General features: G+C 40.4%; 1 protein-coding gene across 5 annotated transcripts; it reads left to right on the plus strand.

The window, feature by feature from the left end:
• Positions 1–14,247: 14,247 nt before the first annotated feature.
• FLRT2 (fibronectin leucine rich transmembrane protein 2) lies at positions 14,248–117,223 on the plus strand. Of its 5 annotated transcripts, none has more exons than XM_038750756.1 (2): positions 14,248–14,320; positions 113,100–117,223. In XM_038750756.1, exon 2 carries the CDS (start codon positions 113,472–113,474, stop codon positions 115,452–115,454), a length of 1,983 nt encoding a protein of 660 aa, XP_038606684.1. In that variant the 5' UTR covers positions 14,248–14,320; positions 113,100–113,471; the 3' UTR covers positions 115,455–117,223. The 5 variants fall into 5 exon arrangements, with proteins under 5 accessions (XP_038606684.1, XP_038606677.1, XP_038606670.1 ...); XM_038750749.1 differs by lacking the exon at positions 14,248–14,320 and adding an exon at positions 14,888–15,200; XM_038750742.1 differs by lacking the exon at positions 14,248–14,320 and adding an exon at positions 14,888–15,185.
• The last annotated feature ends 26,956 nt before the right edge of the window (positions 117,224–144,179 follow it).

Genomic DNA, 144,179 nt, shown 5'->3' on the forward strand with positions numbered 1-144,179 from the left:
GCTCTTGTTTCTCTTGCTGTCGACCCCTTTCTCGTGCCCTCTCTCCTTCCTGGAATTCTCTTCCCCTTCACATCCTCTCTTTCCATCTTCAAAGCTGTAATAAAATTATATCTCCTCCAGAAATCCTTCCCTGACTAATATCTCATCCCCAAAATCCTATTTTCCCTTCCTACTGAGTAATCCATGTTCTTGAATCTGTGCCCACTAAACCCTTAGGTACTTACCCACCCCAAACCACCCCACCCACCCTACCCACCCCACTCACCCCAGGCCTCACATAATTTATGTATGTATGTTTAAATTACCTGTAATTTATTTTAATGTCTGTTTTCCCCACTATATTATAAGCTTGAAGGCAGGAACCAGGCCTACTTATTCCACTCTAGTCTCCCAAGTGTTTAGTACAATGCTGTGCACCCAGGAACCACTCAAACACCACTGATCGATTGATTGTAAACAGTGAAGAAGGTGTCTGTAGGTACTACTAGATTGTAACTATGCCACAAAATGAATAAGAAAATTGGCCATTACCCAGTTAATTTGATCGATTAAGACAATCAAATTGGAATATTCAGACTCCATAATTTATGGTCAGAATTATCCTGTTTTGTTGCCTACATTTATCATATTGACTAGCGCATTACCACATCTACTATTCATTATGGCCTCGGTGGGTACAGTCAATATGCATTAGATACTGCGGAATTCTTGATTCATGCTTGTTCAGTTCATCCGATGTATAATGACTGTTCTACATATTTGTCATTGCAATTCAGAATTGGTTTTCTTATGTTAGAAAATAAAATGGAAGTAGGTGAAGAGAATGATAAACCTTTGTTTTATGAGAACACAGACTAGAGTAATCTTTAGTTTTACTTTCAAAAAACTGGCTTTGAATGAAATCAGGATACAGAGCTCACGTGCATACAGAAAGTTATAAACCAGCAGCCTCCTTCTATGTGCTTCCAAGTTGTGTCCCAGGATGAATAAACTAACCCTTCCTCTGAACATCTGGTCAAGCTCAAGGCTTGTCACATTTGAGTTACAGAACTCATGATGGTATAAGCCCTGTTGTCATTGACTGGTGACATCATATTAATGATCTGCTGTAAAATGGAGACACCCCAACAGCTACAGGAGATTTCTTAAAGGTTTTAAAACACCTGAAACAACTCAGAGACCATTAAAAGGAAATATACCATTGTTTAGTAGTTTCTCAGAGCCAAAATTTTCTATATTCATAAATAGCAACCTGGTGTGATTTTTTTTGACATTCGATCTTTAAAATCATGTTGAATGAGTTGGATGCCGTCTGCTGATTCAGTTAATAAGCTTCAAATGTCAATGCCAAGAATTTTTAAGGTACTGTATTCTCCCTCTAGTGAAGTACTTGTTATGGTGACCCTAGAGAGACATGCCAAATAAAAAAGTACAAGAGATTTTCTTTATTTAGTTATGGCACCTAATATCTCCCCAGTGCCTTTCAGATCTCTTCAATAGAGAGTTGCAAAGTCCTTCACTGTGGCCCCACCTCATTGACCTCATAGACATCTGCAGTATTTGGAGGGGAGAGGCAGGAAGGGAGGGAAAGGGAGGCAAAGAGAGAAAGAGAGAATCAGATGCTAAGATGAGAGAAAGCACACACAATGAATTTAAGGTGACAGCAATGACTGTCTCCAGGAAATGGATAGAGTTCCAGCCTGAAATAAGGAAGGGTAGCCCATGAAATAAGGGGAGGAATAGCATAACAAACCCAACTTATGCAATGTTTTAAAGGGAAGAAGCAGATCTCTCACTGTTAATACCATGACTTGTTATTGCTAAGGATGAGATATAGCACCATCTGCTCCCACAGCCACTTATTTCATTTCTTCAATCCCGGTTTCTCCTGTACCCTCCTTGTATTTCTCTGTATTTTCAGATTTGCAATCTTCCTGTGAGTCACATCCTTCCTTTAAACGTTTTTATAATTTTGCCTTTTCCCTTCTGTATGTGTGACTGTCAGTCACTTCAAAATATTGCATATTACTGTTTGGAAATGTTATTATGCATTGATCCAGAATGCTTTAGCCAAATTATTCCACAAAATAATTCTCCCTTACCTAGTGTGTTATGATTTAGTTCTTCTGATTCTGGAGGTGAAAGTCTAGGGCATCAAGAGCGAGTGGATAGAGCACAGGCCTGGGAGTCAGAAGGACCTGGGTTCTAATCCTGACTTTGTCACTTGTCTGCTATATGACCTTGGGCAAGTCATTTAACCTCTTTGTGCCTCAGTTACCTCATCTGTAAAATGAAGATTAAGACTGCGAACCGCATGTGAGACATGGACTGTGCCCCACTTGATTAGCTTTTATGTATACCAGCACTTAGTGAAATGCCTGGAATAAAATAAGCACTTAACACACACCACAGGAAAAAAGAGTGACTTGTCCAGCAACACAGATTAAGTTATTTTAGGAAGTGGCTGATACTAAAATTTAAGGATTACTGACCCCACCTGACTTGGGTCTGTGATCTGTCAGATTTGTGGAGGCAGGGAGCTACAAGCTAGGGAAACAGCATGAGTGAGGAACTGGAGGCAGAAGAGCCAAGAGTGTGGTTCAGTCAGAAAGTTGGCTTGGGAGGAATGAAGAGAAAGAGTTTGGCAATAATGGGTGAAGAGAGCAATTAGATAAGCAAGGATGGGAAAATTGATGGAGAACCTTGAAACAGATTGTAGGAGATTTTGTGTGAGGTGTTGGAACATGGGAAACATGCAGAGTTGGAAGACAACAAAGAGTCAAAGATGACATAGCTTGTAGGCCTCTGGGACAAGGAGGGTAGTACTACTGACTGAGATAGGAAAATTTGGAGGAATTGTTTCTTCCATTCCATGTCACCCACAATCCCACAAAGTCTCCAATACACTATTAAATACTTAAACTCCCTTATTCTCTTCAGGGAGGTTGTTATTGTCTTCCCAATCTAAAAAAAGTGAAGTTTCAAGTTTCTGTTGTTATTTTGCCTCAGGCATAAAAATGAAGAACATTCTTTAATTAAATGTTTGACTTATCCTGAGGATAGTCAGTTGATAAATTTAAGTGCCTCCTCTATCTGGGACAAATTATGATTGTGACGATGATATATATTCCCCTCTATCACTTCTAGTACAATTTATAGAGACGCAGTAGCAGGGTTAACTGATGACCAAAGGCAAACTCATTCTTTTAAGGAAATCTTCAAGGTTTCCTGGCATCCTTATTATTATTATGATTAAGCTCCTTGTGGGCAAGGATCACATCTACCAACTCTGTCATATTATACTTTTCCAAGCACTAAGAACAGTGTTCTGCGGACAGTCAGTGCTAAATAATTTCAATTGATAGATGGATTATTGAATGACTCTGGACAGATTCTATGCAGAGTACTAAGCACATGGAAAAATACAATAGAATTAGTATAAAATATACCTGCCCTCAAAGAGTTTGCAACCTAATGAGGAAGACAGAGTAAAAAAAAAATACAGGTAGGCAATAGTACATAAAGATATGTACATAAGTGGCAGGGGCAGTTAGGGGAGGTGGATGTGAGTACCTAGGTGATGCAGAAATACTGAAGCAACAGTTGTGGGTAATAGATGATTGGAGGTGGGGGGAATGAAAGATTAATCAGGAAAGGCCACATGGAGATTTAATTTCCATAGGATTTTGAAGATGGGAAAGCATTAACCTACCAGTTGTGAAGGGGGAGGGAGTTATAGATAAAAGCAAGTCTGTGAATAAGAGGTCAGCAGTGGAGGAGACAAGAACAAGGTACAGTGTTTACGATGACAGGCACAAAGAGAGGAATGAAATGTGCAAACTGGAGTGTAGCAAGAGAAGAGCAAAGATAAGTAAGTAGAGAGGAGAGAGCTTACTGCGTACCTTAAGCCAAAAGTCAAAAATTCCTGTTTCATGTGGAGAGTAATGCATAACCAGTGGAGGTTTTTGAAGAGTGGAGAGATGTGTACAAAATGATGTTATTGATAAATGATTCAAGCAGCAGAGTGAAATATGGACTGAAGAGGGGAAAGACTAGAGGCAGGGAAGTCAGTGAGAAGACTGTTGCATTTGACAAACTGGAATATGACAACTGTTTGGACCAGCATCATGGCAGTTAGAATAGAGATGAAGGGGCAGATTCAGGAAAAGAACTGGCTGGATTTGATGACAGACTGAATATAAGGATAGAACGAGAGGAAGGAGTCAAGGAGTCAGTGATATGCATTTGAAAAATAGGGAGAATAACTGCATTGCCAACTGTAATAGAAAACTTAAATGGAGGAAAGGATTTGGGAAGAACGATGAGGAGTTCAGTTTTGAACATACTGAGGTGGCGGCAGGACATCTATGCAGAATTTTCCTGGAAGCAAGAAGAAATGCAAGATTGCAAAGAAGAGAGGTTAGAACTAGAGACATAGATTTGGGAGTCATCTGCAGTGCAGTGGTAGTTGAAGCCATAGCAGCAGCCAAAAGTAGTGAGTGAAGATTGAGAAGAGAAGGGGACCAGAAATGTGACTGTGATGATCACCCACAATTGATGGAGTGGGAGACAGAGAAAGAACCAGAAAATGAGATTGAGAAGTATTGGCCAGAGAGGTCAGGAGAGGACTGTGTAAGGAAAACCAAGGGGAAATAGAAACATTCTTCTTCTTCAGATGTGGTCGAGGCTTTTCCAGCCCATAACAACTCCATAGACAAACCCTCTTCAGAATGTCCCATTTTTTGTCATAAAGTTGTTGTGGTATGTGTATCTGTAGAGTTTTCTTGGTAAAGATATGAAAGTGGTTTACCATTGCCTTCTTCCGTGCAGTAAAAACTTGAGTCTCTGACATTGTCTTTGATCAACATTTTGACCACTTGATCATCCACCTTTGACTCTTTCCCATGCTGCTAATGCCCAGCATAAGTGAATAGACTTTACCTGTTGCTTTGGTTTAGAACTTTCCATTATGGGTAGCCCTATATGGCATAGCTCTAAGCTTCATCAGCGTATGCCAACTCCCCTGCCACTATGAGGTGTCTATTCATAGGGTAGGTCAGAAACATAGAGGAACAAAATAATTCTCACTGGCTAAGTGCTTTGTACTTTTTAATTAAATATATTCTAGGGTAACAATTCCAATGAGGATGGTCAAAAGAACTTGCCCAATAGGTAAATATTCATAGCTCTTCAAATCCAAAATCTAGATAAGTCTTTCCAAAGCAGAGCAATGAGATTATGAAAAATGAGATTCATATCCATCATAAAAATATTTTTCAACCCATCTATACAAGAAGGCATCTCAAACCTTTCAGCAATGCATTTCCACTTCCATATAGTGCTCACACCTCATTAAACTAGTTCCCTGCCATCTCTAACCCATTGAGGAATACTTTCTTGGTGATGAATGGTTCACCCATTCATCAGATTTAGTCAGAGTTCTAAGCTCATTTATTCTATCAACAGATCCCAGAAGCCTAAAAAATAAGGTCTTCCTGGCCATAAAAAAAAAACCCCTTTAAGTGGCATAAACTCTGCTTTACCAGATCTGGTGAGCAAACTCATGATCGAGAAAAATAAAGCCAAGGGTCTCTATTACACTGATAGAAAAAAAGGTGCTGATTAATCTGACAGTCTCCTCATTCTTCACCATCCACAACTCTGTAGCTATGGTCCTTTATATTGTCAAAGACATAAACAGATTGTTTAGTCAGACTTTCATTACCTCAAAATACTGAAAATGTCATGGCAGTTTATCAGAAAGCAAAAATACATATCATATGCTTAATTGTGCTTCCGCTTCTCCATCTCTACCCCTCTTCTTGCTTCTTTGGTAACCAACTTGGAGTAAAATGACCCATTTTCTGCCCCAGAGTAATATTTGGAAACTTCTGGATGGTTCTTCCTTATTCATCTTTGAGGAGTATGTACTTCGTTCTGGGGATGAAATCAACTAAAGGGGGAAAAAAAACTTGATCTAAACTCTTTCATGGACAAGAGTCCAGCAAATCCCAGCTCCACCACTTGCCTGCTGTATGACCTGGGGCAAGTCACCTAACTTCTCTTTGCCTCAGTTCCCTTGTCTGTAAAATGGGGATGAAGACTGTGAACCCCTTGTGGAACATGGACTGTGTGCAACCCAATTAGCTTGTATCTACCTAGCGCTTATTACAGTATCTACCATACAGTGATTGCTTAACAAATACCATTTAAAAAAACATGTCCGTATGTATTTTTTTTTCCTTTAAAAAACTGATACTCTGATTTTCTTCATTACCCAGCTGTCTTTTACTTAGTTACTTTGCAAGGAAAAAAATGACATCACAGAATGCTACTTATATTCTGTCATAACTGGAGAGAGGCCCAAAGACAACTCCTACTTGATGAATTTTGACATGAACTAAACAGTTTTTGGGGTATCTCTTAAAAGCAACCATCACCCACATTGTCAAAGAGAGAACTGTGCATGAAATGTTGTGTCATCTTCCCACTGAGAAACCAAAGATTCTGTAAGTTACAGATAGAGATCCCTTGGTTAGAATCAGCAGCTTAGCAGAGAACCTACCTTAAAAGTGCAACTTATTTCCCATTGTTTATTTATCATCTTAACCCTACATTAAATCAGTGCTCAGCAGAACCAAGGCTAAGCACTTTTTTGGTGTGCCATTTTATAGATTGAAGAGTATGTTGGCTCACTGATGTCACAGTTTAAGTTTTAGGGGCTGAAAGTGGGAAGAACAACTGGGGGCAATTCTGGATTTGGTAGGAGGCAAAAGTAGGCATGGACTAATTGGATAGGAGGAAAGATGATAGAATCTCCTTTCAAAAATGACAGCCAAGAACCTCCTTGAAAGAATTGAATTTGGGGCTGGTGATTTAGCTAGTCCTCTAGACTTTAAGCTCGTTCTGGGCAGGTAACATTGTTGTGTTGTACTCTCCCAAGCACTTAGTACAGTCCCCTGCACAAAGTAAATGCTCAATAAATATGATAGATTGATGTAGCACCATTTACATTCCCTTGTTCCCGCTGGGGCACAGAGTGCAGTAACAAGGTAGCCGAGTAACATGTAAAGAGTGGCAAGGAACTGGCAGATTTTTGATTTCTCCCTTTTTCTCCCTTTGCCTTTCCTATGATCTCTTGCCCTTCTCTAAAATGTATATGAAGCTTATTTGTAGCACTGTCCTATCTTGGCATATTAGAACAGTCATGAATTGCATCCAAACAGGATGATTCAGAAGCTGTGGAAGCAATAATATAAATATGGTATTTATTAATCAATCAATGATATTTATTGAGCATTTGCTGTGTGCAGTAAGTATAATACAATACAACTGAGTTGGTACAACATTCCCTGCCCACAGTGAGCTTACAGACTAGAGGGGGAGACAGACATTAGTATAAATGAATAATTAAGTACTAAGTGCTAAGCATTTGTACTACAGGCCAGGATGTTACACGATAATTAGCCCAGTTACAGTTCATTCATTCATTGTATTTAACTAACGTTTACTGTGTGCAGAGCACTTGTACTAAGCACTTGGGAAAGTACAATACAACAATAAACAATGACATTCCCTGCCCAAAGTGAGTTTATAGTCACAGGGGGCTCACATAGGAGGGAGAACAAGTAATTAAACTTAATTTTACAGATGAGGAAACTCAGGCACAGAGAAGTGATGAGAAGCAGTGTGACCTAGTGGAAGGAGCATAGACCTGGGAGTCAGAGGACCTGGGTCCTAACCCCCACTCTGCCAATTGCTCTGACAAATGCTTGTTGTGTGATCTTGGGCAAGTCACTTCATGTCTCTGTGCTTCAGTTTCCTCAACTGTAAAATGGGGATTAAATACCTGTTCTCCCTTCTTTTTAGGCTGGGAACCCCATGTGGGATAGAGATTGTGTCCGACCTAATTAACTTGAACCTACCCCAGTGAGTAGAATAGTGTTTGACGTATAGTAAGTGCTTAACAAACACTATAAAAACAAAACAAAACAAGAACAAACCTGTCCAAATCCACACAGCAGAGGTGGCAGAACTGGGACTGGAACCCAGGTCCTCTTTCCACTAGGCCACAATTTGAGGCAGAATGCAAAGTCAGTAAATGAATGTGGCTTTCCAAATGATAGAAAACTAGAACACGTAGAATTCTGGGATCCCCTGAGAACTAGGACAAATAGTGGGACTGAACTGTAGGTACTGGGTTTTCTAGATTTATATTGATTGAGTGTCTTCTAACTTTGCTCCCTCTCTACATGTCTTAAAGTACGTTTTTTAAAGATCTGATCCAATCTTCTGGTGCTTCAGAGATAAAGGGTCAGGAACTATTCCCCTGACTGGAATGGAGTGGATGGAAAAGGAAACCATTTGTGTGTCTATAATAATAATTATTATTATTATGGTATTTGTTAAGCAATTACTATGTGCCAAGCACTATTCTAAGAAGTGGGGTAGATACAAGATAAGCAGGTTGTCCCAAGTGGGGCTCACAATCTTAATCCTCATTTTACAGATGAGGTAACTGAGGCCCAGAGATGTTAAGTGGCTTGCCCAAGGTCACACAGCAGACAAGTGGCAGAGCTGGGATTAGAACTCACAGTCTCTGACTCCCAAGCCCATGCTCTTTCCACTAAGCCATGTTGCTTCTCTATATGTGTGTATGCATATGTGTGAGTGTGTATTTGTGACTGTAATATCACTATAACCCTACAAGACAGGGGAGAAAAGAAGGCACAGAAAGAGTAATAGTCTAGATTGCATACCCCACAGTTTTCTATTTACTTTTAGTTTGAAGTATGGCTGAGTTACAAACTCACTAGGTTGTTTTGTGGATGATTAAAGATTCCTTCCTAAAGCCAGAGAGTAGAGGGGCTAAAACACCTTCAAAGCAAAGCTCTGGTTAATTATAGTGTCTGACTTTTCTTAGATAAAAGAACCAATAGACCTTTGTGAGGAACCTGTCTCAGTAACCATCCCAAAGTCAGAATGACAAGTCTTATCAGACTCACACATCTTCAAAAAATAAAAAAAGTTTTCTTTACCCCCACCTCTTTCCCTATTATTAGATCAAGTGTCCTAACTTCAAAATCAGAACAAGCTTTATCAGACTTCCATATCTTTAAGAAAAGCATTTTTTTGCCCCACCTTCTTTCCTACTGCTAAAGTGTTCTAACTTTAACCAAATTATTCATTTGCTTAATCTTTTGCCACTCCTCTTTGAATGATTCCAATCTATGCCGCTCAAAAAGCAATAACTGCCTACTGGTTAAAAAATTGCATTTAGGGCCTTTAATTTTTCATATTGGATGCTTATATTGCTCAAATTCATTCTATAATTGCTCAGTTTTCCTTACTGGTGATAATGATGATTGTATTTGTTAAGTGCTTGGCATGTGTCAAGCACTGTTCTAAGGGTGGAACAAGATAATCAGGTCGTACTCAGTCCCTGTTCCACATAGGGCTCACAGTCTTAATCCCCATTTTGCAGATGAGGTAACTGAGGTACAGAGAATTTAAGTGACTTGCCTAAGGTCACACAGCTAAGTGGTGTAGCTGGGATTAGAACCCAGGTCCTTCTGGGTCCTAGGCCTGTGTGCTATCCACTAGTCCATCCTGCTTCTCATTGTGTATGTGTGTGGAGAGGGTGGTGGTCCTGGGGGGTTGTTGGTCGCTGGAGGGCGGTGGTGGTGGTGGTGGTGGTGGTTGTGGTGGGCAGGTTTATGATGCTTGCATCAAACTGCAATTGTATCAGGAACAAAAAGAAAATCAAGAAAACCACAAAAGTTCCCTATTTGCCTCTCTTCTGGGAAGAAAAGGTGAAGAGAGACGGCCTAAGGCCGTTCTGATGCAATTTGTAATGATCTAATCGAAAGATAATCACAGGAATCCCCTGGGGCCTAGAAGTCAAGGCTTTGTTGTAAAGTGCAATACCCAAAACTACTTGCAGACTCTGTTTGCCTATATTCAAGTAGCTCTGCACTGTCAAAACTTAGAATTCTTCTGGGGGAAGAACAAACAGAAACAGAGGAATTCAAAGACTAATTCAGACATGAATTCACAGAGAAGTTTGTGAAGAAGATTACCAGTGTACATTAATTCTGAATTTGAATTTATTACCATTCTCTGTAGATTTTCAGATACCCATTAAATTAACTTAATTCATTCTCGAGAATAGAAGAAAAACCTACTTCTCAATTTCCTCTCCGACACAACCATAATTAGTAGTAGTTTGAAGTATTAGTACCATCTTCTTGATTGGCAGCTTCCAGGACTTCGGGCCAAGTCTGATTAAATGCCTAGGTGAATCTTTCATCCCTTCATGAATAGGCTTAACCCAGAAGCTCCTCAGAAGAAGTGAGTTTCATTCACTTCTTCCTTCAGGATTTGACTGGGAAAAGTTTCCCTCGATTCCTGCCAACTTCTGTTGGAAACAAGGATGTGATCACTTAACAAATGGCAGGTATATGTGAGGGGAAATCTCCAAGGTTTAAAATGTTTTGGCTTCTGTTCTCCCTTTGCATTCACCCACAATCATGTAACCATCATGGAAAGATGAAAAATGAGAGGTTTTGGGACAAAGATAATGAAATACTAACTTGCATAAAAAGATTTCTGCTTGAAGTATTTAGGCTCATGGAATTCTGAGAACCCCTGAAAACATATTGCAGAAATTAGCTTTCATTTAAGCTGTGATGGAGCCTGCCTTGCCACAGCCCAACGTCCTCATTTGCTTTGTGGACTACCTTCCAAAGAGTGAAAGAAATACTGGGAGTTCCACATGGGACAGGGACTGTGTCCAATCCGATAAGACAGTATCTACCCCAGTGCTTAGAACACTGCTTGATGCCTAGAAGTGCTTAACAGATACCATCATTAACAGTATTATTATTAGCTCTTTAGTGGGCACAATCCAAGGAAGAGGATCATCACAAAGTTGGCTTTTGTTCTAAAGATGAGAATGTAGTTTATTGTTGTGCCCCATTTTGAAGTAGGAAATTGTGTCCAGGTGAGATAGCTTAATCCAGTTAAAAATGAATTATGGAAACCAACTGCAATCCAATGTTAAGTACCTTGTTTACCGGTTTTACCTTAATTTTGCAGAGAGGGAAAATAGTGTGTATAGTTTCTTTCTTCCCAGTGCCGCTTTTGCACCATAACTGAGAAGCATCATGACCTAGTGGAATGAGCACAGGCCTGGTAGTCTGAGGACCTGGGTTCTAATCTCAGCCTGTCAATTGCTTGCTTAACTTGTTTGTGCCTCAGTTTCTTCAACTGTTAAATGGGGATCAAATATCTGTTCTCCCTCCTAGACTGTGAGCCCCATGAGGGACAGAGACTGTGTCTGACCTAATTAACTTGTACCTACCCCCGAGGTTTGAACAGTGTTTGGCACGCAGGAAGTACTTAAAAAGTACCATAAAACAAAACAAACAAAATCACTTCCCCCATCCCTCACTTTTCCTTCCTTTGAAGCCCATATTCACTCATTCAATTGTATTTGCTGAGTGCTTACTGTGTGCAGAGCACATTATCATACCTTGGCTTCATCGACACTGTTCTCTCCTGGTTTTCCTCCCATCTCTCCGGCCCCTCAGTCTCAGTCTCTTTTGCAGGCTGCTCCTCTGCCTTCCAACCTCAAACTGCGGGAGTCCATCAAGGCTCAGTTCTGGGTCCACTTCTATTCTCTATCTACATCCACTCCTTTTTGGAAAACGAATTAGCTCCTATGGCTTCAACTAAGCAGATAATTCCTCAGCCTTCTCCCATCTCTCATTCCCTCCAGCCTTCAGGACACCTCTAGTTTGTTGTCCCACTGATACTTAAAATGTCCAAAGTAGAACTCTTTATCTTCCTAACCAAAATCTGTCCTTCCCATCTTGCCCATCACTGTAGACAACACTGTTATCCTTGACTTCCTCAGGCTTGGGCTCCATGGTAAAGAGGTGAGTCCCAAGCTGCTTCCACCATGCAGCCAACAATGCCACACTCCCTCCTATTTTACCTCATTGATTTCCTACTACAACCTAGTCTGTCTCACCACATACTTCTTGCCCATATCCTCCCATGGGCCTGGCACTCCCTTAGCCTTCATGTACCTCAAACCATCACTCTGCCCACCTTCAAAGCCTTATGAAAATCACATCTCCTCCAAAATGCCTTCCCTCACTAACCCCTCATTTCCCCTACTCCCTCTCCCTTTTTCATTGCCCGTGCTCTTGTATTTGTACATTTAAGCATTAATCCACCCAGCACTGATGTATACATTTATAATTTACTTAAATGTTTATCTCCCCCTCTAGATTGTTATCGCTTTGTGTGCAGAATGAGTATAGCAACTCTGCTGCATTGTGATCTCCCAAGTGCTCAGTACAGTGCTCTACAGACAGTAAGTGGTAAATAAATACCAATTTATGAGAAATAAATGAAAAAAGAGGGCCTAAGAAGGTTGGCATTATGAATCATATGAAAATGATCTTACTAATGAGGTGAGAAAGCCACCAGAAAAGCAGGATCCTTAGAGGTGCTCAGTCTAGGAAAGAGTATAACTATGGAGTGACTTTAATCTCCAAATATATATATATAAAATCATTAGCAGGTTCTTCTCTATCCCCAGTTCCGTAGGTGACTCTGTGAGCCTTTCCTGAAAGTCTGAAGGACCTTTTTTTTTGTCCAGTTCGCTGCACAATCCAATTTTCATGTAAATCTACTCTGAATATATCTCCTTGAATCATGAAAACTATAACTGTTAGTTTCCCTCCCCCGATTTACATGCTTCTAAATCCCAAATATCACTCAGTTTCTGTGTTTACCTGAAATGCCTGTTTTAACAATATTTTTCTTACTTTCAGTACTTTCCTGCTCACTTATTTCATTTTCTTTCTCCAGCTATAAAAAGTAACTGCATTAATCGGCCTTTACCACAGTTCACTGTTACAAAATATGGGGCTGGTACTATTTCAGGGTATAGACACCTTAAGATACAAATCCATCTCAGTCCCCTTTTAAATATGATGTGTCTAAGAGTGATGTAAAGCAGAATAGCATTTTTAAAAGAATTTTTAATGCTTGTATTTTCTAAAAAAAATCAGATCATTTACAGGATGAATGATTCAATTATATTAATTATATACAATGCTTCCCTAAATAATTTATATATACATGTATAGATAGATACATACATAGGTAGAATTGACCCAGGTATTAAAACCCTGGTAAAAACAAAAAAACTGGTAAGTTAGTACGTCAGACGTCCTTAACTGTGATCTCGATTGCTTTTATTCTGCTATACTGTCGAGATTCCTAAACCTGGACTCTGCTGCCACCTTGGCCAGCTAAACGGATTTACAGCGGAATTCTGCACAGACCTAGCTCGGGTTTACACGGTTTTCAATTGGAATGACTCTCGGGGAGCGAATTTATAGCAACGTTTGTGAGAAGCGAGCCGTTCCAGCGAAACCACGCTATTTATTCACGTCATTCGGTTTCTCCAAGTTCTAATGTTACGCTGTGAGTGGTTTTTCAAACCTGATTTTCACTTCTAGTTTTCGAGGAGGGAGCGGAAAACAGCCTGGGAAGGCTGTGTGCTGCCCCGAGCATGGGTTTAAGGTAATTTTTATGTGGATTTGGGGTGGATGTGACGGGCGGGCAACATGGGCTACAAGAAAACTTGCCCCTGCAGGCTTCCTCTTCCCTTCCAAGCTCCACGACTTACTGGCCTTAAATGAATTGTGTACTTCGGAAACCAGAGAGCCTCAATGTAGTTTTCCAAAATGCAGAACATGTGAGATGAGGGAGAAGAGTCTCGTGTTGCAGTTCTGTAAACCGCTTGGAAAGGGGCAGAGGAAATGCCACGGACCAGAAGCCAGGAGGCGAGGCTGTCCGGCTTCTTGCGCCCTGCTTACGACTTGCCTATTTCTCGCAGCGTCATTCGTATTTGTGCTTTCGCTGTGTTTGTTTCACATCGAGTTCGTCCCCACCCCCTCACTCTCTCCCCACTCTCCCTTTCTGTCTCCCTCACCAAATTATTCTCTGAGCCTCTTCCCCTGCCCCTGTGCTTCTTTGTCTCTCTGCCTATCTCTGTCTCTCCTATCCAAGAGCTCTCTCTCTCTCTCTCTCCCCCTCTCCCCCCCTCCCCCCCTCCCCCCGTCCCCCCCCTCTCTCTCCCCCCCTTCCCCCCCTCCCAAAGCCGGTAAAGGAGCAAGAGCAGTTTTTGCCCACCGTTTAATGGAAACTTGGTGCGCATACGAGAGATTTGCTGATTTGGGTGACACAATCATAAACAGAAAAACAGATTTAGGAAGCTTAAAACAAGGGTTTGGATCAGGTGAGCGTTCCACGTCGTTTCTGCTGATTTATATCCTCTACAGTGCCAAAAAATGGAAAAAAGGCCACCGTGAAAAGCATAAAAGGGAAAGAGGGTGGGGGTGGGAGATGTAGGATTTAATTACATTTTTTGTAGGATTCCAAACCTCTAAAACTTCATCGACAATAAGTAAAATCCCTGAGGGCTTTCTCCCTGATTCATTAGGAGAGTAATCTGTCTTGTTTTAACAAGAACGGACCTCTTAGACTGGTAGGGACCGCGGATGGAATAAAATACAAAACCCCTTCGAAAAACTACGGGGACTCGCCATTCTTTACAATCTCTCTTCACCCCTTACCTCCGCTCAGTTTCCTATTAACTTACGTACTGTGCTTGTTTTCTTCTGAGCCCACAAAGGGTTAAGCTGGTTTCCAAACCAGTTGGGGGGTGGGGGAGAGAAAAGCCCTGTCTAAGGCTAGGTACCTTGTAGCTGCACGTTTGAAATCTGTCATCGTCACTTAAGAGTTTGGCGTCTCCCGTTGTCACCAGTGAGTAATGATGGCAATGTGATAAGACCGTTCGGCCCCGTTGGGAGGAATAACCGAGAAAAGGCGTTTTAACCACTTCCACCGAGGGTTTATCTGTGCCTTCCCCTGTGGGGTCCGGGGGGAAGGATCCAAGAGGCGCGGCTCCCTCCCGGCCGGACATCTGGGAACGGGTGGCCAGAGTCCACCATGGGAAGGAGAGACCTGGGTGGCGACCCTTAAAGCAGTACCATGCCGCAGGAGCCCAGATGCCACTGTGCCAGCTTTTTCCCACCGCACCTTCCGGACCCGGCTGGATTTGGATGAATCATCCCCGGAGGGGGCGGACCCGCGAACAGCAGGTAAAGGAGCTTCAGGTGGGTTGCAGGTGGAGCGGGCGAGTGCTCAGCACTTCTGTCCCTCTCTCTCTCTTCCTCTCCCTTTGATTTCGGGGGCGAGTAGGTGCCCAGGCGCTCCTCTGCCGCCACATTCTTCACTCCTATCCGCAGGGAGACCTGTCCCCTAACTGATTGCCACGTGAAAATGCAACTCTGCCTTCCTCCCTCCGTCTCCACTTGCCGGAGCAGGAGCAGGACCACCTCCCTCCCCGAACTGGGCATCTCCGGCCGACAGCGCTCTTCCTTGGCTGCCGGGCTCGGAGGAGGGAGAAGGAACGGAGAGGGAAGCCGACGACCAGGGCATACTGGGTGGGTCACTTGCCTCTTTCTGTTCTGGGTCACCAGAGCCCCCCCGCCCCCTTTTCAAAGGTCCATCCAGGGCCCGTTCCTTCTCTCTGGGGCTCCTCCGGCCGCCCAAAGCCTAACGTCTTGACCCGGCGAGGTGCCCTTTCCATCTTAGCCGGCATTCGCTCCGCCGCCCTGGGGACCCGGGACGGGGGATCTGCCCACTCTCCTAGCAGAGCCCGGGGAGGGGGCGAGGCTGCGGGCGAGGGGCGGAAGGGAAGGACCCTGGAGCGCCGAGACCAAAGAGGGAAAGCCACCAATTATTTGGGGAGGGGGTGGCACGGGAGGTGTGTGTGGGGAGACGGGGGAGCGTCGAGCCCCCGGTGCCATCTGCTCCTCGGGAAGCCAACCTCACTCGCTTCCTCGACTTTTCCTTCTCCGTCTGAGAAAAGCGGAAAACGCCCCTCTCCAGAACACCCCCTGCCTACCCCGTTTCACCTCTCTGGGAGGCAGTCCTAGGTTGGCAAGGGAGGTCAAGGTCACGGGGTTGGGCAGCCAAGGGGCGGGGAGGGGTATGTGCGGAACAGGATTGAGTGCGCTTGGAAGTGGGCGATTGAGGAGGTCCGGCGGGGGTACGCGGGAGGAGTTGGGCATTTGCGGCCGTCGCTTCTGCTCCCGTCGCGGCCCTTGGTGCTGGAACCCACCAGCAAGATGACACTCTCTGTCTGGCTGTCCTTCTCTGAGCGGAACCCTCCCAGGCTTATGAATTCGGAAGCGCAACCTTTCGGATCGAGGTGTACTTTTTTTTTTTTCGTCATTGCGCCGCCTTTCCTTATCTCCCCTTGAGGAGTGTAACGTGGGAACTGGTAGCCTAGTGCGCCCAAGAATGTCTGTGCCCGCGTGCGTAACCCATCTCATTCCTGGAGCCAAGAAGGGCACCTCTCCAAGTTGCATTAGGATTTCACACTCGAAAACCTGTAGACACAACATGGGATAGAGGATAAGGGCGGGGGGCGGATAGGGGAGGGGGGGAGGGAGCAAGATAAAAATCGCTTGGGAAAGTATTGCCCGGAGAGTGGGTCTTTGAACTCTAGACGATGAGAGAGTGTTGAAGTCAGGGAATCCATCATATAGTCACCGAGGAGGGTCCAGTTACCTTCTCTGACCATCCCTTCTTCCGGGACTGATCACATCCCTCTTTGTTTTTCCCTAAGACAGTCTAAAACACTCTGTGCGTCAGGTCCTTTGGAAATAACGAAGACCAACCTCTTTGGAAAGTCTCGACTGTATAATTGCTTTCTCTCTCTTCCTCTCTCTCTTCCCCCTTCTAATCAGCCTATCTCTAGACTTGTTAAAACATGACTGAAACATACTGACGGGCAGAATGATCTGCAACGAATTAACATACAGCATAAGAGCAGATCATTCAGAATAGCTGAAAAAAAATATTCAAATATGCACTTCTAGCTCCCCCAAAAGACACCACTGCCATCTACGTAAGGGAAGGAGAGAAAACTGTTGGCTGTAGAAAGCTTGTCTTCCTCGGGGGCTTGGCGTCTGATTTTCAAAATCCCTGCTCCCGAATCGGGCCCCGTTGCAATCTGAAGAAATCCAAGCTGCCCTCCTCAAGGAAGGGGGAGAGGAAAGAAAATGAGGGAGTCGGTGGAGTGGGGGAGCCGGTCATTTGGAATTTTGCAATTTTCTTATTCATTCATTCAATCGTATTTATTGAGCGCTCACTGTGTGCAGAGCTCTATACTAAGCGCTTGGGAAGTACAAGTTGGCAACATATAGAGACGGTTCCTACTCAACAACGGGCTCCATCGTCAAGTTCACTGAAGAAGGAGAAAGAGGTTGGAGGTGAGGGGCACTGGGGGAGGGTTGCAACAACGCCATCTTGGTCGAGTTGGATGCCCGCACCCTCCCCCCACCCCTCCATCCCAGGGGTTGATCATTTCTCCTAGTTTCTCCAGTAAATAACAGATCCGGAGTGGTGGGATCCAACTGCCCAGACGGGGAAAAGTGACCTTCAGGGGCGAGTCAGTGTCTTGAGGCCCGGGGAAAGGCAGGGCAAGTGCGGGGAGGGGGCTGGCTTTGGCCTGCTGTGGCATCCACAGTTGAGGAGGAGTCTGGGGTGGCATCCGCTGGGGCGCCGGGGCTACCTTCACCCACCCCGCGACCCCTCCGCCACGGCCTGCCCGGGAGAGACGGGGTTAAAAGCCCGAGCCCGACTTTGCCTCTTGGAAAGCTTCGGTTGCAGCCCTGCCTTCCAAGCATTCTTTCAACTAGAAATGTGGGAGGGGCTCCAGAAGAGGGAGGGAGGGAGGGAGGGAGAGAAGGCAAGGAGAGAAAGAGGGAGAGTGGGAGCCAGAGGGAGAGACGGGGCGAGAGAGGAGCGATGGCTATCAACCGAATTCATCACCGTAAACGTCCCCAAGGGGTGTGAGGGGGGGTCGGGCGGGGGGGGCAGTTGCCTCGGCGGCGGGGAGACAGATTCGAAGCCTCATCCCTCGCCGGCCGGCTCCGTTCCGCAGCGGGCGCTAGCCTGGCCGCCGGAGACGCGCACTGTCCGCACAGCGCTGCGCTCCCGAGACTCGCCCGCTTCCCCACGCCTCCGGGCGGCTCCGCCGCGTGTGACCCCCCTCGCCGTCCCCGCAGGAGGTCCGGCCGGAGGAGGCGGAGCGGGGCCGCGCGGACCCCGGCGTCCCCCCGCCGCCCCCCGCCTCTCGCCCGATTGATCCGCGCGGCGGAGCGCGCAGGGGGGAGAGGGGACAGAGGAGCGAGGGGTGGGGGGACACTCGGGGCGGGAGCGGAGGCCGAGCGAGGGGGATGCCGGAGCCCCGGGCTGCGCCCTGCAGGAGGAGGCCGGGGGAGGACGATGCCGCCGCTTCGTAAGGGAGGCGGGCGACAGCGAGAGCCGGGGCCCCGGCGGGCGGCGCGCTGCGGGCGGACGCGCCCCCCAGGGCGGCCCGGGCGCCCCTCGCCCCGGGATCCCCAGCCCCGGCGCCCCCCGGGACGAGCCGGAAAAGTTTGGACCTCGGGGAGGGCGCGGCGCCAAGGGGGATAATGCCCGTCTCCGGGGCTGGAGGAGGACCGCAACCCCCTCAGGTAAGGCCTCTCCAGCCGGGGGCGAAGGCAACGGTGCGGGCAGAACCCCGACAGATGAGACGGGGACGAGGCGGCTTCTTTGACCGCCCCCGGGAGGGGGTGGGGGTGGGCCAGGGGGGGATAATAATAACAATAATAATGGCGTTTGTTAAGCGCTTACTATGCGCAGAGCGCTGTTCTAAGCGCTGGGGGGGATACGAGGTGATCAAGTTGTCCAACGTGGGGCTCACAGTCTTAATCCCCATTTTACAGATGAGGGAACTGAGGCTCAGAGAAGTTAAGTGACTTGCCCAAGGTCACACGGCAGACACGTGGCGGAGCCGGGATTCGAACCCATGACCTCTGACTCCAAAGCCCGTGCTCTTTCCAATGAGCCACGCTGGGATGCCTTCCCAGACTGAGCCCCTTCCTTCCTCTCCCCCTCGTCCCCCTCTCCATCCCCCCATTTTACCTCCTTCCCTTCCCCACAGCACCTGTATATATGTTTGTACATATTTATTACTCTATTTATCTTACTTGTACATACCTATTCTATTTATTTTATTTTGTTAGTATGTTTGGTTTTGTTCTCTGTCTCCCCCTTCTAGACTGTGAGCCCGCTGTTGGGTAGGGACTGTCTCTATATGTTGCCGACTTGTACTTCCCAAGCGCTTGGTACAGTGCTCTGCACACAGTAAGCGCTCAGTAAATACGATTTTGACTGATTGATGCGCGAGGACTAGTCATTCATCCAATCGTATTTACTGAGCGCTTGCTGCGTGCAGAGCACTGTACTAAGCGCTTGGGAAGTACAAGTCGGCAGCGTATAGAGACGGTCCCGGCCCAACAACGCAGCCTAGAAAGGGACTCGGCGGGGGATCCCGCTGGATCGCCAGCGCATCCGCGGCTATCGCAGCCGTTCCCGCCCGGTACACCGATTTAGGGCGAAATGTGCATTTCGGGGACACATTTCCTTCCTCGAGGGGGCTGTCGCTTTGGATGGCAGGCCTCCAACTGACCCCCGTGTCTGCGATCGATGATGGTTTTGACCCCATAGATTATCTGGACTGATGGGTAGGGACTGTCTCTATCTGTTGCCAATTTGTACTTCCCAAGCGCTTAGTACAGTGCTCTGCACACAGTAAGCGCTCAATAAATACGATTGATGATGATGATCTGGGAAAAAAAAAGACAGCCCCCTCCGCCAGCTTTTTATGGGTGCAAGGATGCGGATGGGGCAAAAAAAGCGCCCCCAGACAGACGAACCCCATAAACTAGGATCTCGAGGCAGCTCCCCTCACCCTTTAAAATGGGAGATTTGGAAGATGGGTAGTTTGCGTTTTCATTGAGAGGACGAGATGGCAGATTAGTCGGCGGTGACGCGCTTTTGCAATGAAATAAACGAGGGAAACATTGCGCGGGAAATCAGATGCCCCATCAGTAGCTTCAGGCGCGGTGATGCGTGAGAGAGAGTGAGAGTTTGTGTAGATGTGTGTGTTTTTGTATGTGTGGATGTATGTGTGTGTGCGCGCGTGTGTTTTTGTATGTGTACATGTGTGTATGTGTGTGGGTGTCTGTGTGTGCGCGCGCCTTATGAGGTTGGGGACGCGGGGCGAATGCTGTCACATCTCACCACTTGACAGCAGGCAACCTTACTTAGGAAAGGTAGGAAACCGGCGTCTCTCCGCGTCCTAATGGAAAACAATAACCCTGAAGAAGGGATCTTCAGTGCTTGGCCCCAACTCGGATGCATTTCGGACCAATGCTACTTTGATTCACCTGGAAATTGAAGACGAAACCCCCAGCCCATCTTCCATGTCGTCCAAATGGGGAGCCAGTCAGCGGGGGCTTTTAATTAGTTTTAATGGAGGAAATCTGTTTTAAAGCTTACGATCAGGGAATAAAGTCTAAGGCGTAAAACCCACGAAAAATGTCCGTGCAGAGGGTAAGGTGTTGATTAGGAGTTCTTCATACGCTGCAATTATCACGCAAAGCTCCTCTAAAAGGCCCCCTCCCTCCCTCCCATTAACTAAACCCAGTCAATGTTGCAGTGTACATACAGCCCCACACTGAGGCTTATTGTTGAATTTATAACATCAAACTTCTCATGAGTTTGATGTTAATAAAGACTAATTTATTACTATTCATTAAGATTAAGCCCTGTGTTGTATGTGGATTTAACCTAAAGACCTTATTTTTACTCGATTTTGAATGGAAGCAAAGTCAACTTTTGATTTTTCCAAAATACTTTTCCGAGGAATAAAACGCGTGCTGGCATGTTTCCAGGTTTTTTTTTTTTTAGGTTTTCGCAGTATGAATGTAGTTTAGTGTGTGTGTGGGGGGGTGTTTAGGTCAATATCTGTACTGTTACAACAAGGTTATGTTTTTGTGTTTTTTTTAAATCCGTAAGCAAAATCACATTTTATTATCAAATCCATGTGGAATCTGGGACTCATCATATCTAAGTAATAACTGTTCAATCATGTGCATAAAATTAGGTTTATCATTTTCCTTGAATGCTTCTGCTTCAGAAAACACGATGTAGAGGTAGGTTTGAACCATATAAAAAATTTCCAAATGAATTTCAAATGACAGTGCAACACTGTGCTGTCATGTTAGGTTGCTAATTTACCTCCTTGCTGGGGGTTTGAAGATGAAATTTCAAACATCATTCTAAATCCTGGATAGCAGATAGAGACAATTGTTAAGTAGAAGCAGGTCAGTTTCTCCCAAGGAGAACCCATCAAAAGTTCATCATCAGTGTGGAACACTAGTAAACTGCCTGTACCCTGAACCCTTCAGTAGTTTCATTACAATTTTCAAAAGTCCACTGGACATTTAAAATCTGTTAAAACAGAACCTGTCGGGAACTGCCACAATTCACAAGAGGCAGGATTCCTCTCTATGCTGTATTTCAGGTAGTGTGATCTTATAAGGTTCTCTGATCATCTGGATCCAATTTGAGCCTCTGTTGCAAGTCCCCTTTATATCTTGGCCTGCTGGAGAGTTCAATTTAGGATTTAAGCATACCTCCTAAAAAACAACCTCGTAGCTTCCCATTTGAGACAACTGCTTTGCACTGATTATGATTTCAAGGGAAGATCAAAAATGTGAAAGATCACAAAAGCTTAAATTGTAGGTAGCTGAAATTAAAATCAGAATGGATTTGAGAGAATCATAATTTCTAAAAGCCTTAGAGAAAGTTTTCAACATGGAAGTATATCAAGCCTTGCATTCTGCTCCCTGCTTAGACAAGTGAGAAAGAAGCCATGCTTAATGCATTATAGTTTTTATTAAGATTTTTTTCTTGATAATTATCTTTTGGATTATTTGTTTTTAATCTCCACTTGAGTTCATGCTAGATGTATTATGGTATTTATTAAGATTTTTTTCTTGGTAATCATCTTTTGGATTATTTGTTTTTAATCTCCACTTGAGTTTCATTTTTCACTAGATTACTTTGATAATTTTGTGGTCTGAACCACAATGATTCAAATTCAGTCCATTAGTGACCTCTATCTGTGGGAAGTGAACAGTCATTGTTTTTCTCTCCATAGTAGATTAAAGCTCAAACTATAAAGTGCCTTGCCTTTCTCCAAGTTTAAGTTACCGAAATTGAAAAGTTTCCAAGACAGTATCCATTGTGAGTAATAGTTCTTAACAGCCTTAAAGAAAATGTTGTAAAATAATTGAAGAATAACTGAAGTGCTATGGCAAAAAGCCCCGAAAATATGATCAGCATAAACAAGCACCAATGTGGTTCAACGATGATAAAAGAACATTAAGTCCAAACAACGTTTTGAAACTAGTTCAGAATCCTGCTGAATGTAAGTGCAATTTTATTGCCCCTGAAAACTTACATAATATCTGAAACTTGAGACCTATACTCAGACCAGATATGCCATAACTAGATTTTATAGTAACTCTGTGTGTGTGTGTCTGTCTGTCTGTCTGTCTGTGCGCTTATGTTTAAATCCAGCTGTACCTATTCTGCACTATGAATGTATGCGAGATCAAGGACAGAGTATGTTGGGAAAGGGAAAAGGGGATTTTATAAACAGATGGTCTCATTATAAAACCTGCTCTTAATATTATTTCTTTTTCCTTTGGCTGGTATTCAAATAGAAATTTCAAGTTAAGTCACTTATTCCAAATAGCAATGGAGGGCAAAGTTTAGTAAATTTCTTGGGTGGGTGGGTACCATTATCTGACAATTTCCAGATGGTTTTTGATGTAGTAGCATTTAACAGTATGGAATTTTTAGACAGTTCTCTTTCTTTTCCCTTGGGAAGGTTTTACTGCCATACTGCAGCGTGCATATGTACGTGTATGCATATACATACCTATAAACACATACATTATATTACTATTGTAAAATACCATCCCTTTCTCTATTAAGAAACAGATTGACTTTGTTTATTTTATGATAAACCCTTTCTTCTAATAACTGAATATTAATGGTGACAGGTAGAATTACCAACTTTTCTTCCCCTATCAGCAATTGGTAGCCACTTCCCTCCAATTAACTGTCTTCTTTATATGGGAAATAATAATAACAATAATAATAATAATAATAAAATCCACAACTATAACTAAACAGAGATTCTTTTCAGGGTTTCAAGTATGGTCCATTTTTTAGAAGCTATGATACAAATATTGTATCAGGTTATCAGGATATATAAAAATATCCTCGGTTAAGTTGAATACAGAGACTTGTTTCAGTTATGCGAAACAGTAGGACACTGTATTAGAAAAATATTTTTTTTTTTACAGTGGAACCTTTTTCCTTGGTGATTTTCACATCTACTGGTCTTTAGTTTTCTTTGATTCCTTCTGCTGCAGTTCTTTGAAGTGAATCAAAACTAAACATTGGCTACTTTCTTAAGGAAATTCATCATGTTATGTTCAGGATTCCAGGGGAGTTAATGATGCATATAAAGTCCTGTAAAACCTCTTTCTAAAAGAAGTCCTTTGCTTGTAGGCCTGCCACTTACTGGCCTTCTGTAACTTTTGCAAGGAATTTGAACTACATTATTTATTTTTGAAATACCTCTTCTAACCTAATTTAACATGAAGATGTATTTATTCAGGAACAAGCAAACTCATGGATTAGCAGCCTTTCTCAAGAAAGCAGCGTTATTGTCACAAACCAGAAATTTTGAAAGGTCAAATAAAATGCCCTTACCTGATTTTCAAGGCAAAGGCTACTTCTGTAATTAATGTTCAAATGTCCAGCTATTCCATCCTCTGTTACAATTCAAGAGTAATGCTTCCTGACAACTGTTGTTTAGATGACTAAGGCATATTAAAATAATTTATGATACAGATTTATGGTGATAACCATTAAGAACTCACAAGGATTGACTTATTTTTCTCCAGTTTTTATTCCTTTGGAAGATATCCTGAGTGAAGACCAATATGGACAGAGAGTTTTGATATCCCTTCAGTTCACAGGCCATTTATCACATTTCAATTCTATTTACTAGAATTCTATTTACTAGAACTAGAACATAGAGAAGCAATTCTCAGTTGGACCTTTGAAAAGTTGGAGGTTTTAGATTAAAATCGAAACCGCCCATCAATCTCACAGAAAGCACTGTTTCTAATAATAATAGTAGCATTTGGTAAGCACTTAGTATGTGTTAAGTCTTGAGCTAAGCATTACTATAAGCTGTTTGGACACAGTCCCCAGTCCACATGGGGCTCACAATCATTCACTTTACAGATGAGGAAACTGAGGCACAGATAAAATCAGAGACTTACCCAAGGTCTTTCAGCAATCTAGTGGTAGAGCCAGGATTAGAACCCAGGTCTCCTGTCTCTCAGGCCTGTGCTCTTTTCACAAGACCATGCTGCCTCCTGATATAGGGAGGGAAGCACAGGAGCTCTAATAAACTATTCCCAAATATATCCTCCCTTAAAGTCAGTAAAGGTCATATTGCTCAATGGAAAGCATTAAAATCTTATCCGGCCTGAAAGAGGTTCAGATGCTAGAGTCATTTTTTGTGGTCGCTAACTACTAATGTCAGTTTCATTAAAACCAACCGTCAAACCTAGATTAGCGTAACCTTTTGTTTTCATCTTCACTGTGCATGTTGCTAAATTATGGCAACACTATTTCTAGTTTGGCTAGTGGGGCCAAATTACTCCAAAGGAGAGTTATATGGCATGTAACTTTTTTAAGGAAGTATTGAGGAAGGAAGAGGAGAGAAGATTTTACTATTTCCTTAACATTGAAAGAAAACACAGAGTAAGAACATACAGAAACGTCCAGAAATAAATCAAAAGCATTACCAGTAAAGTAGATGTTTGATTCTGGAATTTCTTTCTCAGACTTTAGGCATTTCGTGTTTTGTGATCCTCAGAAAATGTATAGACCATCCTTACCCCAAAACATCCAAAACTGACTGTCAGTTTTAAAAAAGGGTTTTACAATGGGACAAATATTAACCTAAAAGGGAAGAAACAAAGTGACCTCGTACGGATTGATCAGTGGTATTTATTGAGCGCTTACTGGGTACAGAGTACTGTACTAAATGCTTGGGAAAGTACAATAGAGTTGATAAACAAGGTTCCTACTCACAACGAGCATATGGTCTAGCGTCTTCTAGGTCCTTCTAATTTTATTAATTTTAATTAATTCTAATTTCATTAGGCTCAGAGTGTTCAATGTCTTCCTATCGGTACATTTTATCTAAACACATTTGCTTTATAAAGCTATAGCCAGTAATACATTAATAAATGTTCCCTTTTTAAAAAAAAGACTGGATATGCCGCAGATTTATTATTTTCAATAACCCGGGAAGAAGTTTCCTGTGGATGGCACTACAGAAAAACAGCTCAATCAAAGTTATACCTAAAATGGTTTGTCCTGATTTATGCACTCAGTAAATATGATTGATTGATTGATCTTTAATAACTGCTGTATAGAATCATAAATAGGTCTTTCTCACCTATTGAATCATTATACTTTTCCTTTTTCCCTCAAAGACTATTCCCCTTGTTTTGTCCACACTTGACTTAAAGGTTTCCAAAAGATTGATTGATAGTTGAGACCCAATCCACTGTCAATAGTACCTTCCATTTGTATAGCATTTTTATTTGCCAAGTCTCTTTCATATTAGTTAACACACTTTAGCTGTGCAATCGAGGCAGATATTATCCCTATTTTACTGATGAGGAAATTGAGGCCCAGAAAGGTTTAGCATCGTGCTTATGGCAGGTCACATAGCAACCCAGAGCAGAGCTGGATCTAGAACCCACTGGCCTCCTTACTCATTCTCTTTCCACCCAGCCACATTGTCTCCAGAGGAAAGATTTTCCAACGTTAAATCTAGCTGGTCTTTAGAAATGTAAATTAGTTGGTTCAAGATTTTTTTAAAATGCAAAAGGCATTCATATTTTGGTGATATACATTCCTGAATGTGATGCAATGCTTTTGTATCAAATTGATAAAAGCTAATAATATGCTTTAAAAATATTTTACTCTGGCTATAGTTATAATGTTTTGTGAGATTTCTTTTAAAAAAAATCTATCCATGCAATATCACACCATCACTAGTTCTTTAATGTCAGGAATTATTTTCACAATTTGACAAATTAATTCCAGTACCTTTTGCAATAGTAATGATGTATACCACAATAATTAACATTACTCAGAAAAGGATGTGTGTGTGGTTGTTTTTAAACATTGGTGATAAAGAGTCTAACAACCATTTCTCTGTAGAATAAAGGGTCTTTTATTATTATTATTAATAATAATAATAATGGCATTTATTAAGTTCTTACTATGTGCAAAGCACTGTTCTAAGCGCTGGGGAGGTTACAAGGTGATCAGGTTGTCCCACAGGGGGCTCACAGTCTTAATCCCCATTTTACAGATGAGGTAACTGAGGCACATAGAAGTTAAGTGACTTGCCCAAAGTCACACAGCTGACAATTGGTGGAGCCGAGATTTGAACCCATGACCTCTGACTCCAAAGCCCGTGCTTTCCATTGAGCCACGCTGCTTCTCTTCTCTTTTAAGTACACAATTTAAATTCTCCATCACTTGTTACAAACATTATTCATACTTTGAAGGGCTCCAGAGTATGACTTTCTAATGCGTTAATCCGTGGACTGTTCCACTAAAATTGACTGCCTATTGTAGCACTTAAGGAAAATGAATACTATACAAATATTTATTAGTCCATTCATGAAAGGGACAGAAACTCGTGATGTAGTGGATAGAGCCCGGGCCTGGGAGTCAGAAGGACACTTGTCTGCTTTATGACCTTGGGCAAGTCACTTACCTTCTTTGTGCTTCAGTTACATCATATGTAAAGTGGGGATAAAGACTATGAGTACTATGTAAGACATGGACTATGTCCAACCTGATTATCGTATATCTTCCCCCTTGCCCAGTGCAGTGTCTGCCACATAGTAAGTGCCTAACAAATACCATTAAAAATATGTTTATGTAACTGAATTTTTAAAGACTTTGCTCAATTTATACCTTCGGAACTTCATGTCCAACTAATTCATCACTGACATGCCCTTGAAAAGGTTTGTTTTTTTTGTAAAGATGAATGTGGAAATTAGTGACTTGTATATATAAAAATATTTAACAGTGATGGGGAAGAAGATACAGAATCTATATTGAAGCATTTCTCACAGTGGGCTTTTCCCGGGTCAGGGAATCAGCTAAGGAAGTTTCTTTCCTCTCTGAGGAAGTCATCTTCTAAGTAATCCAATATGCAAAATTGCCAACTTAAAAAATAATTAAACATGAGGATGAGTATCATTATCTACTTAACATTCCATTTAAGTATGTTCTCATTCCATTAGATTTTTGGAATGACTGTTTTCAAATATTTATAATGAGAAAAAAAGATCTCTTTGGTAGTCTGCCAATGTCCCTGAAGCAAAAATTGTTTCATTCTGGACACTCTAAAAAAGTTAATTTCAGGAAATCAGGAGGCCCATCATACTGGAATCACAGATTTATAAAAGGGACGTTGTTATCCTTCTCCTCATATCTAGAAAAAGAGCAGGTAGCTAGAGAGCAACATGTAAAGTGTCCATTTATACATGAGCCAACAAAGTGGGTGTAACTACTGCCAACCTACTGTAAAATAGCTGAGTCTTGTAAGCCTGTCTAGAAACATAGTGAATAGACTGATGATAGGATGTGCTTAGGATTTCTTCATCTAAACTGGGAAGCATATGAATCATTTTCAGCCAACAGTGGAAGAGTTTTGTAATTAACTGCTCCCATTCTTTGGTCACTTCCCAAGAATGTACGTAGACAGTGGTTTATTTTGCATAGCAAACTTGTGAAGATGGCCCCAGATATTCAGAGCTTTCTTTGAACCACCGATATTTGGAGTACAGTTATATTTTAAGAATGATGGGATGATTGTGTGTATGCATGTGTGCCTTCTTAGGGGTCCATACTGGAGAAAAAATAATGTCTCTAGAAGTCATTCCTATAGAATAAGCCTTCTTGACTTCCCAGGGTGAGTCTACAAATATACAGGAGTTTTCTAAGCCTTCTCTCTGGCCTTCAGAGAAGCATTGTGGCTCAGTGGAAAGAGCATGGGTTTGGGAGTCAGAGGTCATGAGTTCTAATCCTGGCTCCACCACTTACCAGCTGTGTGACTTTGGGCAAGTCAGTTAACTTCTCTGTGCCTGTTATCTCATCTGGAAAATGGGGATTAAGACTGTGAGCCCCATGTGGGACAACCTGATTACCTTGTATCTCCTCCAGCGCTTAGAACAGTGCTTGGCACATAGTAAGCACTTAACAAATATCAAAATTATCATTATTATTCAGACTAGGCTTGTTAGGTAAATGTGCCAATCCATCCCTTTAGATAAACTTGAACAAATTATGAGACAAAGTAGATCTGTTTCTGCAAAGAATTTTTCTGGGATTGTACATTTCTTACTAGTGAATAAAATCCTCCTTTCAGTGTAGATTTCAATGTGACTCTATGTAGTGTTAAAAATGAAACTCTCGCATTTCTTCTCAGTGTGTTCTATTGGATAGGATACTGGCTATCCCGACTCTGCCACATGTTTGTTGTGTGATCTTGGGCAAGTCACTTATCTTCTCTGTGTCTCATCTAATTCATTTGTAAAGTGGAGATTAAAACTGTGAGCCCCACGTGGGACTGTGCCCAAGCTAATTAGGTTGTATCTACCCCAGTGTTTAGTACAGTGCTTGGCACAAAGTAAGTGCTTAATAAATACTAATGCAAATACTAATATATATATATATATATGTATATATATATGTGTGTGTGAGTGTGTGTGTATATGTGTATATATATTATGAGAAGCAGTGTTGTTTAGTGAAAAGAGCCTGGCCTTGGGAGTCAGAGGTCGTGGGTTCTAATCCCAGCTCTGCCGCTTGTCTGCTGTGTGTCCTTGGGCAAGTCACTTAACTTCTCTGTACCTCGGTACCCTCATCTGTAGAATGGGGTTAAGACTGTGAACCCCACATGGGACAACCTGATTACCTTGTATCTACCCCAGCACTTACAACAGTGCTTGGCACATAGTAAATGCTTAACAAATACCTATCTATGTATCTATCTATGTATCTATCTATGTATCTATGTATCTATCTATCTATCTATCTATCTATCTTTCTATATATAAAGAGCGAGAGAGAGAGAGAGAGAGAGAAAACAAAACCTTTCCATGTACACAGAATTGAAAGATTCAGTGCAAAATTACATTGCCCAGAGGTGCCTTCCAAAAGCCAAAGTTAAGCCTCAGCCTTTATATTGTCATCAGATACTGTCAGTTTTTAGATCATATACTAGTTTTTTTTATTATAGAACTATTTGGAAAACTTTCTTCCCTTTGTTCTGCTTCTTCAGAGTTTATACTGGTGGTGTGACATTTCAAAGTATAGACATCTGAGAAACCCAGACTCGCCAGAATAATAAAGATGGAGCTAACCAAGTCTATTTTCCTAGGCTCTTGGCAGGACTGACAATTACACAGTTCCAGGCAGGTGTCCCTCTCATTCTTGAAAATCTCTAGGGAAAGGGATACATAACTATTGTTGGGTTATTTAATTGCTTCTCTCAGAAGTTATGCAGCAAAACCCCGAATGTCAGTTGTATGGGATTGTGGTAACATATTTGGGAATTTATTTTATAAAATGACAAGATAGTAGGTTAATATTCGTCATGCAAACAAATGTTCTAGAAAATATTTTATAGTTAGACATTTCCATTCTAATGAATTATTTTTCAGAGTGAAAAATGTATTCCTATACATTTGTATTGTAGTATAGAATACTTGATATTTTATGGTCATAAAGAATACTTTATGTTTTATAGAGAAGCAGGATAGCATAGTGGATAGAGCATGAGCGTGGGAGTCAGAAGGTCATGTCTGCTGTGTGACCTTGGGCAAGTCAATTCACTTCTCTGTGCTGCAGTTACCTCATCTGTAAAATGGGGATTGAGACTGTGAGCCCCATGTGGGACAGGGTCTGTGTCCAACCTGATTTGCTTGTCTTCATTCAGTGCTCAGTGCAGTGTTTGGCACATAGTAAGCACTTAATAAATACCATGATTATTATTATAGTCCATAAATGTGAACCCATGGTTTGCATTCAGTTTTTAATACTAAATCCCAGATTCTAGACCTCTAGAATCACAAATATCAATTTAGATGTGAAATTACTATTTAAAAACTATGCATATTCAGGTGAAACAATATCAAACAGTCTGGTATTTATTGAGCACTTACTGATTGCAGAGAAGTGTACTAAGTGATGAAGGGTCATTTAGTTCAGATAAATACCACTTATAGTTGTAGTAATAATATTTATTAAGTACTTACAGTGTGCAGATCACTAAACCTAGTGTTGGGAAATAATACAGTCCCTGCCCCTTGTGGAGGAGAGGCAGATTCAGTATTACATCTTCACTTTACCTAAAATTCACCTCAAAGATGAAAGGAAATGCAAAGTTGTAAGCTTCACTAGTAACATTTTCCCTTGGTCTCTTTGAAATAACAAAACTGGGCTAATGTATGTTTGCTCTTCTCTTCAAAGGTTTTTTAAATGAGTAATTTAGATAAGTTTTTTATTGGTCCCACAGTAGCTGAAGCTCTTGTGATCATCTTGAACAGTATATACCAGCTCCTAGGAGTACCTGCTGTACTGACTCTTGAATCTAGAGTGGAAACACTCCCAGATTTTCCGGAGTTAGGGAGAAGGGAAATCATATTTTCACTCCCCTGATAAGCAAGGTATGGTTTTTGTTATTATTCTTCCTCCTCCTTTTCTTTCTCGCTCTTCTCTTCCTTCTTTGTCCTTCCACCTTCCCTACCATCTTTTGAACCTTTTAATTTCAACTCTATGGGTCAACAGGGAGAATTAGACAAGTAGCCTCTAACAAGACCCTGTGTCTTTCACTGATATCCATAATATCTAAAACAAAACAAAAAAACTAGGGGTTTTATGAATGCTGTACTGTTGGGACTTCATCCTAAAAGTCATCATACTTTCAAAAGCATTTTTCTTCTTGTCACAGAACTAAAAAACAAAACAAAGCATGATCACACTTTTCACATTATCTTTTGGAGATCGATATCAGTGTCACCAATATTTATTGGCCATCTATTATGCAGTCTTATGCAAGTGGAGAACATAAAAGTAAAACAGTCAGTAATTTACCTGGAGGATTTAACAATCTAATGGTTTTCCCTGTCTGTTTTCTTCCAATCTAATGAGGGAGATAGGAGACTGATAAAGTTACTTTACTTGAGAGTAAGAGAATAAATAGATAACTAATAAATAAGCAGATAATTACATGTGCTGAGGTGGCTGACAGGATAATTTGTAAATATTAATACACTGCTACATGAGAAGAAAGCATTTCATTTAACAAGAGTGACATGTAAATTACAGTAAAAAGTGAGGGTAAAAATATAATGAGAATTTTCATTTACTGTGATGCTTGTTATCAACAATGTATGACATGAGTTATCTAGATAACCAAAAGAAGGCCCAGGAGGGAAAAAGTGTTAAAGTCACAGCAATACAAAGCACAACCTCATTAACTATGTGGTGGACACAGAATGCAGACATACAGCAATCAGAAACAAGAAGGTGTCCTAAAAGTAAAGCCTTCAGGCAAATTATGAGCCAAGAAAAAAGCAGAGTTGAAAATAGTCCTGGGCTGCAAATGCTGCAGCCACAAGCTAAAGGACAGTAAATGTAATGAAGAAGATATTTTTGGTCTTGTCTCAGTCTTCACAAACTCATATGTTCTGACAGTAGTAATTTTTTTGTATGAAGAGCAACTATACATGTGTGTGTGTATGTATGCATACATAATAGGCCTATTTACACAGTATATGATATGTTTCATTCAGTCATATTTATTGAGTGCTTACTGTGTGCAGAACACTGTACTAAGCGCTTGGGAAGTACAAATTGGCAACATATAGAGATGGGCCCTACCCAACAATGGGATCACAGTCTATAAGGGGGAGACAGACAGAAAAAAACCCCAAAACAAGTAGACAGATGTCAATACCAACAGAATAAATAAAATTATAGCTATATACACATCATTAATAAAATAGAGTAACAAATGTGTACAAATATACACAAGTGTTGTGGGGAGGGGAAGGGGGAAGGGCAGAGGGAGGGAAGGGGGGATGGGGGGAGGAGGAGGAGAGGAAAAAGGCAGGGGGCTCAGTCTGGGAAGGCCTTCTTGAGGAGATGAGCTCTCAGTAGGGCTTTGAAGGGAGGAAGAGAGCTAGTTTGACAGATGAGAAGAGGGAGGGCATTGCAGACCAGAGGTAGGAAGTGGGCCAGGCGAGAATGAGGCACAGTGAGGAGGTGAGCGCCAGAGGAGCAGAGCATGTGGGCTGGGCTGTAGAAGGAGAGAAGGGAGGTGAGGTAGGAGGGGGTGAGGTGATGGAAAGCCTTGAAGCCGAGAGTGAGGAGTTTTTGTCTGATGCGTAGTTTGACTGGTAGCCACTGGAGATTTTTGAGGAGGGGAGTAACATGCCCAGAGCATTTCTGCACAGAGATGATCCGGGCAGCAGCATGAAGTATAGACTGAAGTGGGCAGAGACAGGAGGATGGGAGATCAGAAAGGAGGCTGATGCAATAATCCAGTCGGAATAGGATGAGAGATTGAATAGCAAGGCAGCAGTTTGGATGGAGAGGTAAGGGCGGATCTTGGCGATGTTGTGGAGGTGAGACCGGCAGGTTTTGGTGATGGATTGGATGTGTGGGGTGAACGAGAGAGCAGAGTCAAGGATTACACCAAGGTTGCGGGCCTGTGAGATGGGAAGGATGGTAGTGCCATCTGCAGTGATGGGAAAGTCAGGGAGAGGACAGGGTTTGGGAGGGAAGATAAGGAGCTCCGTCTTGGACATGTTGAGTTTTAGTTGGCAGGTAGACATCTGGTTCTGCCAATTATCAGCTGTGTGACTTTGGGCAAGTCATTTAACTTCTCTGTGCCTCAGTTACCTCATCTGTAAAATGGGGATTGAGACTGTGATTCCCCCCATGAGACAACCTGATCACCTTGTAACCTCCGCAGCGCTTAGAACAGTGCTTTGCACATAGTAAGTGCTTAATAAATGCTATTATTATTATTATTATTATCCAGATGGAAATGTCCTGAAAGCAGGCAGAGATACGAGCCTAGAGGGAGGGAGAACAATATGTATGTCTCACACTCAATTACTTCTGGACATTAAGGTCAGGGATATTATAAATGAGTGAAATCCATAGAACAATACAAAAACTACGTTTTTCTGTAGTTCCAAACTCCTTCCCAACAAAACCTTTCTTCAGAGCTGCTAATAAGTATCAACCCCTGGAGACTCAGCTCCTTTTCTTTCCCGATTCATTCTTTAGTGGAGGTGCTAATGAACACAGACTTGGCCAAAGAGCAGGAAGCTGAAAGCAAATGAGGAGAAAAAGAGGATGAGGCTTAACCTCAAACCAGAGAGTCTATGAATCAGCCTTGAATAATCAAGAAACAACTATATTTTCATCCTTAGCAAATCTGAATAATCGTTTCTAAGGAAGATTAAATTTATAGACAAACAGGAAAATATGTTTCAGATTAATACTTTCAAGTATGCACAATCTAATCCATCTGAGAGCTTGGCCTGATTTCAGATACATTTTTGACATAGTTCTCACCATCCTGTTTTATTTACTAACTTCTACTACACTGGTTCAATTTCCAAGTAAAATATCAGTATGTGTATGGTCTTCTTAGATCTTAAGACTGTTTTAGTACCTATGTTTACTCCCTGCATTTATCTGTCCATGATAAGAACCATCTGGCTTAAATGTCTGTGTCTCTAGTTAAATTATAAAGTCCTTGTGGGCAGGGAATGTGTCCCCTACATCTACAATATTTTCTCAAGTTTTTGGTAGAATGCTCCACTCATGGTAGACACTCATGAAATACTATTGAATGATTGATTTATGGGTTTCATTTGCCTAAAGTGAGTTTCTATAGAGGGTTTAAAGTGTGTCCATGCTTTCTTGCTGCCATACCTACAGAAAAAAATTATCTCTCTATGCACTAAAATGCATTGTACACTAAAGAGTTTCTTTTCTCTTTTCTTTTGAAAAAATAGAATATATTGCTGAAAGGATTTAAAGATATCATCTGCTCAGCTAAGACACCTAGCTACAGTTTTTTTTGTTGTTTTGTTTTTAAATGATTCCCAGCATGGAGATCTTATAACTTCCCACAGTATCCTATTTTAGTGTTTTATAACCCTTATAACCAAAATGCATTTCCCAGGGATCTATGTACAACACCTCCAGGGTATTACTGTGTAGTTCCCCATGTTCATTTTATACATATCTCTTTAACAGCAGTGAAAAGGCAATACAGGATATTTAAATTGGTCTTGGATTTATTTGTAAATCCTCATTGTAGCCTTCTAGGCATAGGCTCATAGAGGTAATAAAGTGGTTTGGAACTTGATTATGTAGATTTAGCTTCCTTTAACTGAATCTTAAAGGAGAAAATTTGTAGTACAAGTGGTTTATACTGAAGGGTATTTTATACTTGCAGTATTATTAACTCAAAACTTTAAAACCTGGTATCTTTATTTCGAATTTCCCATTGAATCTATTGCTCCCCTCTTTGATAATATTAGTGATGATATTTGTTAAGGGGTCAATCAATCCATCAGTCAATTTTATTTATTGTGCTCTTACTCTGTGCAGAGCACTGCACTAAGTGCTTGGCAAAGTATAATTTAACAGAGTTGGTAGACCCATTCATTCCCTGCCCACAGTGGGTTTTGGTACAGGATAATCATATGCAATCCCTTTCTCCCTGGGAAGGAGAATAGATATTTTTTCCCCATTTTACAGATAAAAAAATAGAGGCACAGAGAAGTTGTGATTTCCCCAAGGGCACACAACAGGCAAGAAGCAGAGTTGGGACTATAAACTGGGTTTCCTGACTTGCAGATCCATGATCTTGCCATTTTCTGCCATGCTGCCTCCCAGCAAAGAAAAAAACAAATGGACAGCAACAACAACTAAAAGAAAATAAGCTCTGCTTTAAAAGAGGTGGCAAATCAGTTTGCTGGCTGGTTATGTAAGACTCATTCTCAAAGCCCTATCAATAGATTGTGGTCTGCTGTGTAGAGGAGAAATGGCTGGAGAGAGAGACAGGCTAACAGGGTGAAGAGAGATATTACTGGTCTCTTCCTGTGCCTCTTGACTCTTCAAAATAAGGATGCTAGTTATTGAGAATGTAATGAAGCCCTTCTCCCCTAAATTGGGTTTTTCTATGCTTCCTTATTGCTTCACCTGAAGCTCTCCCAGGTTATTGCCTTTCTTTCACTGCTGAAGGGAGGCAAGGACTGAAGGGTGACTGTGCAGAAACTCCTGGCAGGCTCAGGCTCAGGCCCAGGAATTCATGAGCTTGTCAGGAGTTTCTGATAACCAGTCAACCAGTTACCATAGAAATCTGGGTGGAGTGGTCTAGTCTGGACATTATTGAGGGTAGGCAGTTGAGGGATTGTTTAAGAGTGAAAGTGCTTGCTAGTGCAGCAGGTCTGATCCTAAAATTGTCCCTCCCTTCTCCCTGTGCTAATTCCATGAATCCAACATCTCTGGGGGTTCCTCACCAGCCAGTTTTTCCCCAAACGAGCATCTCTGCTACTCCTAGAAAGAGGAGCAAAATTGATAGTTCCGTGCAACTTTCCATTCACTTTTTCACCCTGGAAAATAGGCACTCAGTCATCACCCTGGCCCTACTGATATGGTAGATTAAAGATAAATTGTCAACATCTTCCATAAAAAATAATTGCAATACCATATATCAATATTATTGGTGGGGGGGGCATTCAAGGTATATGTACATATATATATATAATTATAATATACATATGATACACAATATTGCAATTTTGTATATTATATTTAATGTATGTATATTCATACACACATATATATGTGTGTGTGTGTGTATGTTATATAATATATATGCATAGACATACATTAATGGTATGTGTCAAACACTTTTCTAAGCCAAAGGGGTAGATACAAGTTAATCAGATTGGAGGACACAGTCCCTGTCCCACATGGGGCTCACAGTCTCAGTAGGGGGGAGAATAGGTAGTCCAATTTCACCGTTGAGGAAACTGAGGCACAGAGAAGTTTAGCAAATTTGCCCAGGGTCACTTAACAAACAATTGGCAGAGCCACAAATAGAACTCCGGTCCTTCTGACTCCCAGACCTGTATCTCTTCACTAAGCTGTGCTGCTTACAACAGCAGACTGTCTCTATGTGTTGGGTAGGGATTGTCTCTATCTGTTGCTGAATTGTACTTTCCAAGTGCTTAGTACAGTGCTCTGCACACAGTAAGTGCTCAGTAAATGTGATTGAATGAACATACCACATATGTTGTAACATTATGTTGTATTTTAATTTTCTCCTTATTTAATCTGTATGGGTCAGCTTTTAGAGTTGTGATGTTATAAATTTTAAACAATTTGGAATCAGTACTTTTAGATAAAATGTAGTAGCGATAGTATTTATTAAGCACTTACTGTGTGAAGAGCACTGTACCACATAGTGGGACTGGATGCACAGGTGGGAATTAGATATGGTCCCTGTCCCTTGGGGGGCTCACAATCTAAGAGAATAAGTGGGGTGAAAGGACTGGAGACAAATTACTGATTTTATCAGGAATGATGAAATATTTAAGCACAATTCAGACAAATACAGCACATGAAAACAAAATAAAAGGGTGCTGTTGCTAGAGAAACAGAATTCCAGGCTCCTCCTGGCTCAGAGTCTGACACACCCATAGCCACAGAAACAACCACTATAACAGCCATTTGTCTACCTGGGTTTGAGGAGGCCTCATTTGGTAGGGGCTCTAAGTTAACCTACAGACTTAGGGAATTATTATTATTATATTTAAGTGCTTTCTATATGTCAGACATTGTACTAAGCACCAGGGTGGATACAAGCAAATCGGGTTGGACACAGTCCCTGTCCCACTGGGGACTCACAGTCTCAATCCCCATTTTACAGATGAAGTAACTGCGGGACAGAGAACTGAAGTGACTTGCCTAAGGTCACAAAGCAGACAAGTGGCACAGCACATTAGAACCCATGACCTTCTAACTCCCAGGCCGGTTAGGTTGAAAATTTGTTTAATGTCATTTTCTACACATATATTTCAAGTCTGCCTAGCACAAAATGAAGTGTAGGGTTTTTGGTTTAGCTAATAGGTTTGGATAACAATACTCAAAAATCCTACCTTTTCTGTAGATTGCTAAGTTTTCATATTTGGAATTATCCAGATAATCACAGTCTGGATATGATTTCCATACATGATCTTTGCTGAAATGATAGCATGTACCTATCAACAATGTGTAGTCACTAAGTAAAATGGAGAAGTGGTATTAATTAATTTGGGCTAAGTAGCCAATAGTTGTGCTGTTTTTTAAGCACCTTGGGCCAAGCACTTTACTAAATGCTGGGATAGATATGAAATAATTATGTTGGACAAAGACCCTGTCCCACATAAGATTCACAGTCTATGTTGTATCAATCAATCAATCAATCAATCAATGGTATTTACTGAGTGCTAACTATGTACACTGTTCTAAGTACTGGGGTCGATACAAGACAATCAGGTCAAACACAGTCCCTGTCACATATATGGTTCACAATCTAAGTAGGAGGGAGAACAGGAATTGAATCCCATTCTACAGGTGATGTAACTGGGGCACCGAGAAGTTAAATGACTTAACCATGGTCATACAGTAGGCATGTGGCAGAACTAGAACTAGAACCCAGCTCTTCTGACTCCTGCGACTGTGCTCCTAGAATGAACAAGTATTGAATCCCATTTTATATATGAGGAAACTGAGACACAGGGAAGTTAAGTGACTTGACCAAGGTCATGCAGCAGGCAGGAGGTGGAACTGGCACTAGAACCCAAGTTCTCTGACGCCTACATCTGTGCTCTTTCTACTAGGTCACACTGTTTCTCTAAAATGGGCAAAAGATAGGCAGATTTAATCAGCAATTAATTCAATTAATTAATCAACAATAGTAGTGTTTGTTAAATTCTTATTGTGTACCCACCCCTGTATTAAGCCCTGGTGTAGATATACCATAAGTAGATTGGACACAAATATACATTAACTTTATTAATTATAGGGAGCAGAAAATACCAACTACATAAAACAGTAATAGGCAAACTTTTAGTTTATGGGAGGATGATAAGACTGTTTCTACTACACTGAGTCTCTCAAAGATTGCTTAAAATAAGTAAGCAGCTACAAGCAAGCTGTAAACAAAAACAGTGAAAACATAGTATTGAAATGAGAATATTTAAATAAAGTTAAAAGCAATCAAGAAAGTTAGGTGAACCTCATAAGCATGATAGTGGAAAGAATGATATAAGATATATTTACTTTAGCAAGAATGACCTCTTATGTCAGTTTCTCAATGGCTCTTTTTCTCTCTCTGCCTCTTGTGTATAGTAAAAACCACCATAAATTGAGAAAATGGTTTTCAAATCATATTGCAACTATCATGAAAAGTATGCTCCTGGAACATTCTGGTTTTTGTTGGCTCAGATATATGGATCCACCTTCCACTCATGCTGTTCTCTATTTCATCGTTATGTCTTAGCCACACTCACAAAGAACAAAAGTACATGGAAAAGAGAATTCATATAAACAAAACCACAAAAATCAGAGACACATTTCAATTTGTGTGTGCATAATTTTGCTTTTTTGGGGATTTGTTTTGCTTAGCTTTGTTAGACAAAGTAAAGTTTTGGGATTTCCAGCTTTAGTGGTTTAAAGGATTTTTAAACATTTTTTGGAGTATTTTTCATTTGCTTCAAGGTCCCGTGGCAGACAAGTGGCAGAGCTGGGATTAGAATTCAAGTCCTCTGACTCCCAGATTCCTCTGACTCCCAGAGGCAGGGAGAGAGTCTAAATGATTTCCTAAAACTTCAAATATATAATTAAGAGCTGAATAAAAATGTTTCAGTCCATGTTTTCCCACTCCTTAAGAACTTCCAGTGGTTGCTCATCCACCTCCATATTAAACAAAAACTCCTTACCATTGGGTTTAAAAACTCAATCACCTTGCCCCTTCCTATTATTATCTATCTGATTTCCTACTTTGACCCAGCACACTCACTTTTCTCATCTAACACCAACCTACTCAATGTAGGTTGTCTATCTCTCTGCCAACCCCTTGCCGATGTCCTGTCTCTGGCCTGGAGCATTCTTCCCCTTCAAATCTGACAGACTTTCACTCTCCCCACCTTCAAAACCTTATTAACATCATATCTCTTCCTGGAGGAATTCTCCCACTAAGCCCTTATTTCTCCCACTCCCTCTTGCCTCTGTGTCATCTATGTGCCCTTTATGCACTTGAAATTCACCCCACCCCCAGGCCCACAACACTTATATAAATATCTGTAATTTATATATATTAATGTCTGCCTCCACCTGCCAACTCTAAACTCCTTGTGGGCAGGGAATGTGTTTACAACTCTGTTATATTGTGCTGTCCTAAGTGCTTAGTACAGAGCTCTGACTACAGTTAAGTGCTCAATAAATATAGTTGATTGATGTTTCCAGTATAGTCTAGAATCCATTATTCATGGCACTGAACAGGGAAAACAGGATTAATAAAATCTACAGATTATCTCTTACCTTTTCCTCTAAATCCCCAATAGCTTCAACCTTCTCTGTCACTAATTGTTTTGCTGCAGCTCTAAAACAAAGTAAATAAAAAAAAGGCTTCGCTCTGTCCTTTGCTCTCCCATTCTTCAGTCGAATGCTATTAAGCAATGAAATAGAGAGAAAATGTAGTTTGGAGAGCAGAAAGGAAAATAGTGAACCTGAACATTTTAATTCCTGAATAACTGAATTTACTAAGGGATTACTGAGGCTCCTGAGGAAAACAGTAGAAATCAAAAGAGAAATGGAAAGAACCAGGTGGACAGATCCTTCTTTAAATCCACTACAACTTATTGAGAAGCAGTGTGGCCTGAAAAAAAGAGTTCAGGCCTGGGAGTCAGAGGACCTGGATTCTAATTCCAGCTTTGCCATGTGTCTGCTGTGTGACCCCAAGGCAAGTCACTTAACTTCTCTGTACCTGTTACCTCATCTGTAAAATGGGAATTAAATCCTGCATAAACTGTAAGCCCTATGTGGGACAGGGACTGTGTTCACCTGATTAACTTGCATCTACCCCAGTGCTTAGAACAGTGCTTGGCCCATAGTAAGCACTAAACAAGTACCATTAAAAAAGTTTCCATAGATCACTGTTTGTTTCTGAGTGGAAGCCAGGATGAGCAGTTCCTTCAGTGTAGGGTCATGTCCACAAACTCTGTTGTATCATAGTCTCCCAAGTGTTTACTACTGAGTTCTACATCATCATAAATAGTATTTATTGAGTGCTTACTGTGTGCAGAGCACAGTACTAAGAACTTGGGAGAGCACAATATATGACTTGATAAATGCATTCCTTACCCACAACAAGTTTATAATCTGGAGGAACATATTAAGTGCTCAATAAATATGATTGATTGATTGATTTGCATCTCTGGTCATGTGGCCTAAGAGTGTAGGATGTAAGTGGTAATCCTGAGTGCTCAATTGATGCTTGTTGGTGGGGCTGGTGATTCAAAGCCTATTTTTTTTGTAACTTACCAGTGTAGCTATTTAAACTTTGCATTTTACAGCAGAGTTTTGATAACTGAGTATGCAGCCTTTGAAGTTAGTATTCTATTAATGACATTTTCAGACTCCTCTCAGCTACTGTATCTAATGAGTCTTGTTACTCATACATCTGATGAGCATGAGCATGCAATAAGTCTCTGAAAAATTTACCAGTCTAACCTTCAGCATTTCATTTCAGAAGACTGCAGGGGCAATGGCTTTATTGATGCAACACTAAGCATTTGGCTCTTGCATTAAATTTTAACTGTTAGGTTTTAATGAATTAAACACGTTCAGTCACAACAGGAACATTGAAAAGGAAAGAGAATACCTTAATAGCAGATATACTCCACCTGTTTGCCATTTACTGTGATTCAATTAGGGTTATAAGTGACTGCATTTGAGGACTCTATATGACTGGGTTGTGAGCAGTGCAAAAAAAAATTTCCATTCAGGTATTAAGTTCAAGTAGAGGATACAGTGGTTGGTATTGGGGTGAAGTTATTGGACAAAGAAAATGTCCATATTTGAATTAAGGATAAGGTTCAGGGATAGTGCCTTCTTAGATTGTTAACAGATAAAGCAAACCACTTTCAGAGGTTGTAGCTTGCTTAATTGGTGATTTACAAATGAAAGATCATTTTCTACTTGGGAAAGTTAGCTCTTGTGGGAAAGATAGTATACCCCCTCCATATATATATATATACACTAATAAATGGATATTTAGGTTCAGAATTGCTGAACACTTCTAGAATATCATTCAACAATAATCCAAACTACCATAGAAATTGAATAGATTTAGTTTTATACTTTATCCCAGGATCCACCTAAGTCTACCACCAAATGAAAATGACTGCAATTTATTTTACGGGCATCAAACCACCTTCCGTGCAGCTTTCAGAGCTCTGCTGGTGTAGTGTCTCCCAAATACCACAAAATATATTAAGAGTTTAAAAGAGAGAGGGCAGGAGGTTGAGGAGAGCCTATAAGGCAAGACAGCTCCTTCCATTCATCTGTGCTGCCCCCACAGATAACTATATGCCTTAACTGCCATGTTTGTTAAGCACTTACTGTGTGTCAAGAACTGTTCTGAGGGCTGAGGTAGATATGAAGTAATTAGGTTATACACAGCCTCTGTCCCATATGGGGCTCACAATTTTAACCCCCATTTTACAGATGAGGTAACTGAGGCACAGAGAAGTGAAGTGACTTGTTAAATTACAAAGCAGACAGTGGCAGAGAGAGGATTAGAACCTACATAATAATAATAATGATAATGATGGTATTTGTTAGGCGCTTACTATGTGCAAAGCACTGTTCTAAGTGTTGGGGAGGTTACAAGGTGATCAGGTTGTTCCATGGGGCACTCACAGGTTGTCCCCCGGGGGGTTACATCCTCTGAATCCCAGGCCAGTGCTCTTTCCAATAGGTCACGCTGCTACTGCAGAAATGGTTGTTACCCTGGGCCAACTGCCAATTTTTCTCCACATGAAGCAGGAGTTCTTGGTCATGAATTGCTTTAAGGGCATATAATCAGTTTTCTTTTCACTGCTTGTCCTCATTTCTCTTCCACTATACCCAGCTCACACACTTCACTCTTCTCAAATCAACCTGTTTAATGTTTCTCATTCCCATCTGGCTCACCACTGACCTCTTGCATGTGCTCTCCCTTTCGTATGGAGCTTGCTCAGTCAATCAGTGGTATTACATGCATGCTTACTGTGTTGCAGAGCACTGTATTAAGTGCTTGAGAGAGCGTAATTCAATACAGTTGGTTAACAGTCCCAGCCCACCAGGACCACCTCCCCTTTCACACTGGGCAGGTTATTGTTCTTCCACTCTTCTAGGCCCTTCTGAAATACAGGGAATTTCTCCACACTCACCCAACATCCTGTGTTTCCATTTACCACTGTCATTGCTAAACCTTCAAAAATTAGCTTCAGCAGGGTCAAGGAAGAAAACCAGATCAGAAGTTAGAATTTTGTATGGATTCCAGACTGTAGGAGAGGGACAACTTGAATAAAAGGAGTTAACCATTTTTTCTCTGTGCTGGAACTTCAAGAACCTAAATCTGGTCCTGTCAGAGTCTGTGACTCCAGCTTCTGCTATCTTCCCACTCTCTTTCCTTTCCTCTTGCTACTTTAACACTTCCTCAACATCTAAGCCCCTGAGAATCCACCTGTCCCATTGTGCTTATGTATAGATCTTTATACTCTATTGCCTTCTCTATCTGTAACTTATTTTAGTGGCTGTCTTTCCCACTAGAGTCTATGACTCTATGTACTTTCCCAGGTGGTTAGTATAGTGCTATTGATCGATCCACCAGTCTTGGGGGCTCCTATGGAATAGTCTCCTTTCCCCCTCCACTTGAAAATCTCTGTGCTAGAACCTCAAGAGCCTAAATCTGGTCCTGTTAGAGTCTGCAACTCCAGCCTCTACTCCGAATCCCTTTACAACCTCTCTGTAGCCCCAATCCTCATTCAGAGGAAACATTTAGGTATAAAATGAGACTTCAGTGAACTAATATTTTGGAGCCAAACTTACAAAAAGTAGCCATGAACCTAAAACAAATCCCCATCTCTTCTCAATTGTTCATGGAGAAGAAAAAAACAGATTTAAAAAAAACCTTAGTTTATGAGAGGTTTATTTTATAATTTTCATGGTATCTAATGATCTAAACACTTAAGAAATCTTGGTTGACCCAGTATTGAAGATATTTAGAAATCTTAATATGTAAGAAAGTTTCCAGTTTTTATGAAAATTGGAAAAAATAATCACCCCTAATTTGCCTAATTTCTTTCATGTCCTCTACCAGTGGTCAGTTTTATGGATGATTTTGAGGCAAGTCAATCTATTAGTCTATCATATTTATTGAGCATTTACTGTGTGCAGAGCACTGTACTAAGCTCTTGGGAGAGTACAATACAACAGAGTTGATAGACATATTCTCTGCCCAAAACAAGTTTACAGCCTAGAGGGGTAGTCAGACATTAATATAGATAAATGAATTATCGATATGTGTATAAGTTCTGTGGAGAAAACCATCCTCATCATCATTATAATCATCAACAGCAATTTGGAAGATGTATGATGCATTTACCCAGCACTTGGGGATGTAAAAGAGAAGTGAAAGTCTTAGGGGATAAGTAGATATAAATGGACAAATGTACACTGTGCACTTGAAAAAGAATAGGTAAGTATAAATGATAAAAGCAAAAGTCAGTGAGTAAATAAATTAATTCATAAATGATAAACATATGTTCACATGAGTGCTGAGGTGGCTGATTGTGTAGTATTACCAGGAAGGTGAGGGATTGGAAAATGTGATATTTTAAGAGGGTTCAGATGGTGAGGGGAATGTATCTTGGGATGGGTTGGGGAGAGAGGTCTGTGCAGAGGAGAAGATAAGAGCAATGGGTCAGAGAAAAGACAGTTATAAATGAAGTACAGCTGAAAGATTACCTTGGGGAGAGTGAAGACTGAGGAGCTGGGCTACAGTGGGGAAAGAGCATAATTAGGTAAGAGGAAGAAAGCTGTTGGAGAGCAGTTGTTTTAGGTGAGAAGGAAGGAGTAGCCCCTAGAAGATTTTGAGGAGGGAGGACTTTTAGAAGGATGACATGTGCAGCTGTATGTGAAATTGATTGAAGAGGGTAGAGACTTGAATCAAGTAGGCCATGAAGGAAGATGTTTCAGTGGGTAGAGACTTGAGTCAAGTAGGCCATGAAGGAAGATGTTTCAGTAGTTACAGTAATTCTGACAAGAATTTACAAGGATAGAATAAATTACCATTACTCTTTATTTGCTTTGTTGTTATTAAAATACTATTCAATGTTAATAGTAATGAAGAGTATGGTCTTAGAATAGGCCTTAGTTTGATTTGAGGTATAGTTCACCTGGCTATACCAAAGTTATCTTTGAGGCTTGAGGCAGAGGAGTCATGAAAAGCAGCGTGGCTCAGTGGAAAGAGCATGGGCTTTGGAGTCAGAGGGCATGGGTTCAAATTCTGAATCTGCCACTTGTCAGCTGTGTGCCTTCGGGCAAGTCACTTAACTTCTCTGTACCTGTTACCTTATCTGTAAAATGGGGATTAAGACTGTGAGCACCATGTGGGACAACCTGATCACCTTGTAACCTCCCCAGTGCTTAGAACAGTGCTTCGCACATAGTAAGTGCTTAATAAATGCCATCATTTTTATTATTATTATTGTTATGAAAATGCACACTGTCTGGGATTGAGTAGGGCTGGGCTGGTCCTCAGGTCTATTCCACATTTTATTTTTAATTTTTGGATTTGTTAAGCACTTGCTATGTGCCAAGCAATATGCTAAACTCTGGGGTAGATACAAGCAAATCAGGTTGGACACAATCCATGTGCCACATGGGGCCCACTGTCTTGCTCCCCATTTTACAGATGATGTCACTGAGGTGCATTGAAGGGACTTGCCTAAAGTCACACAGCAGACAAGTGGCAGAGCTGGGATTAGAAGTTATGTCATTCTGACTCCCAAGGCCATGCTCTATTCACTAGGGCATGCTATGTCTCTATGTTATGGAGTAGGATAGGTCTGGTCTGATCTTCAAGTGTTGTGGAGTGCAATAGGTCTGATATAGTCCCCAGTTCTGCATCACATGTTCTGGAGTGAAATATGTCTGGTCCAATCTCAAGGTTTCCCTCTCTGGACTGTAAGCTCATTGTGGACCGGGATAATTTCTACCAACACTCCCAAGTGCTTAGTTCAGTGCTCAGCACACAGCAAGTGCCCAGTAAATATTAATGATTGACTGATTGACTGGATCACATGTTCTGGATTGAGATAGGTCTTGTCTGGTCCCCAGATTTGTACCATGCGTTCTGAAGTGGAATAGGTCTGATCTGGTCCCCAGCTCTGAACCACATGTTATAGAGTGGAATGATAGTAATAATAATGGTATTTATTAAGAATATACTATGCATCAAGCATTGTCCTAAGCACTGAGGTAGGTATGCAATAATCAGGTTGGACATAGTTCCTGTCCCATATGAAGCTCACAGTCCTAATCCCCATTTTACAGATGGGGTAACTGAGACACAGAGCAGTTCAGTCAGTTGAAGTCTTTTAGACTGTGAGCCCACTGTTGGGTAGGAACTGTCTCTATATATTGCCAACTTGTACTTCCCAAGCGCTGAGTACAGTGCTCTGCACACAGTAAGCACTCAATAAATATGATTGATTGATTGATTGATTGAATTGCCCAAGTTCACCCAGAAGACATGTGGCAGAGTAGGATTAGAACCAACATCCTTCTGACTCCCAGGCTCATGCTCTGTCCACTAGGTCATGACGCTTGCCTTATGCCTGGTCTGGTCATGTCCCCGGTCTACACCATGTGATCTGGAGTGGGCTAGGTCTACTCTGGTCTCCAGGTCTGCACAACACATTCTGGAGTGGGTTACGTCTATTCTGGTTCCTAGGTCTATACCACATGTTCTGGAGTTGGCTAGGTCTGGTCTGGTCATGAGGCATGCACTACCATTGCTGCACTAAGAGAAATTTAAGCCTGGATTTGGGGTTCACCTTGGGAGAAAGTACTCCCCTGGGACCAAGTGAGTCAGATAGCTAAGATGGAAACCTGCCTAGTCTATAAGCTCCTTGTGAGTGGAGAGCACATCTACCTACTGTATTGTATTGTGCTCTCACAAGTGCTTAGTCCAGTATTGTACGCAGAGTAAGCACTCATTAAATTCCACTGATTTATTGATTGGTCTTTTGGGGCACATCAGGCAGTGCTGAGTCCTGTCAAGAATCCCAGAACAGGACAGAGCAGTCACTCGGGGCCTCTAAAGGCAGGGAGAGCTATGGGGAGCTGGTAGTAACTGCTACTCTAGGGGTTTGATGGAGGCCCTGGGTGTCTGTGTCTCTTCAAAAATTGAATGTGGTGTGGGAGAGTCCCTGCCCCTCTTGAGGAACAGGTGAAGCCAGGTGGTTGCCCCATTCATTGTCTGCCTCCCACCCTTCTTCAAGCTCTTGTCTGAATATTTATTGGGATGTAAAAGTGGAAAACACCATTAGAAATCGTAATAAAAATACATGAACACCTGCTTCAATTGCTGAAAAGAACAGTACCAGGTTGAGTTGCATAAAAAGTAATATTTTTCCTTCATTTTAATGGTCTGATTTAGAATTTAGAAGACTGTTTACCTATTAGGGAAGTATTTTCTGTTCATTTTTTTCCCACTGACTCATAGGTAAAGTTTCACCTGCAGGCTGGCATCTCACACACTTGTCCTTTTTTGGACTTGCTTTAGAACCTTCAGACTGCATTGATGTGGATTAGAAACCTTTAAAATCATCTAATAATGCCTGTCTACTGTGGATAGACATCATTCCTATAATGCAGTTTAGGTCCTTGGAGACTTGTATGCCAGCCAGAAATCTGATTTTGTTCCTTATGTAAAAATTATCTTTATTGGAAGTGATAGAAGTGAATGTGGTAAGGTGCTATATGCTCAACTTTCGCCTTTTTACCAGGAAGGAGATTCAAATGGTTATTTAAAAGGTGCAGAGGAATTTAGAAATACCATGACTGCTCATTCAAAATTAGAAATATCTGATTAGTAAATAAGAATTAGCAATATCCTAGAGAGTTTTTATATTTGACTTTCAGCAGACACTGGAAGTATGTTCCAATACTTTTTTGGATCTATTATGGAGAGAATGAAATTAAAAAAACTACACTTTTGGAAGTCATGTTGGAGTGTACTGACTGAACCTTTGGGAGGAAATTCTAGGATTTTAAATATCAGATACATGTCATTTTCTGTTCTTTGGGGGTTCAGGGTGAGACTTAGAATTTTAAAGTTAATAGTCTGAACTCTACTCTTTATTGAGTAATGGAGCAAAGAATATTTAGAATCAACAGCTATTTGTTAGAATATAAATATGACCCAGAAGTTCTTAATTTAGTTCAAATTATGGCTGCCACCAAAACTAGGAACAAGTAGTTGTAGTAGTTGTGGTATTATAGTCATGGTAATAATAGTAGTAGTAGTAGTAGTAGTAGTAGTAGTAGTAGTAGTAGTAGTAGTAGCAGCAGCAACAGTTAAAGTAATAGTAATAATAAATGAATTAATTGAGAATCTGCCTGCAGTGCAATATAGTAAGTAAGCACTTGGGAAAAGACAACAGAAGCACAAGACTCATTCCCTACCTATATGGAGTTTACACTATAACAGGAGAGGAAAATAATAATAATAATGATGGTATCCATTAAACTCTGAGATCGCTACTCGATAACCAGGTTGGACATAGTCCCTGTCCTATATTGAGCTCACAGTCTAAATAAGACAAACATAAGTATAGTTTTGAACAGTGGAATCAAAATAAATAATTGAATGGTGCCATGCATATATTAAATTATATGAATTTCATACACACACAGTGAGTTTGAGTACTGTCTCAGTATTTCACAAGATACAATATAGTATTCTCAAAGCAGTGATGTAAACTTCGTAATTACAAATCAACTGTTGGCTACCACCAGGTAAATCACACTATGTGGTACTAGAACCTTGTGACAGAAATAGTGCTTAATAAAGCACTTTACACAGAGTAAGCTCTCAGTAAATATGATTGAATGAATGAACAGATAGCAAGTCCTACATTGCTTATCAAAATGGAAGGATAAATGCTAACTGATTACATAGTAATGTCATTTCATCCTCATCATAGCATGCATTTGGCCAAACTCCTTCTTTGATATTCAAATCTAAAATATGAAAACGATGGGATTTGAAATGCTTTATAAATAGAATTTCAAATCTGATCACTATTATTCATTCAGTCGTATTGCAGAGCACTGTACTAAGCACTTGGGAAAGTACAACAATAAACAGACATACTCCCTGCCCACAACAAGTTTACAGTCTAGCCAAAGTCATTCAGCAAGATACTCTATAATACTGAAAAGGATGAGAAGGGTAACACCCATCTATGACCTTGGTTAAAGGAGAACTTTCAATTCTTAGTGTGACATATTTGAGAGTGTCACTAGAAAGAGGGGAGAGAGCAGAGAATTTCATCTTGTCTCTATGAAGATACTTCAAATTTGTCATGAGATCCCATCTCATTTCCCTCAAAGGAAGTGGTATGGCCTGTGAATAGAGCACGAGCCTAGAAATCAGGGGGACCTGGATTCCAATGCCACTACTTCTCTCCTGTCTGACCATGGGCAAGTCACTTAACTTATCTGGGCCTCAGTTACCACAACTGTAAAATAGGGATTAAGACTCTGAGCCCTGTGTGTGATGGATTGGGTCCAATCCAATTACCTTGTATCTACCCCAGTGCTTAGTAAAGTGCCTGGCATATAGTAAGTGCTTAATAAATATCACAATGAAAAATCTGAATCGAGATAATGACCAGTCACTTAGGTGACTTAAAATACAAAAATAAGGAGAAGGCTGATATCTCTTGATAAATGTTTCTATGCATATTAAATGAAACAGTGGTAAAATACAGAATGTCAAAAGCATTTTTCTTCCAGAGGCATGTGAAGAAATGAAATGCAGTTTCAAAGGCGAAGTTTCTTTCAGTATTTTTTTCAATCAATTTTTTACTCGAAGCAGAAATTACATATCTCTCTGCTACCTAATTCCTTTAGTTTAAAATTGCATCATAGAGGACAGAGGGAAAATAGATTTCTTTTTTCCACTTGACAACTTTAACTCAGTATTTTTTTTCTCATATTCTTTGGAATGATCACTGTTGGGAAACCATTTCCTTTCCCCAAAGCTTTTGTTGAGCTATTAATAATGCCCAGGATCAATCATCATCATCATCATCATCATCAATCGTATTTATTGAGCGCTTACTGTGTGCAGAGCACTGTACTAAGCGCTTGGGAAGTACAAGTTGGCAACATATAGAGACAATCCCTACCCAACAGTGGGCTCACAGTCTAAAAGGGGGAGACAGAAACAGTGATTCTAGGAATAATATAGGAATTCAGCAATTTCTGATAATAAATAGCCCTTAAAGTTTAGGTAATGTGCATAAATAGGTGGTCTGGCAGTGTCATCTTTCAATCAGAAAAACTTAAGAAGTTTAGTGTCCCAGACGAGACAGGATAATCCATATACAGAATATACTCATGGGTTGAAGACTTGTGGGAGGTTAACAATGGCATTTTCCTGACCATATATATATTTGCACTGTTTCTTAGTAATTATTTACACAGTTTCATAGAAAATGGAGGAGTTGAGTAAAACCATCATGAGGGGGGTGAAGTTGTCTTTACAATAAATAGTTTTGACTTGGTTCATTTGAAGGAGTATTCCAGGAGTGAGTTCTACTTGACCAGTTTACTCTTGGGATATAGAAGGAAGATGAACATATAAGAAGAAGAAGAAATAGACTGTGATCTCACTGTGGGCAGGGAATTTGTCTGTTGCATTCTCCCAAGAGCTTAGTACAGCACTTTGCACACAGTAGCGCTCAATAAATACGATTGAATGAATGAATGAATGAATAGAAGTGCTCCTTCACCTCCGAAACTGGAAAGTGTCAGGACATTGGGAAAGTCTAATGTATCCTCCAAGGCCTCTCTTTCTCTCTCAATACTGCTCCACCCTTCTTGGGATCAATCACTTAATTAATGGTATTTATTGAGTCCTTACTCTGTGCAGATCACTGTACTAAGTGTTTGGGAGAGTATAATACAACAGAGTTGGTAGACACATTTCTTGCCAGCAACAAGCTTACAATCCGATGTTGAGCTCCTCTTACCCTGCTCCCTCCTTTGTTGTTTTCCTTAGAGATTGCAGTGGACTGACACTAAGCAGTCAATTTTGAGTGTGCTTGGTACATAACGATTACATTCACATCCAGTATAATTATTATTATTGTTATTATTAAGAGCTGTTGTTCTTTTCAGCTCCGACTGACACAGTACAATGCCACCCTATTCACTGGGCCTCAACTTTGTCTATCTCGCTGCCAACACATTTGGCCATGTCCTCCCTTCCCCTCTTTGAGTGTGACACACTGTACTCAGAGTTTGGAATAAGACACATTCCCTACCCATCAGGAATCTAATGGTGGAGAGAGACATACACAATACTTACAAATAGTGGGGGCAATAGAAAGAATGAGCATCCGATGGGGGAGTGGAATGACTATGCCAGAATGAATGTACAGTGTCTTGTTGGGCTACTTGATATCACTAAAAACATAAGAACTGCCTTGATGAAGTCACCCAACACATGTATTTTGTTCTATGATATTGTTCAGTCAGTCAGTGGTAATTATTCAGCACTTACCACGTGCAAACCACCATCTTATGTGCTTGGGAGATCACAGTATAAAACTTGGTAGGTATATTCCCAGTTTAGAATACTGCTCACAAGGATTTGACCAGCCTGCAATGCAGTGTAGATACAGGAAAAATTTGGACTAAATTTGCTTTTGTAATAATGATATTCTACACCACATATTGAAAATGTGGTTCATTGTGTCCCTGTTGTATGAGTTTACAACCTAAAACAATCATTTAATAGTATAATATTATTTTGTACCATTTATAAATTAATTTTGATTTAGATTGTAGATAGTGTCTCAATATTCCAAGGTTTTTCTGACATTATTTTCCAGGCAAGAAGAATGAAGGAAACTTTTATTTTCATAGATTTGAGACCCTCTCACAAGATCTGTATATACATATATATATAGACGTATATATATAGACATATATATTGATGAGAACTCATTAGTATTTGAAATTTACTTTAAATGAACTCTTCTAAGAGGAACTGCAAACACATAAGATACTTATTTATTAACTTGTTAAACTGATGAGTAGAATTATTCAATGATTTCCCACCTACCTGCATGGTTTTGGTGGTAATTAAGCATATGGAGAAAAGAGACTAGCTCTCATTAACCTGTCAAATGTTTTATAGCTCACACAAATTAGAGTAATCAAACTACAAGATAGGCAGAAAGAGATTTATTGACTGCTTGTTAAGATAAAATGACTTCTCTCTGCATTTCACAATTTCTCATATTTCAAAATGTCTGGAATCCTTGGAAAAATATAAATTTTCATTAATTGCCCCTGTACAGGAAAAACGTGAGGTTTTCCTGAGGTCTTTTTGTTCCAGCCTACTTGCTCAGAAGGCAAATAGCAAAGTAAGATAGTAAGATTTCATGAGGATCACTTCAATAAAGATCAGTCCCCAATACTTTTGGAGAGAACCTTATGGGATTTTTCAGGCTTTCTTTGTTTTAACCACTAAGTATATGTATGCTAATGTGCTGCACTCCACATAACCAATGTCAGGGAGAAAAAAATTAAACTGGTAGAATTAAAAAATAGTATGATGAAATATTTTAAATTGAGGACATCTTGAATAGTTGCAAAATTGTTCATGAATCATACACCAATTTTTCATTTGAAATATAGGAGGCAAGCAGTAATGCCATAGGCTAATTAACTTGGACTTTTAATTTTCTGTTCCTTTCTGCATTTTGGTATTTTACATTATGAAAAATTTAGAATCCCAGTTGTACTTTTATGCTATCCATTCTCCTAATAATAACATTAATCTTATCTTACGCTGTAATTCTTAAAGCATAAAAATGCAAGCATCAAACTGCATTGTTATTTGAACATTTGATCTTATTTCCAGGTTATTTCTACAATTGCTCTTCATTATAAAGTAGTTCATGTCTATTTCTTAGCAGTGTAAATAATTCTTTATTGTTTTCTTTTATTCATGATTTGAATATAGTTTTTAAGAGACTTCTAGAATGTTTCATAAACTTTCTACCAAGAAGTATATAATCTCTTGATATTTCGTAGTAATGGGAGATATAAGCTCAATGGGGTACAGCCTCAAGTCAAAAAATAGTTACTTATCTCAGTATCTTAAAATCTCAGGTTATGCTGTTGTAAAACATTTCAGTGCATGTTCTCCAGGATTATATCCCCAGGAAATTTGTAAGTGCTTGTCAACATACTGTAAAGAATGAGGACACAAGGTGTACATTATTCTAGTAGCAGCATGGCGCAGTGGAAAGAGCACGGACTTGGGAGCCAGAGGTCATGGGTTCTAATCCAGGCTCCTCCACTTCTCAGCTGTGTGACTTGGGCAAGTCACTTAACTTCTCTGTGCCTCAGTTACCTCATCTGTAAAATGGGGATTAAGACTGTGAGCCCCACGTGTGACAACCTGATCACCTTGTATCCTTCCCAGCGCTTAGAACAGTGCTTTGCACATAGTAAGTGCTTAACAAATGCCATTATTATTATTATGTACATTTGTTAAGCACTTAACAAATGCCATCATTATTATGAGAAGCAACATGGCATACTGGATAGAGCACGGGTCTGGGAATCAGAAGGTCATGGGTTCTAATTCCGACTTGGCCACTTGTCTGCTGTGTGACCTTGGGCAAATCACTTTACTTCTCTGGGCTTCAGTTGCCTCATCTGTAAAGTGGGGATTGATTCTGTGAGTCCCACTTGGAATAGGGACTGTGTCCAACCCGATTTACTTGTATCAACTCCAGTGGTTAGTACAGTGCCTGGCTCATAGTTAAGTGCTTAACAAATACCACCATTATTATTATTATTATTTATTATTAGTATTTTTTCTGCTTTCTTTTATCATTTTCAGATACACTGAATATCAGCAAAGCTTTCTTAATGTTGCCAAGTGCTAAATTTGAATTCAATCAAAATGTGTTTTGAAAAATACACTAGGGTACTCAAGATATGTTAGCCTGAAAATTAAGGTAATATTTTGCTTCCTTCACCATGAAAATACTATTTCCTTCGTACAATATTACAGCAAACAAAATATTACCAGCAATTATAGTTTCAGAATGGCTGCATAGTATAAAATGAATACATTTAATGCAAAGAAGTATTCCAGAAGCCATTTTAACTGAAAAAAGTAGTTTCCTTCTTGAATATATATACATATACATATATATATACATATATATTCATATATATATATATATATATATATATTCATGCAATGTAGACAGAAGTTTCAAAAATCATTTTTCTACCAAAGAGATTCCATTTTGTTCCCCAAAGGGAAAAACAACTTTCACTAACACAGGATAACACAAATAAAAGATAACTGAAAGATAATGGATGGGAAAGATATTAACTGTCTTTAATCCCACTGCCCCTTTCCTTTAGGTCCACCTAATTTATTTTAAGACTTAAGTGCATGGACCAGAGTTAATTGTTAAGTCTCTAAGAATTGCTAAGACAGTTTCTCTGGAGCTTTTTTACTATGGGCCACCAAATAAATATATATCCAAAATTACGTATGGGTGCTTTTTACTCTAAAATGAGTCATTTGAATAGCATAAACATCCCCAAACAATTTCTAGTTGCCAACAAGTACCCCTAAGAAGGAGACTGCTGTGTTTCTGCATTAGCCTTTGTGGTTGAATTCAGCAAGTTATGACTGAAGAATCCCATCGGAATGTGTATGCTAACCCCAGCCACTGACTCACTTGAGTTGTGTTTGGTGACATTCCCAGATTCAGTGGTTTATGATCACACTGAAGCTAATCAGAAAGTACTTTCCCCTGTTTGAAAATGGGCATGTTAGGCTGATGAGAGGAGGGGTCTTCAGGCTCATGCCCCCTATCCTGTTGCTGTAGGCCAGAGACTGGACACAGGCCTTCTTCCTTGTTGGTGACTCCAGGACCAAGGGAAAGGAATTGAAGTGATTTAGTCCTTTTTCATTATTATTATTATTTTAAAAAATCTTCCTATGTATTAAACACAGACTAAGTGATGGGTTAGATAGAAGTTAATCAAGTCAGACACAGTCCCTGAGCCACATGGGGCTCAGAGTCTATGAAGGAGCTGAGAATAGGTACTGAATCTCAATTTTACAGATTAGGAAATTGGGGCACAGGGAAGTTAACTGACTTGCCCAAGGTCTCGTAGCGGGGAAGTGGTGAAGCCAGTATTAGAACCCCGGTCCTCTGACTCCCAGGCCCATGCTCTTTCCACTTAGGTTAGGCTGCTCCTCAATACCTTGGCTCAGATATGTGTTTTCACAGGATTTGAAATAGATTAGCTGGTTCCAGACTGAAGTAGATGATTCTTGTTTTCTAGGATAGTTCTGTAATAGACCAACAGTGAAAAATAATGTCATACAGTGACATCATTATTTCTGAAGTGAAATGTTTTTATATTTGAATAGAATAAATATCAAGTAGAGTAAATGCTTAGAGGGACCCAAGGGAAGTTTGGCTGAATTAAGCAAAAGGTATTTTAGACTTTTGGGAAAAATCAAATTGATTGTAATAGCATAAGGATAACTCTATCATGTAGAACCATGGAAGCTTGTTGAAATAGTGTATTATGGTGGTTGGAATTCCAAACTTTTGGTAAGTGTAACCAGTGTAAGACTAAAGCCTGGAAGGATGCATGACTTCTAAAGAAGGGAATGTGGTATTTGTTGCCTCTTAAGGATTTTGAGCACAGTGTGGTCTGTTGGAAAGAGTACAGGCCTATAAGTGAACGGACCTGGGGGATAATCGTGGCTCTGCCACTTGTCTGCTGTGTGACTGAGGGCAAGTCACTTGACTTCTCTGAGCCTCAGTTTCCTCATCTGTAAAATAGAGATTCAATATCTTTTCTCCCTCCTATTTAGACTGTGAGCCCCCCATGGGACAGGGACTATGTCTGACTGTTTATTTTAGATCTACTCCAGCATTTAGTGCCTTGCTTAGCACATAGTAAACACGAAGCAAATGCTACAATCATTGCTAGGGTTAAAAGAATACCCTTTGTAGAATACATGAAGTCATCAATAGAAACATATGATTCTCATTCATAAGGTCTTGAGACTGGAAAGGATAATCAGAGATCATTAGTCAATCCTCATGATGCCAAACATTAACTAAGGTCTTGTCTTCAAGAAAGACACTTCACACTTATACTTTCTGATTGAATACCACCCAGCCTAAGTGTGTGTCTACTTAGGAGGTGATGTCTTTAGAGTATCTTCTCAGTTCTACTCTTTAGTGTCAATTGAAGTTGTCATACAAAAGTGAGTTACCCATAGTTTGTTGTCTGTTACAATTCACAACACTAGCTATTGTATAATCTTGCAGTTTTTTTTTTTTTCCTTCAGGCAGTATCTAGCCCAAATTGTTTGAAGTTTTTTCAAAACAAGAATAACAGAATGCATTCTTACAGAAACTGGAAGCATGGCAGCTACCATGATGTCATCTCATTACGACACTATTTTGTGGATAGAAGAAAAAAGGTTAATGTGGTGGGCCAGTCTCGTGGACATTGGCAGTTAGTCCTATTGGAGTTTGAGAGGCCATCAAGGAGGAATGAGTTTATTTTTAGCTTCAATCTCTCCTTTTTTCTCCTGGGGCTTTGGCTTCACTTGGATGAAAGTAGGTGCCCAAAGGGGACCAATAATAGGTGAGAACTAGGGATAATTCTTGTAGCCTTGATGTAGTTGTCAGCCATCGAAGAGTGCTGACTCTGGAAGACAGTGAATAGTGTTACATTCACATCAATCCTTTTTCATATTTTAGACTGATCTGCTTGAAAGTGCAAGTTCCCTTTATTGCCCATAAGAGCAACTGTGGGTGTACCAAGGTTGGATTCAGTCACAGGACTGTGCCTCTGACCATTGTACTTGAAGTTGGTTCCAGGGAGAGAGGAAAAGACATTCAGGCTTATGTTAGTTCTAATGAATTTTCACTTCATGAAGGATCCTTATGCAGGCCTAAAAATGAATGGAAAAGTGGAAACATGAATGGAAAAATGAGGCTGGATGGGAATCACTGAATCATATGACAACTTCCAGTGAATTGAATATGGGAACATATGAAACAATGGAAATCACTTAATATGGGAAATACTGCTATGTGTGCAGCAGGCTACATCTTTAAAGATAAGCATTGGAAATAAGTGAAAATGTTAGATATGAGAGGACCATAAATGCATTTTACAGTTGGAAATCTATTATATTTTCTAATCTTTAGATTTGACCTTATTTTACTGCCACTTTGTCACCATTGTTTGCACTGATTCTGTAGGACCCACTTGAACAAGAGCTATTTTTATAAGCTTTGTGGCTGGACAATGGAAGAGCATTAGTGATAGACTGGTGTTTTTGAAGTATTTATCAGAGCTATCAAAGTGATCTCGCACTGGCAGTAAAAACTAACAGAAATGCTGTCATTACAAAGATGTTTTACTTTTCGAGGTTTGGATGATTGAATTTTAGGATTGTGCCAACAAGTAGAAAGGACAGACCTAATAATTCCTCTATTTTTAAAACTAAGAAAAACATGTTTTTCTTAGTGTTAAAATAAATTAGGGTCAGTATAGGCATTCTTCACCAATCACCAGAAGGAGGGTAATTCCTGCTTGCTGGTTCTTTTTGTCTGGAATAAGTGAACCCTCAGGTTTCCTTTGCTGGCCCTATGGATGTGTATCAACACACCTCCTGTTTCACAATTTGTGGTATTGCAGTAATCTGAGAAACATGTTACTGGCATTGCATATTTTAAGTATTGTGCAAATTTCTTTTTTACAATGTGCAAGGCACTGTTCTAAGCCCTGGGGTAGATACAAAGTAATCAGATTGGACACAATATATATCCCACATGGGGTTCACAGCCTTAATCCCCATTTTACAGATGAGGTAACAGAGGCACAGAGAGTTAAGTAACTTGCCCAAGGCCATACAGCAGAAAAGTGAGTAGTGCTAGTATTAGAACCCTGGTCCTTCTATTTCAAAATGTAAAAGTTGAAGTGTTTAAAACAATTTCAGGTTCTATCTTTCTAAATGATTGTGCAAGTTGAAATCTCATGGAGTCAGAACATTGCTTTTCCTTTTGTAGATCTTAGTCAAAAATGTAGGTTTCCTTTGGGAATAAGGCTGAGTACAAAATTAAGACTGCTTTATTCAGGCTTGGGCCACGAACATTTTTTTGTTGTTGTTGTTGTCACAATGCCGCAATGTTCAATGGAGACTTTTGGACATACTTGAGTGGGCTCTGCAGAATTCAAACTCTTGATTCTCTATCCTTTCCATTTTTCAATCAATCAGTAGCATTTATTGAGCATTTACTGGGTGCAGAGCACTGTACTAATCACTTGGGATCATATTGTTGAACAGTTGGCAGATATTGTGTGTAAAGCACTGTACTAAGTGGTGGAGAGAATACAATTCAATAGTTTTGGTAGACCTAATTCCTGTCCTCAAGGATCTTGCAGTCTAACTGGGGAGACAGGAATTAAAGTTTGCAACTTTAAATATACAGAAGTATCACTGCTTCTGGAGCTTGAATAAACTTCAGAAGCCTATGTGGACGTTTCCTGATGGTAATCTGTAAGCTCCTTGTAGGCAGGGAGTGTGTCTGTTAGCTCTGTTTTATTGTAGTCACCCAATGCCCTGCTCACAATAAAAGCTCAATCAATTCCATTGATGATTATGATACGTTAATTGATGCTCAATTGTCTTAAGTTCCCAAACCAAGGACCCAGATAGCCAGGAGGTATCTAGGTTAGGTTCTATTGGGGTTCTTTACAACCTGGAGAAGGTTGGGGCTGTCTCTGGCTATTGGTATACACTTCACAGGGAGTTGAAAGGCATTTCCTATGGAGTTGCTGAAGAACCTACCCAACATAACCTCTGGGGAGTGAGTCCCTAGAAGAATGGGAATCATAAGTGTAGAAGTTGCCCCTGCAGTCGTACTTGGATGTGTAGAAGACAATGGCATACATTTGAGGTTGTTTATACTTTTTACATGCTCCTGTCGGAGAAGTTTCATCCTAGAACAGGCAGGTAAAGATTCTTAAAATAACCGACAATAAGGAACAATCATGTTGCGTACTCCCATGTTTGATGCAGCCTGAAGGTGCTCAACCATTCTTCTGACCCCATCCCCAAAGACACACACACATTTTCTAGCCAGTTTTGAAGTGCTGTCAGGAGAACACTCCTTAATTCTACTTTCACCTTCTAGCCAAACCTTGTTGTGAAATTTTATGTATTATGGTAAACCTGCCCACATCCAAGTTGGTGAATGGACAGATTTCTTGCCTGCCCTCTCCCTACCCTGCCCTCTCCCTGACTTTCCCATCACTGTAGATGGTACTACCATCCTTCCCGTCTCACAAGCCCACAACTTTGGTGTCATTCTCGACTCCGTTCTCTCGTTCACCCCACACCTTCAATCCATCACCAAAATCTGCCGGTCTCACCTTCGCAACATTGCCATGATCTGCCCTTTCCTCTCCATCCAAACCACTGCCTTGCTGGTTCAATCTCTCATCCTATCCCGACTGGATTACTGCATCAGCCTCCTCTCTGATCTCCCATCCTTCTGTCTCTCCCCTCTTCAGTTTATACTTCACTCTCCTGCCCGGATTATCTTCGTGCAGAAACACTTTGGGCATGTTAATCCCCTCCTCAAAAATCTCCAGTGGATGCCTGTCAACCTACAAATCAAGCAAAAATTCCTCACCCTGGGCTTCAAGGATCTCCATCACCTTGCCCCCTCCTACCTCACTTCCCTTCTCTCCTTCTACAGCCCAACACGCACCCTCTGCTCCTTTGCTGCTAACCTCCTCACTGTACCTCGTTCCTGCCTGTTCCACCATTGACACCTGGCCCACGTCCTTCCCTTGGCCTGGAATGCCCTCCCTCTGCACATCCGCCAAGCTAGCTCTCTTCCTCCTTTTAAAGCCCTACTGAGAGCTCACCTCCTCCAGGAGGCCTTCCCAGACTGAGCCCCCTTTTTCCTCTCTTCCTCCCTATCCCCCCCGCCCTACCTCCTTCCCCTCCCCACAGCACCTGTATATATATTTGTACAGATTTATTATTCTATTTTACTTGTACATATTTACTATTTATTTTGTTAATGATGTGCATATCAATCAATCAATCAATCATATTGATTGCGCTCCAGTACCACTTCACTCCGATGAGACCGAGGTTCTTCTGCCCATCCCCAGAGGAGGACTGAATGTGGTCCCGGTCAGACGCTTAGGATCACCGGTTTAGGTGTCTTGAGACCAGGGTTCAGAACTCGACATGTCCACGGGCTGGGACCAGAGGAGAAGCTCCAGTGCCACTTCACTCCAATGAGACCGAGGTTCTTCTACCCATCCCTAGAGGAGGACTGACCCAGCCCGCACCCTCCGCTTCTCTGCCGCTAATCTCCTCACCGTGCCTCGTTCTCGCCTGTCCCGCCGTCGACCCCCAGCCCACGTCATCCCCCTGGCCTGGAATGCCCTCCCTCCCAACATCCGCCAAACTAGTTCTCTTCCTCCCTTCAAGGCCCTACTGAGAGCTCACCTCCTCCAGGAGGCCTTCCCAGACTGAGCCCCCCTCTTCCTCTCCCCCTCGTCCCCCTCTCCATCCCCCACTTCTTACCTCCTTCCCTTCCCCACAGCACCTGTATATATGTATGTATGTTTGTACATATTTATTACTCTATTTATTTATTTATTTATTTTACTTGTACATATCTATTCTATTTATTTTATTTTGTTAATATGTTTGGTTTTGTTCTCTGTCTCCTCGTTCTAGACTGTGAGCCCACTGTTGGGTAGGGACTGTCTCTATACGTTGCCAACTTGTACTTCCCAAGCGTTTAGTACAGTGCTCTGCACACAGTAAGCGCTCAATAAATACGATTGATTGATTGATGTGCATATAGCTAATTCTATTTGTTCTGACAATTTTGACACCTGTCTACATGTTTTGTTTTGTTGTCTGTCTCCCGCTTCTAGATTGTGAGCCTGTTGTTGGGTAGGGACCGTCTCTGTATGTTGCCGACTTGTACTTCCCAAGCGCTTAGTACAGTGCTCTGCACAAAGTAAGCACTCAATAAATACGATTGAATGAATGAATGAATAAAGTAAATTACATATAGGGAAAACAACAGAGTTTAAGTGCATATACATGAGTGCAGGGGATGGTGTGGGAGTGATGTGGTGTTGGGGTAGTTAGAGAATCACAGTTGCTTAAGGGGTACAGAGTCAAATGTGTAGGCAATGCAGAGGGGAGGGATAATAATAGCATTATACTAAGTTTACATGGCATTGGCCTGAAGTACACGATATAGGATAGGAAACCAGCATAAGCTAGAAATCTGTAACACTGGGTATTGGAGCCTGTATTTTGGACTGGAAGGAGCAACTCTTTGATCTAAGACACTAAACATATGTTCTGTTGTAGGGAATGTGTCAAAAATTGTAACCAAGGGACTTCCAAAAAGTTTCTTTTATAGGACAATTCACTGTGGGAAAGAAATTCAGCCGAAGGAAAGCGTACTGGGAAACAGTGTAAATGTAAGAACAAATGCTCCAGACAAAATTTGGGTTTTCTGTACAGTGAATTGTGATTAGACCTCATCATTTCTAAACTTTTTACATTTTTTAAAGTTTGTGGCAAAGTGAAAGTAGATATGTTGTCTGTTTGATTCCTGATTCAAAGGACCATTTTAGAGGTTTAATTTCATTCTCTTTAGGAAATTATCTATGAAGTAATAGAGGGCATCAATGAGTGTTACCACTTTAGCTCAAGGTGTAAAACTCTAGGATTTTGTTCTGTAACTATTTATGGCAATTGGACCTAGTTTCAGCTTTTTCGGTCATAGTAAGCAAGGGAGAATTGTGAAAAGAGTAAAACATCAGACTGGATTCAAACCTACAGTGTTTTAGTTACTAATGTGCTAATTTTAGTAAGTCTCTGGGTATTGCCTGGGTATTGTCATAGGAGTGGCAGTGTTATTTTCTCATGCCATTCCTGGAGAAGGAACACTAATTTGGTTTCCTTCTTTGAGGTTCCTAAAATGGTCAGTGATTTATAGTTCATAATTGATCTAGATTCTCCTCAATCACTAAATTAGTAGCTGGTAGAAAAACATCATAGGGAGTGAAGCAACCCTTTCGGTCCTCTAGCAAAGAGTCTATGAGTTAACACCTAAAATACGATCAGGCAGACTTAGATATTGAAACCATCTAAATCTTTGTCTTTTTAAATTTCTTGTCAATTCTTTCCACTAGCAAAATATCACTGACACCCTAATCAAATCCTTTTCATAGGTTCTTGGTTCTGAGGTCATCGTGAGACGACCAACATGTCTGTTAACTCGTTTGTGTTGTACTCGCCCAGGTACTTAGCACAGTGCCTTGCACATAGTCAGAGATCAGTAAATACCATTGATTGATTCCATCATCATCATAATCTTCATCATCATCATCTTATCATCATATTTATATAGTGAGTGCTTGTATTTCACAGAGTTTTTCATCAAAACAACCATTAATTTCATGTCAAACACTGATTTATAATCTAGGAGTAATGAACAATTACCATTTCCAGTCTGTATTATATTTGAAATGTCAATGGTGGAAATAATCTCCATAAACAAATGACCAAATTCAATCAGTCATTTGGAGTTCTTTCTGATTCCATAGTATTTGTATTCTGTATCAGAGGTGCCTTTTCTGATTAAAGCAGGAATTTAAGAGGTTTCTTCTTCATGACACTATATGAATTTGTTTTCTGTTTTCAGTGGATTGTCACTATTACTGGCATCTAGGAGAAAAGGTACATTTGCCTAAAATGATTGACTCAATAAATAGCAGAGACAGCAACCTGGCAATTAATGTTAAAACATTACTAGTACTGTTGTCTTGCCCTTGCAAACAGAATTTTGCATTACTGAAAGCTATCAACATTTTTTAAGGAAAAAAAATTGAAAAATGCTCACTAAAGATTTGCATTTCTCATTTCCCAAATACTGCATCCTTTATACATGTTCAGTAAGGGCTGGCATTAGAAACCCACATTTTTTGTGGTGTTATTCACCATCTTGATTTCTAAACTGCATGTCAGATTCTCTACTCTCTACATTCCAACCTCTTCAAAAGGCTCTTGCAGTAGTAGCTCATCAGTGCAGCAATTTACAGATTTTCTGTCCCATTCAACCTAAACCCTGATCTCCCATCCCTACTCTCCTCCTCCCCCATGCTCTCCCTCTGTTCTCTATGACTTCTTTTAGCTTTATTTTTAAACAGCTCCAACACTGTTTCACAGTTTCAGTTCTGCTGGATTGCAGCCAAAATTTTTCAGCTCTTTTCTGCCCAGGCTAATTCCGTGGTAGTTGGATCCCACCTTCTGGAAAGAGTATGGGCATGGGAGTCAGAACACCTGGGTTCTAATCCCAGCTCCATCCCTTTCCTATTGTGTGACCTTGGGTAAGTCACTTAAATTCTTTGTGCTTCAGTTTTATATAAATAAGGGATGAAACACTTTTTCAGCATCCACTTAGACCCTGAGCCCCATGTGAGTTAGAGACTGTGCCTGACCTGATTATCTTGTATTTACCACAATGTTTAATACAATGGTTGGCACACAGTAAGCATTTGACAAATCCCACAATTATTGCAATACCAGGGAATATGAGTTTAGACCAGAGTGGAGTGGTGAAGGGGGCAAAGGAAGTGGTAAAATGGTGTTGGAGAAGGGAAGAAGTTGGGGAGCATCAGTACTTGCCCACTGACTCCTCTGCTCTTCCTCTTCCTAAACCATTGATACCACCATCTACTCTCTCCCCATTCCACTTCAGTTCATCCCAGAGGCTCCAGGGTTGCATCTCTGGAAGACACAGATCCAGGGTAACAGGAACAGCTTGGCTCTCCATGTGAGCATTGGAAGAAAAATACAGTTTCTGGAGAAGTATCAGGATTTGACAGGCAGGAGCAGGGAGGATGTGGGCTTGCTTCCCTGACGAATCACCAAAACAGAAACCCAAGCTGCAGTCACATAAAAAGGAAGTAACTTTCTCTGGGCTGAAATGAAACCATTACCATTTCTTTACCAGCATCTTATTACATAAGTGAAAGAGTACTGGGAAATGTCCCTGATTAATTTTTGGTACATTTCCAAGGAGTATTTGTGTAACTGAGTCCATAAGGTGTTGGGAAGAGAGTTCTCAGTATATTCCCTACATCAGCATCGTATACAAAAATGTCAGAAATAGTTTATCCATTTTTTATGGGCAAAATTTTAAAGAACCTTGCTGGGGCTTTCATCACCTTAAATATTGCAAATCCTGCAAATTAGGTGAAGAAACTAGGACTGTCAAAATTAAAACTTTAATTTTTAATATTTTTTTCTTTTTTTCTTTTATACATTTTGGAAAATTCAGAATTTCATTCTGGCCTATCCTAAATAACTATTCCAGTCATTGAATTTCATAACCCCTGGGGCTAATTTTGCTTTTTGCATCCAGTTGGGATGCTAGATTGATTTTTAAAATGTATTTTTACATCCTTTCAGTATGTATAAAAATGACATGAGGCAATAAAGTGGTTCATGTCAAATGACATATGGATCCATTTTCTCTTACTGTGCAAATACAAAACATCTATTGATGTTAAAGAGAGTTAAGTACATACATCCGGAACAGAATTTTACTATGAACCCTACATTTGATGCCTTCAGAGAGAATGTATAGATTTTCATTAATTCCCTGAAGCTAAACTCCCCTTCTCTATTCTGCTTTCTAGGCAGTATGCTGTGTTTCCTTCTTTTTATTAGCCTCTGAGGGCCATGCACTGCCCTCAATATGTGTATACAACTACCATTACTGTCAATAGGAGTTGAGCAAGTAGATTGAAGACAGTGTGTGACCCTTATTCAGCAAAAGTAAATCAGTTTCCCTGTGGGGTTTTCACTGTGGGTGGAATAGAAGGATCCAGATGTTTTTGTTCCATATCCAAGAGCTATCTGTGAGAAACAGAGAGAGAGAGAGAGAGTTTGTGTGTGGGAGTCTGTCATACAGGAACAAACATTTTTTGGGTAAGTAAACCGATCTCCTTAGGCTTGTAACAAATTTGATTTTTAATGATTCAGTATAAATATTGCCGAGTATTCAATAGCAGATTTTCTTTGTTGACATTGTAAACAGAGTTATCTCTAGGGGCTATTTGTTTGGAGTTTTCATAGAAATATAAAGTACTAATCTTTTAGCTTTATTTTAAACAGATCCAACCCCATTACTTGCCTCCTACACTGCTGAGTTGAATGCATGATTCTAAAGATCTAGGTACAAGTCCTAGCTCTGTCACTGGCTTGATGTTGGATGTTGGGCAAATCATTTAATATCTCTCAGCCTGTTTCCTCATCTCATGGTGTAGTGGAAAGGGCATGGACCTCGGACTCAGAGGGCCTCAGTTCTAATTCTGGCTCTGCCCATTTATCTGCTGTGTGACCTTGGGCAAGTCATTTAACTTCTCTGTGCCTCAGTTTCCTCACCTGCAAAATGGGGATTCAACACCTGTTCTCCCTCCTACTTAGACTGTGAGCCCCATGTGGGCCCCAATGATCTTTTATTTACCCCAGTGTTTAGTACAGCATGGCTTAGTGGATAGAGCACAAGCCTGGGGATCAGAGGACCTGGGTTCCGATTCCAGCTTTGCCACATGTCTACTGTGTGACCTTGGGCAAATTACTTAAATTCTATGGGCCTCAGTTACCTCACCTAGGAAATGAGGATTAAGATTGTGAGCCCCATGTGGGACAAGGACTGTATCCAACCTGATTGACTTGAATCTATCCTGGTGATTAGAACAGTGCTGGCACATAGTAAGTGCTTAACAAGTACGATTATCACTATTATTATTATGAAAATGCTTGGCACATAATAAGTGCTTAATAAATACCAATGTATTATTACTTTCATTATTTCTATTATTACTGTAAATGGAGCTAGTGACATAGTGAGCCTGGTTGGAGCCATCACTGATCTGATTCTCTTGTACCCATTCTAGTACTATGCACAGTGCTTTGGCCCATAATAAATGATTAGTAAATTCCATATGTATGGAAGCACCCATCTTTCTGTTGCAGATAATCATTAGTATTCTAGATAATTATAGTAGGAATAATAATAGTAACTGATTAATAATAATAATTATGATAATAATGGTATTTGTTAAGCACTTAATATATGTCAAGCACTATTCTAAGCACTGGGGTAGATACAAATGAGCTAGGTTGGACACAGTCCCTGTCCCACACGGGGCTCATAGTCTTAATACCCACTTTACAGATGAGATAACTGAGGCTCAGAGAAGTTAAGCCACTTGCCCTAGGTCACACAGCAGTCAGTAATTGAGCCGGGATTAGAACACATGCCCTCTAACTCCCAAGTCCATACTCTTGCCATCCACCCTCAGCATTAACAAAAACACATATTCAATTATTAATTTGGTCACTTCACCCTAGTATGTTACTAACCACTACATCTTTGTTCTTGCTTCTGTTATATCAACATGATTGACATTTAAGAAGCAGTATGGTATAGTGGATAGAGCATGGGCGTAGGAGTCAGAAGTTCATGGGTTCTAATCCCAAGTCTGCCACTTGTCTGCTGCGTGGCCTTGGGCAAGTCATTTCATTTCTCTTAGTCATATTTAGTGAGCCCTTACTCTGTGCACAGCAGTGTACTAAGTGCTTAGAAAGTACAGTTCAGCAGCAAATAGAGAAAATCCCTGCCCACAATGGACTCACAGTCTAGAAGGGGGGAGACAGACATCAAAACAAGTCAGCAGGCATCAATAGTATCAATTTAAATAAACAGAAATATACACACCATTAATAAAATAAGTAGAATTATAAATATGTACATATGTACATATATGTTTACATATATATGTGTATATATGTATGTGGGACAGGGAAAGGGGTAGAGCACAGAGTGTGAGGGGGGTGATGAGGAGGGGAGGGGTAGCAGAGGAAAAGGGGAGCTTAGTTTGGGAAGGCCTCCTGGATAAGGTGAGCTATAAGTAGGGCTTCGATGTAGGAAAATGTGCTAGTTTGGCAGATTTTAGGAGGGAGGGTATTCCAGGCCAGATGTAGGACACGGGCCAGGGATTGACGATGAGCTAGGGATTGACAGTGGGACAGGCGAGAATGAGGCACAGTGAGGTTAGCACCAGATGAGCGGAGTGTGCGGGCTGGGCTGTAGAAGGTGAGAAGGGAGGTGAGGTAGGAGGGGGCAAGGTGATGGAAAGCTTTGAAACCAATAGTGAGGAGTTTTTGTTTTATCTCTGTGCCTCAATTACCTCATCTGTAAAATGGGGATTGAAATTGGAAGCCCTACATGGGACAGGGACTGTGTCCAGCCCAATTGCTTGTATCCACCCCACTGCTTAGTACAGTGCCTGGCATATAGTAAGTACTTAACAAATACCAAAAATTATTATTATTATTATTATTATTATTTTATTGTTAATATTATTATCTCCCTATCTCACCCAATTAGGCTTTAAGACTTGCTATGCCACAGTAGGAATCATGGGTTTGGCACACGTTTGTGTTTACCACAATGGTAAGCACTAAAGTACCATCAACTGATATGACTAACAATTAAACTCAATACAGACTTCTGCAGCCAGAAGGTCCTGCCTAGTTAGAATTTTGCTTATGAAGCTAATCACTAAGAAGTGTGACTTAGATAACACTGTAGCATAATTTATAGACACAGCCAATTTTCTCTTGACCAAAAAGAATTTCTTTTCACCAAATTTCCAGTTTTCCCTTCATCTAATAGTTTAGTCCAATAAAAGTTTTGAATGAACCCTAGTTAAATAGTCCTTATATTTAAAATAATACCCAGGTCATTCAACTAATGAAAATTGGACTCTCATGAGGAGACCTAGTCCTCCCATCTTTAAAGCTCACTAGGTTCAGCTCTTGGGTTTTATGCAGGTTATAGAGCCTCTGTCTTGAACTAAACTGCAGTAAGTATCTTCTCACTTTAAAGGACAAAGAAGCAGCCTTTGATGTTGGGAGCTTTATTTGATTGCCAGAATCAGCCTTCCAGAATGGGTATGCAAATTCTACCACCTTTCAATGTGAGCATGATGACCTGCTGAAATAACATACAATTGTTTTTGGGGTATGGATCCCCGGCAGATGAGAGTAAATCAGCACTGGGAAACCTTTCTACTTGTGTTGGACCCATCTTCCTTTGTTTTGAGGGCACCTGGGGAGAGCTGAGTTGGCTCCAGAAAACCTCTTCTTCCAAGTTTCAATGAGACGAGGGATGCCATTGCCTGGAGCTGGTTCCCAGTCACTCAATCAATGAGTGACCCAGCTGACCTGAAGCAGCCAAGTGATGGTCTTGGAGAGTTGGCAATGTTCCACACCTCTCAACATATGGTTTGAAAGGAGTGTAAACCTGACCCAAATAATTTTTTCCAAATGGCTAGTGTATGCAACTTTACACTCACCAAAACAAAAACAACAACACAGAAACCCACAAATGTTTTCTGTGCCTAGATTGCAGATCTAGCCATAGAGCTAATGCCTAAAAGTGGTTGGGCTAATTTGAGTTATCTATCACAACACACTCGGAGGTCACAGTGGAACTTGGGAAGGAAAATAGCTTACTAGTAGTAGATAATTTATTTCTTCATACTGTATTTTATTAAAACCATAACATTATCTACAGGGCCTCATAATTTGTTTCAAGCAGTGAAAGATATGACCTGCCCCTCAAAAGATGTACAGTTTACTTCAGTTAAGGGCATGTGTTAGGAAGATCAGTTGGTTTTCAGGCATATTCCACCTCTGGTGTGACAGCATCCTTGGGTTGCTATTATTACTAATAATAATTACGGTATTTGTTAATAGCATATTATTTATCAAGCATTAACTGTATGATGAGGTGGGTTAGATACAAGATAGCTTGGTTGGGCACATTCCACAGTTTAAGTTGAAGAGAGTAGGATTTAAAGTCTATCTTACAGATTTAGAAACTGAGGCCCAGAAGTTAAGTGACTTGTCCAAGGTTCCACAGTAAACAAGTAGAGGATCCAGAATTAAAACCTATGCCCTGTGACTTCCAGATCCATGGTCCTTCCACTACTGCTTGCTGCTTTATACAACTACACTTGGTACATTGGCAATGAGTAAAGTGATTATTAAAGTTTGTCTCCCTTGCAGAACAGGAAGAGAAGGGAGTCTTAACTATGAGTCACATCACAAGGAATTGTTTGAACTACTGCATTAACAAGAACTTTCTACATAGAAAAGATACATGCCTAGTCAATGGAAGTAAGAATGGCATTACAGAATATGGAAATAAATCCAGAGGAATCCTAATTTAAGGACAACTGACTTATTTATACTTTGACATCAGAGATGTGTAAAACTGAACTTCACCAAAATGCAGAAATGTATTGCCCTGATTTTATTTTGCAGTAAGCTAATTATGTGTATTTTTGAACCCTGCCTTGTTATTCAGGTAATGAAAGGATTTCACTGGCATTTCTTGACTTTTATTCACTTCTTTGTGAAGCATTTTCACTCTTAAAAGTAGAAAATACTTACACACCTCTAAAATTATCCACGAAGGTGAAATATGTCACTTCCAATTTGGTCATATAACCTACTAATCAGGCACTTCAGCACTAATAGAAAAGAGAGTCTGGAAAGTCAGATGAGATTTTTCTGAGATGAATAATTACTGCATGCAGATTGGTATTCTTCTCCAATGATAAGAACATTTATGAACTCCAATCGCCCAACCCTGATCTCCTCAAGTATTTCATGCACAAAGATTGCCCTTTTTGTGGTCAGTGGGAGATCTGAACAAAGGTTAGATGAATTGGGGTGTTACTATCTAAATCAGACATGTTGACTTGTATGATGGCTACCATTTTGTATGAAGTTTCCTGGCCTTATATTTAGTTGGAATGTTGGCTTTCTTTCCCTTTAACATGTGCTGGGATGACTGTAGCTTCAAATATATGGCACAGAGAACTTTCTGGACTTTTTAACTTTTATGATGGAGTTTAAGCCATTTAGAAATTACTTCAAACATTTTTCTCATTAGTCTACTGGCTTTATTTTGCAAAACTGAACTCCTCATCTTCCCTCCCCAATCCTCTTTTCCCCTGACTTTACCATCGCTATTGACACCACCATCCGCTCTACCTCACAAGCCCACAACCTTGCCATTATCCTTGATTCCTCTCTCTTCCTTTCAAGCCACATACTTGGTCAGTCATCAAATCCTGTTGATTCTTTACAACATCTGCAGAATATCCACTGCCTTCCTCCTGCCTTAAGGGTAAGGATTGTGCCTGCCAACCATAATGTCTTGTAAATGCTTAGTATAATGCTCTGCATAGAGTAAGTGTCCAAATACTAATGATTGATTTTTCAAGTTAGTTTTGACTGGAATCCCATTGACTTTGAGCTATGATCTTATATCATCCTGTTATCAAAATTAGCAAAATGTCACAAGATATCATGCATACCCAAATATTGAGTGGATTTCTGTGATATAGAGAGTACCTGATATTCTAGCCAACAGTGAACTTTGAGTGAAACTAATGAATTACGGAAAATGCATGAATTCATTGAAGAGTAAAACAATATATTTTCTCAATGTTAGTTTCAACTACATATTTTCCCTAAATGTGAAATCTTAAGTTCCATAGTAGGACACAAAGCACACATAAAAGGTGTATATGGCGTTCTAGATCATCGTTAACTTTTGATTCCACCTTGAGAAAAAAATGCATTTGCACTTTAAGAAGTTCAGCACAAGGGAAGTTTAGCAGAAGTTAAGAACACATATCACATAATTTATTGTTGAAAAATGAGAATTTATTCAATCATATGTATTGAACATCTACTCTGTGTAGTGCACTGTATGAAGAGAGTGGGAGAGCACAATAATAATAATGATGGTTTTTGTTAAGCGCTTACTATGTGCAAAGCACTCTTCTAAGTGCTGGGGTATGTACAAGTTAATAAGGTTGTCCCACGTGGGGCTCCCAGTCTTAATCCCCATTTTACATAATAACAATATTCAATTTACAATATAACAATAAATGGACACATTCCCTGCCCACAATTATCTTACAGTCTAGAGAAGATATTTAAAGGTAGTCTTTAGAACCACTGTGCATCAAAGTAGTATTTAGTTTCTACCATATCTTCTATGTTCTTACTATATGGATGGCTAGATAATTCAAAGCTTAAAGACATAGGAATATTCAAGGTTCCTTGACAGTTAAAAGAGATTTAATCTTTCATTTTTTTCTTGTTATGTACAGATTGTTACACTCTGTATCTCTCTTCTCTCTCTCTTCCCCTTTCTTTGTCTCATCTCCATTTCCTCTCTAACTTAGGATAGCATCTCAGTCCTGGAAGTTTATCTACTAGAAATGCCCTTCAGATTTTCTTTGCATCTCATTTAAATCAACGGATTGGCAATAAAACATGCCCAATAGATTTGGGTACCCTAGAATTGAAATGAAAACTAAGAATTTAATTCCCTATTAGCTGTACTCTAAAGTCAATAGAATTCGTCGATACTTTCAGTATCCAGGGGAGGCTAGCATAGCCTAGCAATGGAGAATGGACTGACTTGGGGCCTAATCCCAGTTCTGTCACTGGCTTGCTGTGTACCCTTGGTCAAGTCACTTTACCTCCCTGGGGCTTGTTTCTTCATCTATAAAATGGGGATAAAATAGATTTTGTACTCTTAATCTGTGCCTTGTGAGCCAGCACTTAAAGCACAGTTCAGTCTGTATTAAATGCCATAACTATGAACACATAATCTTTATGCAGAATGGCAAGCCAGTCAATTTTACATGGATAATTTTGTACTATCATTTAGTGACCAAAGAAAAACAATTGCTTGATACTCAAGAAGGTCTATGGATCAGTCTTTTAAACAAATCTACCATGTCTTAACTTTTCTGTAAAAGAACAGAGTCTTCTCTCACTTTGTTCTGAATGTAAAACTTCCTTTTTTTTTTTCTTTTGTACTGATTCTTATTGGCAAACCAATTACCCTAGTGCTGGAAAATGGTTCCAGAAAGAAATGTTTCCATTTCCTGAAAGAAAAAAAAAGAAAAAAACCCAAACCAAACAAACCCCACAACATTTCCTTGAGATCATGAATTATCATACCAACACAGATGCATACATCATTTTGAACACTAGAAAAACACCACCACTTTTGGAAGCTTGTCCTAGGTGGAGTAGATTGGCTTCCTAAAAAATAATTCCTGTTTATTAAAATAATTATTTTATGAGGAGGGGAGAATTAAGAGTCATGCTGCAGAAAAAAGTAAAAACAATCTAGTGATCTCTTGGAAAAAATAGGGATACTTTGTAAGCATCTGATCTGGAGAGTCAGAAAAATGAGATTATATGATTATTTTATCTACAGTACTGAAAGGAAACAGGAAATAAAACAAATCAACATCATCCTTCTCATTACCTAATTAGCACTTAAAGTCTAGACCTGTGGAGGACTATATAATTCAGAAAATTTGATTAGAAAAAGTACTGTTCCCTGAAAAGCATCCAACCATATAGGGAGGTGAGATAGACATGTACAGATTCAATATTTTCATATTCAAACATTATCTAGGAATGTTTAACTTCCTAATATGTTTGTCAACAAGGAGCAGTGAAACTATATTGGAAATATTGGTTATGGGTTAATCAAGGAATGCTTCTTTGGGATCATGAATTCTGAGATTGGTTGGAATGATGAGGTGGGTGTGATTGGCAAAATGAGCAGTAGGTGAGCTGGGGCAGGGACAAGGAGAACAGGGGTTGGGGGTGGGGAGTTGAGAGAAGGAGACTTTACAGCAGAAATTCATGACCCCAGTGCCCAGGCACCCAGCCACTCATAATAATAATAATAATAATAATAATAATAATAATAATAATAATGGTAATTTTTTAGCACTTACTATGTGACAGGCACTGAACTAAGTGCTGAGGTAGATATAAGCAAATCAGGTTAGTCACAGTCCCTGTCCCACATGGGGCTCATAGTCTCAATCCCCATTTTACAGATGAGGTCCTGAGGCACAGAGAATAATAATAATACTAATAATAATGATGGCATTTATTAAGCACTTACTATGTGCAAAGCACTGTTCTAAGCACTGGGGAGGTTACAAGGTGATCAGGTTGTCCCACAGAGGGGCTCACAGTCTTAATCCCCATTTTACAGATGAGGTAACTGAGGCACAGGGAAGTTACGTGGCTTGCCCAAAGTCACACAGCTGACAATTGGCAGAGCTGGGATTTGAACCCATACCTCCGACTCCAAAGCCTGTGCTCTTTCCACTGAGCCACGCTGCATCTCCAGAAACAGTGAAGAAGTGAAGAGAAGTGAAGTGACTTGCCCAATATCACACAGCAGAGAAGTGGCAGAGCTGGGATTAGAACCCTTGTGCTCAATAAATACGATTGAATGAATGATGCTATGGACGCCTGTCTGTTTTGTTTAGTCATCCGTCTCCCCCTTCTAGACCATGAGCCTGTTGTTGCGTATGGATTATCTCTATCTGTTGCCAATTTGGACTTCCCAAGCACTTAGTACAGTGCTCTGTACTATCCACAACACCATGCTGGTTCATGACCTCAGACTGAGATGAACACTTCAGGGACCTGGCCAATAAGTATACACTTTCAATTCTTGACTTGTCAGAGAAACAGCAGAATAGAAGAATGCTCAGCATTTAGAACAGTGCTTGGCACATAGTAAGCTCTTAACAAATATCACAACAGGGAAAGCTGAGGCTTATTGACTCTGTGGAGAGAGAAAAGTATCATATGCCTGCTGAAACATCCCAGAAATGGAGGATGCAAACATCTTTATTGTCAGCCTAAAAGTAGATTTAGGAATGGATCAAGAAATGGAAGAAGACTAGAATAGTTGTTATTCATTGGCTGCAGAGGAGTGCTGAACTTTTGTCGTTTCATACCTAATGATGGTTTATTTATGCCTCAGGAAATATGGTTTCTAAACTGTGAGCTTATTGTGGACAGGGGACGTGCCCAAGTTTATTCTCCTGTACTCTCCCAAGCGCTTAGGATACTGTTCTTCACATAGCACCCAATAAATACCATTGATTGCTTGATTGTAGTATCCCAGGAAGCATTATAACTAGAAAACCAGGGTTTACCACTTAGGGAAAATGAACTCCTATCTGTCTCTATCTTTACAATTCTGTTATCCTGAGAGAATTCTTTTAACCTTTCCATTTAGTTACTGTGCAATAAGGTTCACTGAAGACTTATGGCACAGAAAAGTTTGAGAGAGAATGAATGTTCGAACAGTGTTTAGAGATGTTTTTATGAATGGAATGGGTAAAGTGTTTTTTTTTTTTTCCTGTGTAAATAGCAGAGAGCCTTTTTCCGAATCATTGTCACTTAAAATGGAGCAGAACAACACATGAGAAGGGCCATGTAAGAACCAGCACTTAGAACAGTGCTTTGCATGTAGTAAGCGCTTAATAAATGCCATTAAATAAACAAAAAAAGGCTCAGAGGGATGGATTAGATACCTGCAAGCAGCTTTGCATATTCCCAAGTTTTCCAAAGTAGAGTGACTTTCTCCAGTCAAGCTTTCAGATGTGTTCCTAAAAATATATTCTCAAACCTACTTCTCTGACCCATAATATTACAATATTCCACGAGTTTGGCTCATTTTGGATTATAATTCCTCTGAGCAGTATCCGTACCATGATTTTATGTCATATGGCATCCACTTATTTGTTGGACTACAGTAAGTGTTAAAAAGTAATGCTAATGATAACAAATATGATAATTGTGGAATTTAAGTGCTTACTATGTGCCAAATATTATACTAAACCCTTGGGTAGATAAAAGATAATCAGATTAGACACAGTCCCTGTCCCAAATGGGGCAATGTATATACAAAAAATGCCTCTAAGTGTTATTTTAGTAAAGCTTCATATTTTTCACACTAGAGAGTTGCCAAATATGCCCGCTTTCTCATTTTAAAAAATGACCTTTGTTTAAAGTGAAATTATTTTGCAAATATAGTGGATTGCTTTCTTTGAATGGTTAACAGATGAAGGAATCTTAGAATATAATGGATATGCACCATTTTAAAATTTGATATTTAGTAGCAATTTGTTAATCCCATTTCCCTAATATCTTGGGTTCTTTGCATTAGGAAGAGTTTTTGTAACTAATACACGTATTTTTTTGTATTCTCAGACTCAGCTGATTTATTTGATTTGTTCTTCAGCAGGACAAGCCTAGGATAGTCACCAAATATATAGTCCCCAAAGATTATTTTCTAAACCTAATAAATCCATCCTGAAAGGAAAACAGGTTATAGTAAATCCAAGGCTGGCAGAATTCTTCAGAGGACTTCAGAGGACCCAATACTTCACCTAAGTGGCAAATGGGTCACACATAACCCAGGACCAGGGTTCGACTGTGAGTTTGTTGTGGGCAGGGAATGTGTCTACCAACTCTGTTATATCATTCTCTCCCAAGGACTTAGTACAATGCTTGGCACACAGTGCGCGATCAATGAATATTATTGATTAATTGATTGATTCTGACACATTTCTACTTGACACCCTGTGTGCCCCCTCCATAACTGACTTCTCTCGTCACTTATTTTCAAAATGATGAAATTAATTTGAGAATAATCTTGGCTGAAGTCCTGGTTCTTCTCCCAGGTTCTTCAATGATCTTGAGCAAGACCCAGGTTTGTGTCTTAATTTCCTATTGTAAAAAAAAATTAACAATGATAATTGTGGCATTTGCTTAGTGCTTACTTTATGCAAATCCCTGTACTAAGTACTGGAGTAAATACAAGAAGACTGGATCAAACACTGTTCCTGTCCCACACAAGCCTCCAAGTTTAAAAGGGAGATATTTGTTCCCTATTTTACAATTGAGGAAACTGAGGCACTGAGAAATCAAGTGATTAACCCGCAGTCATACAGCAGACACCCAAGGAGATTTGAAGTGTCAGGGGAAGGCCCAAGAGGCAGACCCTCCTATTCCGGAGCTGGAATGTAACCTATCATTCAGTTCAGGTGTGAAAGCAAATTCTCTACCTTATGTCCTAACAGTAGGTAAGGAGGAATATAATCTAACTAGGTATAAACATGAAATATTCTCTCCATTTCTACATTTTTTTTCTACACTCTCTGCCCCTCTCTCATGTTATGTTTTGCTCTTCTCTCTGTCTTCTACGTTTATTTCTTCTCCTCTTAATTTCTCTCTGCTCATTCTTCTCCAGCTTTCCCCACCCACTTTTTCTCTTCATTTGCCTTTATTTCATCCCCCTCTGCTTCTCTCACTTCCCTCTCTCTTGATTCCCCTTTCCCTTCCTGTTTATCCTCCTCACACTTATTCTTCTTGTCAATCAATGTTATATTTATTGATCACTTACTGTGTGCAGAGCACTGTACTAATCCATTACCATATTCCTCTTCCTCATCCTTGTTCCTCATTGCCCTTCTTCATGGTTCATTGCCTATTCTGAAGTGTCTATGTATATTTTCAGCCCCAAGGCTTTGCCTCTCCCATATTCTGTGTCTTGGGTTTGCTGAAGGCTGAAGTGTCTCAGAATAGCTGTCCTTTCCTCTCCAACCAGCCTTGTCTCATTCTGCACTTTAGCAGTGCCTGTGCCTAATTTTAGAACTAAACCTCTACTGTTGCTATTTCTCTCCCAGATCCATAAGAGCTGTGGAGTTTCTCACTGTTTTCTTACTCTCTTGGGGTTTTTTTTCATCCGTATGTGTCTTTTCTACACTCCCTTGGTGACCTCATTCACTCCCATGGCTTCAGCTATCATCTCTACACTGATGACACCCAAATCTACATCTCTGCCCCTGCTCTCTCCCCCTCCCTCCAGGCTCACATCTCCTCCTGCCTTCAAGACATCTCCATCTGGATGTCTGCCCGCCACCTAAAACTCAACATGTCCAAGACTGAACTCGTTGTCTTCCCTCCCAAACCCTGCCCTCTCCCTGACTTTCCCATCACTGTTGAAGGCACTACCATCCTTCCCATCTCACAAGCACGCAACCTTGGTGTCATCCTCGACTCCGCTCTCTCGTTCACCCCTCACATCCAAGCCGTCACCAAAACCTGCCAGTCTTAGCTCCACAACATCGCCAAGATCTGCCCTTCCCTTTATATCCAAACCGCTACCCTGCTCATTCAAACTCTCATCCTATCCCATCTGGACTACTGTATCAGCCTCCTCTCCGATCTCCCATCCTCTTGTCTCTCCCCACTTCAATCCATACTTCACGCCGCTGCCCGGATTGTCTTTGTCCAGAAATGCTCTGGGCATGTTACTCCCCTCAAAAATCTCCAGTGGCTACCAATCAACCTATGCATCAGGCAGAAACTCCTCACCCTCGGCTTCAAGGCTGTCCATCACCTTGCCCCCTCCTACCTCACCTCCCTTCTCTCCTTCTACAGCCCAGTCTGCACCCTCCGCTCCTCTGCCGCTAATCTCCTCACCGTGCCTCGTTCTCGCCTGTCCCACCGTCGACCCCCGGCCCACGTCATCCCCCTGGCCTGGAATGCCCTCTCTCCCCATATCCACCAAGCTAGCTCTCTTCCTCCCTTCAAGGCCCTACTGAGAGCTCACCTCCTCCAGGAGGCCTTCCCAGACTGAGCCCCCTCCTTCCTCTCCCTCTCCTCCCCCGCTCCATCTCTCCCGCCTTACCTCCTTCCCTTTCCCACAGCACCTGTATATATGTATATATGGTTGTACGCATTTATTACTCTATTTTACTTGTACATATCTATTCTATTTATTTTATTTTGTTAATATGTTTTGTTTTGTTCCCTTTCTCCCCCTTCTAGACTGTGAGCCCACTGTTGGGTAGGGACCGTCTCTATATGTTGCCAACCTGTACTTCCCAAGTGCTTAGTACAGTGCTCTGCACACAGTAAGCGCTCAATAAATACGATTGATTGATTGATTGATTGATTTTCCTCATGGTCAGAGTTCAGGCAGCTAAGCAAACCAGTCACATGCTCATTTGCTGTGATATCAGGCTAGGCATACTCAGTGAATGTAGTCGGTTAATGTAGTCTCTCCTTTCCCTCCCTGGACTACTGATGTAGTGTATCTTGAAAGGAGGAGGCAGAGCTTCATCATAGTTAGTATTAACATGTGTCAGTTCTGGAATTAAGACAGTATTTTTAAAAAATCACAAGAAAGGGATATTCTTGCCCTCCTTCATATGTTCTGTTCTATTATTGACACTTTCGGTGTTGATGTTTAAAACATTGGAATTAGAAGATGTTTGGATTTGTCATTTGTAGGATGGGGCAAGAAATTTGCAAAATGATATTTTCATGGATGCAGTGTGAAAATATGCAATAGATTGCTCTCAATGATTCTTAAATTCATAAATAGAACCTCCTTGTTGGCAGCAGAATCTTCAAATTGTACACTTTTATGCTGTGTTATGTGTTCCGCTCTTCTCTTTAGTGTCCAAGAGAGTGTGGGGATGATATAACTGATGATGATATTCTGCTATTTTGCAATTTGATCATTGAATTTTTAACATACATCAGAGGTCTTGTGTGAAAATTCATGAGAAGATGCATGGCCTAGTGGAAAGAGCACAGGTATGTGAATCAGAGGACCTGGTTTATAATCCTGGCTCTGGTACCTATCTGCTGTGTAACCTTGGGCAAGTCGCATAACTTCTCTGTGCCTCAGTTTAGTCACCTGGACAATGGGAATTCAATATCCACCTCCCTCCTACGTAGACTGGGAGCCCAGTATGGGACAGGGACTGAATAATAATAATAATAATAATAATAATAGTATTTATTAAGCACTTACTTTGTTCCAGGCACTGGTCTAAGTGCTGGGGTAGATACAAGGTAATCAGATTGTCCCACATGGGGCTCACAGTCTTAATCCCCATTTTACAAATGAGGTAACTGAAGCAAAGAGAAGTTCAATGATTTGCCCAAGGTCACACAGCTGAACTGGATGATTACCTTGTGTCTACCCCAGTGCTTAGAACAGTGCTTGGAACCTAGAAAGTGCATAATAAATACTACAATCATTATTATAATTATTATTGTTATTATTTTTATTAAGGAGATGGTTCATAGATTTGTGTTTGACCTGATTGTCACCTATCTGCCCCAGTGCTAATTGCAGTGCTTGGCACATAGTAAGCACTTAAATATTATTATCACTATTATTATTACTTTTCAGATAAAACTACTACAAATCCTTGAACATTTGGTGTTTATTTGTCAATAGTAGAAACTTATTTGAGAGTCACTGTAACTAGGTAAAATAACCCCAAGGCGTATCATATCATGGTATGCACATTCTCACATGCTTCCAGCTATTTTAACTGGTGAATTATTCTTTCTCGTTTATCCTATTCCACAATTTAGAATTGAAGAGTCATGAACTGCACGATCAAATATGTCCATAAGATGGCTCATGGTTTCACTTTGGTTTCACAGTGATTTTGAAAAACCACAGTCAGATTCCTTTTGTTTGTCAGGAAATTGGCATATGCAAATTTCAGCCTTTAAAATCATATCATCCAGTATGGCAGAGAAAGTAAAATTCATCTCAGTCACTTTAATTGCCTCTTGTGCTAGAAATGTATGTAGTTCAAATATATATCTATTGGACAGATAGTGAAGCTGGTAGATGTTTTTCTTGGTCAATTTTGTTTGTTATTTTGACAGAGAAGAGTGGTTTTCAGGCTTTCTTTACCTCTGCATCAGGAGGATTTATGTAATCCTCATTCAGAAGCAACATGGTTTAGTGGAAGAGTACAGGTTTGGGAGTCACAGGTCATAGGTTATAATCCCAGCTATGCCACTTGTCAGCTGTGTGACTTTGAGCAAGTCACTTAACTTCTCTATGCCTCAGTTACCTCATCTGTAAAATGGGGATTAAGATTGTGAGTCCCACGTGAGACAACCTGATTACCTTGTATCTACCCCAGCACTTAGAACAGTGCTTGGCACGTAGTAATAACTTAACCAATACTATTATTATTATTGTTATTATTATTTTATTTTAACTTTGTAAATCACATTCTGTTTTCTCACTGTTCCAACAAATGGAAAACACACCAGCAGTTATTCTGTTAACACTGATTTCTGTACTCCAACCCCAGTCCTACTGTACACTAATTTGGCATCCAATTTGGTATAATAGGCTGGTGAAAAAATAGCCCATTGAAATTTAGGTGTGACAACTAAATGAACACACTAAAAAATTATAGAGGAAACTTTAAGGCTAGAAACGAGAAACTAACCACAGAGCAAAACAGTTCTCATTTCAAAGGTGATACCAAGGTGATAATGGATTTCAAAATGTTCCTATTTAAAAATGCAGTCTAATTGAACGTTATCCAACACAGTTGTCTCATTTTGAATGTCTTTTGGAGTGAAGTCTCTGTGGTGGGTAGGTTGTGTCACTTAATGGGAAAATGTTCTGGGTATTTGACTTCAATTTATCTTCTGGTCTATTCTGACACGATAGGGTTCCTTAAATTTTCTAGGACTCAGCACAGACTACTGAATTGCTCAATTGTGTCTACTTAATGCTCTCAAGGAAGCCCAAAGAGATTGTTTTCTGGCTGTACAAATGGTGTCCTTGTCATCTCCTTTTCATTATTCTTTTCTCTTTTTGCATTACTAGGTGAAAGCCATTAACTCCCTATATATGCGGCATATAGCTGCAAGCTTCAACCCTGTATTTTCTTCAATCTCCTTTTTTTGGAAAAGAGATAAGCATTTTTGTCATTAATGGAACAAGCCTCTGGACAATATTTATTCATCTTTATCATAACCGTCACATATTTGTCTATTTCCTTTGCTCGAATAGTGGGGGAAGTCAGGAAAATAATCATTCGGAAGAACAATTCATTTTGAGGGAGATGGCACAGAGATAGCCTAATGTGACAAGTTTTTTCCCGACTAAATCCTTTTCTATAAGCAGAAATTACATCTCAGTGACACACAGAAGTCTAGAGTTTACAGTGAAGGACTCAGTCAGATTAGCCTGCATTCTGTGCCTGACTCAGAGTGTACTTAGGTTTCTTAATCTTTCTGGGTCTCAGCTTCCATACCTTAGGAAAGAAGGATATTTCTACTGCCTCTCATAGGTTTACTATAGTTGATTGTAGTTACTGTCAGCAAAGCACTTTGAAATGAATTGAAGAAAAGTAATCCATTGAAAATGGTAATCCATAAAAATGATGTTCTCGAAGGTGACTGAAAATTCAAGAATTCTGAAACAAGCTCTGGGGAAAGGACTGTGTGTTCTTACTTTGCTTGAAACCTCTTCAGAGATGTAATGCTGTGCTCTGTACACTTTGGGTGCTCAGTAGACACTGTGCACAGAATAGCTACCATTATTCATTTGGCAAAGATCCCACATTCACATTCATTCATTCATTCAGTCATATTTATTGAGTGCTTACTGTATGCAAAGCACTGTACTAAGTGCTTGGGAAGTACAGGTTGGCAACATATAGAGATGTTGGCAACATATAGAGATCCAACAATGGGATCACAGTCTAGAAGGGGGAGACAGACAACAAAACAAAACATGTTTAATGGTTCAGATGCTGGTAGCCTTGTTACAGAGGTGAGTAGAGGAGGATTGGAGAGGATAGGGGAGAGGCATTGTTACTGATTGTTTACTTTATAGTCTAGCCAGATTGTCTCGGGAGATAGTGTGACTGGAAACTTTTTCCTGTGAAATTGCTTTCTCATTTATTGCTTCTAATGGGTCCAGAAGAGTGCCTTAGTCCATCAGTTTTCAGAAGAAAACTGCAAAGTCCATTACTTTTTTCTACTTATAGTCAACATGAAATTATTTTGTTTTACTGAAACCCTCCACCCAAAAATCACCTAGAATAGTTAATTCATATTGAATAGGTCTGGTATTAAATTTTAAGTTAAGAACAGTGGCAGAAAGTGGTGCTTTTCTAAGAGCTAGAAGTCTGGTATAAGCTGTTGTCTGTGTTTTAGATAACTTCTAAAAACATAGCTTCCCATTTGGATTTGTGTTCCTTCACACCTCCCTTCATCCTGGCTCTTTATTAACTTCACTTTGAAATACATTAAAAAAATTCCCATTTTTCTACTTCTTCCACTCCTGCCCTTTGTTACTCCTCCTCCTCCCAACAGACTACCAAATATCAATCAATCAATCGTACTTATTTAGTGTTTACTGTGTTCCGAGGACTGTACTAACCGCTTGCTAATACTGCTCTCTAAAGCTCTAGCAATTTCTGAACCACTGGGAGAAAACCTAAACAGAAGGAAAAATAACCCTTGACTTCAAAAACATTAGTTTTGTCCATAAGGACCAATCGCCATAGAGATTTGTTGGATGTCAAATGTTATATTCTTTCTCATATAGATTTTAGTGAAAACTAGATATTTACAGAAAATCCACTGAAATAAAATTCTACTCTATGCAGACACAACCAATGGCTGAAGTTCCTCTGTATAATAAGTACATTTAGGCTGCAAACTGCTGTGTTTCAAGCTTCTAGGGGACCCAAGAATAGTTTATTTCTTGGGTCAATGGTATACCTATGCTTCTTCTGAAATTATCAGTGAAACTACTAATTAGTGATTTCTTGATGTTGCCATCATCAACTCATTTCACAGTGGACACTGGAGTACACACCTTAGCCTACTCTAAGCTAGGTTGGATTTCAAATTATCATCTTGTGGGATTCAGTCTAATATGTTTATGTGAAGAACATGAGCAAAATTGCCACATTGAAAAGGAAAACCATTTAAAGAAGCTTAAATGCTTTCCCTTTTCAACATGGCAATTTTATAACAAAGTTACTTTGGAAGCAGAAAAACTTCATAAAAACCTCATGAGGAGTTCTTTTAATCATATACAATGTCACTTGCACGTAAGAAGAGACATGACGAAAGCTCAAGAATTGCCAATGCCAGGCCTCCCACTGGAAGTAATAAAGCAGCCATACAAATAAGTTCCTAAATGTACTCAATTATGTGCATTAACATATACTTACATACAAGTATACACACTCTAGTAATATAATGCATTGATATTATTTGGCTAACGTGAAAATAACGAATGTTTTTAAAGTGCAAGGTAAATCAAAATTCAGTATTGTATTATTTCCTGGTAATTGCTCTTAGTTGTTTAATAGAGATATATGACATAGATAGAGCTTTTAAACTAATGTGTGGTTGTTTTGTGGGTAAAACCTAGTTCTTGTTTTTCCTAAAATAATGCCACACAATATAAGCCTGGGTCCTCCACTTCTCTGCTGTGTGACCTTGGGCAAGTCACTTAACTTCTCTGTGTCTCAGTTATCGCAACTTTAAATAGTCCCATTTCATTCATTCATTCAATCATAGTTATTGAGTGCTTACTGTGTGCAGAGCACTGCACTAATTTGCAATAGGGACTGCATCCAACCCAATTTGCCTGTACCCACCAGTGCTTAGAACAGTGTAAGTGTTATTATTATTAATAAAGGAAAATTGATTATATCATTATGCAATAGAGTATCAATTATCAATTTATATTTTAATCTGTTATTGTTTAAATTGTCCTTATCAGTCCAGGAGATGATTTATAATACTAGCAATAATAATATTAATAATACTGATTATAATGATAATATTTGTTGTGTGCTTAATATGTGCCAAATGCTCTTCTAAGCACTGGGGTAAATACAGAATAATCTGGTTCGACACTTTCCCTGACCCACATGGACTCACAGTCTAAGGCATCATGGAGTTAAGTAGCTTAACCAAGGTTACACAGCCAGAAAGTGGTGGAATAGGAATTAGAACTCAGGTTCTCTGACTCTCTTTCCACTAGATCACACTGTTTCCCTAATTCCTTAAATTGAACTATCAGTGTTATTATATACAACATACAACATGACAGTGGAAGTCAAAAGTATCCAATATGAGAATCATCAGGTTAACCACTCTTCAAGAGCATGTCTTCCTTGGTTGTTGTATAAAAAGGAAAAGACTCTGAGGTCTCAGTAAAATCTATTTAAATTTTGCAGTCTCTTCTCATCAAATCACTGAATAGAGTTTCTTTTCCATCATGTTATTCTTAAGCCTTGAACTTTACCTCTTGCAAATAAACACTAGTCCCTGCTTTGCTCCTCTTGGGATTTCCCCATTCATTCTTGGTTTGTACTTTGCTTCCTACTTCATCCTGTGCCCCACCCTGCTGGTTACACATTCTAACCTCAAGAAGAACAGAAAGATCCCAGTGAGTCCCTGAAACCCCAGCTGGAAAACTTTGTAGATAATCATGAGGGATTGAGGGGGCTTTTCTGAGTATATTTATTTTTAAATGAAGCAAGAAAAAATAGAATAGTAAAGATATAAACCTAGAGATAGGGATAGACATCTCGTCTTATTTTCTCTGGTACTTAGTATCATTTTTTATTTTTTTTTTAAATTAGGCTGCAATCTTTGACCCAAGTATTAACTCTGCTTCACTAATTCCTCCTTTGCAAGATACAGTTACACTAGCAGACGGGAGCAGGGTCTGTTGATTGAAATAAAGATGGACATTAGAAAAATTTCACAATAGTTGAAGTGTGTATGTTAGTTATCACAAATTCCCATTGGAGAGTAAATGTTTACAAAATGACTCTGGGGCTTAAATAGTAAAATCAATTTTAAAAATTATATTATTATTTTATTCCATCTTTCCTTTTTGTCCATCAACTTTGTATTTCCCAATTCCACAAACCTTATGTGAAATTCTGTAAGCTATATTCTTTCAGTGGTAGTGGTGCTGATAGCACTTACTGAGCATTCATTGAGTGCAATTTACTGAACTAAGTGCTTGGGAAGTACGAAACAAGCAAGTGATACATTCCCTTTCCACAAGGGGCTTATATCCCAATAGGAGAGGCAGACAAAAGTATGCTCTGCAAACAACTTACGTGCTCTAATTGATTGATTTACTGAGAATTCAAAATAAATGAATGTACAATTGAATATATGTATATATATATACATATATATATACACACATGTATTGAATATACATGTATATACATATATACATATATATGCAAACATATACATAAGTGTTGAGGATAGGGACAAGAAAATACCCAAGTATTAGAGATGGATGATGGGTTTATATGACTCAGGATGCTGAGTATTAATTATGGAAGGGATACTTTTTTCATGGTGTTTGTTAGGTACTTAGTTTGTGCCAGACACTGTACTAAGTGCAGGAGTTGTTAGAAATTCATCTGGTTGGACACAGTACATGTCCCATATGGGACTCACAGTTTTAAATCCCCATTTTACAGATGATGTAACCAAGGCACAGAGAAGTTAAGTGACTTGCCTAAGGTCACATATTGGAGGAGATAGGCTGTTAGTAAAGCTTTGAGCTTGGGAAGTATTGTGGTCTCTCAGATTTGAGAAACAAAAGGTTCCAAGATGGGGAGAAAAACATATGTGAGATGAGACAGTTGAAAGTGAGGCCCAGCTAGAAGGTGAGATCAGGAGGATGAACATGGCATGTGAGAAGCTGTGGGTGAAGACAGCAGATATGTAAAGTGGGGTTGGTGCAAGGCCCAGATATAATAGTGAGCCTTGTAACCTCCCCAGTGCTTAGAACAGTGCTTTGCACATAGTAAGCACTTAATAAATGCCATTATTATTATTATTATTATTATACAATTAGAAGATGATTGTGGGGTTAAATCATAGGAGGGTGGTGGCTGGAGGAATTCCCTACAGTAATCAGCTGCCTTGGAAGTGAAACAGAAGGTTGCCTCATTGTCAGTAGAGAAACTAGCTCTGATGCTCATATACTGCTTGGTTAAGGATGAGTTAATTTATAGGAGAAATTCAAACTTTCCAAAAATGCTTTTTGAATCACATCCTGATCAAGGGGTTCTGTTCGGTTCCTTCTCTACTTATGACGTAGGTTTTAGTTGGCCTACATTTCAGTTTGAAGTCAAGCAAGAAGTGTTTCGTGAGGAAAAGGAAAGTACCATGCACTGGATCAGTGGTTATATGAGCTCCTGATCAACGTTTTATTTCTCTAAGTGCAACTTCAAGAGAGTTAACTTATCTTTTATTTTTTAATCTTTTCTTCCTCCTTGAGTTTATGTATTCATCTCTTTTCTGGTTCTCCTTCCCTCCCACCCTTATCCACTGTAATGTATTTTAAAGAGAGTAGTAATTTTGCACTCCATTCATAGATCTTCTCCCATATCCTATATTAAAAGTCAGGAATTAGCCATGAAACAAGGCTAATCATTCATGTGCTTTTGATGCAGCCCTTGGCTAAGATTCTGTAATGGCAGCATACCCAAAGCCCAACCTTTATAATTCATGTTTTCCAGAGAAAATAAAAGCTATTTCTTCTGATAATGGTAAAGGAAAATGGTGCAGAGTATCAGGTATGAGACCAGGAATAAATATCCCTGGATTCTAGCATCCCCTTTACTGGTAGCTCACTATGTTCAGTACAGTTACTCGGTAACTATGTATTCTATGTGCTTTATGAAGACTGCCAGCTATATTTTTCAAGGTTCTTTGAGGTTTTTGAGTAAAGGTGATTCCAAAGTGAAATGAGTAGCTGCCACTATAGAAGGTCAAGCTGAAAGGTTAAATCTATTATGTAGTGTGCTAAAGCTAATTTTCCAAGTCGACTGCCATTTTTAGTTAGTTGATGAACATGTGGCTTAGAAAAAGAATGGTTACATTAAATTTCAGTGCATGGTTGTGTTTCCCTAGAAAAAAAACATCTTTTACTTGGAGACTGGAGGTCAGATTCCTCTCCTTCCTCGCCAGATCTAGGATATTCTTAGAGAAGGGTTTTGTAATGACTACGTGTAGGGTTGGGTTCTTTTTTGGTTTGTTTTTGAACAGACTTTTAGCAACATCTTTCATGGAGATTTACAGTCCATTAGATTTAATTAGCCAGAAAGAAGCTTCACAAATACTATTATACAATAACATACAATATCCTCCTGAACCAGGAAAGACTATGTCTCATCCTAGGGGCCCAGGAAACTAGCTACTCTGAATGCTGGCAGTTATTTGTTTTTCAATTTATCCTGTATTTCAGATAGAGAAGCAGCATGGCTCAGTGGAAAGATCATGGGCTTTGGAGTCAGAGGTCATGGGTTCAAATCCTGACTCCGCCACTTGTCAGCTGTGTGACTTTGGGCAAGTCACTTAACTTCTCTGTGCCTCAGTTCCTTCATCTGCAAAATGGGGATTAAGACTGTGAGCCCCACTTGGGACAACCTGATCACTTTGTATCCTCCCCAGTGCTTAGAACAGTGCTCTTCACATAGTAAGCACTTAACAAATGCCATCATCATTATTATTATTATGAAGACATTGACTTTTACGTACTCAGGCATACTAAGAAGAGACCAATTATATCAGTCAGTCCTTCACACAGAGCTTGAACTGAGTTTGAACCAAGCATTTTTCTAAGGCTAAAAAGCTTAGAAAAAAATTTTTTACATTCTTTAAAAAATGCCCAAACTTTTTTTTCCACAGTTTACCTTGGTATTTCACAATTGTAGACTGGCAAACATAAATCACAAATTTATACAAGCAAATCTCATTTTACAATAGTGACAGTTTATGTTGAGACGGAAAATTCCCAAAATTTAGTGGAAAATATGAATACATATTAATACAAGCTGAATTCGGGATTTATACATTTGAAGCTACAATAATTACAATGTTGAAAGCCCCAAACATTTTTTAAAGGTTTTGTTGTCTAAGCTCTCTAAGCATTCTCAGTCCTCCTCACCTTTCATGATTTTTCCATTTTGTATAATGAAGAGAAGAAAAAATTGGATCTTCCCTTTCAAACTGGATCAAATTAAAAATACCTTAAAAATTATTGTTCTCAAAAATATGACATGCATGTACAACTTAAATTGTCACCTATTACCAAATTACATATGAGAAAGTAAAATGATAAAAAGAAAAAAAAAAACTCCCAAGCTCTTGGAAAATGAGTGTAAATATAAGGACATTTGAAGAGAAATACATAAATTGAGGATGAACTTAACTTGTGGGCAGCTGTCAGGATCTTGATTCAGCTGACCATTATGAAGATAAATTATATCATTAAGGAAAAGTCCTTCAGATTCTTAACGAGAAAGGGGTTTTTGAGTCATTCAAGATATAACAATATATACTCCTCATTAATCTAGTCATCTTGTCATCCTCAGTCAGCACTGCTGTTAGGTGGGGTTTTGAAACATCCTTTAAACTTAATGTTAACCATAGTAATTCATGAGTTCTGAATCATCAAGACATCAGCTCCTCAAGGTCAGAGATCTTATTATCTACCTCATGTGTTGGCTCCTCAGTATCTTAACACCATACCTTGCAAAAATGGGCATTAATTAAATAATCACTATATTACTATTATCAATCCATCACTGGTATTTACTGAGCACCTCCTATGTGCAGAACACTGTACAATGCTAGTAAATACATTCCCTGCCCACAGCAAGCTTACAGTCTAGAAGGGGAGATGGACAATAATATAAATAAATAATTTATAGATATGTATGTAATTGCTGTGAATCTGAGGATGGGGTGAATTCCCAATGCGAGTTTTACTGTTACTACTACTACTACTACTACTACTACTTTTACAGTTTACAGTCCCTTACAGGCTGTAAATTCATTGTGGGCAAGGAGTGTGATGTTGCCAACTTGTACTTCCCAAGTGCTTAGTACAGTGCTCTGCACACAGTAAGCACTCAATAAATACGATTGATTGATTGTTATATTGTACTCTCCCAAGTGCTTAGCATGGTGCTCTGCAAACAGTAAGCACTCAATAAATATGATTGACTGACTGACAACTTTTCTATTACTACTACTGTTTCCTACTACTACTAAGCCCACACCATTCATTAATTCATTAATTCAATAATATTTATGTAGCACTTACTCTGTGCTGAGCACTGTGCTATGTGCTTGGAAAGTACAATTCGGCAACAGATGGAGACGATCCCCACCCAACAATGGGCTCACAGTCTAGAAGGGGGAGACAGACAACGAAACAAAACAAGTAGACAGACAAAACAAAGCACATGTGTTTTGTGGAGAGCTGTACATTTTTGAGGGGAGGAGAGGTAATATGTAAGGTGAAAATGTGTGGTGATAGTTTCTCAAAAATGTTGAAAACACTTGGCCTAACAGACTAAGGTCAGCACAACAAATTTGAAGAGCAGGCAACATGCCAGTGAAGTCCAGGCCCAAGAAGTATAGGCTCAAGAGGGTGGGCGCTAGTGGCCCTGCTCCCATAGCCCACAAGAAACATTTACCTTTTAATCTTGTGGTGGGCAGGGGCATCTGCCAATTCTGCTGTATTGTGCTCTCCCCAGCACTTAATGCAGTGCTCTGTACATAGTAAGCCCCCAGTAAATACCATTGATTGATTTTTACCTCTCGCATCTTTTACTAAGGTGAAAACCTGGTTGCCTGTAAAAGAATGTTGGCTTCATTGTCTTCCCATACTGCTTTTGGGTTGGAGAATGCAATAGCCCTATTTATTTCATTAGTGGACCCTGTGGTGAACAAAATGGAGAAAGCAGGATGGATTAGACTTTGGATTCTTTTGTGCCTGTCAGGGTTTAGTTAATGCCAAAGTTTTTAATTTTTAGAGCAAGACAAGCTGGTGAAACTCTGGAGCTCAGCAGCAAATCAGAAATATTTTTCAAGAAAAACAATAGGATATTTATGCAAATTAAGATAAAAATGGGAACACTTTGGCATTGTAAAGGTTACATTTACAGAATTTGTTTTATTGCCAAACAGCTAAATACATCTGGCACTTAGTAGGAAAACAAGGTACTCATTTGCCATACATTGATTTCACATCCTATAATGTATATTTATTTAGAGTAAAAATTCTGCATTCCTGTTTAAAACTAAACCAGCAACACATTTACAAATATACTGAAAGGAAAAATCCTGCCTTATTCCAAAAGAGTTGGACAACCATCTCTGTTTTTCATTTCTGTGGGCATTTCCTTATTATAACATTACACAGGCATAGGGGAGCACAGAAATGAAAACTAGGAAAGAACATGCCCAGGGTTTCTTGGGAGTCTGTAAACAGGCAAAATGAAATTGTAGCTATTAGTTGAATAACTGAGATTTACAACAAATCATTTTTTGAGGGAAAATGATTTAGGTCAAAATTATAAATCTTGCCTATGCTAATTGAATTCTCAACATAAATTGTTCGACTCTCCTTGTCAAGTAATAGCTTTTTAGCTCTTTTCAGGTTTCATTCATGAATGAGTATTTCTGAAGGGGGTAGTGAGTGAGGAGGACACACAACTAGCTGAAAAGGTGAACAACAATATGACATGTAATTCTTCTGTTTTGTGTTCAACACATTACAGGCTAGTAGTGCTGACAATGTTAAATCCAAAGTCAGACAGATAAAGCGATTTAACAGAATGGTAAAATGCACTCCAACAACTACATCCTTTGCCAGTTGAATGCAGAAAAGAAAAAGTCATTTAATTCTAAAGATTGGCTCTTCCTCTTAATGACTAGAGTGCTTCTTTTACCATCTTTTTTCCAAGAAGGAAATAGTCACAATTCCCTAAAGGAAACGAGTAAGAGTTTTACTTGGAACCAATTAGTGAAATTTGACCTATTCCAAGAACACTTTTCATTTTAGCCTCCAAAATTCAATCAGTCAACAGTGCTTATTGAGCAGAGGGTATGTGACAAGTTGTCTGCTCATGGACAACGTAACACAGCTTGTTGGTCCGTGGGTGACAAATTGATGCAGTTCCCTCCAGGAACGAATTCTCAATTTCAGAGAAAATTTATTAAAAATCGAATTTCCACAGGAAGGGAAATATGGATCATTTTCCTTTTTTATTTGAGGACATTAAATTGGGTATGACAGAAAAGAACTAGTTCGAGTAAATGGGAAGAAACCCAAAACATTAACTTATTTTTACTGATTTATTTTGTAATTGAAAAGTGTTTGAAGGCTTAAAAATTGTTTTCCATCATTTTCATGATTGTGCATTTTCTGTTTCCCCCAAGGAAATGGAAATGTGAAAATTCTGTGCCAAATACTTTTTTTCGGTGAAATATCCAGCTCAGCTTACATGGTCAGGCAGTTCAGCTGGAAACGTAACTGGAAAGCTGGGGTGAAGAGACTTTCTAATGACATTTCCACATGAACTAGAATCATTGAGAACAGAAACTGCTCTGTGGCAATCTAGACCAGGAAATACTAAGGTTCATCAAAACCACTGTCAAAAACATTTCCTCGAAAAACCCAAATAGGAGCTAAAATAATCACTTATTTTTTTTAGAGCTTTTGAAAAGGTGCGACAGTAAGTTGTGATTTTAATTTTATCATTTTAGAAAATAAAGTAATGCTGACTGAAGCATGTGTTCACATGCAGATTAAAAAGATACAATGGACTATGCCAGCATTTTGATAGCACGAATAATTAACAGCACTCTCATTAACAGATCATGACCACTGGTTTCTAGTGAGGTTTCTAGCTCTCTTCTCCTGCTACACTGCAACTTGGGCTTTTGCCCCTCTCAAGGAAACCTCTGAATTCCCCTTCATTTTCAAAACTCCTGCTTCCTACCCACTGCTCATATTTTTGCCTCAATTGACATGGCCTCTTCTGCTGCTTTGCTGAACTGTGTCCCCTACTTCCTTCAAAGCCAGGCCATTCCTTCAGCCACCTGAGCACTCACATGCACTTATAGTATTTATTTCCTTCATGCTGTTTTATTGTCCACTTGTATTTACAATATTTATCTATTCTTGTCCCCTTTAAACTAATGCACTTCTCTTTGACTCACTTACTAGATAATAAACAAACCATGATCTATGATTATGTGTTATACTTCTATGTGTCTTTCCAAGTGCCTGGTTCAGTGCTGTAAGCAGAGTAAATGCCCAGTGAATGTTTTCAATTATAATGGGGATAACCAAATATCATTAATATCCTGCTGAGTACTTTTGGTACTTTTTGTCACAATTCATCAGTAGGTTGTGTTTGTTCAAAAGGATATTTTCTCAGTGTGATTACGATCTCTCGTGTGCCTGCTTCTCCTTTTGTCCAGGAATCCACCTTATTGTCAGCACTAACCTGATTCCCTCACTTATCTCCTGCCTTGCCCACAACCTGGAATCTGTTCCCTGAGCCCTATGGGGGGCAGTGAGCTGCAGCATGGCCAAGTGGGAAGAGCCTGGGCCTGGAATCAGAAGGCCTGGGACTGGAGTCAGGAAACTTGTGTCCTAATCCTAAACCTGGCTCCTACTTTATCCCAATCCTCCTCAACCTCTCAGCTGTCTTCGACACTGGGAATCACCTCCTTCTCCTCAACACGCTATCCAACCTTGGCTTCACCGACTCCGTCCTCTCCTGGTTCTCCTCTTATCTCTCCGGCCATTTATTCTCGTCTCCTTCATGGGCTCCTCCTCCCACTCCCATCCCCTTACTGTAGGTGTTCTTCAAGGGTCAGTTCTTGGTCCCCTTCTGTTCTCTATCTACACTCACTCCCTTGGTGAACTTATTCGCTCCCACTGCTTCAACTGTCATCTCTATGCTGATGACACCCAAATCTACATCTCTGCCCCTGCTCTCTCCCCCTCACTCCAGGCTCGCATTTCCACCTGCCTTCAGGACATCTCCATCTGGATGTCTGCCTGCCATCTAAAACTGAATATGTCCAAGACTGAACTCCTTATCTTCCCTCCCAAACCCTGCCCTCTCCCTGACTTTCCCGTAACTGTAGACGGCACTACCATCCTTCCTGTCTCTCAAGCCTGCAACCGTGGTATCATCCTTGACTCCGCCCTCTCGTTCACCCCACACATCCAATCTGTCACCAAAACCTGACGGTCTCACCTCCACAACATCGCCAAGATCCGCCCTTTCCTCTCCATCCAAACCGCTGCCTTGCTGGTTCAATCTCTCATTTTATCAATCAATCAATCAATCATATTTATTGAGCACTTACTGTGTGCAGAAAACTGTACTAAGCACTTGGGAAGTACAAGTTGGCAACATATAGAGACAGTCCCTACCCAACAGTGGGCTCACAGTCTAGAAGGGGGAGACAGAGAACAAAACCAAACATACTAACAAAATAAATAGAATAGATATGTACAAGTAAAATAAATAAATAAATAAATAAATAGAGTAATAAATATGTACAAACATATATACATATATACAGGTGCTGTGGGGAAGGGAAGGAGGTAAAATTGGGGGATGGAGAGGGGGACGAGGGGGAGAGGAAGGAAGGGGCTCAGTCTGGGAAGGCCTCCTGGAGGACGTGAGCTCTCAGTAGGGCCTTGAAGGGAGGAAGAGAGCTAGCTTGGCAGATGGGCAGAGGGAGGGCATTCCAGGCCCGGGGGATGACGTGGGCCAGGGGTCGATGGCAGGACAGGTGAGAATGAGCACGGTGAGGAGATTAGCAGCAGATGAGTGGAGGGTGCAAGCTGGGCTGTAGAAGGAGAGAAGGAAGGTGAGGTAGGTGGGGGCGAGGTGATGGAGAGCCTTGAAGCCCAGGGTGAGGGAGTTTTCTGCCTGATGCGCAGATTGATTGGTAGCCACTGAGATTTTTGAGAGAGGGGAGTAACATGCCCAGAGCGTTTCTGGACAAAGACAATCCGGGCAGCAGTATGAAGTATGGATTAAAGTGGGGAGAGACACGAGGATGGGAGATCAGAGAGAAGGCTGATGCAGTAGTCCAGACGGGATAGGATGAGAGCTTGAACGAGCAGGGTAGTGGTTATGGATGGAGAGGAAAGGGGCGGATCTTGGCAATGTTGCGGAGCTGAGACCGGCAGATTTTGGTGATGGCTTGGATGTGGGGGGTGAATGAGAGAGCAGAGTCGAGGATGACCCCAAGGTTTGCGGGCTTGTGAGACGGAAGGATGGTAGTGCCGTCACAGAGATGGGAAAAGTCAGGGAGAGGGTTGGGGTTTGGGAGGGATCCTGAGTGGATTACTGCATCAGCCTCCTCTCTGATCTCGCCATCCTCCTGTCTCTCCCCGCTTCAGTCCTATACGTTCACTCTGCTGCCCAGATTATCTTTGTACAGAAACGCTCTGCGCATGTTACTCCCAAGCAAAAACCCCTCACTCGTCGGCCTCAAAGCTCTCCATACACCTCGCCCCCTCCTACCTTACCTACCTTCTCTCCTTCTACAGCCCAGCCTGCACCCTCCACTCCTCTGCCACTAACCTTCTCGCTGTGCCTCGTTCTCACCTGTCCCGCCATTGACCCCCGGCATCCTTCCCCTGGCCTGGAATGCTCTCCCTCCACACATCCACCAAGCTAGCTCTCTTCCTCCCTTCAAAGCCCTATTGAGAGCTCACCTCCTCCAGGAGGCCTTCCCAGACTGAGCCCCCTTTTTCCTTTCCTCCTCCCCATCCCCCCAACCCTACCTCCTTCCCTTCCCCACAGCACTTATATGTATTTGTACAGATTTATTACTCTATTTTACTTGTACATATTAACTATTCTATTTATTGTGTTAATGATATAGCTATAATTCTATTTGTTCTGACGATTTTGACAGCTGTCTACATGTTTTATTTTCTTGTCAGTCTCACCTTCAAGACTGTGTGCCCGTTGTTGGGTAGGGACCATCTCTATATGTTGCCAACCTGTACTTCCCAAGCACTTAATACAGTGCTCTGCACACAGTAAGTGCTCAATAAATATGACTGACTGAATGAATAATCCTGCCTCCACCAGTTGCCTGCTGTTTAACCTTGGGGAAGTCATTCAACATTTCCGTGTCTCAATTTCCTCATCTGTAAATATGGGAATAAGGAACCCGTTCTCCTTCCAGCTTAGGTGGTGAGGCTCATGTGGAATCATTTTGTGTCGACCAAAGCATTTTGTACATCTGCCAGAAAATTCACCAAGTACATACAAAAATATGCCTGGTGGATACAGACATGAGTAGTGTAATAAAATTCCTATAATAATGAAATTTACAATGCTTTTAGGCAAATGTCCCCAAAGGGGAGACTTTAGACTGTATATCTATTCTTTAAGAAGACGATATTCTAGGAAGTGGGAGGAAGAAGCCAACATCACTATTTGCTGAATCGTCTCAGGAAGTTCAGCAGTTGTGCTGTGAACTTGACATGGAATGACACTCATGAACTAGAGTGAAAACAGTTTTGCTTTGGTTATAATGTTAGCTTATTACTGTTTCAGATGTGGTCTTTCACAATTTTGTGCCATCATGAGGAAAAAGAAAACAATTTATCAGTCTTCTTGGTGCTAAACTACAGTGCACCTGATAAATAAGGGCAGGTAACTCAGAGGTGTGGAGATATTGCCGATTTCTCATTTTTCATCTACCCTTTAATATCTTTCATAGTCCTACCATCTAATCTGATTAGAACCTTTATTTATTTGGATAGCATCACATTTAGCTGGCCTAGAGGCTGCTCCTTCTATACTAACTTCATTTTAGCGTTTGAACCTCTAGGCTTTTATTATTCTGCATCATAAATTAGACTTAAGGCACTATTACTTTTCTTTACATCCCCACTGTGCTTTTAAGAGACTCACTCAATAGTATAGATAGGGGATGGACTTTGGACACCCTGTGGCCATTGATGGCATTGGAGAATATCAGTCATTGAGATGTGTGTGACGTCATATTCATTATGTTGAGCACAAAGTTTCCATGGTGACATCATATGCCCCGTTTTGAGGAAGTATGCTGAGTTCACCTGATCCCAGAGTATTTCTCCAGAGAGATCTCTCACTGAAGATAGAGACCCTCTTGCTCCAGGATTGTGCTCCTTTTCAAGGTCCATGTAGACACAGTGTTGTCACTTCTGAGGCACAGAGCTACATGGCTGGTGCCATAGATTCATTCATTCATTCAATCATAGTTATTGAGTGTTTACTGTGTGCAGAGCACTGTACTAAGCGCTTGGGAAGTACAAGTTGGCAACATATAGAGATGGTCCCTACCCAACAACGGGCTCATAGTCTAGAAAGGGGAGACACACAAAACAAGTAGACAGGTGTCAATACCATCAGAATAAATAGAATTGTAGCTATATACATATCATTAATAAAATAAATAGAACAGTAAATATGTACAAATAAAATAGAGTAATAAATCTGTACAAACATATATACAGGTGCTGTGGGGGAGAGGAAAAAGGGGGCTCAGTCTGGGAAGACCTCTTGGAGGAGGTGAGCTCTCAGTAGGGCTTTGAAGGGAGGAAGAGAGCTAGCTTGGTGGATGTATGGAGGAAGGGCATTCCAGGCCCCGGGGGTCGATGGTGGGACAGGCGAGAATGAGGTACAGTGACTGAGTGAATGAGGTTAGTGGCAGAGGAGCGGAGGGTGTGGGCTGGGCTGTAGAAGGAGAGAAGGGAGTAAGGTAGGAGGGGGCAAGGTGATGGAGAGCCTTGAAGCCGAGAGTGAGGGGTTTTTGATTGATGTGTAGATTGAGGTTTTTTTGAGGAGGGGAATAACATGCCCAGAGTGTTTCTGCTAAAAGATCATCTGGGAAACAGTGTGAAGTATAGATTGAAGTGGGGAGAAACAGGAGGGATAGGAGATCAGAGGAGGAGGCTGATGCAGTAATCCAGTTGGGATAAACTGAGAGATTGAACCCAGCAAGGCAGCGGTATGGATGGAGAGGAAAGGGAGGATCTTGGCGATGTTGTGGAGGTGAGACGGGCAGGTTTTGGTGATGGATTGGATGTGAGGGGGTGAACGAGAGAGCGGAGGTTGAGAATGACACCAAGGTTGCGGGCTTGTGAGCCAGGGAAGGGATGGTAGTGTCATTCTACACTGACGGGAGAAGGTCAGGGTAGAGGGCAGGGTTTGGGAGGGAATATACAGAGTTCAGTCTTGGACATATTGAGTTTTAAAATGGGCGGGCAGACATCCAGATAGAGATGTCCTGAAGGCAGGAGGAGACACAAGGCCTGGAGGGAGGGAGAGAGAGCAGGGGAAGGAATGTAGATTTGGGTGTCATTAGCAAAGAGATCATAGATATGACCAGAGAAGGGGGGTCAGACCAGGTGAAAACTGGGCTATCTGGTGTAAGACTAGATGACTGACCAACTCTACCTTGGAATAAGTAGAATGAGTAGAGTAAGAAAATTGTGTTATATCTAGGGGGAAGAAATATTTTGAGATTGAATAGGATGGAAACACCTAGAGGGAAATCTGAATTCAAGTTATAAATTCCAAGCTCAGGATGACTTTTTCCTGGAATTTTCCCAGAAATCTATAGATGTCCTGGCAATTTTGGGTATATGGGGGATATCTTTAGCATTCCTGAGCCAGCCTGTGTGTTTTAGGGGCATTTTAAGGCCAGACTCTTCCGTTTTTAATGATTTATCTCCAAAATTCCTGTGTTTTACTGAAATACATTAGTGTTCTCACTGAAGGATGTGCAAACCTAAATGGTTTCTATAATTACCATGGGAGTACTAGATTGGACTGCTACATTTATTAAGAGCTCCCAATATGTAAGAACCTTCCTTAGTCTCTTCCTGAAACTCTGGGCCCTTTCACAGTTCAGTAAAGCTACTACCGGACAGAGAGATGGAGTCGATCAGATTGCTTCATGGTATTTATCTGACTGATCAGAATCTCTATAAGGAATATGTATAATGAGTAGTGACATTGGAGATCCTCCTCAGATGGACGAGATGCTTTAGAATAATAATCACGGTATTGGTTAAGTTCTTACTATGTAATAATAATAATGGTATTTAAGTGCTTACTATGTGCCAGAGCACTGTTTCTAACTGCTTTGGGGCCTCACAATCTAAGTTAGGAGGGAGAACGAGATTTATTATTATTTATTACTAATAATAATCATATTTATTGAGTGTCTACTATGTGCTGTACTCTCTGCTGTGCACTGTACTAAGTACTTGGGAGAGTGCATCAAGCACATTCCCTGCCCACAACAAGCTCACAGTCTGGAGGAAGAGACAGACATTAATATAGATAAAATAAATAGAGAAATAAATAGATAGATAAATACAAAATAAATTACAGATATATATATGTATAGATATATAGATATATATATATCTATATATATATCTATATATCTATATATAGATATATATATTTACATATGTGCCATGGGGAAGGGAGAGAGGATGAATGAAGGTTCAAGTGTGAGCAGAGCAGAAGGGAGTTGGAGAGGAGGAGAGGAGGGCTCAGTCAGGGAAGGCTTCCTGGAGGACATGTGCCTTGTATTGAATGTGTTGAGAATGTATTGAGAAGCAGCATGGCTTAGTGGAAAGAGCCCAGGCTTCGTAGTCAGAGGTCATGGGGTTCTAATCCTGGCTCTGCCACTTGTCAGCTGTGTGACTTTGGGCAAGTCACTTAACTTCCCTTTGCCTCAGTTACCTCATCTGTAAAATGGAGTTAAGACTTTGAGCCCCACGTCGGATAACCTGATGACCTTGTATCCCACCTACAAGCAGAACAGTGCTTGGCACATAGTAAGTGCTTAACAAATACCATCTTTATTGTTATTATTATTGAATTCCTATTTTCATTCATTCATTCAATCGTATTTATTGAGCGCTTACTGTGTGCAGAGCACTGTACTAAGTGCGTGGGGAAGTACAAGTTGGCAACATATAGAGACAGGTCCCTACCCAACAGTGGGCTCACAGTCTAGAAGGGGGGTGACAGACAACAAAATAAAGCATATTAAATAAAATAAATAGAATAGCAAATATGTACAAGTAAAATAGAGTAATAAATATATACAATCATATATACAGGTGCTGTGGGGAGGGGAAGGAGGTAAGGTTGGGGGGGGGGTGGGGGGGGGAGAAGGAGGGGACTCAGTCTGGGAAGGCCTCCTGGAGGAGGTGAGCTCTCAGTAGGGTTTTTGAAGGGGAGGAAGAGGAGCTAGTTTGGCAGATGTGTGGAGGGGAGGGCATTCCAGGCCAAGGGGGGAGGGATGTGGGTCCAGGGGTCGACAGCGGGACAGGCGAGAATGAGGCACAGTGAGGAGGTTAGCGGCAGAGGAGTGGAGGGTGCAGTCCTGGGCTGTAGAAGGAGGTGAGGGTAGGAGGGGGGCAAGTTGATGGAGAGCCTTGAAGCCGAGAGTTGAGGAGTGAGGGAGTTTTTGGCCTGATGCATAGGTTTGATTGGTAGCCACGTGGAGATTTTTGAGGGAGGGAAGTAATGTTGTTGCCCAGAGTGTTTCCGCACAACAATGATCTGGGCAGCAGCGTGAAAGTATAGATTGAAAGTGGGGGAGAGACAGGAGGATGAGAGATCAGAGAGGAGGCTGATGCAATAATCCAGTCGGGATAGGATGAGAGATTGAACCAGCAGGTAGCAGTTTGGATGGCGAGGAAAGGGGCAGATCTTGGCGATGTTGCGGAGGGTGAGGGCCGGCAGGATTTGGTGACAGATTGGGATTGTGAGGGGTGAACGAGAGAGCGGAGTCGAGGATGACACCAAGTTTTGCGGGCTTGTGAGACGGGAAGGATGGTAGTTGCCATCAACAGTTGATGGGAAAGTCAGGGGGAGACAGCAGGGGTTTTGGAGGGAGCCCTGCATATTTTGCAGATGGAGGTGGAACCAAGGCACAGAGAATTTAAGTGACTTGCCCCAGGTCACACAGCAGGAGCCCAAATGAGAACTCAGGACTTCTGACTCCTAAGCCTGTGCTCTTTCCATAAGGCCACACTGCTTTCCATAACAGGAGAATGCTTCCATCAAATCCCAGAAAAATATTTCATTTTGCAGAACACATCACCAAATTTCATTAACCTACTTCTTCTACCATTTCCCCATGTTGGGGTGTTAAAATGGAACAATCTCTTTAGGAGAAATAGTCTTAATCTCATTATGGGCAGGGAACATGTCTACCAACTTTGTTATATTGTACTCTCCCAAGTGCTTAGTTTAGTGTTGTGCATATAGTAAGTGATCAGTAAGATTGATTGATTGATTGAGGAATTGCCTTTCTCCTGTACAGCATATACTACTTCCATATATTCAAGGCCCAGATTGACTTCCTCCAGGGGACATTCCTTGAGAAATTCCCACCCCAATACTCAACCCTAAACACAGTCCAGTCCAAGGAACCATTCTGTTGGTATCTCTGTCAAACTTATCTGTCTTATTAGCTTTAAGGATAGGAATGCTTACCTGTTCTTCAACGTGCACTTCCAACCTCGTAGTACCTTCGTAGTTGGAGTGCTGTGGGGCTGATGCTTACCATCTGGTAAACGTGTGTAATAAGAACAGGAGAACTACAAAATGGAGCTGGAAGCTACTAAAGTTTAACAGCTTCATTTATAATCTTTGTGTCTGCTTTTCCATTAGGTTCCTACAGCAGAGCGTTAGGTTCCTAAAGCAGAATAGCGTACCATCACCTACTGAGTACCCTAAGCAAATGTTCACCTTCTCAGTGTTAATGTGACACAGTCTAGCTTCTCATAAATGATGTAGGACTGTGACAGACATCTAGGAATGTGTCAAACTCTGGTAACCAGTAACATTTTTTTTGTCACTCAGGCCATTCAGAGCCTCTTTTTAAAATTATCTACAGTTGTTTTGTCAGGCTGCCCATATATCTCCAGATAAAAGCAAACTTGTTTAACTGTGCAGAATAATTTATAGGAAGAGACCAATTTACTTGCTAAGGAACAGCAGGTTATCTTCTTTTTCCCAGTAGACATTGCATTTTGCTAAACATAGCACAGAGTACTAGTATTCATGTCCTGGGGAAAAAATGTTTTCATTAATTAGTAATTTTGTACTTAGTAATTAGTAAGGTCCCCAAATTGTGTCATCAAGAGTATTTTTTTCAGGTATTTTAAACATCTCCCTTTTTTACCTGGTAGAGAGCTATATCAGTGCAAAAACTCCTCACCCTCGCTTCAAGGCTCTCCATCACCTCCCCCTTCCTACCTCACCTCCCTTCTCTCCTTCTACAGCCCAGCCTGCACCCTCCACTCCTCTGCTGCTAATCTCCTCACCGTGCTCGTTCTTGCCTGTCCCGCCATCGACCCCCAGCCCATGTCATCCCCCTGGCCTGGAATGCCCTCCCTCCGCACATCCTCCAAGCTAGCTCTCTTCCTCTCTTCAAGGCCCTACTGAGAGCTCACCTCCTCCAGGAGGCCTTCCCAGACTAAGCCCCCTCCTTCCTTTCCCCCTCCTCCCCCTCCCCATCCTCCCACCTTACCTCCTTCCCCTCCCCACAGCACCTATATATGTTTGTACATATTTATTACTCTATTTATTTATTTTATTCGTACATATTTATTCTATTTATTTTATTTTGTTAATATGTTTTGTTTTGTTCTCTGTCTCCCCCTTCTAGACTGTGAGCCCACTGTTGGGTAGGAACCGTCTCTATATGTTGCCAACTTGTACTTCCCAAGTGCTTAGTACAGTGCTCTGCACACAGTAATCACTCAATAAATACAATTGAATGAATGAATATCCCAAATCTTTTCGCCAGGCTATACTAATCTAAGATAATGATGTAATATACAAAGTCTTATGCTCTCACACCCAGTTTAAGCTTTTCCACATCACTATGGAAGCAAAGGATCCTCATCTCAGTTTAAAATGTGTCGAGTAAATAAAGCAGCTTAGAGAAGCAACATAGCTTAATATAAAGACCATAGGCCTGCGAGTCAGGAGACCTGTCACTTGTGGTTGATGTTGAGCAAGTTACATAACTGTTCCTCTGTTTCTTTGTATTTAAAATGGGGATTTTGTACTTTCATTCATTCATTCAATCGTATTTATTTAGCGCTTACTGTGTGCAGAGCACTGTACTAAGTGCTTGGGAAGTACAAGTTGGAACATACTTATTCTCCCTTCCCCTTAAACTATGAGCCCAATGTGGAACAGGGTCAGTGATTAGCTTAGTTATGTTGTATCTGCTCCAGTTTAGAATACAGTTCTTGGCACATAGTAAATATTTAATGAATATACAATTTTATTATTATTATTGGCAAACAAGGATATAATTTACTTTTCTTGGTAATAAGAGCAAGTACATTTTGCTTTCTTCATCACCCAAGTTATTAAATTCCTACCTGACTCTTGTAGTCCTGTCTTCTTTGTTTGTTTGTTGGGGGCGTTGGGGGGGGAGGGGTGCGTGTGTGTGTGTGTGTGTGTGTGTGTGTGTGTGTGTGTGTGTGTGTGTGTGTTTGTAGATGGTACAAAACTTCCAATTTTCTGGGCAAGTAAAATTGAATTTTTTCATTCTCATTCCTCTTACAGTCCTCTTTTCTCTCGTCTTTGGGTCTACCTTTTTCTTCTTTGCCTTTCGGTCTTGTCCATCTTCATCGCCATGATAATCAGTTGTGGGGGTTTTTTTTAAGACTGTTTTAATGGAAGGGAAAGTTGTGAAGCTATATTTTCTCCCTCTAGTGGGTAATTGGAAGAAGCTATCCTAGGTCACAAGGCTAAAGGATCATAATGGCTATTCAAATTAGTAAATTATATTTGTTTTTATGGGTATAATTAGTGTCTTAGAGAATTCCTAAAATTTTTGTAATTTTAAAACTGTTCCACACTTTATATGGGTTAAAGTAGAGAAGGGGCAATGAAGGTATTAAAAAATTAAGGCTTTTCCCTCTCCATTTGCTTTGAGACTCCATTTGCTTTTAGACTGTGAGCCCACTGTTGGGTAGGGACTGTCTCTATGTGATGCCAATTTGTACTTCCCAAGCGCTTAGTACAGTGCTCTGCACATAGTAAGCGCTCAATAAATACGATTGATTGATTGATTTGCTTTGCCTGCAGTCTCTGTCTGAGTAGGCTGTTATCCACATCTGTAAACCAGCCTCCAGAATGTGTAAACCTGTCAGGAGCACTGTGAGACCAAAGTCATTAAAATTCATCTGTGCAGTGTGTTTTATCTGTGTCTGTGAAAAGGATCATCAGTGCAGATTTGAAAGCAGAGTTAGAAGTGTCTTGAACAATAAACCAGGCATGAGGAGATGAACAAAAAGGCATCTTTTGCAACCTGCTGAGTCATTCGGATATAATCGTTTGAATTATTCCCTTGCTTACAGCTTGTGTACATTTGTTTGCACCCGTAGCTCTTGCCTCTTATTCAGAACTCTTTGAATCTCTGCTTCCACTGTTTTCTGGTTATATTGAATAAATAAAGCATTCCTTCAGGGGAGGAGAGGGTCAAGGATAGAGCATTATCATGTTTCTTCTGTGTCTTGCCCCCTCTCATCCATAATCCAAATAAATATATTGGCATACACTTTGCCACAGCAGTATGACAGGTGTTCAGCAGTGGAGAAGAGGCACATTTGCACCAAGAAGAAATGTACCATTTAAATTGTGATCCACCTCTTTGGTATAGAAACAGATTTAAGCAATACATTTTTCATTTTTTGACTTACCACCAGATAACTCATCTGGAGACATACCCACTTAATATCATTTCATGGTCTTAATCCATGTAACAGGTTAACAATATAACAAAAAGTGTTCTCCTCATAGTGAAGATTCAACATTCTGTATGTTACATAATACAATATTTGGTCCATCTGTCATCATATAGAAGAATATGTTTGCTTTTTGTATTCCATTTTCTGTAATCATTTAATCTGTGAAAACTGAAGCATTTAATTGTGTTGCATTTTCAAATGGTGTTTTGGGTTTTAGAATTGAGAACAAATATATGTACTATATTCCCTATAAACTAAAACCATATATATACATACATACATACCAGGTTATGGGAAGGAAATACTTGAGAAAGATTTAGGTTTACCTTGGGACACAAGAATAGAATCTGTCACCATCAAGGAGTTAAAGCATCGTGAGGTCATCCCACCTGCTTCTCTCTTACTCCACCCCATGAGGACTCTCTTTCAGGAATGTGTATCTTCACATAAACAAGAGTAGCAGTGCCTTCTTGCAACAGCCAAGCAATTGTCTATCTCCATATATGTGCCTCTCTGACATCGGTAGAGAATTGGCCTCATTATGTAATCTCCTCTCCTACATGCCTTTGAGTTATGGCAAGCTTATATAAAATTTTAAAAAATAGCATTTAAGTGCTTACTATGTGCTAGGTACTGTACTAAGCACTGTACTGTATTAACAAGATAATTATGATAATCAGGTTGGACACAGACCCTGTCCCATTTGAAGCTCACAGTCTTAATCCCCATTTTACAGATAAAATAATGAGGCCCATAGAAGTTAAGTGACTTTCCCAAGGTCACACAGCAGATGAGTGGCAGAACCGGGATTAGTTACCAGGTCCTTCTGACTCCCAGGTCTGTGCTCTACTAGACCTCACGACTTACTGTGAATGAGTTGGTGCTCCAAAATCTCTCCATCAGCCCACACTAAAATAACGTGGGTGCTGCTAGGAGAACATGAGAATAAGAAGGAAGAGAAGGATGAGGAGAAGAAGGAGAAAGAGGAGAAGAGGAAGAAGAGAAACCTGAGGAAGAGGAAGTAGAATATAAAATCTCTGTCAATGAGCTACTCTCTCTGAGTCCATAAGCCTATTAGTAACATCCCAATTACATTTTTCCTAAAATTTTATCCAGCCATTTTTCTATTTCTCTCTGAAATTAAACCTTCTGAAAAGAGCACATTCTGGGCATAGATTATACAAGATCATGGAACTATGAATGGGGAGTTTTGTTAACCAACAGAGAGCAATATGTGTTTGTAATGTGTACCTCTGAAGTTTAGAAGTTCACGTCTGTTTGTTTAAGGCTTTAACTTTTGGATGCTTATCCCAACCTTATTCATCCTATCTGAACCAAAAGGATAGTAAATCTCCTGAAGGGCCTTCTGAAATTTGTAAGAATAATTTCTGCTTGCCAAGACAATAGCCTTTTCGGTGGTATTTACATGCTTCTAGTTCTAGGTGGGCTGGGGCCAGGAAGTTCTGAGGTGCAAAAGAAGAAGAAGAAAAGGGAAAATAAACATTTTTTTCAAAAATTTCCACAAGTTTGGTTCAGGTTTAATGTTTGAAAAAGTCCATGATAGTTTCAAGTTAGGTTTGTGAGGGGCTCTAAATTCCTTTCCTAATCCCAAATATGTGCCTAGTGAACACTAGAAATTTTCTATTGTTGCAGGTATTTATAACCAATTTTAAGGTCTGAAAACATGTTTAAATTCTCAAAGCTGCTTATGCCTTTTACAGTTTGTAGCAAAATACTCTGTGTTCTTTTTTTAAGACTACCACATCACTTCATGTAAACCAGCTAATAGCCTTACTTTAAGCTGTGAGTCCATTGTGATAGCAGTAAAACCATCCCTACTGGAATCTCCTCACACTTTGACCTCCACCTTTTTTACACAGTACTGGAAATCTTCTTTCATGCCATGGCCAATGCTGAATCTATTAAGATTTGATTAGCTTTACTCTTGTTTTTTGGTTAATGCAATCAGCAGTTGCTATTTACAATTCCTGTTCTCTGTGCTCTGATCCTGATGGTTTTAGTTTGTTCAGTACTCTTGAAATGGAAGCTTCTGGAATTAATCAAAAGACTTATTTTCCCAGCAGTATACTTTGCAGAAAAACACTTTACAGAAAACTTTGAAAAGCCTTATGCACCCAGAATTCAAGTAACCACAAAACATTTAATTAGGATAAAGCATTATGTCCATACTGAAGCTGTTTCTGGAATCTTTAAGGACTGGCAAGACCACCAATTAAGTCTCTTTAAGTGTATTTGTTGCATTGAAAATCTCTGTTTAGGTAATTCTGAACAAATTTCAAAGCTTTCTGGAGTCCAACCTTCCAAGGCATGAATAAATGGAGAAAATGTCCCTCCCAAAATTAGAAAATCATTATGCAAGGAATGATCTTTTATACCTTAAAGTTAGAGACCTTAAGTGGCCCTAAAAATCCTTTAATCACTTAGAGGCATGAGCTTTTTTATAATAACTGAAGAAAAACTACTTACATAAGAAGCAAGGTAGGTAGATGATCTATGAGTTTAATTTACTTTGACTGAACCCAAACTTATTTCCTGCAGAGTAATTCCTGACTATCGTATATCCTACCTGTACTCCTCCATTTTTGAATGGTTGTTCTAGGCCATTGTTAAGCACTTAATATGTGCTAGGCACTATACTAAACTCTGTGGTAGATACAAGCAAATCACGTTTGACACAGTCACTGTTCTTCGTGGGGCTCACTGTCTTAATCCCCCTTCTACAGATGAGGTAGCTGAGTCACAAAGAAGTGAAGTGACTTGCTCAGGGTCTCACAGCAGACAGGTTGGGGAGCCAGGATTAGAACTTTGTGAGTCCCAGGCCTGTGCTCTATCCACTAGACCACAAGTGCTTCTCAAAGGTTGGATAGGCATATTTTGGGAGATTCCTATCCCGTCTGGACTACTGCATCAGCCTTCTCTCTGATCTCCCATCCTCGTGTCTCTCTCCACTTCAATCCATACTTCATGCTGCTGCCCGGATTATCTTTGTCCAGAAACGCTCTGGGCATGTTACTCCCCTCCTCAAAAATCTCCAGTGGCTACCAATCAATCTGCGCATCAGGCAGAAACTCCTCACCCTGGGCTTCAAGGCTCTCCATCACCTCGCCCCCTCCTACCTCACCTCCCTTCTCTCCTTCTACAGCCCAGTCCGCACCCTCCGTTCCTCCACCGCTGACCTCCTCACTGTACCTCGCTCTCGCCTGTCCCACCATCGACCCCCAGCCCATGTCATCCCCCGGGCCTGGAATGCCCTCCCTCTGCCCATCCGCCAAGCTAGCTCTCTTCCTCCCTTCAAGGCCCTGCTGAGAGCTCACCTCCTCCAGGAGGCCTTCCCAGACTGAGCTCCTTCCTTCCTCTCCCCCTCGTACCCCTCTCCATCCCCCCATCTTACCTCCTTCCCTTCCCCACAGTACCTGTATATATGTATATATGTTTGTACATATTTTTTTACTCTATTTATTTATTTATTTTATTTGTACATATCTATTCTATTTATTTTATTTTGTTAGTATGTTTGGTTTTGTTCTCTGTCTCCCCCTTTTAGACTGTGAGACCACTGTTGGGTAGGGACTGTCTCTATATGTTGCCAATTTGTACTTCCCAAGCGCTTAGTACAGTGCTCTGCACATAGTAAGCGCTCAATAAATACGATTGATGATGATGATGATTCCCCATCCAGCCAGGAGGAATCTTCTCACTGGTGCTGATCATGTCCACAAAATCCAGTTGAAGCTTTTCACATATTAAGGAGGCTCTACAGTGGAAGTCTGAGGCACATAGTCCTGTTAGGAGCTTTGTTCAGTAACCCATCATCTGACTTAGTTATAGAAAAGCCATTCCTGAGTGGAATAAGCTTCCAAGAAAGCAAAGCCTTGAGTGATGGATTGGCCCACTTCCTATGGGAGCATAGCACATGGTTCAGGCAAGTGGAAAATATACTATTTGGATGTATAATAATGGGCTGCAAAGTCTGTTTCAGAGTTCTTTTTAAACCCCCAACTGTTTTGGCCTTGGGGCTGATACCTGATGAACCTTTTAAGTAAATAAAGCAATCTTAAAGCCCAGGGTTCCTGTTTTAAGGCTATAATATCTTGCCTCATAAACACAGTTGCCAAACACCCATTCTTTTAAAAATACTAACTGCAGGGCAGCCGGGACAACCTCTTAGACATTTTGTATGTGGTTAGTAGTGTGCATTGCAAATTCTCTTATATTACAAGCATTATAGAATGTGTGATCTTAAACTGCCTTTCCCTCTCTTCTGAAAGGTGGCTGCAGAGAACACAGGCAATATGCTTTTGAAAAAAAAAAGTTAATCCATTTTAAAAATCGAATCTCTCAATTACAGCAAACACCTAAGGCAAACTGAGAATCTTTGGCTATCATCTGAACTCCTTAACTTAACTTCCTTAAGTTAACCTCCTTAACTTCCATTTTCAACCGCTCACTCTTCACTGGTTCCCTCCCCTCTGCCTTCAAACATGCCCACGTCTCCCCCATCCTAAAAAAACCCTCTCTTGACCCCACCTCCCCTTCTAGTTATCACCCTATCTCCCCACTACCATTCCTTTCCAAACTCCTTGAACGAGTTGTCTACACCTGCAGCCTCGAATTCCTCGATGCCAACTGTCTCCTCGACCCCCTCCAATCTGGCTTCCGTCCCCTACACTCCACTGAAACTGCCCTCTCAAATGTCACCAATGATCTCCTTCTTCCCATCTAACGGCTCCTACTCTATCCTAATCCTCCTCGACCTTCCAGGTGCCTTCGACACTGTGGACCACCCCCTTCTCCTCAACACACTATCCAACCTTGGCTTCATATACTTCGTCCTCGCCTGGTTCTCCTCAACTCTCTGGCCATTCATTCTCAGTCTCATGTGTGGGCTCCTCCTCCCCCTCCCATCCCTTACTGTAGGGTCCCTCAAGGGTCAGTTTCCTGGTCCCCTTCTGTTCTCTATCTACACTCACTCTCTTGGAGAACTCATTCACTCCTACGGCTTTAACTATCACCTCTACACTGATGACACCCAAATCTACATCTCTGCCCCTGCTCTGTCTCCCTCCCTTCAGACTTGGGTCTCCTCCTGCCTTCAGGACATCTCCATCTGGATGTCTGCCCGCCATCTAAAACTCAATATGACCAAGTCCTTATCTTCCCTCCCAAACCCTGCCCTCTCCCTGACTTTCCCATAACTGTAGATGGCACTACCATCCTTCCCATCTCACAAGCCCGCAACCTTGGTGTCATCCTCGACTCCGCTCTCTTGTTCACCCCTCACATCCAATCCATCACCAAAACCTGCTGGTCTCACCACCACAACATCGCCAAGATCCACCCTTTCCTCTCCATCCAAACCGCTACCTTACTGGTCCAGTCTCTCATCCTATCCCGACTGGATTACTGCATCAGCCTCCTCTCTGATCTCCCATCCTCCTGTCTCTCCCCACTTCAGTGCATACTTCAAGCTGCTGCCCAGATCATCTCTGTGCAGAAACGCTCTGGGCATGTTACTCCCCTCCTTGAAAATCTCCAGTGGCTACCAGTCAACCTACACATCAAGCAAAAACTCCTCACTCTCGGCTTCAAGGCTCTCCATCAACTTGCCCCCTCCTACCTCACTCCCTTCTCTCCTTCTACAGCCCAGCCCGCACCCTCCACTCCTCTGCCACTTAGCGCCTCACTGTACCTCATTCTCACCTGTCCCGTCATTGACCCCTGGCCCATGTCCTCCCTCTGGCCTGGAATGCCCTCCCTCTGCACATCCGCCAAGCTAGCTCTCTTCCTCCCTTCAAAGCCCTACTGAGAGCTCACCTCCTCCAGGAGGCCTTCCCAGACTGAGCCCCCTTTTTCCTCTCCTCCTCCCCATCCCCCCAACCCTACCTCCTTCCCCTCCCCACTGCACTGTATATATGTTTGTACAGATTTATTACTGTATTTCTTTTACTTGTACATGATGTGCATCTAGCTTTATTTGTTCTGATGATTTGAAACCTGTCTATGTGTTTTGTTTTGTTGTTGGTCTCCCCCTTCTAGACTGTGAGACCGTTGTTGGGTAGGGACCATCTCTATATGTTGCCAACTTGAACTTCCCAAGCACTTAGTACAGTGCTCTGCACACAGTAAGCACTCAATAAATACGATTGAATGAATGAATGAACTAATGTTTTTAAATTTCCATATAATCTAAATGATAGATATGGTTATTTTAATCACTGAGCATGTTGTGTATTACTGAAGATTTAATTACTGAATGAAAATAAATGTAGAATTGTAGCTCCATACATTTGGTCAATAGATATTTTTAGTGCATTTAAATTTATAAATTAAAATCTGGGCTTAACTGAACGGGGCAGCCACTGTTGGCTATATAAGAGGACCTCCCGGAATTACTTAAAATATGTGAATGAAAGATTGCTTGATCTAACACCCATATTTCCAAGGTTTTTAATGTATTAACTTTTCTGAAAGACTGCCTATTCTACTTTGTCCAGAGGGAATAGCTATAGGGGTAAAAAAAAAAAAAAAAGCTGCATTTTGTTCTTCTTGTGTAGTTTTACTTAGTGGAGTTTTCAATCAGACAAATTCCAGCAATATGAAATGACCATATTTACCACTTCTGCTAGCATGTACAAAACTCCTAGTTATTTTTTAAGCCTGTTAAAGACAGATTTTCAAAGTATTCTGGGTGACAACTGAATTCATTCATTCAGTTGTACTTACTGAGTGATTACTGTGTGTAGAGCACTGTACTCAGTGCTTGGGAAAATGAAATACAACAATAAACATTCTCTGGAATTACATGGCTGTTGTTAAATTGCATGTAAAAGAGTTCAGCAAAATGTTCTAAATGAGATTTGTAAGCTCTTTATGGTAAGGGACCTTGTCTGCTAATTCTGTTGTATTGTACTCTCCCAAAGACTTAGTTCAGTGGTCTGAACATAGTAAACATTCTATAGATATTGTTGATTGATTTGTATCTCTTTATACCTTAGTGGTTTTAGTTTCTGTGGTTGGTGAGAATTAAAATTGTTCACAAATTATGCATCCTATATATGATTATCCAGGGGGTCAGAGCTGTTTCCTTATAATAGCTCAGTGTATTTGTGGGGAGGTATGGGAGAGGAATCATTAATTCCTGAAGGATTGTTATGCTCACAAACCTCCATACCTCTGTGATGTTGGGTTCCACTTGTTCTTGTGCCGATCTACATTTCCTACCCTCTTTCTTATGGGAATAATGGCTTTGATCCTGCTTTGTAAAAAACTTGTAATTTTTAATCCTGCCTAGAACAAGGTCTAGGACATGTAGACAAGATCATGCTCTTTCAGGTTCTAATCCCGTGCTGTGTGACCTTGGGCAAGTCACTTAATTTATCTCTGCCTCAGTTACCTCATCTGTAAAATGGGGATTGAGACTATGAGCCCTATTTGGGACTGGGACTTTGCCCAACGTCATTAACTTGAATCTACCCCAGATCTTAGTACAGTGCCTGGCACATAGTAAGTGCTTAATGAATACTATAAAATAAAAAAGAAGAAACACCTCTCTGATCATCTTTCCCTGCATCCACTCCCCCGTAATCTCTGTCCAGTGGTCTGAACCCCAGAAATTTTGGGGCCTCATGGGTGGAGATAGATCAATTTATCAATTTGTAGTATACATGTACCCCTTAATTCTGAATGACCTCTATGCATACAATCCAGAGATACTTCATGCATTTATTGCTGATGTAGTCCAGGATCCAAAGGACTCTTATGACATTGTGAACAAGCTCCCACAGGGACTATTCCTAGCCTTGTACTTTCAGATTCTGTTCTGTCCTGTCCTGTCCTGGGCAATCACCTCCCCCTCCAGACCCTTAGCTCAGCCATTATACTTTGTGGCATTGCAACATATTTCCTTAAAAAAAGGAAAAGAAAAAGTGATGTAGTGCATTATTCAAGGGACACTGATAAACTCACCTCACTCCCAAACTCTCCAAGTCTGTATAGCATCTGTGAACATGCATGGAGATAGGGGTTGTGGTTAATCCCCCTGAAGCCTAGGGTTGAGAGGGATTGGAGAGATTAGAGGGATAGGAGGGATTAGAGAAGCAGCATGGCTCAGTGGAAAGAGCATGGGCTTGGGAGTCAGAGGTCATGGGTTCTAATCCCGGCTCCCCCATATGTCTGCTGTGTGACCTTGGGCAAATCACTTAACTTCTCTGAGCCTCAGTTACCTCATCTGTAAAATGGGGATTAAAACTGTGAGCCCCATGTGGGACAATGTCATCATTTTGTATCCTCCCCAAGCACTTAGAATAGTGCTTCACACATAGTAAGCATTTAACAATTGCCATCATCATTATTATTATTATTGGACAGAAGGTAGAAATGTGGGATTACACTGGGGGATTGGAATTTCCTAAGGGCTAATCAGGGATGCAGGGAAGGGTGACTGAAGAGTCCCTGGAGCTTGGGGGCAGAGATCAGAGTCAGACAGAGAATGAGATTGTCTGGCCAAGTAGAGCTCAGGTCCCTGCCCTCCAGATAGAGTAGGGCAGTCAGAAATTATTTACAAATAGGAGGAAGAACAAGTATATCCCATATAGTAGTGCAGATATGTCAGATTGAAATTTCAAAACAATTAATTGAATGACATATAAATGAAAGTCCTCAAGATGGGTAAAAATGCATAAATGCTAATGGTGGAAGTTTAGGTGATAGTAATTAATCAGACAGAGTTTCTTGGAGAAGGGTTTTAGGAGGGTTTTGGAAAAGGGGAGACCTGTGGCCTGACATATTTGAATGGGGAGGGAATTGAAGGCAGATGAACTCCTACCTCTCCTGGCTACTCTCCTACTACAACCCAGCCTGCACACTTTGCTCCTCAAATGCTAACTTTCTCACTGTACTTCAATCTCTTCTGTCTTGCCACTGACCTCTCACTCACGTCCTGCCTCTTGCCCTCCCTCCTCATATCCAACAATTAATCTCTCTCCCAACCCCTTCAAAACCTTATTGAAGACACATCTTCTCTAAGCAGTCTTCCCTGACTAAACCCTTTTTTCCTTTTCTTCAACTCCCTTCTGTGTCAACCTGACTCGCTCCCTTTATTCATCCCCCCTCCCAACCCCGCAGCATTTTTGTTCATATCTGTAATTTATATTAATGTCTGCGTCCCTCTATAAACTGTAAGCTTGTTGTGGGCAGGGAATGTGTCTGTTATATAGTTATATTGTATTCTCCCAATCTTGTGGTATAATACTCTGCAACAGTAAGTGCTCAATAAATTTGATTGACTGGCAGACCTTTGAACACAAGCTGTCTCTATCAAAAATAATAGTAGTAGTAGCATATATTGAGCTCCCACTTGGTACAGTACACCTTAATAGTCACTGGGGTAGTACCAAATAGCACTCTAACAGGAGAGACAGACATACAAATAATTACAAAACTGTCAAAATAAATTGAACAGACATATATACGAGTGCTGTTGAGAGAGTAAATAAGTCCATAAGTGCTAGACCTTAGAAAGTTTTCATCCCTGCAGTTGTAATAATAATTACAGTATTAAACTCTCACTGTGTATCCAACACTGTTTTAAGTGCTAGGGCAGATACAAGTTAATCAGGTCAGACACAGCACCTCCCACGAGGTGCTTACAGTCTACATAGGAGGGAGAACAGGTTTTAAATCCCCATTGTAAAGTTGAGGAAACTGGGGCACAGAGAAGTTAAGCATCTTGTCCAAGTCACACAGCAGGTAAGTGGCAAAGCCAGGATTAGAGCCTTAGGTCCACTGACTCCCAGGCTTGTCCTCTTTCCTCTGGGCCACACTGCTTCCCCTGTATCATTGAAAAGGAATGGCATCATCACTCTCACCTTCATTATCCTAACACACTATTCTCTCCCTTTCTCTTCTCAGGCTTCTCCCATCCAGGATTGATCGAGCTGAAGTAAAAAACTGTGCAGGCAGAACCAAGCTATCTTGAATCAACATAGAAGAAGGAGGATCTGCTTCTGTTGGTCCCTGGCAACTTCAACTAGACTCTTGACTGGTGGGAACTGCACAGTTACAGCATTTCAGTGTACAAGGAGGAGAACCGCACAGCGAACAACCCAGGCTAATGAAGCAGTGGCTTTTTGACTGAGAACAGATAATTATTTCATCATTAGCCTTCCAGACTTTACCTCTCATTTGAGTGCTGGACACAAACAAAGCCAATTTCAATCACTTCAGTTTGGTTCCCTATCTTTTTTTTCCCACCTCCCTATCTCTTGTTTCTTCACTTTAGAAATGGGCCTGCAGACTATGAAGGGGCCCATTCAACGGGTCTCTTTCCTGAGATCATGGGTTATCATTTCCCTGGGGCTCTCCATGCAGGTTTCACAAAGTGTGGCCTGTCCAAGCGTGTGCCGCTGTGACCGAAACTTTGTCTACTGTAATGAGCGAAGCTTGACCTCAGTGCCTCTTGGGATACCGGAGGGCGTAACCGTACTCTACCTCCACAATAACCAAATTAATAATGCTGGATTTCCTGCAGAACTGCACAATGTCCAGTCAGTACACACAGTTTACCTGTACGGCAACCAACTGGATGAGTTTCCCATGAACCTTCCCAAGAATGTCAAGGTTCTACACCTGCAGGAGAACAACATTCAGACCATTTCCCGAGCTGCCCTCGCCCAGCTCTTAAAGCTCGAAGAACTGCACCTGGACGACAACTCCATCTCGACTGTGGGTGTGGAAGATGGGGCATTCCGGGAGGCCATCAGCCTAAAGCTGTTATTTCTGTCCAAGAATCACCTGAGCAGTGTCCCAGTTGGCCTTCCTGTGGACCTACAGGAACTGAGGGTGGATGAAAATCGAATTGCCGTGATATCAGACATGGCTTTCCAGAACCTCACAAGCTTGGAGCGCCTGATTGTGGACGGCAATCTCCTGACCAACAAGGGCATTGCCGAAGGCACCTTCAGCCATCTTGCCAGACTCAAGGAGTTCTCAATAGTTAGGAATTCTCTCTCCCATCCTCCACCTGATCTCCCAGGCAACCACTTGGTCAGACTCTACTTACAGGACAACCAGATAACTCACATTCCTTTGACAGCCTTTTCCAATCTCCACAAGCTGGAGCGACTGGATATTTCTAACAATCAGCTGCGGGTGCTGGTGCAAGGTGTCTTCGATGATCTCTCCAACCTGAAGCAGCTCACTGCACGGAACAATCCATGGCTATGTGACTGCAGCATCAAGTGGGTCACCGAGTGGCTTAGGTTTATTCCCCCATCACTCAATGTGCGGGGTTTTATGTGCCAGGGGCCGGAACAGGTCCGGGGGATGGCCGTCCGGGAGCTGAATATGAATCTATTGTCATGCCCCACCACCACCCCTGGTCGGTCCCTTGTCATCCTGTCCCCAAGCCCAATGCCCACTGTCCAGCTTTCCACTTTGCCTGCTCCAACCCTTAGCAAAAACTCTACTCTTCCAATGCCCACCCAATCCAAACTCCCCACCGTGCCTGACTGGGAGGGCAGAGACAGGGCGACCCCTCCAATTGCCGAACGGATCCAGCTCTCTGTCCATTTTGTGAATGACACTTGCATTCAAGTCAGTTGGATCTCTGTTTTCACCGTGATGGCATACAAACTCACTTGGGTTAAAATGGGGCATAGCCTGGTAGGGGGCATCGTACAAGAACGGATAGTCAGTGGCGAGAAGCAACACCTGAGTCTGGTCAATTTGGAGCCCAGATCCACCTACCGGATTTGTTTAGTGCCGCTGGATGCTTTCAATTACCGTGCAGGGGAAGAGACAGTCTGTTCAGAAGCCACCACCGATGCCTCTCCTTTAAGCAATGGCTCTTCCAATACAGCCTCCAGCCATGAGCAGACGACTTCTCAGAGCTTGGGCTCCCCATTCCTGCTGGCCGGCTTGATTGGAGGGGCAGTGATATTTGTGCTTGTGGTCCTGCTCAGCATCTTTTGCTGGCACATGCACAAGAAAGGGCGCTACACCTCCCAGAAGTGGAAATACAACCGGGGCCGGCGGAAAGATGATTACTGTGAGGCAGGCACTAAAAAAGACAACTCCATCTTGGAGATGACAGAAACCAGCTTTCAGATCGTCTCTTTAAATAACGATCAGCTCCTTAAAGGAGATTTCAGACTGCAACCCATTTACACCCCAAATGGGGGCATTAATTACACAGACTGCCACATTCCCAACAACATGCGATACTGCAACAGCAGTGTTCCAGATTTGGAGCATTGTCATACGTGATGGCGAGGGGCAGCAAGATGCTTAAGTGGACAACTGAGACTCCGAGGACACATACACACACAAACATGCGCACACATACACACAAATACATTTGATAAATGTTACACAGATGCGTTTGTGCATTTGAATACTCTGTAATTTATACGGTGTACTATATAATGGGATTTAAAAAAAGTGCTATCTTTTCTATTTCAAGTTAATTGCAAACAGTTTTGTAACTCTTTGCCTTTTAAATCTTTAAAAAAATTGTTGCTGAAGTACTGTACAGGGTTGTACAATGAGAACCCAATGCCATGGCAAAGGAAAGACTGAATCTTTCTTACGATGCACATTAACCACTTTGCTGTCGAAGCTGTCAGAATAGGTTCCTTTTTAAGAGTGGATTCATTGTTAAGTGCTGGCAGTCAAGGTATACGTGCAGATTCAAATGGACTCATCAGGGACTGGATAACAAAACTGAGATAAGATGAAATTTGACCCACGTGTTTTCCTGGTTCTTCTGTATTTCCTGGTTATGAGTTGAAGTAGAAGTGCCAAAATATTATGAGAAAAGAGGTTCTGACTCTAATCCTGGTTTGACACAAAGTAGGAAATAACTAAAACATCACAGGAAAATCTTTTATTTTGAGATGCTTCAGCCCAAGAGGATTTGATAAGATTTGGAAAAGCATTCAGACTTTCACGGAGACTATCTCTAAATAAATCAGATTAATGATCCAATCTTTTTGCCTGAGTAGCGTAAGCTATACCAGAAAAGAGAAGGGAATGGTTGAACTAAATTCAGGTGAAGGGAAAAAAACTCAGTTCAGAACATTGTTTTAGGTGAGAAGAGGAAGGGCAGAAAAATGTGGAGGTTTTTTTTTTTTTGGAATACTGATAATTATTTGGAAAATCATATTTTTCCTGAATATATTCTTATCCTTTTTCTAATTTCTTGTCTTCCACTTAGACATTTTTGGAAAATGAAAGAAACTGTTTTGTTTGGAGGCTCCAAATGTTCTCTCTCCTTCGGTTTCTGTCTTCCCTTGGTGTTCTAATGGGAATCACAGAGGACACTCAAGTCCAGCCATGGACACACCCAACTCCAAGATTGTTTTGTCCATGTTCTTCAGGCAAACTTTTGTTGATCCAAAATAGCATTTTGTTCAGTGACTCCTCCGCTTATCTAATCTTGTGCTTTTCACTGTTAGAATTTCATTTGTTTCTATTCAGTGTGGGTTTCCTCTTCATTGGGAGTTGTAGAGAGCTAACTAATCTCACTTATAATGTCAGGGCAAAAGAATCAAAATAGCTATTTAGTATTACCAGAGCAGGGGATAGAGGGGTTTTTGTTGTTGTTGTTGTTGCTTTTTGGTTTGTTTTTTTTAAGGAAGTTGTAATGGTCCAAGCTTGTAATCCTGATTTTTTTTAAGATGTGTCCCTCTTCTGAGAGGGCACAGTAGTATTCTATTTTTCATCCATTAGATGTAGAAGGGCTATGCCTAGAGAGAGAATCTAGGAATTATCTGAGAGCTGCATCCTTTAAACCTTCTTGATAAAATCAAATTTTTAAATTTCATTCTTTGGCTCTAAAGCTGCTGTTTTTTCTAGCTATTTCAGTGGTGCAAACTTTATGTGACCTATGCAATTTTTTTTTCCTGGTAGCTTTGCATTTCCACATCAGTATCTCCATGTTGCATGTTTTAACTATCTTGGCCAACCTCACATAAGCAGAACAGAATTTAGTTCATATATACCCTGACTGTAGAATTATGCTTGACACAAATTTCACAGATCAGTACAGCAGCCAAACAAACAATTAGTAGTGAACTTAATCCAAAGTGGTTGTATTTCCCAACTATATTGCCTTAAGGTAGAACGCTTTAATCTCACAAAAATGACTCCATCTGCTCCACACAGGCAAGATGGAGATGGTTGTGTAGTTCAGATAGTGGCACTTTAAATTTTGAGTTTTGTTTCTGTGTACCACTGTTAAGCATTTCTGATTTTTCCATGCATATACCATTCCTCAGATTACTTTGCGTTCTGGAAATGTTAGCTTTGGAACAGTGAGACTACAATTGGTGGAATTTGGTAAATTTTTTGTGAGAGCTGGCAGGAACAGTCTGGTACAATGAAGATTTCTGTCCTAAGAATAGATGAAGTTGCCTGAAAAAATTATAACCAGGCTCTTGTAAAAACATTACTGAAGAGTATACTACTGCAATTAGAAATTTCATTTTGAATCAGCATTGCCAACCTTGATCTTCAACACAGCAGGTTTCATTTTTTTTAATCCCCTCCTGAAAATAGAATCAGTATCTCAGAATCTAGAGTATCTGAGAATAGTGACAGGCTCTCTAGTAGCTAGTGAATCCTGTAATTATAACTTGCTCATCTCTAAGAAATGTGTAACCTATTAGCACTGCAAACAGGAACAGCATACCATGATCAGAAAAATGTTAATGACAGTCATTGTTGGTGTCCACCATTCTGGTTAATACCCACTGTTTTTGAAGTGAGTATGTACCTCCTCTGACACTGTCATTTTACAAGACATTTTCAGCATGCTGTACTGTATATTTTCAGGTAGAAACACCTGGTGTTCCCTCCCTTTACTTTCCTAGGGCTTGTGCTAAGAACCCCGCAAGTGGAATGCATACACCTTTGAGATAATTCTCATATTTTCAAATTATCTGGCTGTTCGTTGACATTATATCAGTAGTTTTCTCTGAGGTTAAAAAAAGTATAGTATTGTAACTGGTCTGATTTAAAAAAGTACTAATGATGTAGGTAATAATACTGCTCCATTTTTTTCCTGGAGCCAATTATAATCTTCGCAGTCATTTTACAGGAGGAAGGATGTTTCTCTCCACAAGGGAGAAAACCTTTTAATGTTGTTAGCAAACCATCAAAACCAATCACAAGGCAATATTGGTGAACCTTTGGGGAGTATCTAATCTACTCCACCAGCAAATCCAGACAAGTGGATCAGGTCACAGCTTTTGACAGTGAAGTGGTTAATTCCCATTTAAGTCTTCATTTATAGAATTTCTTTGCTCTGACCTATAATAGAGACATTAAAGTTTTACTTTAGAACATGAGAATACTGGTTTTACCCATGACCTATCTATCCAGCTGCATGGAGCAACAAATCAAAAGTGAGTGCCAAAAGGAAAAAAAAAGTTAATCTGGTTCTAAGCCTCAACTAATCTTGCCTGATGCTCCTTCCCACACAAGGAATAATTCTAGGAAACTGAAGCTTACTTCCTTCCCTAAATTATACAGCAGGGTCATATAGAGCACTAGGGGAGGTGTCTGTAAAAGATTTATTGGAGAGATTCTTGCACAAATGTGGTACTGTATTTGTTAATGAATCAGGCAGTTCATTTTCTTTTCTGTTGCATTGTTTTTTAAGTAGCACAGCCACGAGAGTAGCACAAAGGGAAAATGGAGCAGGCATTAATTTTGCTGGTGTAGGAAAACACATTGAGGACTTGAAAAGTGTCTCCAAATTTGTTTCAGTGTTTGGCAAAAACAAAGCATTGAGCAAAGGTGCATCCCAAACAAGAGTAGTATGGCACCAAGTATACTCATTAAAAATGAATCATAATGATTTATTACCCAGTGAGCCATATGCTGAGTTGGTTATCGTTTATGTTCAGTAGATTTTATCCATAACTTTGGACTGCTAGTGGCTGGAAAATCTGCATTATCCCTCTTCTTAGATCTACCATGTTGCACACATTGTTAACTTCAAAACTTCACTCTACATTATACAGTACCTTGTTGATATATTCAGTAAAGACTTATTTTAAAAAATGCTGTGTTTGAGCATGTTCATTGATGTTCAACTGTCACTTCTGGCTCTGAATGATCAAGAGAGGCTGAAAATGTTTCTGGATGATGTAGGATGACATTGGTATGGATGAAGGGCTAATTAATTTTAGTTTACTAACAGTGATGTGTACCCTCTATTTTTAAGGCAATTTGACCCTTTCCATGTTTGGTGCCAATGTACTTTTTAATTTCTCTCACTGGGATGTGGAGTTCCTATGTATATTCTTTTGATCTGCACATATACATATAGTTTATCATCTCTGCAGTCATTTATACGTAACTAAAAGGGATGATAGTCTTACTAGGTAAGGACATGCATAAAAATATGTTCCTGCAGTAAGGTTGGAATTCTCATTCTTTCCTATGTAGTGTTTGTAATGTGTATACATACATTGCCAATTCTAAAACTCTCTTTCACTTGGAATACTTGCAGTTATTTGCTATTTTATCATATTCTAAAAAACTAACTCACAGAGCCTTCCAATTTTCATAAAGCTTCAGACATATGTGTGTGTGAATTTGAATACGCATACACACAGATTTACATATAAACTGTACCAAGCAAATAGTTGCTTATTTTACCTCATTCTTAAAAAAGTTGGGGAGAATGTTCTTTCACTTTCCTGGGTAGTGCCTCAGTTCTCTCTCCATATTAATGTGTAAATTATCTGAAGTTGCTAGCCCAATGTCACCTCTGTTTACCATGGTCCTATGATTTACTATTTATTGAGATAAACAAAAGATAATAATAATGGTATTTATTTAATAATAATTATGGTACTTTGAAGTGCTTTTCAAGTGTCATCTGGTGCAGATATAAACTAATTGGATCAGACAGTCTAAATGGGAGGCAAAACAGGCATTTGTCCATATTTTAAAGGTAGGGAAACTGAAGCACAGAGAAGTGGTTTGCCCAAGGTTCCACCAGAGACAGGTAGCAGAGCTGGGACCAGAACCTGTATCTCCTTATTCTCAATCTTGTGCTCTTTCTACTAGGCCTTGATAAACTTTGAGGCAGTGATTTTGTGGGTGCTTACAACTTTTTATTTCAGTCAATCAACTGTATTTATTGAGCACTCAAAACATTGCACAAAGCTCTTGGGAGAATACAACAAAGTTGGTAGACACTCTCCCTGCCCACAAGAAGCTTATAGTCTACAGGGGAACTAACAGTCTATTATTTTTATTTATCATATAAGATTTATTTCATTATCAAGTTTATTAAACAATAAATTAAGAACTGTTTTGAAATGAATCAACAGACAGTGAAATAATTTCCTGAGATGTTTTCTAAAGAGGAATTCAGCAGCAGGAGGATAAAATAGTCAATGAAAGAAGACCTTACAGTGCTTAACCCGTTCTCTTCTGCTTTTACACAAGTTCACTAAGAGTGACCACACACATTGCTTGAATGAAAAGATCCCCAGGCTTCAGACCACCTGCCTGCCAACACCCTCTTTTGCTGCTACATTGTAAGGGAATGTGAGGGCAGCGAAGGCTGAGTTTTTCCACTGGCCAATTTGGCAATTCCTGTTGAACCATGGCTATCCCTGTTTTCATGACCTTAATTACCTTTTTAGTAGAAAAAAATGTTGTTAGTGAAGATAGATAATGCACTCCATTGTACTTCAAGATCTCTTGATTTTTTTTAGATGAATAAATACAGTCTTCAACAATATATATATAGGAGCACATAGAGTATGTGCATGCAAAAATTGAAGAATGATAATTACAAAATAGAAATTTCATGTTTAGGTAGTTATGGATTAATGCAGTTGCTTCTGGACTGAAATTCTATCTCTTGTAAGGTGACAGTGCACTAAATAAATGTGATTAGAGGGCTTAAATGAGGAGTTAAGAATCCCACATACTTGCTTGGCACTCCCTCTCATTCAGCAAAGCTTGTAGAAGTACTGACAAGGTGGTTTGGAAAGACTCCTGATGTTGGAGAATTGGAGGTTGGGAGAGACTGGTACAAATCCCAGCATTTCTTTAGTCTCTCTTCTCAGTCTTTATTCATTCATTCATTCATTCATTCAATCGTATTTATTGAGGCTTACTGTGTGCAGAGCACTATACTAAGCACTTGGGAAGTACAAGTTGGCAACATATAGAGATGATCCCTACCCAACAGCGGGCTCACAGTCTAGATGGGGGAGACAGACAACAAAACAAAACATATTAACAAAATAAAATAAATAGAATAGTAAACATGTACAAGTAAAATAGAGTAATAAATCTGTACAAACATATATATAGGTGCTGTGGGGAGGGGAAGAAAGTAGGGAGGGGGAGAGGAAGGAGGGGGCTCAGTCTGGGAAGGCCTCCTGGAGGAGGTGAGCTCTCAGTAGGGCTTTGAAGGGAGGAAGAGAGCTAGCTTGGTGAATGTGCGGAAGGAGGACATTCCAGGCCACGGGGAGGACGTGGGCCAGGAGTCGACAGTGGGACAGGCGAGAACAAGGCACAGTGAGGAGGTTAGCGGTAGAGGAGCGTAGGGTGCGGGCTGGACTGTGGAAGGAAAGAAGGGAAGTGAGGTAGGAGGGGGCGAGGTGATGGAGAGCCTTGAAGCCGAGAGTGAGGAGTTTTTGCCTCCTGCATAGGTTGACTAGTAGCCACTGGAGATTTTTGAGGAGGGGAGTAATATGCCCGAGCATTTCTGCACAGCCCAGAGTGTTCTTCAAGATCTCTTTCCTGTCTTCCTAATCCTACTTACCACAGCAGATATGCAGGTTCCTTTTGCTGAATCTGTGACTCCCTCTTTAACCACTTCTCTCACCCATTACAACATCTTGCCCTTATCCTTAGAGAGGGGTCTTGACCAGCTTTAAAATATATTCAATTCCTCAAATATTAGTTCTGTAGTGCCTGGGGTGAATGTGATCTATTTTATTCTGCATGGAACTAATGGGTAAATGGAAAGCATTTATAGATGTAGAGTTTCCCTTTATCTCAAAGAAAAAGCCAAAGATGGTGAAATTCATGAATGGGTGCATATGTACATGAAAAGGAAAGCATTCACTTCACTAGCTTTTGGAAGGAACAACTTATATTTCTGTAGACTATGTTATTCCCCTCCTCAAAAAACTCCAGTGGCTACCAATCAACCTATGCATCAGGCAGAAACTCCTCACCCTCGGCTTCAAGGCTGTCCATCACCTCGCTCCCTCCTACCTCACCTCCCGTCTCTCCTTCTTCAGCCCAGCCCGCACCCTCCACTCCTCTGCCGCTAATCTCCTCACCATGCCTCATTCTCGCCTGTCCCGCCATTGACCCCCAGCCCACATCATCACCCTGGCCTGGAATGTCCTCCCTCCCCACATCCGCCAAGCTAGCTCTCTTCCTCCCTTCAAGGCCCTACTGAGAGCTCACCTCCTCCAGGAGGCCTTCCCAGACTGAGCCCCCTCCTTCTTCTCCCCCTCATCCCCCTCTCCATCCCCCTGTCTTGCCTCCTTTCCTTCTCCACAGCACCTGTATATTTGTATATATGTTTGTATATATTTATTACTCTATTTATTGATTTATTTTACTTGTACATATCTATTCTATTTATTTTATTTTGTTAATATGCTTGGTTTTGTTCTCTGTCTCCCCATTCTAGACTGTGAGCCCACTGTTGGGTAGGGACTGTCTCTATATGTTGCCAGCTTGTACTTCCCAAGTGCTTGGTACAGTGCTCTGCACACAGTAAGTGCTCAATAAATACGATTGATTGATTGATTAAAATGACTTCAATCAGTTTCACTTTTATTTATAGCAAGAGTTATAACACTACTACAGAAATGTCCCACAAGATTAATGAATTCTGCAATATATGTGGGCAGTGTAGGGGGCACTTTATTATAGGTTGTGCAATTTCTAGACAATTTCCCCTCACTGCATAAAGAATGAGCTTCTATCCTATATTGCACGTTTCATTCTTACTTGTTACAGCAACCTTAATGAATCAGTTGCCTCATCTAACCATCCTCCATCATGCTTATATTATTTGCAGCCATGGAACCTGTTTTAAATTATTGGATGAGGTGCTGAAGACAACAAAGCCAAATTGGTGGGGGGGTGGATTTAAAGTACACTTGTGGAAAATCATAAAATTGGCCTAGTTCCTCCATTTTTATTTATTCAAGGTTGCTATCTGTGAGGTATACTGAGAAGTCACAACACCACTCCAATGTCTCCTCTCTCCTCATCACCTCCTGTTAAATACTTCTGCTCTGCAGTCAGGGCTGTGCTTTGAGAGGGAAATTGCCATAGGTGACTGACCACTGATATGTTGGCTGTGTCATTACTGAGGGAGGAGGAAATTGACTATCATTAGGGGGAGAGGCATCTGACTTTTTGGTGAATGTATTACCACTCTCCTGCTCCATTTAGAGCTACCAGCTCAGTAGAAAGAGCATGGGCTTGGGAGTCAGAGGTCATGGGTTCTAATCCTGACTGCACCACTTGTCAGCTGTGTGACTTCGGGCAAGTCACTTAACTTCTCTGTGCCTCAGGTACCTCATCTGTAAAATGGGGATCAAGACTGTGAGCTCCATGAGGGACAACCTGATTACCTTATTCCCCACCAGAGCTTAGAACAGTGCTTAGCACATAGCGCTTAACAAATGCCATTATTATTATTATTAACATGTGCACATGTCCTATAAGCTTGAGGAATACCCTCACCACTGTATAAATGTGCATAGAGGTGCCTAAGAATGAGCTTACATGTCTTGTTTTTTCAGTCTGCCCATCTGTACAGTGAGAAAAAAAATCAGATTTCATAACTTGCAATGTGGGTTTTGGAAATGAATCTTGTTTGATGCTTACGGATTGATTTTATGTGAAAGGTAGAGTATTCTTATTTTATAGAGCAGATCAAAGCTCTTATAATGATAATCTTGTGACACTCACTTGTAATAATAAATATTATTACATACTATTATATATGCATAAAGGGATAGCCTCAAAGAAAAAATTCTGCAAGAAACATCACTATGAGCACTTTGGCATGTAATCATTTCTGTTATTCTAAATTATCCTTTCTCAAGTAAAAAAATGTACATTTTTTCTTATGGAGAAAATACTTGTTTACTATCATTATCATCTTCATTACCAAGTGATACATGAGGTACCTGTTACCTGCTGGGGACCTGGTACCTGCTCTCTTGGAACTTATGTTCTAGTAATAACAATTGTATTTGTTAAGTCCTTACTATTTTGAAAACACGGCACTAAGATCTGGGTTAGATAAAAGATAACCAGATCCCACATGTCGAAAATCAAAATCTAACCCCATTTTGCAGATGAGAGAACCATGACATAGAGAAGTTAAGTGACTTGCTTAAGGTCACAAGGGAAGGACACACAGCAGGAATGTGGCTGAGCTGGGATTAGAACCCAGGTCCTCTGACTCCTAAGACCATGCTCATAGTAAAAATGTCTTTAAAATAAAATGATTTTCCTACAGTTCATTTTACTCCTGTAAAATATGCATTGTTTATATAGTACATACTGAGTACAAGCTACGTGCGGCCATATTAATTCATTAAAGAACAGTGGTTCAGACTAATAATCTAGATAAATTGCTTTAACTAGAAATTTTACAAAATATCTAAGGAAAAGAGTGATTTGCATACCCTGTTTAAGTTTTTCTTTCAGAACTGAACCACACAGACAACTAAATTCATGGCACAGATGAATGCCATCTCAGCTTCTTGAAATGGCTTGTATACTAGTAAAATCATGTGCTCCTGTTCACTGTGTTTATGAACCACAAATGGGCCTTCGTTGTGGCCCACCTTGAAATAATCCAAATCTTAAACCAAATGTACAGTCACTCAGTCAATCAATCAATCAGTGATATTTACTGAGCATTTACTGTGTGCTGAGCATTATACTAAGCACTTGGAAAAGTACAATGCAGCAGAGTTGGTTAACATGATCCCTGCCCACAAGTAGTGCTTAGTACAGTGCTCTGCACTCAGTAAGCGCTCAATATATATGATTGAATGAATGAAAGGAGCTTATAATCCTAAAGGGTATGATAAGTAGCATGGGCCCAGAAAAAAACCACCCAGGGCAGCTCAGAAGGTGAATGAATGTGACTGTGAGAGATGGAACGTGGTGGAGCCAGCACAAAAGCTGCAGTGGATCACCCTGTCAAACAGCCAGCTTGTTAGGCTACCTACCATTTGTCAGAAGAGCATGACTACTGGATTTCTCTGGTATTTATGCCTACCACCTTTCCTCCAGCTCAGTGTTACCCTTGCTGGCAGGGGGAACCTGGTTGGGGGAGAAGACGAAGAGACTTGAATCCTTTCTGTGGGTCCAGAGCTAGTGCACTTTAATACCCTCAGGTGACTATAATAGTAATAATAATAGTAATCATAATAATAGTAGTATTTGTTAAGCTCTTACTATGTGTCAAACACTGTATCAAACACTGTACTAAGTGCTGGGGTAGATACAAGATAACCAAGTCCGAAGGGAGACCAGTTATTGAATCCCCATTTTACAGATGAGGGACGTGTGTTGCAGAAGTTAACTGACTTCCTCAGGGTAAGTGACAGAGATGGGATCAAAATGAAGGTCCTCTGACTCTCAGGCCCATGCTCTTCCATTAGGCAGCATTGCTTCTAAGGCAGTAGTTCTGAATGGTTTCTCTAATGGTTAGAAAAGTAACTAAAATATGTACTATATTTTGCATCAGCAGCCAGGGCAGCCCAGGGGAAATGTATATATTTTAATCATCAAAATTATTTTTAAAATACATTCCTCTTCTATTTTGATACACAAGACTGCTGTCATTCTCTTGGGTTCCAGTTCTATCATTTTCTCTTTGTGCTTAGCCAAATAAAGAATATCAAATCTGAACTTAGTTGCCAAATTTGTTGCCGCAAAAGCCTGAATGGAACCTGACTCTTTTTGTTCTGCATTGCAGATATGAGGAAACCAAATGTCTCCTCCTTTCTTAACTTTACTACAATCCAACTTCAGCTAAGAGGAACATTTCCTCTTTCTTCTGCTGGATTTTACTCTCTGTCTTCTTCTACTGTTTATAAGTAGTCAACAAATCTCACACTACTGCAGTTTTCACATTTCTATTCCTCTTTTTTTTCCTCTCTCTGTTTCTTTCAAAATGGAAATAAAGCATCTCATTCAAGGGGTTTTCAAAGCACAAGGCCAGAAATGAGCAGGTGTAAAATGGGACTTGCAGCTGGAAGTGTTTTTAACTCCATTCTTTGCACTGGTCTTACTGTCAGTGGAGATTCGATACGGGCCAGCAGCCTTGTCAATCAGAAATACGATAGGGGGTGACAAACTGAGCCATGGGTTTGTGGTATTGTGTTGGCAGGCCACAGGGTTGATATGAGGTAGGCACATGACTGCTGCAGTCAGATATATATGGGTAGGACGTGGCCTGGAGGGGGCATTTAAAACATTCTCAGCATTTTTATCTAAGCAGTCTGACTGCAGCATGAATATATTCCATGAATCCAGTTTGGATTAATCAGAAGTGACAAGACAAGACAACAATAGAAATGGAAATCTGCAAAGAGTGGCTGGAGAAACACTGTGGTCTAATGTAAATGGAATGTCTCTGGCACCTAAAAAAAAATCACAATGACAAGACATTTAATACTGAAAGCTGCTGCTGAACATTCACTGTAACTACTCTGATTCTGAAGAAAGTTGTCCATTTGCTCTTAGAAATCTATTCTCTGGTTCCATACATGTCAACACAAATGACTGAACACCAAGATTTGGCCTCAAATCCATTTTGCTAAACTGACCTTTACTGTTGATGTCTGAAAAAGGAACTTTGGATTTATCTTTAATTCCAATTTAAAAGAGAATCTCAAAGAACACCCAGAGCAGATATATTTTAATCATCATCAATTTGCCTCCATAAAAGAGTCATTAATCTTGTTCTCTTTCCATTAGCTTGTTGTGTATAACCTTTAACAGATTTCATTAACTGTTATAAAGAAAATGTAATAAAAGTAATACAATTTAATTGAATAACAGTTAAAGAAACAGAGCAGTTAAAATGCCACCTACATAGAAATCTTTCAAATTAAAGTGACTTTATATGACCGAATATTAATTCTTAATAACCTTTGAACCCCAATATTTACATTACCAATTGGTGCAGAAAATTATTCCACATATCTGTGTTGTTGAAAAAGGAAACAAAAATGATTCTTAGTCTATTGTTCAAAATGATTGATTTGCACAAATAGCATGGATTAAAAAAGAAAAAAGTAATGGCAATAGATTTTTTAAGATTATTTCAATGCTCTGAAATGGCTACTTGCATGACCTACATCATTACAGCATCCTTTATATAAATACCCTTAATATAGGGAAAAAATGACAGTACTCTCCTGTGATCAACAGTAATCATATAATGGAAAACTGATCAAATATTTCAAAAGATACTTTAAAGATAATGACAACAAAATAAAAAGATAATTTAATCTTAAAAGAGAGGGTATTTTAGGGAAGATGCCTTTTTGACAATTGTATTCTTGTAGGTTTTCTTGCCATAAATTATAGGTAAATCCAGATGATTTAATGACAATTCATGGTAAAAAAACCTATTTTTTTCAGTGTCCCCTCCACCAACCCAAAGAATATAGAACCTTATCCTGCTAATGTTACAATGTTGTGACTTGTCTTGTAGTTCATGATTTTCATAGAAACCAATGTTATACATTAGTTTGTACCTGTTTTCCCCTTCCTGCACTGGAAATGGACTGTCCCCTTGGAGAACTTTGGAGAATACCCTGAACTTCCCTAGGTGACCTTCCCCAAAGCTTGGAAAGTTTTAGACTGCTAACCACCCTGCTCTGCACACAGTTGCAGTTTATTGTTGTTGTTGTTGTTGTTGTTTGTTTCTTTAAATTTTAGGCACTTACTAGATGTCAAAAACTGTTCTAAGTGTCGGGGTAAGTACAAGTTAATTAGGTAGAACACTTGGACAGATCCCACACGGGGCTCACAGTCTAAATAGGAGGGAGAACAGGTATTTAATCCCCATTTTGCAGTTGGGGAACCTGAGGGTATGAAAAGAAAAGTTAAGTGACGTGCCCAAGGTCACACAGCAAGCAATTGACAGCATGGAATAGCAGATAGAGCACGGGTCTGGGAGCCAGAGGGTCATGGGTTCTAATCCCTGTTCTGCCACTTAAGTGCTGTGTGACCTTGGGCAAATTACTTCACTTCTCTGTGCCTCAGTTACCTCATCTGTAAAATGGGGATTGAGACTGTGAGCCCCAAATGGGACAGGGACTGTGTCCAACCTGATTTGCTTGTATCCATCCAAGTGGAGAACAAGAACAGTGCCTGGCACATAGTAGGTGCTTAACAAATACCATTATTATTATTATTACTATTATTGTTATTAATTGGCAGAGCTGAAATTAGAATCCAGGTCTTGGGCTCCCAGTCCTGTGCTCTTTCCACTAGTCCACACAGTTGCTCAGTAAATTATGTTGATTGGCTGAATACCTGAGCATGACACCAGCCAGTGAGATTGAAAGACACAGAGAAGGGAGATAAAGAGTGAGAGAGGAAGAGAGGGAGAGAGAGTGAGGGAGAGAATTAGAAGTAGCAGAGGGGAGAAGCTGTTGAGTGCATGGAAGTTTCTCCATTGTATATTCATTAGCTTTCCTATTCATTCAGTCATATATATTGAGTGCTTACTTTGTGCACAGTGCTCTATTAAGCACTTAGGAAAGTACAATATGACAATAAGCACACACACATTTCCTGTGTGTAGTTCACTATAAAGTAAATTAGGTAGTTGGGAAGCCATTCAAAAATATATCATTAGCTCTCAACCGCAGATAGAGAGGGACTGTCTGATTGAATTATTTATTTAATTGTTACTTATGTGTTTAATTATTAATTATTTATTTAATTATGTAGTATCTACCCAAGTGTTCAATACAATGCTCAATCAGTCAATTGGATTTATTAACTGCTTACTACTCACAGTACTTACTACTTAACTGCTTACTTACTACAGCACTGTGCAGAGTGCTGTACTAGGCACTTGGGAGAGTACAGTATATCAATATAAAAGACACATTCCCTGCCCATAATAAGCTTACAGTCTAGAGGGGGAGACAGACATTAATATAGATAAAGAAATTACAGATATGTACATAAGTGCTCTGGGACTGGGGCAGATGTTGTATAAAGGGAGCAAGTCAGAGTGACGCAGAAAGGAGTAGAAGAAAAGGAAAAGAGGGCTTAGGGAAGGCCTTCTGGAGGAGATGTTCCTTCACTAAGGCTTTGAAGCACGGGAGACTATTTGTTTGTAGGATATGAAGAGGAGGGCATTCCAGGCCAGAGGCAGGACATGGATGAGATGTTGGGAATGAGATAGATGAGATTGAGGCATGGTGAGAAGATTAGCATTAGAGGAATGAAGTGTGCATGCTAAACTGTAGAGAGTAGCAAGGTGAGGTAGGAGGGGTCAAGTGATTGAGAGCTTTAAACCTGTTGGTAAGGAGTTTCCATATGATGTGGAGGTGGATGGACAAACCCTGGTTCTTTAGGAGTGCAGAAATACGGCCTGAACATTTCTGTAGAAAAATCATCCAGCAGCAGAGTGAAGTATAGACTGAAGTGAAGAGAGACAGGAGGCAGGGAGGTCAGCAAGGAAGCTGATACAGAAATCAGAGCAATCTAAAATAAATGTTTGGATTAAGGTAACTTTGGATGCAGAGGGAAGAGCAGATTTTAGCGATCTGGGGATGGATTAAACATGTGGGTTGAATGAGAAAGAGGAGTCAAGAATAACTCCAGGGTTATGGGCTAGTGAGACAGAAAGGATGATGGTGTCAACTACATTGATGGGAAGGTCACTGGAAGGACAGGGCTTGGGTGGGAAGATAAGGAATTCTGCTTTAGGCATATTAAGTTAGAAGGAATGACAGGACATCCAAGTGGACATGTTTTAAAGGCAGAAAGAAATGTAAGACTATAGAGAGGGAGCCAGGTCAGGACTGGAGAGGTAGATTTGAGAATCACCTGCATAGAGGTAGTAGTTGAAGCCATGCAAGCGACTGAGTCCTCCAAGGGAGTAGGTGTAGATGGAGAATAGAAGGGGACCCAAAGCTGAACCTTCAGTTAGGAGGTTAGCACATAGAATGTGCTTAGTAGTTGTCATTATTTTATAGAGGGCAAGTTGATATAACAATAGTTAAAAGAGTTTATGGGGTCTACAAATGACAAATGCAGGCTAATGGGTTTCTGCCTTTGTGGATATCCTAGGTCAGTAGGGGCCTGAGAGGCTGTTTCCTTAAAAGCTATCTGAAGCTGCACCCCATCTAATTTTTCCTGAACCGCGATACAAAAGAATTTCAGCTCCATTTCGAGGCCAGGACCAATCATTGTATTAACCCCCTTAGTTCTAAGGGAAGAATTAATCTACCTATGACTTTTCCAGGTGGCTATGACATCTGACTGCTGATGTTCTAGCAGTTAAAGACCAATATCTTCTAAATATGTCATATTAAGCTATATGTTACTTCTTGATCTACTAGAAATTATCTGTTATATTTTCAATTATATGACTGACAGATTTTAAAAGAAATAAAACATATGTCCTAAAAGCCACTACATTTTTAATAAGATCAGGAAGAGAGTGGGCAAGTTCAAAACTATATGAGTGCAAATAAAACCTAACCCTTTGTAAAGGTTTAAATTATTAGCACAGTATGAAAAAAAGCTTCAGTTAGAAAATGTCAGTGGAAATGAACAGTGTCACAGGACAATTATTCCCTGGCGCTTTATAAAATATGAAGGTGAAACTCAAGTATAGGTTTTCAAAACAGGAAGCATTTTTGAGGCAATGATTTTATTCTGGAATCCTACGATCTCTAGAATATGAAGTGCACAGTGTAGATTTCCTAATCTGATATGATGGGGATTCTATAGAACAATGGCACATGGCTCACTGAGCCCTCAGCCCTGTTTCCTACCCAACTGTGAAATTCAGCCAGCAATAAATGAGCTTGTCCATATTTTTTTAATCAAAATAAATCAGTGGTATTTAGTAAGTGCCTACTGTGTGCAGAACACTGTACTAAGTGCTTAGGGGAGTCTAATACAACAGAGTTGGTAGACATTCCCAAAAGTAGACAGAAAAGGGAGAAAGAAAGAAAGCTTTGGCCTTATGTCCTAAGAAAGTTTTAGTTTTGATTGAAATATACATTTTATAAGTGCAAAGTATATCTGCATTTGTCAGTAGAGGTATGTCAGGAAAAAACAGTTATTTTGATTGTGGGAGATGGCAGTAATTTGGTGACTTTTGCATTCTTTATTGCTTATTCTGTATTCTGAACACAAGGGGGCACCAGCAGTGAACAATTTACCATAAAACATATCTACACTACTGAATTCTTCCCTGATAATTGCTAATAAGAACTGAACTTTTCATCAAATGTCTGTCTATTTTTCTTTTGTTACCAAATGTTTGATTGTTCTCATGATTTATAATGTCTGCAGCTACTGAAACTACCACCACATTGGAGAAGTAGCTTGGCTTAATGGAAAGGGCTCAGTCTTGGGAGTCAGAGGACATGGGTTCTAATGCCAACTCTGTCACTTATCTGCTGTATGACCTTGGGCAAGTCACTTATTTCTCTGTGCCTCAGTTGCCTCATCTGTAAAATGGGGATTAAGACTGTGAGCCCCACCTGGGACAACTTGATTATCTTGTATCTACCCCAGCACTTAGAGCACTGCTTGATACATAGTAAGTGCTTAATGAATACCATAATAATAATTAAAACTACAGTATGATGATAGGAAATTTACCATATTTGGTGTCTTTTCCTGAAGAGATACAATTTGCAATTTGCCAGTGTAGAAATTGCCAGAGCCAGCATGGAATCCACAAGCTAGTTCCGCCAATTGGGAATTATTTTCCAGCTGAGTTTATTGTTAGTGGCTTTTCTCTAGATTTTGTCTTTGACTTTGAGTGGAGATTTGAGGGAATTACACATTGATCAGAGATTTATTTCCAATTTCTTAAATACTACTTTACAATCTTTCCCAGTAGAATCTCTCCAAAATGATGGCTTCTCATCTCACCTGAATCTGCTTACTCCTCTAAGGCTACACATTATCTCTTTCAGGAGACTAGATTGCTACTGCAGCAGGAAGTCATTAAATGGTACCTCTGCAGCCTGAAATAATTAATCTGCCTCCTGAAAAGAGTAACTTGGGCCAAAAGGAAAAGTAACCTGCAGGGCATGATTTATTCACAGGAGAATCTGACTCATTAGGTTTCCTTTCCAAAAACAAAGGGCATATAGCTGTGCTTTGTATTCAAAGATGATTTGGGGATCCTACCCATGTATGTATATCAGGAAAAGACCTATGAGTATATAATATTTCATTCCACACTGTACATATATGAAGATTCTCTAATGCCGTACTGCTTCATTTACCACTTGCAATATCTGTCACTCTTTCTTAATCTACCTCTTAGAATAATACACAGGAAAAATTCATCTGATCAAGCCTCTGCCAGTGCCGAATCATTTCTTCAAGTGCACTGTCTCATTTTTATAATGGATGCACTGAACACCTTTTAGGCTAACAGACCTTGAAAAATCAATTTTAGAAGAACATAGCTTTTCCAAAAAGCTAACAGCCACAATGGTAACAACACATTTCTGGCCTTCACCTTGCTATGGAGAGTGTTTGCTTTGCAGAGGAGGTATAGTAACTCTTTCAGGACACTAAGTCTAAACTGATAAATTGTCTTTTCCAACCCATTCATAGCTAATGAGCTGAAATAACTGAGGTCAGTCAGTTATTGATGAATGGTATTTACTATGTGCAGAGCCCTGTTCTAAGCGCTAGGGAGAGTACAATATAAAAGAATGGTATCTGCCCTCCTCATATCCGACAGACAATTACTGTCCCCCACACCCCACAAACCTTTATTGAAGTCACAATAGGCCTTCCCTGACTAAGCCCACCTTTCCTCTTCTCCCCCTCCCTTTTGGGTTACCCTGACTTGCTCCCTTTGTTCTCCTGGCCTCCCAGCCTCACAGCACTTATGTACAGATCTGTAATTTATTTATATTAATATCTGTGTCTCCTCCCCCAACCTCCCCAGACTGTAAGGTCGTTGTAGGCAGGGAATGTGACTGTTTATTGTGGTATTGTACTCTCCTAAGCGTTTAGTACAGTGCCCTGCACAAGGTAAGCACACATTAGGTACAATTGAATGAGTGAATAAATGAATAGATGTCCATAATGAGCTTACAGTCCAGAGGGGGAGATAGACGTTATTAAGAATAGATAGATAATTCAGAAAACATAATTTAATGATATGTACATAAGTGTTTTGGGGTTGGGGTGGGGAGCATAGCAGATATATTAGCAAGTTAGCAAGTTTTTATTAAGAAAACACAACAGGAGGAGCACTGAACTTTTGGTGGTGGGATAGGTAAAGTACTATCCCTGAAATGCAGAAACCACATGCACCAGTGGGATTTTGATGGCAATAGGGTCATCAGCCGGACTCCAGGGAATCTCTATTTCCAACCTGGAGCTGTTTATGAAGCCCCAAATGCAGCAGTCCATTCCAAATCTGCCACTGGATTTGCCAGTAAAGAAATGTGTTTAGAATCTATCCACTGTTGACAAATTTTTTTTTTAACATTTTCTCTAGAAAGCCTCACTTTACTTGTTTTGGGTAATAATTCACTTGAATGGAAATCACTTGACCCAATTTTTTCAGATGTAATAGTTAATTTAGTGAACTATCCAGAAGCAGATTCAAAAATTTGTAGCAGATGCTGTAATTCCTATGCATCTCTATTGGTTTATGGGTTTTAATAATTTGAAATATAAGCACCACAGAAGCCAAGATACAGTTTTGTGTCTCAGAGGCAGAGGTTAATTCAAAATTGCCCCAAAATGATTTGTAAGATGATGTTCTTAACTACATTTGTTATCAGTGATACAGAAAATATTGGATTAGCTTTTTGATTAATGTGAAGAATGAAACCAGGTTGGCCATAAACAGAAATTGAGAGCTAAATGTAGAACATTGTTTTTGTTCTATTTGGTTTCTAAATAAATAAATGATGATTTTCACATATTACAATTTTATAGAGAACTCAAAATTTACTTTATGGCTTTATGAGAAGCCATCTTGAAGTAATGGAAACATTTTGTAAGAATATAAAAGCAAAAAGAACCATTTTTTCCACATCTTTTAGTGGGTTTTAAGTTGTTGTTGATGTTAATTTTATCCCTTTCTGGTATAGAAAATGATATCCAAATTCGTATTCTGTGTTCTATGCATGAACACATATGGAATCACTTATGCAATCCAAGGATACAGATAAATGGCATAGCATTATTTTCAATGCATCTTTAACCAGAAAAATATATATTCCATATTATGCTTAAGGCCTGAATTGTGCTTCTAGAAGCAAAAACATTCTTTGTTACAAGTTGCTTCAAGTTGGATTGATTCATAAGGACTAGTCTGAATCTGCATTTCAGTAAATTAACTGTTATTTTATAACATTATTGGAAAAGAATCCTATTAATAGAGTAAGTGATTGTACATGGTTTTTTCATTAGTGGATATTTTGACCCTTAGTAATTGTTTTTATATCAATTTTTATTGTTGGTGTGTATTGTTAGAAAAGATATTTATCCATTTAGTGTTGTTACACTATCCTATATAAATCTGCATTTATCATGTATTTAATATGTCAACTCAGCATCTTTTGAGTTCAGCTTGTATACAAATATATCCCTGTATGTATTCATATTTTATCTCGATATATATATATATATATCAAGATATGTCTAGGGCTCCACAGAGATATTTTGCATTATTCACTAAATTGCACCATATGGATCCAGGTAGTTTTTTTGTTATATTGTCAATAGGGTATGCTCATTAAAAGATAGCAATAAAAAACAAATCTGCATGTATATGAAATAGTTACATATTCAAAATGTAGTAATTTGGATGAAAATTATCAAGTAAACGGCTACCAAAGGAACTCAAATCCTCAAAAGAAACCCAAAACAACTAAATCTCAATGACAACACACATTTTACTGTTGATTATAGCACCTCACAAAGAGTTACTGAAAATGTATCTTTTTAAAATAACCAGTTATAATATAAAGAACCATCAGGCATTGTTCCCATTAGTTGTCATCTCTTTGGGGGCAGGGAGCATGGAGCATGCCTACCAATTCTATTGTACTCTCCCAGAGCTTGGTACGGAACTCCATTGATTGACAGGTTGATTTTCTCAAATGGAATGTTGCTCATTTGTACAGTGAATATAAATAACTGGGAGCCCACTGTTGGGTAGAGACTGTCTCTATATGTTGCCAACTTGTACTTCCCAAGCGCTTAGTACAGTGCTCTGCACACAGTAAGCGCTCAATAAATACGATTGATGAAGTCATGTGCCTCTTGGAGAAGTTGTTAGTTAAAACACTGACCAATTTATGCCATAGAAATGTCAGTGATTGGAAAGGAATAATGTTGGACATTAGGGACAGAGCATTTAGTGGTTCTGGGAAGTCTTCTGCCCACACAATTCTTCCTTTTCAGCCAATGACTTCCAAGCTATCGAATTCCCCTCTTTTCAGTTATTAGGAGATACACAGTCTTCAAACTATTTTGTTCAGATTTTTTGTAAAATATATTGCTAGCAAACTGTCCACAGTCACCACCATTATTCTACGATTTAAACCATCCACTCACTCATTAGTGGAATAAGATAAAATCCAACTGTCAACTTTTGTAACACAAAAAACTCACTAAAAAACACACCTTGAGTATCATCAGTAGTAACTTTACTTAGTTCATTAGCTCTTTATGAGTAGATTTATAGGAGTTTAGCTCTTGGCTAAACTAAAAAAGTGAAATGGAAGATTAAGTTTTGTGTTTATTCCTTCAGAATAAAATAAAGGGGCATAAAATGGGCATTCAACCTCTGCCAAAAAAGAACTCAACCCACTAATGAGTTTACCTTTATCAATTTGAACATTGTCTGCTTTGCAAGTCTTTCCCAGAAGTTCTTTATGTTCCTTAAAGAGGAAAAAAAGACTCAACTATTTCTTGGCCATTAATCATGATAATAATACTCCAAAGATTTTTTTAACTCTGAAACTTTGAAACGCTCCATGCTGTGAAAGGAAGTTGCTTTTAATCACCTGAGAACAATTAAAGGAAAGCAAAAGGCTTTGACCTAAGACTTTCAAAGTTTCCGGTTGTGTCCTTGCTGGCAAGGGAACAATACCCTATAGGTCTTAATCTTTCTAATAATTGCATCTATGTTACAACAGTATTTTGGTTCTCCGGTAAATTTGTCCAAAGAAGAAAATTTTACCATTCATGTGCTTTGGTGAATCATAGCATTAATCATTTTCAAATAACAAAAACAACAACAGGAGTAATAATAATAATAATAATAATGATAGTTAAGTGCTTACCATGTGACAAACACTGTGTTAAGTGTTGGAGTTGTTACAATATAAGCAAATCAGACTCCGTTTCTACCCTACATAGTGCTCATAGTCTAAGAAAAAGTGAGAACAGGTATTTTACCCTCATTTTTCAGATGATGTAACTAAGGCACAGAGACCATAATTCAACCAAGGATTGTTTCAGATTTAGAATAATTCAAGCCAAATTCATAGATGAGAAATCCATATTAGGTCATGAGAACCAAAGGTAAGTCTAGAGGAAAGTGTTATGAGTTTTAGAAGACTCCAAAAGGATTACATAGATAATAATAGCAATACTTCACAACAGTTGTGGTATTTGTTAAATGCTTACTATGTGCCAGGCATTGTACTAACAGCTGGATAATGGTATTTGTTAAGTGCTTACTATGTGAAAAGCACTGTTCTAAGCACTGGGGTAGATACAAGATAATCAGGTTGTTACACGTGGGGCTCACAGTCTTAATCCCCATTTTACAGATGAGGTAACTGAGTCATAGAGAAGTTAAGTGATTTGCCCAAAGTCACAAGCTGACAAGTGGCAGAGCCTGGATTAGAACCCACGACCTCTGACTCCCAAGCCTGGGCTCTTGTCACTAAGCCACGCTCCTTCTGCCATACAAGGAAGGTGGATTCAGAGTGGATTAGAGAGAATATTTAGAACTCAGATGAATCTGTACCCATAAAGAGAGATCTAAAGGATGACAATCTCTCACAGTTCTCCCAAGCACTAGAGGACTCCAGGACTCACAGACCAGGGGCAATTCCCAACACTCAAAATCAATGGTCAATTGCAGTCACTGGGGTTCAATTACCACCTACTAAGGCTCTGTTTAGACAATATAGGCTTATCATCAGTTTCCCTCAATATTTCCAACTAAACTTTTTTCTCTCTTTCTCTCTCTCTCTCACCTCCCCTCACCCCCCCCCCACCACACACACACATCAGGTCTTTATCACTATCATATTGTATTTGTTAAGCACTTACAATGTGTCAAGCACTGTTCTAAGCATTGGAGTTGATGGAAATTAATCAGGTTGGAACCAGTCCACGTCCCATATGGGGCTACCATTCTGAGGGAGCCCTAGCTAAACCTAGATTACCTTCTGTCATTCTCAATGACCCAAGAACGATTCTGAAGATCCCAGGAGGGTCTCTGGTGGTTGAATAGTCTCTAAACACCCACAAGGGATACACAACTTGGGTGAGCATTTGCATAAGGTACATTTAATTGGATTATGAAGCAGTTTCTCCTGAAGGGCTGTGTCCTTCCTGTTGGAGAGACCATCCCATGTGGAGTCGGCCCCAGCTGCCCACCTCAGCATTACTCATGGGGAGACTAGGAGTCTAATGGGAGACAGAGACTGTGTCCAACCTGATCAACTTGTATCTTCCCTAGCACTTAGAACAGTGCTGACACATACTGTATCAGCCAACTTGCTGACCTCCCAGGCTCATGTCTCTCCCCACGCCAGGACATACTTTACTCTGCTGCCCAGTTTATTTTTCTACAGAAACGTTCAGAACATGTTTCCTCATTCCTCAAAAACCTCCAGTGGTTGCCCATCCACCTCCGCATCAAAGATCCCTCATCATTGGCTTTAAAGCACTCAATCACGTTGCCCCCTCCTACCTCACCTCCTCACTCTCCTATTGGGTTGTAGTAGGAGAGTAAGGAGGTGAGGTAGGAGGGGGCAAGGTGATTGAGTGCTTTAAAGCCAATGATGATCTACATTGTTATTAGATGATGATGTACATAATGATCTACTACAACCCAGCCCACACATTTTGGTCCTCTATCTAATGCTAACCTTCTCAATGTACCTCGATCTCATGTCTCACCATTGACACCTTGTCCATGTCCTGCCACTGGCCTAGAATGCCCTCCCTCCTTAAATCTGATAGACAATTACTCTCCCCACATTTAGAGCCTTACTGAAGGCACATACTCCTCCAAGAGGCCTTCCCTAAGCCCTCCTCTCCTCTTCTCCTACTCCTTCCTGCATTACTCTGATTTGCTCCCTTTATTCATCTTCCCTCCCAACCTCACAGAACTTACGTACATCTCTGTAATTTATTTATTTGTGTTAATGTCTGTCTCCCCCTATAGACTGTAAGCTCATTGTGGGCAGGGAAATTGTCTATTTATTGTTGCACTCTACTCTCCCAAGCATTTAGTACAGTGCTCTGCTCATAGTAAGCACTCAATAAATGATTGAATGAATGAATAGTAAGTTTTAACAAATACCATAATGGTGATAGTAATTAGGGGGTTCCCTGTATCTGATCACCTTCTGCCCATTTGAAAGGATTGACTTACAACTCGTTAAAAGCTGTGTCCTCTGGTTCCTGCAGATAGGATCTTAATGATTGGAACATCTGACACTCACACAAATTTTTTCTCTTTTATTGTTGTTTCTCATTACAGCAGGCAGGAAGAAATTTCAAACTGGCAATTTTCGTTTGCTACAGTTTCCCAGCTCGTTGCGGCAGGGAGTCATCCCTCTGAGCCTTAAAGCCCACCCTGCAGCCCTCACAGTGCTGCATTCCAGTTCCTTAGTGGGGGGTGTTGTGTCTGCCACAGCCACCTGGGGCATTCCCCTCCATCAACCCTAGGTCCCATGGCCCACACCCTTCATGTGGACAGAGAGAAGGTGAAGGTACATCAAGCCACTGCAGGAGTGGTGGGAGCAGGGATCACCAAATGATCTACTTTCTCTCTTTCCCAGCTCCTCCCCCTTGTAGCTTGGTTGGTGACTACTTAACTACTCTCCTCTTCTACTCAGTTTAAACCACTTAAAGTAAGGAGCAGAGAGGTAATGAGGCTCTTTATGTTGTCATCATGAAAGCCTTCTGGTAAGCAATTTATAGTTCAAAATGACATAAATCTTTCATAGAACCCCTACAAGTACTTTGTATTCAGTTTCTGTTTTCACAGAGAGCAGGCATTCTCTGCCTGGCTCCTGGGTGGTCCTCTCCATTTTCTAGAAGAACCTCTAGGATAATAGCTCAGCCTTCAGCTTTCTGATGGCTACCCACATCTTACTTCTCATGGTTCCAGGCCCTCTTCCCCCATCATGACTTCACTCACTGTTAGTTCTCCAGGATTTGAAAGTGGCCTGTCCAGATGCACTGAGTTGGGGTGAAACCTCTTAATATCAACTCAGACTCAAAAGGCAATCTGCTACCCATAAACACTCATACATACAGTCAATCATATTTACTGAGCGCTTACTATATGCAGAGCACCATACTAAGCACTTGGGAGAGTACAATAAAACAATATAAGAGACACATTCCTGGCCCACAACTTGCTAACGGGCATTCACAGGCATTCACAGACCAATACTCCATAAAGGCAGCTTACAAGCATCATTTGGTTTCACTTTCAGAAACAGAATTAAAACCAGACTGGATAGACCATTTATCTAACCCAGAACACTCATTTTTCTATAGCAAAATGGTTGTTTCCTTGCAAAATATTGTCTTAAGAAAAACTTGTTCTGTTGTACTCATCCATTCTGAGACTGCACACATGCACACAAGCAATTTCTTTGGTGATGCAGAATGCTGAGCTCAAGCAGGCTAGTCTTGTCAGAAGAACAGGCCAGGAAGTCAGAAGAATGTGGCTGGGCCGGATGCATTGAGTTGAGGTGAGAAGCAGCATGGCCTAATGGATAGAGCACAGGCCTGGGAGTCAGAAGGACCTGGGTTCTAATTCTGTCTCTGCCACTTGTCTGCTGTGTGACTTTGGGCAAGTCACTTAACTTCTCTGTGCCTAAATTACTTCATCTATAAAATGGGGACTAAGACTGTGAGCCCCATGTGGGTCAGGGACTGTGTCCAACCTGATTGGCTTGTATCTACCCCAGGCCTTATAACAATGGTGGACACATAGTAAGAACTTAATAAAGGCCATCATCATCAGAAGAACTTTCACTAACTCCCTGATTGTGTTCTAGCCACTTGGCAATAGTTATCGTCTATGAAGTTTTATGAGATTTTGTTATTCATTATTTAGCATGCAGGAGCTATTGAGAGGGGTGAGGGGGAGGAAAGAATGAACAAGGAGGGCAACCAGCACTCAATTTTTCTAAACATTATTTTGCCTCTATAGTAAGTGGGATATAATGTAGAATTGACATAACCGTAGTAAGTGGAATACATCTCCCAAAAGAGGCCTCTCCAGACTAAGCCCTCATTTCCTCTTCTCCCTCTTCCAGTCTCTCTGTGTCACCCTTGCACTTGGATTTGCACCCTTTATTCACCCCACCCTCTAAGCCCCACAGCACTATGTATATATCTGTAATTTATTTATTTATTTTTATTAATGTCTACCCACCTAGACTGTAAGCATTATGGGCATAGAACATATTTAGACAGTGCTAGGCACACAGTATTGTGCTCAATAAATGAGTGATTAAGGTCATTTCTACAATGTTATTTGTTTGCCCATTTCTTGCTAGGACTATCACTATAGCTTTAAAAAACACATGCAACCTATGCTTCATTTGGACAAATTTCACAATGATCTTCTCCTCACTTTGCTAAAATGGTAGGAACATTATCTTCAAGGCCTGGGTTCTAATCCAAATTATCCCATGGATTTAGGTTTTGGTCGGGTTAAAACACTGTGTGCTTCAAACTGTCACATTGATTTCCCACCAATGCCACAAGGTAATAGTGAGGATAAATTTATTGTGACAGTCTTCTGAAAGTATTGGTTATTATAAAAACATGGTTACCAGTAAGATTTTAATCAGAGGAAGTAGGGAAACAGGAGAAACTTGTTCTGTTTTGTTTTTTCTTTGAAGGAGAGAAACAGTCCTTACATTTTTACTTGAAGTAAAGTGTGAGAGTGAAGAGTCCTAAATTCACTCTGCTGTCTTCAATCAACTGAACATTGTCTTTATCCATTGGTTAACGTTCATTGTCCTGTTTTTCAAAGAGCAGCTTGATCAAGCTCAGAATGAGTTTTCTTACAAGAAATGACAGAAAGAGTTTGGCAAAAGCACAATACTGACATCTTTCTGTATATCTGTATCAATACAAGTATCTAGATGTCTATCTAGATATATCTGTAGATAGATGCACATATCTAAATATATTTATATCTCTTTATCTGTATATATAGAATTAAGGGAATGCTTGCTGGGGAAATGCCATCAGTGGTGAAGGTGTCCAGCCAAAGATCCACCTAGGGAATTTGTTTAGAGGATAGGCTATCCAGGAATTCTGAAAATAGCTGGTTAACATAAGTGATGAAGACTTTGATAGTTATCTAAATAGCTAACTTGGCTGTTAGCTACCTAACATAGCTAACATAGCTACATCTAGATATGCTCCTGCTAGATTTTAAGTTTCCCAAGGATAGGGATTGTATGCTTTTCCTGCTAGACTGTAAGCTTGTTGCGGGCAGGGAATGTTTCTACCAACTCTGTTATATTGGTATGATGTACTCACCCAAGCACTTAGTACAATGCTCTGCACACAGTAATCACTCAGTAGTTTTGATTGACTGATTGCTACTTAGTCTACTGTGCTTTTCCAAGAACTTATTACAGTGCTCTGGTCAATAAATACCACAGATTGATGCATTGACTCTGGAACTACAGTATATTGTTGCCACTCTCTCAAGGTTGATTTGGGTCTAGATTAGTTTTGTATGTAAGAGAAGCAGCGTGGCTCAGTGGAAAGAGCCCGGGCTTTGGAGTCAGAGGTCATGGGTTCAAATTCCGGCTCCGCTAATTGTCAGCTGTGTGACTTTGGGCAAGTCACTTCACTTCTCTGTGCCTCAGTTACCTCATCTGTAAAATGGGGATTAAGACTGTGAGCCCCACGTGGGACAACCTGATCAGCTTGTAACCTCCCCAGCGCTTAGAACAGTGCTTTGAACATAGTAAGCGCTTAATAAATGCTATCATTATTATTATTATTATTATTATTATTATTATGTAAAACTGTTGTGTGCACTTTCAATGGATTGATCACTCACCTATTGAACTCTGCTTTATAGTGGGAACACAACTGACAAAGACAGCGCTTGTGATTGATTCTTTTTGACTAAGTCCTCATTTCCCCTGTCCGTCCTCCCCTCACTGTTGACTATACACTTAACTGTGGACCCCTTAAGCACTTTAATACGAAACTTCTGGGAAGCGTCTGTTGTTTTGTACTCTTCTAAGCACTTAGTATAGTGCTCTGTACACTGTAAGCACTCAGTACATATGATGGATTGATTGACTGATTAATTAAATATCCTTATATTCTACTTCCCCTATCTTGTTAATATTATGAATAATAATAATAATGATAATGATATCTCTTAAGCGCTTACTATGTGCCAGGCACTATTTGTTTTCCAAAGACTTTTTCCCCACTTTCAAACATGCCCATTATATCCCCATCCCTAAAAAAAGCCTCCCTTGACTCCACAGCTCCCTTCAGTTATCATCCCATCTCCCTCCTACCAATACTCTCCAAAATCCTTGACCAAGTTGTCTACATTAATTGCCTCATTCATTCATTCAATCATATTTATTCAATCAATCAATCAATCGTATTTATTGAGTGCTTACTATGTGCAGAGCACTGTACTAAGCGCTTGGGAAGTACAAATTGGCAACACATAGAGACAGTCCCTACCCAACAGTGGGCTCACAGTCTAAAAGGGGGAGACAGAGAACAAAACCAAACATACCGACAAAATAAAATAAATAAGATAGAAATGTACAAGTAAAATAAATAAATAAATAAATAGAGTAATAAATATGTACAACCATATATACATATATACAGGTGCAGTGGGGAAGGGAAGGAGGTAAGATGGGGGGATGGAGAGGGGGGCAAGGGGGAGAGGAAGGAAGGGGCTCAGTCTGGGAAGGCCTCCTGGAGGAGGTGAGCTCTCAGCAGGGCCTTGAAGGGAGGAAGAGAGCTAGCTTGGCGAAGGGGCAGAGGGAGGGCATTCCAGGCCCGGGGGATGACGTGGGCCGGGGGTCGATGGCGGGACAGGTGAGAACGAGGTACAGTGAGGAGATTAGCGGTGGAGGAGCGGAGGGTGCGGGCTGGGCAGTAGAAGGAGAGAAGGGAGGTGAGGTAGGAGGGGGAGAGGTGATGGAGAGCCTTGAAGCCCAGGGTGAGGAGTTTCTGCCTGATGCGCAGATTGATTGGTAGCCATTGGAGGTTTTTGAGGAGGGGAGTAATATGCCCAGAGCGTTTCTGGACAAAGATAATCCGGGCAGCAGCATGAAGTATGGATTGAAGTGGAGAGAGACACGAGGATGGGAGATCAGAGAGAAGGCTGGTGCAGTAGTCCAGACGGGATAGGATGAGATTTATTGAGATTTATTGAGAGATACCTGTGTGCAGAGCACTGTGCTAAGCGCTTGGTAAGTACAAATCGGA

Source organism: Tachyglossus aculeatus, chromosome 1, assembly GCF_015852505.1.
Source record: "Tachyglossus aculeatus isolate mTacAcu1 chromosome 1, mTacAcu1.pri, whole genome shotgun sequence".
In the NCBI taxonomy this organism is placed as follows: Eukaryota; Metazoa; Chordata; class Mammalia; order Monotremata; family Tachyglossidae; genus Tachyglossus; species Tachyglossus aculeatus.

Bases quoted from the DNA above. Each gene is read 5' to 3' on its own strand.
- FLRT2 (XM_038750756.1), top strand. From the start codon at position 113,472: ATGGGCCTGCAGACTATGAAGGGGCCCATTCAACGGGTCTCTTTCCTG.